This window comes from Scyliorhinus canicula, chromosome 2 (assembly GCF_902713615.1).
Source record: "Scyliorhinus canicula chromosome 2, sScyCan1.1, whole genome shotgun sequence".
NCBI lineage: Eukaryota > Metazoa > Chordata > Chondrichthyes > Carcharhiniformes > Scyliorhinidae > Scyliorhinus > Scyliorhinus canicula.
Genome location: NC_052147.1, coordinates 35,927,365 through 36,059,237, shown reverse-complemented (window position 1 = coordinate 36,059,237; position 131,873 = coordinate 35,927,365). Strand labels below are relative to the sequence as shown.

Below are 131,873 nucleotides of genomic sequence, written 5' to 3'. Positions count from 1 at the left end.
ATGTTTCAGATGAGGCATTAAACTGAGGCTCCATCTGCCTGTTCGGGTAAATGTAAAAGAAGGCACTATTTTGAAGGAGAGCAATGGAGTTATCTCCTTTGTCCTACCCAATATTTATTGCTCAATCAACATCATAAAAGAGAGACTATGTGGCCATCAACACATTGCTGTTTGTGGGAGTTTGCTGGACACAAATTGGTTGTTTTGTATTCTGCGTTAAATCAACGACGACACAAACTGCTTCATTGGCTGTAAAGCATTTCAGACACCACTGGTCATAAAAAGCCACAAGAATTTCATTCTTTCTAATTATGACGAAGGGAGAGCAGCAATGGAGGATTTAAGAAGGATACAGAGAATATGTATGGAATATAAAGTCAGCACAATCCCACGCAGCACTACTCATCACACCTGCTTTAGTTGGGATTGGAGGCCTCCAATGGATGTCCATAGAGCTGATGCAAATAGCTCCTAAATACTTCTCCAGAGGGGAACAGGGAATAAAGGGAACAAATCTTTATCGACTGGTGTGAAAATGATGCACCTCACTACATGGATATTCACCCCATCCATCTCAACAGTCACTTGAGCTAAAAATGAATTCTGGTTGAGAAATCATTTACTTCTCGTCGCAGTATGCAGGCTTGCCTCAATTCACCAGGGCAGGCTGCATGGGCCACATGGGTAGTGGTTCATGAGCCTGCCTGATCCCAGGGAATTGACACAAGTTCCAATAAATGTCACCTTCTCTATGCTCTAAAACACACCTGTATAAAAGCATTTCCTCATTATCAACTTGCCAACAAGAAAAAACAATCTTTTATTCTAGAATGGTTGCAGCACAGAAGGAGACCATTTGCCTTGTCATGTCCGGTTCACGCTCTCTGCAAGAACGACCGACCTAGACCCATTTCTCCACCTTTTCCCTGTAACCCAATAAATGTTATTGCTTCTGGTGATTATTTAATTCTCTTTTAAAGATTTTAATACCCCGGCAGTGCACTCCATTTGCTGTGTAAAAAATAAAATCTCATTTTGCTGTTGCTTCTTTTGCCAAACACCTGAAATTGAGGTCCTCTGATTCTTGATCCTTCCACCAATAACCTTAAATTAGGGCCCTATGGTTCTTGATATTTTTACCAATGGAAAAGTTTTTCCCTGTCTACTCTATCCAGACTCCTCATGACTTTGAATACCTCTACCAAATTTCCTCTTCTTCAAGGAAAACTGTCCCACTTTCTCCAATCTATCCATGTATTCTGGAGTTCTTGATGTCTGAAGCCATTCTTGTGAATCTTTTCTGCACCCTCTCTAAGGTCTTCACATCCTTCTTAATGTGTGGTGTCCAGAAGTGGACACAATGACCCAGTTGAGGCTGTACCAATGTTTTATACAGGCAGATTTTCTCAGAAATGTGTTGGCAGCCATCCTGGATCTGGACTCACACCAGTTGATCCCGAGGGGAGATTTCAATTACGTATTGGACCCGAGGATGGACAGGTCAAGTTCCAGGTTTCTGATGATTTCTGGGATGGCGAGGGAATTGGCTGTGTTCATGGAACAGATCGGGGCCGGGGGGGAGGGGGGGGGGGCAGATCTGTGAAGGTTTATTCAATCAAAGGAGAGGGAATTTTCCTTCTCTCATGTGCACCAGGTCTACCCCTGAATAGACTTCTTTGTAGTGAGGAAAGCGTTACTCCCACGAGTGGTGGGGGCTGGTACTCGGCAATTGTAATATTGAACCACGCTCCACATTATGTGGATGTGCGATTGGAGATTGGTTGAGCCTGGCGCCCCCCATGGAGGTTAGACACGGCACTCCTGGCAGATAAGGGGTTTAGAGAGAGGGTGGCTTTGGCCATAGGGAACTACGTAGCTTTCAAGCAGAATGGGGTGGTCTCGCCCTCCACTCTGGGAAGCATTGAAAGCGGAGTTCAGAGAGGAGTTAATCTCATACAAGGCCCACAAGGATCAGGTTGGCAGATGGAGAGGCAGAGGTTGTTGGACTCAATCTTGCAGGTGGATTGGCAGCATTTCACAGCCCCTATGGCAGAATTGTTGGCAGTGAGAAAGAGACTACAAATTATGTTTGAGCTTGAACCAAGAGGAGGCGATGAGCCAGCTACGCCGTTCGTGAGGGGTCTTTTATGAGCATGGGGATAAAGCCAGTCGTTTATTAGTTCATCAACTGAGACGGCAGGCGGCCACACGGGAGATAGCCAATGTGAAAGACGAGGGGGAAGGGTTAGTTACTGCTCCGGTCAAGATTAATGGAGCTTTTGAGGCGTTTTATCAGTGTCTGTACAAGTCTGAACTGCCGGAGGATCGGCTCAGAGATGGAACAATCTTTGGACGGATTAGACTTCCCAGTGGTAGAGAGGGTGAAGAAGCAAGGGTTGGAGGCACTGCTGGAGTTGGAAGGAGTTATGGATTATATCGGTTCCATGCAATCAGGGAAAGTACCGGGGCCGGAAGGTTTTCCAGGGTAATTTTACAAACAGTTTGCGGCCTTCTTGGCGCCGCATTTACTGGGGATGTTCAATGACTCTGTCAAGGGATTCTGTCAGCCACGTTGGGCAAAGGCATCACTCCCTCTGATCCCAAAAAGCGACAAAGATTCCCTGGAGTGTGTGTCTTATAGACCTACTTCACTGTTAAATACTGATGTGAAAATATTAGCTAAGGTTCTGGCGAAGCGTCTGGAGGGGTTCTTGCCAGAGGTGATCTCTGAGGACCAGACAGGGTTTGTCAGGGGCCAACAGTTGTCAGCCAACATCAGGAGGCTTTTGAATGTGGTCATGTTGCCCTCGATTGAGCAGCTGCTGGAGGTAATCATCTCCATGGATGTGGAGAAGTCTTTTGATTGGGTGGAGTGGAGGTACATCTTCGAGGTCTTGGGACGATTTGGGTTTGGTACAACATTTATCTGCTGAGTGAGACTGCTGAATAGTGCCCCATGCCTAGTTTTCCAACCAATGCGGTGAACTCAGGATATTTCCGGTTATACAGGGATGCGCTTTCACACTGAACATTAATTCCTTGGCTGTGATGGCTTGAGGGTGTTTAATGCAGTGTAGTGTTTGTATTCCCTGCTGTTAGCTTTACAGGGAATTTACAGCACAGAAACAGGTCATTTGACCCACCTTATCTATGTTGGTGTTCAGGTACCACACAAGCCACCTCCCATCCTTCTTAGTATCATAGAATTTACAGTGCAGAAGGAGGCCATTCGGCCCATCGAGTCTGCACCAGCCCTTGGAAAGAGCACCCAACTAAGCCCACACCTCCACTCTAACCCCAAGAGGGTGAACATTTCCAGGGGGTGTGTGGTTGTGGTTCAGCATTACTGGGAAAGGGGTGCACATTGCCGAGTGAGGGAGTGAATATTGTCGGGGGAGGGGACTGAACGCTGTTGGCGGTCCACGCCTCCACTCTATCCCCGTAACCCAACCTAACCTTTTTAGACAATAAGAGGCAATTTAGCATGGCCAATCCACCTAACTTGCACATCTTTGGACTGTGGGAGGAAACTGGAGCACCCGGAGGAAACCCATGCAGAGACAGGGAGAAAGTGCAAAATCCACACAGACAGTCACCCGAGGCTGGAATTGAACCCATGTCCCTGGCACTGTAAGGCAGCAGTGCTAACCACTGTGCCACCGTGCCCTGATCACTTTATCAGGGCAACCTTCAGCTTCTTTCTTCCTCATGTGTTTATCAAGTTCCTTGAATGCATCTATACTAGAATGGTTACAGCACAGAAGAACATTCAGCACAGTCTCTGTATCAGTTCTCTGCAGCATCAACTCAGCAAGTCTCACTACTTCACCGTTTCCCTGTAGCCCTGTAAAATCTTTTCTCTTCAGATAATTATCTAGTTCCTCTTCGAAAACTGCAATTGAATCTGTCTCCACCACGTACTCAGGCAGTGCCCTCCAGACCCTAATCACTTGTTGCAGGAAGAAGCTTTCCTCATGTTGCCTCTGGTTCTTCTGTTAATCACCTTAGGGTTCTCAATCTTCTGTCGTTGGGAACAGTCTCTCCCCATTCATTCTATATAGACCCCTCAAGACTTAGAATAGGTCTAACAAATCTCCTCTCAACATTCTCTTCTCAAAGGAGTACAGCCTCAATTTTGCCAATCAATCCACATAACTCTCAGCTTCGGAACCATTCTTGAAATCTTTTCTGCACCCTTTCTAAAACCTTTACATTCTTCCCGTTGAGGCTGAATCAATGCTCTATTAAAGTTCAGGCTTTCGTACTTTGTCCTCCTATTTAGAAATCTCAAGATTCAGTGTCATTTATGAACTGCTTTCTCAACCTGCCCTGCCACCTTCAATGATTAATGCACATATACACCCAGGTTCCTCTGCTCCTGCATTACCTTTAGAATTGTACACTTTATTTAACATCACCTCTCCTCATTCTTCTGACCAAAATGTATCTATCATTCACATTTCTCTAGATTAAATGTCATTCCTCGAGCCTATATCCTCTTGAAGTCTCTCACTATCCTCTTCACAGTACGCAATACTCCCAAGTGTTGCATCTTCTTCAGGTTTTGAAATAGAATCACAGGATCCCTACAGTGCAGAAGGAGAGCATTTGGCCCATCGAGTCTCCACCAACCTTGGAAAGAGTACCCTACCCAGGCCCATGCCCCGACCCTATCTGCGTAACCCATTAACCCCACCTAGCCTTTTGGATACCAAGGGGCAATTTTGCATGACCAATCCACCTAACATGCACATCTTTTGGACTGTGGGAGGAAACCGCAGCACCTGGAGAAAACCCACGCAGGCCTAGGGAAAAAGTTCAAATTCCATACAGGCAGTCACCCGAGGCCGGAATTGAACCTGGGTCCCTGATGCTGTGAGACAGCAGTGCTAACCACTGTGCCACCATGCAGCCCTCTACACCAAGGGCTATGTTATTTATATAAATCAAGAAAATCAGTTGCATCACTATATACCATCCCCTAGTCACAATAAGTAACGTTTTCTGCAATTCATGTTTTCAATGAGCTTGAATTAAGTATTTAAACTATTGCGCAATAAAATCCCAGCCATACTAAATGCGAATGATTCAAAATACCACATAGTTCACAATAAATACTTTTCACTTAAAAAGCATTATTTTACTGACATTTGGGGACTCAATTGATTAATACATAGAAAAACTTTGTCACAGTAGATTTAGAAATGATATGACTAACACATTTTCTTAGAGCTCAAGCATCTCAAAATTTGGCACTACACCTCTGCGGCTCAGAGAAGGTTTATTGAGTTAGTTCCTGAGATAAACCGGTTGTTTTATGAGGAAAAGGATAACAGGTTGGGCCTTTACTCATTGAAGTTTAGAAGAATGAGAGGCGATCATATTGAAGAATAAGATTCTACAGGGGCTTGACAGCATAGACCTGAGAGCATTTTCCCCTTGTGGGATAAATCTAGAATTTAGGGGGCACCATTTAAAAATAAGGGGACTCCCATTTAAGATGGAAATATTTCTTCTCTCAGAGCGTTGTTAATCTTTGGAATTCTGTACCCCAGAGAGAAGTGGAGACTGGGTCACTGAATATATTCAAGGCTAAGTTAGACAGATTTTGGATCTACAAGGGAATCGAGAGTTGTGGGGAAGCGGGCAGGAAAGAGAAGTTAAGGCTACAATCAGATCTGCCATTATCTTAATGAATGACGGAGCAGGTGCGATGGGCCAAATGGCCTACTCCTGCTCACATTTATTTCCTGTGGTCTTATAAAGTTCCTGGTTGCCGCATGACTCTTACCGTAGATGCACTGTTCGTGTGTGGTCAGGTATTAGAGAGAAGACATGAAACATGTGTACAGATAGTATCCCTGGCCATCTCTGGATCTTCATGTTGTGCCAAAGATGACAGGTAGGGTTAACAGCCACAGGATTAATGCATTGTCGATGTTGCAAAGAATACAGACACTCCTGGAGTATCTGCTGAGCATGATTGTATAACAGCTGCACATTGATAACCCTATTGAGAGCCCTCCTCCTCCTTCTGCACACTCCCTCTCTCTGCTGCCTGTATTCTATTTCTAAGTACCGAGGTACAGCAGCTCCATCTAGTATGGCTCTTATTACTGAGTAGTCTTTCTCCTGAAAGAGCACCCAAATCCTTTGATCTTATTGTTAAGATACAGCACTACTCCCTTGTAATTCCAAAACTTCTCTAGTAACCCTAAACACAGTACTTCCCACTTACTCTGCACCAGTAAATGAAAGTCAAAAGCGTGTCATCTGAAAGCTGGGTGGTTAGCCCTTTAAATAATTGTACTGGGGTGTCTCTTATGCAAACAAATGCATGTGATTATAATGATTAACAGAAGGCTATAACTGGGACCTGTGTAGTTGGAAATGGTAGACCATACACCAAATCAGGGATAGAGCCCATTTGATGTCAGAAATCGCCCACTCTGCATGCTTCCAGTGCACACACAGGTTAGTGCACTGGCAGTCAGGGAATGTTGCATAGGTTGTGCAGGCATCTATGAAGGAGGTTAAAGGTAGCATTAGATTAAAAGAAGCTTAGACGTAAGTGAAAAATAGTAGCATGTCTGAGGATTGGGAGTGTTTTAGAAACTGGTAAAGGACCACCAAAAATTTGATAACAAGGGAAAATATAGATTATGAGTATACACCTCCCAGAAATATAAAAATAGATTTGTTAAAAAGGAAGAGAGTAGCTAAAGTATACATTTTTCCCTTAGAAACAGAGACAGGAGAAATTATCATGGGAATGAGGAAATGGCAGAGGCATTGAACAAACATTTTGTATCTGTCTTCACAGTAGAACACACAAGTTGCAACCAGTAGAAGGTAACCTCGGGACTAATGGGGAAATTAAGGGAATTAACTTCAACAGAGAAAAGTACTGGAGAAACTCATGGGACAAAAAATGATAAATACCCAGGACCTGATGGCCTACATTCTAGAGTTCTCAAAGAGATTGCTGCAACAATAGTGGATATGCTGGCTATGATTTTCCAAAATGACCCATATTCTAGAATGGTCCCTGTAGATTGTAATTGAACAAATATTAAAGGAGGAAGAGGGAAAACAAGGAACTGCAGGCCAGCTAGCCTTACATCAGTCATCGGTAAAGTGTTGGAATCTATTTTTAAGGCAGTCTTAACAATGCACTTAGGCAAACATAGTATGATTAGAACAAGTCATCGGGGTTCTATGAAAAGGAAATCCTGTCTGACAAAGTGTTTTGAGAATGTAAGTAATACAGTAGATATAGATAAGGGCCCATGGAGATAGGTGTGACATATTAGCATGGATAGAGGATAGGTTAACTGACAGGGAGAAGAGTGTAAGGATAAATAGCAATTTTCAAGTGTGTGCGCAACAAGATGGCAGATGGAGTATGATGTGGAGAAGTGTGAGGTTACTCACTTTGGTCATAACAATGCAAAAGCAGAGTATTTTCCCAAAGGTGCAAAACTTCTAAATGTTGATGTTTGGAAAAACTTGGTTATACTTGTACAAGAAACTCAGAAAGTTTGCACACAGGTACAAGCAATTAGTAAAACAAATGGCATGTTGGCTTTATTGGGCAGCACAGTAGAACAGTGGTTAGCACTTTTGCTTCTCAGCTCCAGGGTCCCATGTTGAACTCTCGGCTTGGGTCACCGTCTGTGTGGAGTCTGCACGTTCTCCCCGTGTCTGCGTGGGTTTTCTCTGGGTGCTCCGGTTTCCTCCCACAAGTCCCGAAAGACGTGCTGTCAGTTAATTTGGACATTCTGAATTCTCCCTCTGTGTACCCGAACTGGCGCCGGAATGTGGCGACTAGGGGCTTTTCACAGTAACTTCATCGCAGTGTTATTGTAAGCCTACTTGTGACAATAAAGGTTATTATTATATTGCGAAAGGAGTTGAATACAAGAATAAAGAAATCTTGCTACAATTGTATTGGGCTCGTGTCGAGTTTGTACGTTCTCCCCGTGTCTGCGTGGGTCTCAACTTCACAACCCAAATGGATTGGCCACGCTACATTGTGCCTTATTTTGGAAAAAAAATGAACTGGGTACTTTAAATTTAAAAAAAATAAACAATTGTATGGGGCTTTAATGAGATCACATCTGGAATACTATGTGCAATTTTCATCTCCATATTAAAGGAAGGATATTCTTGCATTGGAGGCAGTATGGATAAGGGGCTGGATTCACCGAGCCTCCGCGCCAAAATCGTGTTCAGCGTGGGGGTGGAGAATGGCCATTTACCCGGAAATTGGGACTGGTGCCACCGAAGCTATTCACCTGCTGGAGGCCGCCACTGTGCACATGCGCGGACTCCCGACCGGAAGTGCGAGGCCCCATATCAGCAGCCAGAGCTGCGAAAAGCACTCCGGGGCCCTGCTCGCCCCCTGCAGGTGGGAGAATCGCTCAGGACTTTCTTAAGGAAAGTCCAGAGTGAAAGTGGGGACATAGCCCCATTTTTGGAAAATCCAGCCCAAGATGCGTGAGATTGGTCCTTGGGATGAGAGTAAACTGGGTCCACATTCTCTGGCATTTAATAGAATGAGGTGATCTCACTGAAACACACAGGACTATGAAGGAGCTCACTAGGGTCGATACTGAGAGGTTATTTCCCCTGGCTGACAAAGATGCACAGTTTCATGATAAAGGACTATTTAGGACTGAAATGAGGAAAAACTTCTTCACTCGAAGGATTGTGAATCTTTAGAATTCTCTACCCCAGAGCGCTCCATTGTTGAATAAATTTAAGGCTGAGATAGACAGATAGGCTGCATCATCACTTGGTATGGCAACTGCTCAGCCCAAGATCGCAAGAAATTGCAGTGTGGTGAACTCAGCCCAACGCATCACACAAGCTTGCCATCCTCCCATTGATTCTGTCTACACCTCCCGCTGCCTCAGGAAGGCAGACAGCATTATCAGAGACCCCTCCCACCCAGGCATTGTCTTCTTCCAGGCCCCTCCATCAGGCAGAAGATACAGAAGTCTGAAGACCCGCACCCCCAGACATAGGAACAGCTTCTTCCCCACAGCTACTAGACTCCTCAGCGACTCCCCCTCGGACTGATCTGTTCCCTGTAAGAACACTATTCATGACACCCTATGCTGCTCTTGCTCATATATTTGCCTTGTTTGGCCCCTTGTTCTGCCCTGCAACCAATCACTGTTTGTCGATATACCATTTGTCAATGTACTCTGTCGATTATTCTTTTTTTGTTTACTATGTACGTACTGTGTACGTTCCCGTGGCTGCAGATAAATACTTTTCACTGTACTTCGGTACATGTGATAATAGATCAAATCAAATCAAAATCAAATCAAAATTCTTGGTCCCTCAGGGAATCAAGGGACATGAAGAATATGTCGGAAAGTGAGGTTGAAGCTAAACACCAGCCCTGATCACATTGGAAATGGCAGAGAAGAGTCAAGGGCTGTATGTTCCTTTCCTGTTCCTATTTCTGGTTTAGCTCAGTGGGCTAGACAGCTGGTTGTGATGCAGAACAAGGCCAGTAACGCGGGTTTAATTCCCGCACCAGCTTACCCGAACAGGTGTGGCAACTAGGAGCTTTTCACAGTAACTTCATACTTGTGAAAAATAAAAGGTTATTATTATTTTCTTATGAAATATCACAGTTGACAGTTTTGCAGTTTTCGGCTTCTGCAGTAGCACTACGGAGTCCAGTTTCTACCCCTCAGAGCACAAGTACTAAATGTAGCTGTTGAGCAAAGCAATAAACTATCTTTATTTATTTTTTAAAATTTAATGTACCAAATGATTTCTTTTTTCAATTAAGGGGCAATTTAAACGTGGCCAATCCACCTACCCTGCTCATCTTATGGGTTGTGGGGGTGAGACCCATGGGGACACGGGGAGAATGGGCAAACTCCACATGGACAGTGACCCAGTGCCGGGATCGAATCTGGGTCCTCGGTGCCATGAGACAGCAGCGCTAACCACTGTGCAACTGTGCCGCCCATAAACTACCTTTATTGGAAGTCCTTGATGTTGGTTATTTAAGGATTCCACAAAATTCTACATGACGTCAGGAGTTGGCAGTATGGAACAAGGACTTCGCTGCATTGACCCACTCATCAGATGAAAATATTGCAGATAGTTTTGAAGATTTCAAAGATGTGGAGGTTAGCTGGATTGGCCATGCTAAATTGCCCTTGAGTGTGCAACGGTTACATGGGTCTAGATAGGGTGCTCTTTCAGATGGTCAGTGCAGACTCGATGGGCCGAATGGCCTCCCTTTGCAATGTATGGTTTCCATGGAGTTCCAGAAGGAGTGGTGTATTTTCAGTGGTGCTGCACTTTCTGACAAGTCAAATAAATTATAGGCATTTACCCTATTAAACCTCGCGGGCCTGGAGGCCATGAAAATTTTGAGTTGTTTATTTTCCAGACAAAGGAGGAAAAAGAAGATTCCGAGATAATTCGGAAACAATTCGAGAATATTTGTTTCCCAGTGAAAAACCTAATCCTTAATAGATATGGGCTCAATTTCATAAACCAGAAAGCAGATGAGTCACTACAATTCGACCCAACCACCCTAAAAATATTGGAAAAGAAATATGGGTTCGGGCCTCTCATTGAAGATCTAATCAGGGATCGAGTAGTTTGTGGAATCTATAGCAATTTAGTCTCACGCAGTTTAACTGAATTTTCCTGAGCCAGTCATGCCCTAGTACAGTGTTTATCAAACTCCTTTGCCCGGGACCACTTTTGCCAACCACCGACTTTCGAGACCCACACCAGCCAACCTTTGCGACCCACGTTGGCTGACCTACACGACCAACGCCAGCCAACTTGGATGACTGACATATGCCACTTTCACTTACCTTTATTGCAAAAGGGGAGCCTGCTTGGTCCTCACTCCATTAATTACACAGGAGGAGAGGGAAATGCACATACCTGGTGCAGATTTCAGGCTGTTCCTTTGTGCCGTCTTTATCTTTGTGCGAATGAAAATCCAAACTCGCACATGAAGGTCATCGTCAAGGGCAATAGCAACAAAATGCTTGTTTTACTCAGGACTGGATACTCCTGGGAGATTCTACTCCAGATTTATGACAGCCTCATGGGCTTTTGGCGTGTTTTTAATGTACTATCACAGGTCATGAACAGCAGCATAGTCTTCTCATTTGGAGTCAGCTGTAAGTTAATAACTGACTCTGGAGTCTCACCTCAAATGGAATTATGGCCAGATTACTGCACACAGCCTAATTTCCTTCTTATTTAAAAGGTGACAGTGTCCACCATTCTCAATATAATTATCAGTAGTAGCTATTGGGCGCTTCTCCCTGATTAGGTCTTCAATGAGAGGTCTGAACCCATATTTCTTTTCCAATATTTCCAAGACCATTGCAGGAATGGCACGACCGGTCACGACTCACACATTGAAAAACCTGCACTAGTAGACTAGGCCCATGTCCTTTTGCTACCAGGAGTCCTGCTCTTGCTTCTTGGGTGTTATATGGAATGTCTATGTCTACCTTTAATGCTTCAAGCAATGGTATAGTCTCGGTGATGTACATCCGAAGGCTGATTCTTGCCTGAGTAAGGGTTAGTGCTTGCTTAGAGCCCAAAATTTTCCTGAAGGTCTCCTCACTGATTACTGGTGCAGAGGCTCCTGTGTCCACCTCCATCTTGATATTGTAATAGTACTCCTCTGCCTGGTCTGAGCTTTCCAAGCAATGTGCCACCAACTGAGGCTTCCTTGCATTTGAAGTTTCCTGCTCAACCTTCAACTTTCTCTTAGCGCCCCGGCACTTCTTCGTTAAATACCCCTTCTTGTTGCACTGGTGATAACAGCATCCATAAACTTACGATGATTCACATAGTATGACTGTCCATACCCAAAACACTTCACTGTCTACCTTTTTACTTGCAGCTTATTTTTCTACTTGATGCAATGCCTCTGTCTGCATGCCCCATTAGCCTTCCGAATATTCTTTGTATTATTGGCAGCCAATTCCGTGCCCTGAGAAATTTCTAGAGCCTTCTTAAAAGTGTGGCTTCTCCCAGCAAACACTGCTGTATGCTGTCCTCGTTAATGCCACAAACTAGTCTGTCCCAAAGCATGTCTTCCAAAACTGCCCTAAATTTGCAACGTGCAGAAAGCTGGCAAATTCAGCAGAAAGTTAACTACAGACTGTCCCGTCTTTCCAAAAATGACTATGGAATTTGAAACATTGTACAATTTCTGAGGACTTAGGATTGTGGTGATTCTGAATGAGTTTAACTAAATGCACACATGAAATGTGCCCTGGTTTCTGTCATTGTCACTAGATTTCTCAGTAGCTTTTAAGTCTTCGACACACACATACTCAGGAGAATTGAGCACTTTCCAGCATCATCTGTGATCCCATTTGCAAAGAAAAAGTGTTCCATAAGATCATAAGATATAGGAGCAGAATCAGGCCATTTGGCCCATCGAGTCTGCTCCGCCATTCAATCATGGCTGATATATTTCTCATCTCCATTCTCCTGAATTCCAACCTTTCCACATATTCAGTCTACTTCTCGTTCTCTTCCACAAACTCACTGAGAGACCCAAACACAGCCATGGCGTTGATAACTTGTCTTCCATCAGTAAGCTTCGCAAAGCTTTGTGCTGAACATGTTGAAACTTGATTTTTTTTAAAAATTCTTGTTACTAAAAAGATGTGGTAACTTGACCACAAAAAGGTAGTTGAAACACATTGCCAATAAAGTTAATAAAGTTAGTCTTCCAAAGACCCAACGGAATGTGGGTCATACAGACCCATATCTCTGAGAAACGCAGACGCCAAAATACTGGCCAAAATCCTAGCCAAAAGGCTAGAAGACTGTGTACCTGAGGTGGTCACAGAGGACCAGACGGGCTTCGTCAAAGGTAGACAGCTCACCTTGAACATCAGGCGCCTGCTGAACGTGATAAGGACCCCCTCCGGGGAGAGAACACAAGAGGTGATCGTCTCCCTGGACGCAGAAAAGGCCTTCGACTGAGTCGAATGGAAATACCTCATAGAGGTACTGGAGTGGTTCGGGCTTGGAACAGGGTTCACCGCTTGGGTAACGCTCCTATACAACGCCCCCATGGCGAGTGTACGGACCAACAATACCAACTCCCAATACTTCCAGCTGCACAGGGGCACCAGACAAGGATGCCCACTGTCCCCGCTGCTGTTCGCACTAGCAATGGAACCGCTAGCAATCGCGCTCAGGGCAGCAAAAAATTGGAGGGGGATCCGAAGGGGAGGCAGAGAGCACAGAGTCTCACTCTATGCAGATGATCTGCTCCTCTACATCTCGGACCCACAAAGCAGCATGAACGGAATCATCGCGCTCCTGAAAGAGTTTGGAGCCTTCTCGGGCTACAAACTCAACATGAGCAAAAGCGAGATCTTCCCAGTACACCAGCAAGGGGGGGGGGGGCAGCACTAAAGGGGCTGCCATTCAAACAAGCCCGACATATATTCCGCTACCTGGGGATCCAAATAACCCATGACTGGAAAGGGATCCACAAATGGAACCTCACCAGCCTGGCGGAGGAAGTAAAAAAGGACCTGCAAAGATGGAACACACTCCCACTCTCCCTTGCGGGGAGAGTCCAGACGATCAAAATGAACGTATTGCCCAAGTTCCTCTTCCTGTTTAGATCCATTCCGATCTACATCCCCAAGGCCTTCTTCAAAGCGCTGGACAAACTTATCATGGCGTTCGTATGGGGGAGTAAAAATTCTAGGATCCCAAAGAAGGTCCTACAAAAAACAAAATCCAGGGGGGGGCTAGCCCTCCCGAATCTACAATTCTACCACTGGGCGGCAACAGCCGAGCGAGTTAGGGGATGGATCCAGGAGCCAGAAGCCGAGTGGGTGCGTGCGGAGGAGGCCTCCTGCATGGGGACCTCCCTCCGGGCCCTCGCCACGGCAGCACTCCCATCCCCACCCAAAAAACACTCCAGCAGCCCAGTGGTGACAGCCACCCTCCAATCCTGGAACCAACTGCGGCAGCAATTTGGCCTGAACAAAATGTCGGACAAGGCTCCCATCTGCAACAACCATAGGTTCAAACCAGCACTGACTGACGCCATCTTCAAAAGGTGGAGGCAGGACGGGGGGACACTGACAGTCAGGGACCTATACACGGACGACAGGATCGCAACACTGGACGAACTGACAGAGAAATTTCGGCTAGCTGGGGAGAACGAGCTACGGTACCTGTAGCTCAAAAACTTCCTACGAAAGGAGACAAGGACGTACCCACAACCGCCACGACAGACACTACTGGAAGACCTACTGGACGCAAGTATCCTAGAGAAAGGGAACTGTAGCGACATGTATGACCGACTGGTAGAAAGGGACGACACCGTACTGGACGCAACAAGAAGGAAATGGGAGGACGACCTGGGGATGGAGATAGGGTGGGGACTCTGGAGCGAAGCACTGCATAGGGTCAACTCCACCTCCACGTGCGCAAGGCTCAGCCTGACACAACTAAAAGTGGTACATAGAGCCCACTTAACGAGAAACCGTATGAGTAGGTTCTTCCCGGAGGTGGAGGACAGATGTGAACGGTGCCAAAGAGGCCCGGCCAACCACGCCCACATGTTCTGGTCTTGCCCCAGACTTGTGGAGTACTGGACAGCCTTCTTCGAGGCTATGTCCAAAGTGGTGGGGGTGAGGGTGGAGCCATGCCCGATAGTGGCGGTCTTCGGGGTTTCAGACCAGCCAGATCTATTCCTGGGAAGGAGGGCGGACGCCCTTGCCTTTGCCTCCCTGATTGCCCGCCGTAGAATCCTGTTTGGCTGGCGGTCAGCAGCACCGCCCAGAGCTGCAGACTGGCTGTCCGACCTCTCGGAATCTCTCCAAATGGAGAAAATCAAATTCGCCATCCGAGGGTCAGACGACGGCTTCCACAGAACGTGGGAGCCATTCATGCAACTGTTCCAGGACCTGTTTGTGGCCAACGAACAAGACGAAGAATAGTCGGGTGGCCAAGAATCAGGCGAAAATGGACGGGAATCAGGGGAAGGTAGCCGGGGGGGGGGGGGAGGGCTACGGGTTCGTTACGGGGGTTTGATGGCTAGCTAAGGCCCAAAACCAAACTAAATAAATGCCAATAAACATGTGCCTCGGCCATATTGGGGAATGTAAAATATGTATGCCGGCTAAAGGGGGGAGGCCACAGTTATTATTACGAAGATGCTTGCCTGTAAATATATATGTTAATTTTTGCGTGTTCTTTTTTTTTTCTCTCTCTCTAACAATTTGTAATTTGTTCAATATAAAACATGAAAACTGATTAAAAAACATTTATAAAAAAAATAAAGTTAGTCTTATTTCATATATAAAAATAACAACATTTAAAATACAGTACGGACTTAAAAATTGGAGCAACGAACTAAACATTGAAATAACAGTAACAGAATTAAAATGAGAACAAACGGCAGTTAAATACAAATATACACAGTGCGGTGAATGTACTTCATGTAATTCACACTGTATAGCATTGTGTCCTTGTGGGCTCGGTCTGTGAGCCGTTGCGCGGCTCTGCCCACAGGGGGAGATGAGGAGCTTGTACAGGGCTCCACCCTCGGCTCTGCCCATGGCCCCTCCCACTACCGGAAGTATAAAGTGCTGCAACCTTGTGAACCTGCCCTCAGTTCTTCTGGTCGCAGGGAGGCTCAGTTGTAAGTCTATTAAAATCACAGTTTACTTCCAATCGTGTCTGGAGTGAATTGATGGTCACATCAATTTAATAGACTTAAGAAAACTACTATGGAATCAGCCCTCAAACCTGATCGACTAGAACTCAACCCGCAGGCTGCAGAGGTGAAGGAAATCTTCCTGCACTGGCTTCGGTGTTTCAAGGCCTACCTGGCTGCATCGACCACCTCCGAGACTACATAGGAGCAGAAACTCAGCCTACTGCACGCACGGGTGAGCCATCGCATCTCTACGCAACTCAACTGTACCGACTCGTATACCGAGGCCCTCGCTATGCTCGACTGATTATATGTGCGGCCGGTAAACGAGGTCTACGCGCGGCACATTTTCGCTACCCGCCGCCAGCGTCCCGCAGAGTCGCTAGAGGACCTCCTGCGCGACTTAAAAGCCCTTGCTCGGGACTGCAACTTTCAGGCTGTAACTGCCTCCCAGCATATGGGACTCACTGTACGTGATGTATACGTTGCAGGGCTGAGGTCTAACTATGTGCGCCAGCGACTACTCGAAAAAGGGGCCCAGAACTTGCAGGACACGGTAGCGTTAGCAACCACTATGGAGGTCGCGTTTCAAAGTCTCAACTCATTCCCCGCATACCAAGCGACCCCATTGTGGATCCCCGACCAGCGACTGCTCCAGGCCTGCGCCGCGCGGCCACCCACCCACTATGAAGCGCCAGTGTGCCATTTTTGTGGCCAGCCCCAACACCCACGGCAGCACTGCCCGGCCCGCAAGGCGACTTGCAGCAGCTGCGGTCGAAAAGGACATTATGCTAAAGTATGCCTGGCAAAATCAAAACCCTCTAACTCCCCCGCAGTCCAGAGCAATCGCTCCCCCAACTCGCAGGCCGGCAGACACCGCAACGTTGCAGCGTGTCTGCCAACTTCGCCTCTGCCCGACATGTGCGACTCATGGGGGCCGCCAGCTTGGCAATCCTCGACATCTTGGCAATCACCCGATGTTCACCTGGACGACTACGACCTCCGCGGACAATCATCACGGGGCCACTCCAGCACTGCTGATCGAGCCACCGACTACCCGCAACTCAACGCAGTCACGTTGGATCAGTCGCGTCCAACGCGCCTCAGGAGCTCAATGATGTCCGTTCAAATCAACGGATACAAGACATCGTGCCTCTTCAACTCCGGGAGCACCGACAGCTTCGTACATCCTGACCTGGTAAGACACTGTTCGCTCCCTATCTTCCCTGCACGGCAAACTATCTCCCTCGCCTTGGGCTCGCACTCGGTCCAAATACAAGGGCGCACCGTTGCGACATTAACAATACAGGGCGCCAGCTACTCTAATTTCCAGCTGTACGTACTCCCCGACCTCTGCTCCCCACTCTTACTCGGGCTCGACTTTCAATGCAACCTCAAGAGCCTCACACTCAGCATCGGCGGACCCCTACCTCCTCTCACTATATGCAGCTTAGCGACTCTAAAAATCGACCCCCCTCCACTCTTCGCTAACCTAACGGCCAACTGTAAACCAGTAACCACCCGCAGCAGGCGGTACAGCCTGCAGGGCAGTGTATTCATCGGAGCCGAAGACCAGCGGCTCCTACGTCAGGGAGTCATAGAGGCCAGTAACAGCCCCTGGAGAGCTCAGGTGGTGGTCGTCAAGACCGGGGAAAAGTTCTGGATTGTGGTTGATTACAGCTAAACCATTAACCGGTTCACGCACCTCGATGCGTACACCCTCCCCAGAATTGCAGACATGGTCAACCAGATCGCCCAGTACCGCATATTCTCGACGGTGGATCTGAAGTCTGCTTACCACCAGCTCCCAATCCGCCCGGAGGACCGTCACTACACAACATTCGAGGCATTTCTTCCATTTCCTCCGGGTCCCCTTTGGCTTCACGAATGGGGTCTCGGTGTTCCAACGAGCAATAGACCGAATGGTGGACCAGTACGGGCTGCGGGCCACGTTTCCGTACTTGCACAATGTCACCATCTGCGGCCATGACCGGCAGGACCATGACGCCAACCTCCACCGATTTCTCCAAACCGTCCAGAAACTCAATCTCACCTACAATAGGGAGAAACGCGTTTTCCGCACTACCAGACTAGCCATCCTCGGCTATGTCGTAGAAGACGGAGTCCTGGGCCCCGACCTGGACCGTATGCGCCCCCTCTTAAAACTCCCTCTCCCTCATTGTCTCAGGGCCCTCAAGAGGTGCCTGGGATTCTTCTCTTATTACGCCCAGTGGGTCCCCCAGTATGCGGACAAAGCCCGCCCACTATTTAAGACCACACTCTTCCCACTGTCAGCAGAGGCCCGCCAGGCCTTCAACTGCATCAAGGAGGACATCGCCAAAGCCGCCATGTGGGCGGTGGATGAATCCGTCCCCTTTCAAGTGGAAAGCGACGCCTCAGAAGTTGCTCTCGCCGCCACTCTGAATCAGGCAGGGAGACCAGTCGCCTTCTTCTCCCGAACCCTCTCCGCTTCGGAATTCCGACACTCCTCAGTCGAAAAAGAAGCTCAAGCCATTGTGGAAGCCATACGGCACTGGAGGCACTACCTCACAGGTAGGAGGTTTACCCTCATCACCGACCAAAGATCGGTTGCCTTCATGTTCGACAACTCGCAAAGGGGCAAAATAAAAAACGATAAAACCTTGCGGTGGAGGATCGAACACTCCACCTATAATTATGACATCATATATCGGCCAGGGAAGCTCAACGAGCCCCCAGATGCCCTGTCCCGCGGCACATGCGCCAGTGCGCAAGATGACCGCCTAAAGACTATCCACAACGACCTCTGCCACCCGGGGGGTCACCCGGCTCGCCCACTACGTCAAAGGCCGAAATCTGCCTTTCTCCACCGAGGAAGTAAAAGCCATCACCAGGGATTGCCCGATCTGCGCGGAGTGCAAACTGCACTTCTATAGACCAGACAAGGCCCACCTGGTAAAGGCATCCCGGCCCTTTGAACGCCTGAGCATCAATTTCAAAGGGCCCCTCCCCTTGACCAATCGAAATGTGTACTTCCTCAACATCATAGATGAATTCTCCCGCTTCCACTTTGCCATCCCGTGCCCCGATATGACCTCCCATACAGTTATCAGAGCCCTGCACAGTGTCTTCACTCTGTTCGGCTTCCCCAGCTACGTACACAGCGACAGGGGTTCGTCCTTCATGAGCGACGAGCTGCGTCAGTACCTGCTCAACAAGGGCATCGCCTCGAGCAGGACTACCAGCTATATCCCCAGGGGGAACGAGCAGGTGGAGAGGGAAAACGCGACGGTCTGGAAGACCATCATACTGACCCTACGGTCCAGGAATCTCCCGACCTCCCACTGGCAGGAGGTCCTCCTCGACGCACTCCATGCAATTAGGTCCCTCCTGTGCACTGCCACTAACCAGACCCCTCATGAGCAATTATTTGTTTTCCCTAGGGGCACTAACACGGGGGCTTCGCTCCCATCTTAGTTGAGGACACCGGGCCTGGTTCTCCTCCGGAAGCACGTCCGGGCACACAAAATGGACCCACTAGTAGAGAGGGTACTACTGCTACACTCGAACCCACACTACGCCTTTATTGAATACCCCGACGGCCGTCAGGACACCGTTTCCCTCCGGGACCTGGCGACACCACCACCACCACCACCGCCGAGGTACCCCTCACACTACACCCACACTACACGTCCTGCGCCCCCCTTCGCCCGTCGCACCGGTCAGGAATGAAGCTCTGAACGAACCACCCCCGGAGTCCACCCTCAGATCCACACCGCCCGTCACCACCCAGCCACCCGAAGAGGCTGCAACGCTGGTGCTCCGCCGATCCCAAAGGACGACTCGGCCACCAGACCGGCTCAACCTGTAGACCCGTCACCCCCGCCGGACTTGATTTTTTTTACAGGGGGTGAATGCGGTGAATGTACTTCATGTAATTCACACTGTATAGTATTGTGTCCTTGTGGGCTCTGTCTGTGAGCCATTGCGCGGCTCTGCCCACAGGGGGAGATGAGGAGCTTGTACAGGGCTCCACCCTCGGCTCCGCCCATGGCTCCGCCCATGACCCTCCCACTACTGGAAGTATAAAGTGCTGCGGTCTTGTGAGCCTGCCCTCAGTTCTTCTGGTCGCAGGCAGGCTCAGTTGTAAGTCTATTAAAAGCACAGTTTACTTCCAATCATGTCTCCAGTGAATTGATGGTCACATCACACAGGTAACAACAACTAGTGACATCACAGCACTTACTGATGACATTAGCAATGGATTTAAATAAAGAAGACGCATAATCCTAACACTCTATAACAAGTCAAATAGTTTGGAGGAATGGGAGGTTCGCCAGCCAAGCATCTTTTTGAGAAATGTGCAATGGAACACTTGCATGTTACAAACACACAGATTAAATGTCCCTTGTTGTTACCAGTGAGGACACGGTGAAGAAATACAGCACCACCACCAACCAGTGTAATCAGACACTCAGGGTGCCTGAGTGGGCCAAACACAAGATTCCAGGACTTTATTACCATTTAGCTCAGGACTGACTTTTGAAGCTCAGCTTTCTTAGTTTTATTCTCAACAAAGCATGGGGCGAGGAGGAGGAGACTTGATGGACCAGGCACCAGTTGCTACAGTCTACTCCGTGCCTCGATACATGTAAATAGTTATGTATTGTCAGTTTGTGTAATTACATGCCACACAAAAGTCTGTTACATCTCATGTCACCGGATGTCCCAACTAAAGGTGGACGATGTAGACCGAGTGGTCAGATGAGAACATGGCGAGGCGGTTGCACGGGAGTTATTACCGGGATTTCAGGCAGACCAAAAGTACTGTACATGGCACAAACACAGCTCACCTTCCTTCGTCCAAGTCACTAAGATGTACAGATCCCTGCCGAACATCATGGGGCTGATGTTTGGGACGCGACCCCTGATGTGTGCATGGATGTGCTGGTGGCCATTTAAGAAGATGCTTTCAGGAGCACCAGGCAACGAATAATAATAATAATCTTTATTAGTGTCGCAAGTGGACTTACATTACCACTGCATTGAGGTTACAGGATGGCACAAGGTGGAGGTGCCATTCTGCTGATGGGACCTGTATCCAAATCCTCACTCCCAGCACTATCTGCTGGATCCCTCTGCAGGTGACAACCAAACACTTTGCCTGCGGTTGTCCTGAGTTTTGCCAACATTGTCCTATAAATTGCATATGAATCTCCTGGTGCCCCGACCTCCTACTGTCTCCCCTCCTGGGGGCCGAAGAGCTGCAGACACAGCGAGGGTGCCATGTGCGGTGGAAATATCCCACCGCCTTCCAAAACGACCCGCTACTTGTCTCCGGAACTGACTTCTTGTCCACTGTTGGACCGGTTGTATCATCACTGTGAAGCTGCCTTTGGTAAAAATGCGGGAAGGTGGCAACACATCGCTTTGTTGGGGGTTGATCCGACGATTTATTTAGGCACTCTGTATGACTACTGACTCTCCATTGGTCCTCATTGCTATTCCTAAATAACTTTTGACAACGGTACAAAACGTGCCTCTCTGTTTTGTTTGCACAGGATTTTACAAATAGGTGATGAGGTCTGGATGTCAATACCCTATTTACAACTAGCGAGTGCTCCCCAACATCTTGGTGTGACATGTTGACAATAATATGGTGCCACTTTATGTAATGTCACAGGGCCCTCTAAAGGAAAAATTATGAATCCACCCTTGGGCAAAACAATTAAAAAGGAAATGAAATAAATGAACACATGAAAAATGTTTAAATGGGGAATACATTCATAAAAAAATAATATCTGTATCCCTCTTCCTAATCTCGCTCCTGATTATAAGCCTCTTTCTCCCTCTCTCCCACTTCCTTTCCCATATCCGTCAATCCCCCACTCCCCTATTTCTGTCACTAAACTCTGCCCCACCCACTTCCCCTTCTCCCACCTTCCGCCACCCTTTCTATTCTTTTCTCTTTTCCTTTCATCTCCCTGCTCCCAAACTTTCTCCCCACTTCTTTCTCCCCCCACCCCGCCATTCCCCCTCCCATCCTGTCAACCCACCTCCTTTCTCTCTTTTCCTCTCTTTCTCCCCTTTTTATTCCCTCCCTTTCACGACCTCCTCCTTATCCTCTTTTTTGTCCTCTCACTTTCTCTTCCTTTTCTGCCTTTCTCCCCATCCCGCTCGATACTCTCCTTCGCTCCAGCGCTTCCTCCTCTTCTCCCCTACCTATGTCTGCCCCACACTTCTCCATTCTAACACCTCTCCCTGCTCACAATCCCTCCCCCCTCCCTTTTCACACAACCTCCCTCACCCCGCATCCCCTCCCCTCACACACCCGTCCCCTCCCACAACCCCGACAACACCCCTCACCCCTTCCCTCTCACACCCCCTCCCCTCACATCCCTCACCTCCCTTCTCACATCCCCACACTCCCTCTACTCTCACCCCTTCCCCTCTCACCCGCCCATCTCTACACTACTCTGGGGCTGGTTTAGCACAGTGGGCTAAACAGCTGGTTTGTAATGCAGAACAAGGCCAGCAGCACAGGTTCAATTCCCGTACCGGCCTCCCCGAACAGGTGCCGGAATGTGGCGACTAGGGGCTTTTCACAGTAAGTTCATTGAAGCCTACTTGTGACATTAAGCGATTATTACTTTCACACCCCACCATCCTCCCCTCACACATCCATGCCCTTCCATACACTCTCCCCTCTCACAACCCCTCCCCTTCCCCCGCACCACCTTCCCCCACACCCCACTCCCGTCCTCCCCGCACCCCTTCATATTCCTGCCCTCCCTCACACCCCCTCCTCACTTACCCCTCCCCTTCACATCCCTACCCTCACACCCCTCCCCTCTCATAACCCTTCCCCTCCCCACACTCCTACCCCACAACATCCTCCCCAACCCCCTCATATCCCTGCCCTCTCATACCCTCGCTCACACCCCCTCTTCTCTCACACTCCTCCCCCTCCCATCTCACATCCCTCCCCTCCACCCCTTCCCTCACAACCCCTCCCGTCCCCACCCTCCCACACCCGACTCCATTCTCCCCAACCCACTCATATCCCTGCCCTCTCATACCCACCCCCACAGCCCTCCTCTCCCACCACGCAGCCCCTCCCACCACACCCTCCCCTCCCCTCTCACACACACTCCCCTCCCCTCTCACACCACCTCCACTTTCCTCACACCCCTTCCCCTCCTACACCCCTGCTCTCCTCACACTCCCTCCTCTCACAATCCCTCCACCCCTTTCTCACTCCCCCTCCCCTCTCAACCCCTCTCCCCTCTCCCTCCCCTCCCCTCCCCCACCGCTCTCACTCCCCCCCCCCTCACTCCTCTCCCCTCCCCCCCTTCCCGTCCCACTCCCCCTCCCCCACCTCTCCCCTCCCTCCCCTCTCCCTCCCCTCCCCTCTCACCCCCCTCCCCCCACTCCCCCTGTCCTGCCCGTCCCCTCTCACTCCCCTCCCTCTCACCCCCTCCCCTCCCCTCTCACTCCCCCTCCACTCACCCTCCCTCTCACTCCCCCTCCCCTCCCTCATTCCCCCTCCTCTCTCACTCCCCTCCCCTCCCCACCCCCTCCCCTCCCCCTCCCCTCTCAGCCCCTCCCTCTCCTCTCATTTCCTCTCCCCTCACTCCCCCTCCCCTCCCTCACTCCCCTCCCCTCCCTCACTCCCCCTCCCCTCCCACTCCCCCTCCACTCTCACTCTCCCTCCCCTCCCCTCTCACTCCCCCTCCACTCTCACTCCCCCCTCCCCCTCCCCTCTCCTCTCACTCCCCCTCACTCCCCTCCCCCTCCCCTCTCACTCCCCCTCCCCTCCCACTCCCCCTCCCCTCACTCCCCCTCCCCTCCTCTCTCTCCCCCTCCTCCCCTCTCACTCCCCCTCCCCTCCCCTCTCACTCCCCCTCCACTCTCACTCCCCCTCCCCTCCCCCTCCCCCTCTCACTCCCCCTCACTCCCCCTCCCCCTCCCCTCTCACTCCCTCTCACCTCCCCCTCACCCCCTCCCTCACTCCCCATTCCAACTCACTCCCCTCCCCTCCCCTCACTCCCCCTCCCCTCTCTCCCCCTCCCCTCTCTCCCCCTCCCCTCCCCTCTCACTCCCCCTCTGCTCCCCTCTCACTCCTCCTCCCTCACTCCCCATTCCAACTCACTCCCTCCCCTCCCTCCCCTCACTCTCCCCCTCCCCTCTCTCCCACTCCCTCTCCCCTCTCTCTCCCTCCTCTCTCACTACCCCTCCCCTCTCACTCCCCCTCCCCTCCTCTCTCTCCCCGTCCTCTCCCCTCTCACCCCCTCCCCTCCCCTCACTCCCCCTCCACTCTCACTCCCCCTCCACTCTCACTCCCCCTCCCCTCCCCCTCCCTTACCATCCCCCTCACTCCCCTCACCTCCCCCTCACTCCCCCTCCCCTCCCTCACTCCCCATTCCAACTCACTCCCCTCCCCATGCCCTCACTCCCCATCCCCTCTCACTCCCTCTCCCCTCTAACCCCCTCCCCTCTCTCCCCCTCCCCTCCCCTCTCACTCCACCACTCCACCCATCTCACTCCCTCTTACTCTCCCTCCCCTCCCATCTCAGTCCCCCTCCCCTCCCCTCCCACTCCCCCTCCCCTCTCACCCCCTCCCCGCCCCTCCCCTCTCACCCCCTCCCCTCTCACTCCTCCTCCCCTACCCTCCCGTCTCACTCCCCCTCCACTCTCACTCCCCCTCCCTCACCTCTCACTCCCCTCCCCTTCCCTCTCACTCCCCCACCCGTCCCCTCTAACTCCCCCTACCCTCGCACTCCCCCTCCCCTCCCCTCTCACTCCCCCTCCCCTCCCCACCCACTCCCCCTCCCCTTCCACTCCCCCTCTGTGGTGGCTCCAGAGGCTCCTACGTGAGGGGATCATAGAGGCCAGTAACAGCCCCTGGAGAGCTCAGGTGGTGGTCGTCAAGACCGGGGTAAAATTCCGCATGGTCGTGGACTATAGTCAGACCATTAATCGGTTTACGCTCCTCGATGCGTACCCCCTCCCCAGGATTGCAGACATGGTGAATCAGATCGCCCAGTATCGTATTTTCTCCACGGTGGATCTGAAGTCTGCATACCACCAGCTCCCAATCCGCCCGGAGGACCGCCACTACACGGTGTTCGAGGCCGATGGCCGCCTCTTCCATTTCCTCCGGGTTCCCTTTGGCGTCACGAACGGGGTCTTGGTGTTCCAACGAGCAATAGACCGAATGGTGGACCAGTACGGGCTGCAGGCCACGTTTCCGTACTTGGATAACGTCACCATCTGCGGCTATGACCGGCAGGACCACGACGCCAACCTCCACCGATTTCTCCAGATGGCCCAGAAACTCAATCTCACCTACAACATGGAGAAATGCGTTTTCCGCATGACCAGGCTAGTCATCCTCGGCTATGTCGTGGAAAACGGAGTCCTGGGCCCCGACCCGGACCGTATGCTCCCCCTCTTAGAACTCCCTCTCCCTCATTGTCCCAGGGCCCTCAAACGGTGCCTGGGATTCGTTTCATACTATGCCCAGTGGGTCCCTCAATATGCAGACAAAGCCCGCCCACTATTTAAGGCCACACTTTTCCCCCTGTTGGCTGAGGCTCGCCAGGCCTTCAACTGCATCAAGGAGGACATCGCCAAAGCGGCCATGCGGGCGGTGGATGAATCCATCCCTTTTCAGGTTGAGAGCGATGCTTCAGAGGTAGCTCTAGCAGCCACACTGAATCAGGCAGGGAGACCAGTCGCATTTTTCTCCCGAACCATCTCCGCTTCAGAACTTCGACACTGCTTGGTCGAAAAGGAAGCACAAACCATTGTGGAGGCTGTACATCACTGGAGGCACTACCTCGCAGGTAGAAGTTTCACCCTCATCACCGACCAAAGATCGGTTGCCTTCATGTTTGACAACTCGCAAAGGGGCAAAATTAAAAATGATAAAATCCTGAGGTGGAGGATTAAACTTTCCACCGACAAATACGATATCATGTATCGACCGGGGAAGCTCAACGAGCCCCCAGATGCCCTGTACCGCGGCATGTGCGCCAGCATGCAGAGCGACCGCCTGAAAGCCATCCACAATGACCTCTGCCACCCGGGGGTCACCCGGCTCACCCACTACGTCACAGCCCGAAATCTACCTTTCTCCACAGAGGAGGTAAAAGCCATCACCAGGGACTGCCCGATCTGTGCGGAGTGCAAACCGCACTTCTATAGATCAGACAGGGCCCACCTGGTCAAGGCTCCTCGGCCCTTTGAACGCCTTGCCATCGATTTCAAAGGGCCACTTCCCTCGAATAATCGGAATGTGTACTTCCTGAATGTCATCGACGAGTTCTCCCGCTTCCCTTTTGCCATTCCGTGCCCCGATATGACCTCCCACACAGTCATTAGGGCCCTGCATAGTATCTTCACCCTGTTTGGTTTCCCCAGCTACGTACACAGCGACCAGGGTTCGTCCTTCATGAGCGACGAGATGCGTCAGTACCTGCTCGACAAGGGCATCGCAGATCGACAAGAGCAGGACTACCAGCTATAACCCCAGGGGGAACGGGCAGGTGGAGAGGGAGAATGCGACGGTCTGGAAGACCGTCCTACTGACCCTCCGGTCCAGGAATCTCCCGGTTTCCCATTGGCAGGACGTCCTCCCCGACGTGCTCCACACTATTAGGTCCCTCCTATGTACCGCCACCAACAAGACCCCTCACGAGCGTCTCTTTGTTTTCTCCAGGGGCACTACCACGGGGGCTTCGCTCCCAGCATGGTTGAAGACACCGGGCCCGGTACTCCTCCGGAAGCACGTCAGGGCACACAAAACTGACCCACTCGTAGAAAGAGTGCTCCTACTCCACTCAAACTCCCAATACGCCTTCATAGAGTACCCTGACGCCCGTCAGGACACTGTATCCCTCCGGGACCTAGCGCCGGCAGGATTGAATCCCACCTCTACCACCGCCGAGGTACCCCTCACACTACACCCCACCCAAATTGTCTCGCCCCACGCCCCTACCGGGTCGCTACACATGTTCCGCGCACCCGCACCCACAAGCTTCCAGCGTCCCCAGTCGAACCAGACGGGTACGAAGCTCGGACAGAATCACCCCCGGAGTCCACCATCGTACCCCAACCAACCGTGATCGTCCAGCCACCAGAAGAGGCTGCAACCCCGGTGCTCCGCCAATCACATCGGACAACTCGACCACCGGACAGACTCAATTTGTAAGCCATCACCCCCGCCGGATTTGATATTTTCAGAGGGGGTGAATGTGGTGAATTATAAACACTAATAATCCACACTGTATTGTACAACATGTGTTGAGCCTGTACCTTGTACTAGATCATGTGTAGTTGCGCGGCTCTACCCATAGGGGGTGATGAGGAGCTTGTACTGGGCTCCACCCTTGGCTCCACCCATGGCTCCGCCCATGGCTCCTCCCCCTAACCGGAAGTATAAAGGTTGCTGTTGTGAGCTTGCCTGCCAGTTCACCTAGAGTTCATCTCGTCACAGGCAGGCTCTGTTGTAAGACGATTAAAAACACTGTTCGCTTCTAACCACGTGTCGCGTGAATTGATGGTCTCATCACCCTCCTCTCTCACATCCCTCCCCTCTCACCCCCCTTCCCTCTCACCTCCTCCCCTTCCACTCCCCCTCTCTCCCCTCCCCTCTCACTCCCCCTCTCCTCTCCTCTTACCCCCTCCCTTCTCACTCCTGCTCCCCTCCCCTCACTCCCCCTCCCCTCACTCCCCTCCCCTCTCACTCCCCCTCCCCTCCCACTCCCCCTCCCCTCCCACTCCCCCTCCCCTCTCACTCCCCCTCCACTCTCACTCCCCCTCCCCTCCCCCTCCCCTCCCCTCTCACTCCCCCTCACTCCCCCTCCCCTCCCCTCCCACTCCCCCTCCCCTTTCACTCCCCCCTCCTCTCTCTCCCCTCCTCCCCCTCTCACTCCCCCTCCCCTCTCACTCCCCCTCCACTCTCACCCCCCCCCACTCTCACCCCCTCCCCTCCCCCCCCCTCCCGTCTCACTCCCCCTCCCCTCTCACTCCCTCTCACCTCCCCCTCACTCCCCCTCCTCTCCCTCACTCCCCATTCCAACTCACTCCCCTCCCCTCACTCCCCCTCCCCTCACACTCCCCCTCCCCTCTATCCCCTTCCCCTCTCTCCCCCTCCCCTCTCACTCCCCCTCTGCTCCCCTCTCACTCCTCCTCCCCTCCACTCCCCCTCTCACTCCCACTCCCCTCTCTCTCCCTCCTCTCTCACTACCCCTCCCCTCTCACTCCCCCTCCCCTCCTCTCTCTCCCCGTCCTCTCCCCTCTCACTCCCCCTCCCCTCCCCCTCCATTCTCACTCCCCCTCCACTCTCACTCCCCCTCCCCTTCCCCTCCCCTCTCACCCCCTCACCTCCCCCTCACTCCCCCTCCCCTCCCTCACTCCCCATTCCAACTCACTCCCCTCCAGATCCCCTCACTCCCTCTCCCCTCTCTCCCCCCTCCCCTCCCCTCTCACTCCCCCTCTGCTCCCCTCTCACTCCTCCTCCCCTCCCCTCCCCTCCCCCTCTCACTCCCACTCCCTCTCCCCTTCCTCTCTCACTCCCCCCCTCTCACTCCCCCTCACCTCCCCCTCACTCCCCCTCCACTCTCACTCCCCCTCCCCTTCCCCCTCCCTTCCCCTCCCCTCTCACCCCCTCACCTCCCCTCACACTCCCCCTCCCCTCTCTCCCCCTCCTCTCCCCTCTGCTCCCTCTCACTCCTCCTCCCCTCCACTCCCCCTCTCACTCCCACTCCCTCTCCCCTCTCTCTCCCTCCTCCCTCACTACCCCTCCCCTCTCACTCCCCTCCCCTCCTCTCTCTCCCCGTCCTCTCCCCTCTCACTCCCCCTCCCCTCCACTCTCACTCCCCCTCCACTCTCACTCCCCCTCCCCTCTCACTCCCCCTCATTCCCCCTCCCCTCCCTCACTCCCCATTCCAACTCACTCCCCCTCCCCTCTCACTCCCCCTCCCCTCTATCCCCCTCCCCTCTCTCCCCCTCCCCCCTCTCACTCCCCCTCTGCTCCCCTCTCACTCCTCCTCCCCCCTCCCCCTCTCACTCCCCTCTCTCCCCCTCCTCTCTCACTCCCCCTCCCCTCTCACTCCCCCTCCCCTCCCACTCCCCTCCCCTGCTCCCCTGCCCTCTCACTCACCCTCCCCTCCCCTCTCACTCCCCCTCCCCTCCCCTCTCACTCCCCCTGCCCTCCCCTCTCACTCCCCTTGCCCTCCCCTGTCACTCCTCCTGCCTTCCCCTCTCACTCCCCCTCCCTTCTCTAACCCCAACTCCTCTCACTCCCCTTCCCCTCCCCTCTCACTCCCCCTCCCCTCCCCCCTCTCGTCCCCCTCCCCTCCCCCTCAGTTCCCCCCCCTCCCCTCCATCTCCCCTCCCCTCCCCTCCCCCCAGTGGCAGACCTACATTTTTGGGACCCTGAAGCTTGAACTGTTATGGGGGGCCCTTCGCAACCAGCAACAAGGTCTGGGTAACCACTGTTATCTTCTTCAATGGGGTTGTTCCACGACAGATCACCATAAATTTTTAACCATTACATCTTAGATTTTGATTAAAATTGCTGCACTGGATTATCTCACATGTCAAAGTCACTGGTGTGAATAAAATTTTCCTAAGCCTTATAGTTTTTGAGTTATGGGGGGATGAAAATTAGGGAAATGTTATGTACATGCATGATGCATCATAGAATGATGAAATAAAACATAGAAAAGACCACAGTCAATATAATCTTTTATTTTAGACACCTATGAGAATACATACGACATGAAGCCCATTTTACAAACTCTTTTTTCTGTTTTTTCTAGCAACATATTCATGTACAGTTTTGTCGTATGAGAGCTTCCTTGCAATATAATTTTCTAGAGACAATATACATAAAGAATTGAAGCGCTCTTTAGTCATAGTAAACTGAAATTTGTTCTTTATAAAGGATAGCTTTGAAAAATTCCTTTCTGCTTCACAGCTCGTGATAGGCATTGTCAAGTACAGCTTAAGTGCAGTAGTAATATTGGGGAACACTTCAATTAGGTGTTGCTCACAAATAAGCTGAAGAACTTCTGCGCATTGCATTTTAGATGGCGTGTTTTCTTCTGTGTTCTGGGATTTCCTAAGGTGCAAATATTCTTTGAACTGATAACACTCGTTTACTAATTTGTGGTCAGTATCATCTTTGTAATACAATATTATAAGATTAATACTGTCCTCATCAATTTCAGAATTGTTCACCAATTCTGAGAGGAACTTGAACCTTTTTGCAACCTGCTCATATGGGTCAATTCTATTGCGTAACTGGATTATCAAGCAGCCAGAGAGCTGATATCGAACTTCTATCCTAAATTTGTCAGCTCCTCTCAAAGAAGCAATACCACTTGTTCCATCTGAAAATTTCCTTGTGACAATGCGTTTGGAAGCATCAGAATAACTTGAGGTGATATCTTCACACAAACCTTTTGCTTCTGATTCATAGTGTGCAATCCTATCGGCTGAATTTTCTCTGAGTTCTTTAACAAACGAAAGTAAAGATGATAGCAGAAGATAACCTTCAAATACCTTTAAAAATACCTTCTCAGAAAGTAAAGCGCCATTTTTAAAGATTTGTAATAAATAAGCTAAATAGGCTAAACTAGGCTATGTTCAAGCTAGCCTACGCTAGGCGAGACTATGTTCGGCAAGACTAGACCACCAAAACTCATAGGCTATTTGAACACTTTTCATAATAAACACCTGGGCCGGGATTCTCCCCTACCCGGCGGGACGGGGGGTCCCGGCGTGATGGAGTGGCGTGAATCACTGCGGTGTTGGGCCGCCCCAAAGGTGCGGAAGTCTCCGCACCTTTAGGGGCCAAGCCCTCACATTGAGGGGCTAGGCCCACGCCAGAGTGGTTCCCACTCCGCCGGCTGGCGTGAACGCCCTTTAGCGCCATGCCAGCCGGGGCCGAAAGGACTTCGCCGGCCGGCGAAAGTCCGCGCATGCGCCGGAGCGTCAGCTGACGTCGTACGGCGTATGCACAGGGGAGGGGGGTCTCTTCTGCCTCCTCCATGGTGAAGACCATGGTGAAGGTGGAAGTAATAGAGTGCCCCCACGGCACAGGCCCGCCCGCCGATCAGTGGACCCTGATCACGGGCCAGGCCACCGTGGGGGCACCCCCCGGGGTCAGATCGCCCCGCCCCTGAGGAAGGAGCTGTGCTCCGAAAGCTCGTGTTTGAAACAAACCTGTTGGACTTTAACCTGGTGTTTTAAGACTTCTTACTGTGCTCACCCCAGTCCAATGCCGGCATCTCCAAATCATAATCTAACACTGTTTCACCTTTATTACTTACCGTACTTTTCTCAATATAACATTTATTTTTGAGTTGGGGTAATTAAAATATTGTATCCTTATGAACACTTTATTGAAAAAAATTCTTGTCTAGATCGCTATCACGGGTGATATCACGTTGAAAATTCACGTTGGCATTGTGATTGCCTTTTCAACGGCTCCCCTTTTTTGTTGCAACACGTCATCTACTGTTTGTGTTTCTGTCATAAATGTTAATAGTGTTTTAAATTATTTCTAATTATTTTATATTAAATATATTTAGAATGAAACATCCTTAATTTGAACATTTTTTCGTTTACGGCTAGCCTACATGATACTTTAATAACCTTTTAATTTTAATTTTAACTATAATTTTGTATTGAATTGCACTATATTATTAATATTATTATTATTTTTAAAAACCTTCTCATACAGTAGACCCAAAATTTTTACGCAATGTGGACTAAAGTCGCTTCTGGGGCCCTGAAGCTTACGATTCATAAGTTTCATAGTAGATCCTCTCCTTCTCCCCCCCCCCCCCCCCCCCCCCCCTCTCGCCCACAAGAGGCTCTATCACCAAGGTAACGATGACGCCCAGAGACGCGGCGCTTCTGCTCGCCCATTGGTCAGTGCTGCCGGCTCCACTCAGCGGCAATGGCGGCTGGAGGAGACGCTGGGCCCTGGTAATAGCGGCAATCGCACCCAACTGAAGGCAGAGGACCCCCCCGACTGACAACCTGGGGAGAGAGAGCATGGGAAAGATCAGCACCAACATGGCTGACAAGAAAGGTAGGTGCTGGCGGCCGAGCTGAGTGAGCGCTGCCGAGTCAGGGATTAAACCTGATTAGAGCCACAGCACCGTCTGCATTTCACTGCATCATTGCAAATCAGCAAGAGCAGAGCCATCTCCTCCCATCGCAGCATTCAAATATAGAGCCCCTTACAGCAGACCTAAGTTGCCTTTTATCGGTTAATGAGTTCCCTCTTTGTGCTAATATTTAATGCTGCTTCTGATTTGGGCTTTTTATGTGTCCCTGGTCTGTTGTCATGTGATTCACCGTTCCTTGCAGGCTGCTTTTGTCATTGGCTTGCTCCCTCTCACAATCCGCAGTGTCTGGTAAATTTAACCATTTTACATTAGACGTTTAAAGCCGAGTGGTTGATGTAATTTAGAGGGGGTGAAGGATGGTTCCAACTCCTGGGGACAATCCCATACTTTTGTAAGCTGTTTTGATATTTGCCTCCCTTCTAAATGAACATACTTTTGAAAGCTATTTTGATATCTGCCTCACTCCTAAATGAACAAAGCACCATATATATAGTATATAATAATATAATAATGTTCCACGCGTTTATTAAATGTCACAAAATAAACCTCCAGAAATTAAGCATTCTCTTTGGATTTATACCACTGAAGTGTTTTTCATGTTGAGGGTAGCACAGTGGTGCAGTGGTTAGAACTGCTGTCTCACGGTGCCAGGGACCCGGATTTAATTCCAACCTTGGGTGTTTCATGGGTTTCGTCCGGGTGCTCCAATTTCCTCCCACTGTCTGAAGATGTGAGGATTGGTGGTTTGGCCATGTTAACTTGCCCTTGAGTGTCAAGGGATGTGAGGGTTAAGTGGGGTTACGGGGTTGTAGAGAGGGCGGGAGCCAATTTAGGGTGCACTTTCTAAGGCCTGGTGCAGACTCGATGGGTCAAATTACCTTTTTCTGCACTAGGAATTCTATGATTCTTGGTGCTGTCGTATCATGAGAAATGTGTGATGATGTCACAATGCATGTATAAATTATAGTTAATTTTGTCAGTAATGAAAAGCCTTTCCGACATTATCACCAAAGAGGAAGGCGAATTGTATAAGATTTATCTTGGTGACACAGTGGCACGGTGGTTAGCACTGCTGCCTACGGTGCGAAGACCCCGGTTCGATCCCAGCCCTGGGTTACTGTCCATGTGGAGTTTGCACATTCTCCCCGTGTCTGCACAACCCAAAGATGTGCGGATTAGATGGATTGACCATGCTAAATTGCCCCTTAATTGGAACAAAATTATTGGGTACTTTAAATTTATTTTTAAAAAGATTTCTTTTTGGAGTTGCAATTTATTTGCCTTGTTTGCAAAGTTTTGAAAGTTCCAAAAGACTTGACTGTGCACGTTTGAACCCGGATGGCAGAAGACTTCACTAATTTGCTGTCTGAAATCTGTAGTCGAGTGTTAAACAAACCAACTCCTGGGAGTTTCACTCCTCCTGCAGCCCTAGTGAGACCCACCCTTGAGATTGCTGGTCGCAGTCTCGGTTTATACATGGACTTCAATGTTGTAGTGGAGTGGAATTCTTAAGAGAAGCGGGGGGGGGGGGGGGGGGGGGGGGGGGGGGCATCAAAATTAATATGGAGTAAGATTTTTGTGGGTACTTACCTCAGTGTGATAGCATTCATTTATTATACGTAAAATATACCTGATGAAGGAGCTGCGCTCCGGAAGCTAGTGATTTGAAACAAACCTGTTGGACTTTAACCTGGTGTTGTAAGACATCAGCTAGAGCTGTTGGGGAGGGTTTAAACTAATGTGGCAGGGGGATGGGAACCGATTCAGGAAGTTGGAAGGTAGTAAAACAGGGACAGAAGCAAAAGGAAGTAAGGGGAAAAGTGCAAGGCAGAGAAGACATAGTCAAAAATCAAAAAGGGCGACAGTACAAGGTACAGTGACTGAGGGGAGCTCAGTGAATAGGCCCAGTAATACTAAAAGGAATAAAACTGGAGATGTTTAGATTCAAAACAGAGGTAAAAAAAAAACCCAACATAAGTGTACTTTACCTGAATGCTCGTAGTATTCGGAATAAAGTAAATGAGTTGATGGCACAAATCAGCGTGAATGACTTGATTTAGTGGCCATTACTGAAACATGGTTAAAGGATGGTCATGACTGGGAGTTAAATATCCGAGGGTATCAAACTATTCGGAAGGACAGAGTGGATGGTAAGGGAGGTGGTGTTGTTCTGTTATTTAAGGATGACATCTGGGCAATAGTAAGGGATGACATCGGTGCTATGGAGGATAAGGTTGAATCCATTTGGGTGGAAATCAGGAATAGTAAGGCGAAAGAGTCACTGATAGGAGTAGTCTATCGGCCACCAAATAGTAACGTTATGGTGGGGCAGGCAATAAACAAAGAAATAACTGATGCATGTAGAAATGGTACAGCAGTTATCATGGGGGATTTTAATCTACATGTCGATTTGTTTAACCAGGTCGGTCAAGGCAACCTTGAGGAGGAGTTTATAGAATGTATCCGCGATAGTTTCCTAGAACAGTATGTAATGGAACCTACGAGGAACAAGCGGTCCTAGATCTTGTCCTGTGTAATGAGACAGGATTGATTCATGATGTCATAGTTAGGGATCCTCTCGGAAGGAGTGATCACAATATGGTGGAATTTAAAATACAGATGGAGGGTGAGAAAGTAAAATCAAATAGTAGCGTTTTGTGTTTAAACAAAGGAGATTACAATGGGATGAGAGAAGAACTAGCTAAGGTAGACTGGGAGCAAAGACTTTATGGTGGAACAGTTGAGGAACAGTGGAGAACCTTCCAAGCGATTTTTCACAGTGCTCAGCAAAGGTTTATACCAACAAAAAGGAAGGACGGTAGAAAGAGGGAAAATCGACCGTGGATATCTAAGGAAATAAGGGAGAGTATCAAATTGAAGGAAAAAGCATATAAAGTGGCAAAGATTGGTGGGAGACTAGAGGACTGGGAAATCTTTAGGGGCAACAGAAAGCTACTAAAAAAGCTATAAAAAAGAGAAAGATAGAGTATGAGAGTAAACTTGCTCAGAATATAAAAACAGACAGTAAAAGTTTTTACAAATATATAAAACAAAAAAGAGTAGCTAAGGTAAATATTGGTCCTTTAGAGGATGAGAAGGGAGTTTTAATAATGGGCGATGAGGAAATGGCTGAGGAACTGAACAGGTTTTTTGGGTCGGTCTTCACAGTGGAAGACACAAATAACATGCCAGCGACTGATAGAAATGAGGCTATGACAGGTGAGGACCTTGAGAGGATTGTTATCACTAAGGAGGTAGTGATGGGCAAGCTAATGGGGCTAAAGGTAGACAAGTCTCCTGGCCCTGATGGAATGCATCCCAGAGTGCTAAAAGAGATGGCTAGGGAAATTGCAGATGCACTAATGATGATTTACCAAAATTCACTAGACTCTGGGGTGGTCCCGGTGGATTGGAAATGAGCAAACGTGACACCACTGTTTAAAAAAGGAGGTAGGCAGAGAGCAGGAAATTATATGCCAGTGAGCTTAACTTCGGTAGTAGGGAAGATGCTGGAATCTATCATCAAGGAAGAAATAGCGAGGCATCTAGATAGAAATTGTCCCATTGGAAAGATGCAGCATGGGTTCATAAAGGACAGGTCGTGCCTAACTAATTTAGTGGAATTTTTTGAGGACATTACCAGTTCAGTAGATAACGGGGAGCCAATGGATGTGGTATATCTGGATTTCCAGAAATCCTTTGACAAGGTGCCACACAAAAGGTTGCTGCATAAGATAAAGATGCATGGCATTAAGGGTAAAGTAGTAGCATGGATAGAGGATTGGTTAATTAATAGAAAGCAAAAAGTGAGGATTAATGGGTGTTTCTCTGGTTGGCAATCAGTAGCTAGTGGTGTCCCTCAGGGATCCGTGTTGGGCCCACAATTGTTCAAATTTACATAGATGATTTGGAGTTGGGGACCAAGGGCAATGTGTCCAAGTTTGCAGATGACACTAAGATAAGTGGTAAAGCGAAAAGTACAGAGGATACTGGAAGTCTGCAGAGGGATTTGGATAGGTTAAGTGAATGGGCTAGAGTCTGGCAGATGGAATACAATGTTGACAAATGTGAGGTTATCCATTTTGGTAGGAATAACAGCAAACGGGATTATTATTTAAACGATAAAATATTAAAGCATGCCGCTGTGATTAAGAAGGCAAATTGAATTTTGTCCTTCATTGCTAGAGGGATGGAGTTTAAGACTAGGGAGATTATGTTGCAATTGTATAAGATGTTAGTGAGGCCATACCTGGAGTATAGTGTTCAGTTTTGGTCTCCTTACTTGAGAAAGGACATACTGGCACTGGAGGGTGTGCAGAGGAGATTCATTAGGTTAATCCCAGATCTGAAGGGGTTGGATTATGAGGAGAGGTTGAGTAGACTGGGACTGTACTCATTGGAATTTAGAAGGATGAGGGGGGATCTTATAGAAATATTTAAAATTATGAAGGGAATAGATAGGATAGATGCGGGCAGGTTGTTTCCACTGGCGGGTGAAAGCAGAACTAGGGGACATAGCCTCAAAATAAGGGGAAGTAGATTTAGGACTGAGTTTAGGAGGAACTTCTTCATCCAAAGGGTTGTGAATCTATGGAATTCCTTGCCCAGTGAAGCAGTTGAGGCTCCTTCATTAAATGTTTTTAAGGTAAAGATAGAGAGTTTTTTGAAGAATAAAGGGATTAAGGGTTATGGTGTTCGGGCCGGAAAGTGGAGCTGAGTTCACAAAAGATCAGCCATGATCTCATTGAATGGCGGAGCAGGCTCGAGGGGCCAGATAGCCTACTCCTGCTCCTAGTTCTTATGTTCTATTATGTATCATACTGTGCCCACCCCAGTCCAACGTGGGCATCTCCACATCATGGCAAAATATACCAACATTGGTTGCATAAATGGAAGATAGAATGGTGGTCGCACATTTAAATAGCAATTTAAACAAAATGTACACAGAAACCTATCACCAGGTTTACTGAAAAATTCATATGTGGAATTTTGGTTCATCTAAAGAAAATTGCACATTGAACTTAGCCCCAGAAAATGTAGGTTGACAAAGACCAGGGCTTAACTGCCCCCATGATATATGAAGGGAGTTAATCAGCTAAAGCTGCACAGAGCATTGGTAAACCATGTCAACAAAAGCAGGACGGAGGCTGGGTAATTTGTCACAGGAGAGACAGCTCGTGACCCTTTAAAACCTCTACAAAGCTCAAGTCAGGAGTGTGATGGAATATTCAACTCTTGCCTGGATGGGTGCAGCCACGAAAACACTAAAGAAGCAAGAGCAAAACAGTCCACTTGATTTCCACCTCTGTTACGAACTTGATATCCTTCCTTTCCAATGGCGCATTGTGCAAATTCCAACCATATTTTTCAAGATGTGCTTCGGCATGTCACCAAGCTTACTTTACCCAGGGTCCCAGGTTCGATTCCTGTTTGAGTCAATGTCTGTGTGGAGTCTGCACGTTCTCCCCGTGTCTGCGAGGGTTTCCTCCGGGTGCTCCAGTTTCCTCCCACAAGTCCCGAAAGACGTGCTTGTTAGGTGAATTGGACATTCTGAATTCTCCCTCAGTGTACCCAAATAGGCGCCGGAGTGTGGCGACTATGATATTTTCACAGTGACACTATTAAAGATTGCTATCATATTATCAAGATAATTGAAACATTACCAATTACAAATTCCTTTCCAAGTCACACACTAGCGTGGAAGGGAGGGGAGGGAGGAGGACCTCCTCGTGGGTATGCTCCTGTAACACAGTGATAGGAGCATCACCATTACGGCATTGCTTCAAGGAAAAGACCCACTTTCTCTCAAGGTAACTAAAAATTGTCAATGAATGTGTTCTCTCCAACATCCCTAGATCAAATTTATGAAGAAAAGACAAACTGATTTCACACCTGAGTCAACTGAATTGTTTGTGCCGATTTACAAAAAAACTTACTTTCCCAAAGACTGGCCTGATGAAACTATGGGCAGTATTCATGTTGTGTATCTCATCTTCACTTTCAATATTAGCATGTTAAACTTTTCTTCAGAGAGGTTCCTTGGCAGGACCAGATATTTTTGTTCTGAGGGAAGATCATCAACCTGAAACATTCACTCTGATTCTCTCTCCACAGATGCAAACATACCCGCTGACTTTTTCCAGCATTTTCTGTCTTTATTACCTTGGTTCTGGAAATACATGCCCACAATCCTAGCAATTCTGCCAAGATTTACAAGTTCTGATCGATAGACCCGGCATCGGGAAATGAGGGGTAGTCAGGGGGGAATGCTGTAGCCTTCCCCATGCCATTTATTCTGACCCAGCTGCCAGCCGGTGCCACATTTTCTGATCCAGCTCCCTCACCTCACCAGTGTCCCACTCCCGAAGAAGCCCATCCTACTATCTATTTGTCTTTCTCCAAGGTTTTCACAATGAACCCTGATGGAGGCCCGAGTGTATTAACAGCCGATGCCACCTATCCTGGTAACATTGCTCCTATCCTGGTAACATTCCTGGTAATTGAGAGTTGTGATGCCTCTCTGATTTGCCAGCCGCTCTCAGGGGCGGGGTTCCCATTGACAATTCGGAACTACTAAAACTCAGGGGCTCCTGAAAATCAGGGATCCTCCCCGCCATCCTCATTAATTTCTGTCTATAGTGTAAACAGCACAGAAACAGGCAAATTTACCTAAACGGTCTATACCGGTCTTTATTCTCCACATGAGCTTCGTCCTCCCATTCTTCTTCTAACTCCATCAATATATCTTTCTATCTCTTTTTCTCTCTTGTTTATCTAGTTTTCTCTAGATTGGTAGAAATTGGCAAGGGCACAATTGTATTTGGGTCATATTCTGGTAGATTCCACTGTTCTCTGTATCGTTACAGTAAGGAATTCTGCAGAAACTCCCGTGAAATTCTGGCAATTCTGGCCCCCACTCCCCAGTACGCTGGCTTACAGTATCATTGTGGCATTCACTTTGAGCATGGTGATTAAAATAAGAGGAACTGTGATTAAATGTTCTTATTAGAATCAGGCTGAAAATTACTATGTGAAAACTAAATTCAGCATGTTGGTAAGATGTTCAGAAGGATCATAAGAAACATCACTTTGATTTAGCAAAGCGTGTTGCAATTAATTTTAGACAAAGTCATTTAGAATTGCAGTCTCTCGAATTATTTCATTTAATGGTGATGGATTTAAATTACATTGACATTCCCAAGAGTAATAATTTGCAAGAAATTAATTTTGTACTGACAGTCATCACTGTTTGAATACAGCAGCTGCTGTTTTATCTAGGCAATGTTCCTTCTGCAATTTAACTAGTCAATCATAGAAGTATCTCTAGTCCAAAATAAAGAAAAGCCTTGTTGATTTAAACACCTGATGGCCACGTCCCTTCTAATAGTAGTTTAGAAAAATATACTGGTCCTGAATTTTGCAATCAGTGATGAAATAACATCACTTACTGCTGACCTCAAAGGAAACTGCTGTCAAAGATTTTGAAATTTTTATTGCGTGAATTTCACCTTTTCTAAAGTTAATTTGAATGTGGTGCCAAGTCAGAGAAGCTGGTGGCATAGTGGTAATATCATTGGGCTAGTAATCCAGTGGCCTAGGCTAACGCTCTGGGGACATGGGTGGAATTATAATTCAGTTAATAAATCTGGAATTAAAATCACGAACCAAAAAATACATCTGGTTCACTAATGTCCTTTAGAGAAGGAAATATTCCATCTGGTTTACACATGACTCCAGACCCGCACTCTTAAATGCCCTCTGAATGGTCTAGCATGCCATTCAGTTGTATCAAATTACTCCAACGTCTAAAAACAATGAAATTGGATGGACCTAGGCAGCAGAAACACTGGTGGCAAATCCAGCCTTGTCAACTCTGCAAAGTCCTCCTTACTAACACTGAGAGGCTTGTGCCAAAATTGGGAAAGCTGTCCCACGGACTAGTCAAGCAACAGTCTGTAGTCATACAGAATCATACCCTACCATGTCCTAGACACTATCATCACCATCCCTGACCCAATGCAGTTGAGAAGGAGTTGCCCTGGGAGTACTCAACACTCACTCTGGACCCCATGAAGTAACATAGGTATGGAAGTGACCTGCTGGTTACCACGTACAGTCGTCCCTCAGCTGATTAATCAGTACTCCTCTATGTTGAACACCACTTGAGATGGCAAGGGTTCAGAATGAACCCTGGGTTGGGGTTTTGAAAGTCCATCACCAAGAGTGGCTTGATGGTGCTACTGCTGACTGAGCTGGCTGAATCCCGAAAAACATAGCTGCTAGACTGGGTCTGAAGCAGGTGTCAGGGAACTAACCAGAGGGAATAACATACGGCCCTTGTTCTCACCAATCTAGCTGTTGCAGGTGCTTCCGTCCATAACAGTTTCGGTAGGAATGACCATCGTACGTTCGCTGTGGAGACAAAGTCTACCATGTTGTGCAGCACTATCACTATGTCAAATGGGATAGATTTGGAACAGATCTAGCAACTCAAGACTGGGCAACCATGGGGTGTTGTGGGCCATCAGCAGCAGCAGAATTGTACTCAGCACGACTTCATGACCTGGCATTTCCCCCATTCTATCATTACTATTGAGCCAGAGGATCAACTCTGGTTCAATGAGAAGGGCATGCCAGGAGCAACACCAGGCATGCCTAAAAGCAGGGTGTCAACCTGGTGAAACTACAGCACAGGACTACTTGCATGTCAAACAGAGAAGCATACAACATATGGAGCTAAGTGATCTCACAACTAATCGATCAGTCCTGCCACATCCAGTTGTGAATGATGGAGGACAATTAAACAACTAATTGGAGGAGGAGCCTCCATAAATATCCCCATCCTCAATGTTGGGGATGCCCAGGTCGTCAAAGCAAAGGAGAAGCCTTAAGCATTTGCAGCCATCTTCAGCCAGAAGTGCCGGGTGAATGATCCATTGCAGCCTCCTCCTGAGGTCACCGGCATCACAGATGTCAGTCTTCAGCCAATTTGATTCACTGCACATGATATCAAGAAACCTACTGCAAAAACTATGGGCTCTGAAACATTCCGGCAAAAGTACTGAAAATTGTGCTCCAGACTGGCCATGTCCCTAGCCAAGCTGTTACAGCTACAATACTGGCATTTACCTGGCAGTGTGGAAAATTCCCCAGGTATGTCCTGTCGACACAAAACAGGACAAATTCAACTTGGCTGTTACTGCCTCCTCGGTCTACTCACTATTATCGGCAACGTGATGAGAAGTGCCATCAAGTGGCACCTACTCAGCAATAACCTGCTCACTGATGCTCAGTTCAGGTTCCGCCAAGTCAGTTCAGCTCCTGGCCTCATTACAGCCTTGGTCCAACATGGACAGAAGAGCTAAATTCCAGAGGTGAAGTGAGAGTTACTGCCTTTGACATCAAGGCTGCATTTGACTGTGTGGCATCAAGGAGCCCTATCAAAACTAGAATTAGGGGAAAACTTTCCACTGGTTAGAGTTATACCTAGTGCAAAACAAGATGGTTGTGATTGTTGGAGATCAATTATCTCCGTCCTGGGACATCACTGTAGCAATTCCTCAGGTTGTATCCTAGGCCCAACCATCTGTTTCATTAATTACATTCCACCATCATCAGGTCAGAAGTGGGAGTATTTGCTGATGATTGCAATGTTCAGCACCATTCGCAACCTCGGATACTGAAGCAGTCCATGTCCATTTGCATCAAGACCTCAATAATATTCCTGCTTGGGCTGAGTAGAAAGCAACATTCATACTAAAGTGCCAGGCATTGACCATCTCCAATAAGAGAGAATCTAACCATTCCACATGACATTCAATAGCATTACCAAAGCTGAATCCTTCACTATCAACAACTCTGGATTACCATTTACCAGAAACTGAACTGGACAAACAATGTAAATATTGTGGCTACAAGTGCAAGTCAGAGGCTGGGAATTTTGCAGAGAATAACTCGCCTCCTGACACCTCAAAGCCTGACCAACACCTACAAGGAACAAGTCAAGGGTGTGATGGAATACACTCCACTTGCCTAACTAATGACCATGATGTTTCCATATCTTATCCCATTACAACTGCCAAATACAGAATATGCCAAACTTTTCATTAGTACAGACAGCAAAATATTCAGCATTTGCTGTCATTACAACTGGGACTAACAGCAACAACATTCAAGAAACGTGACACCATCCAGGAAAAAGAGCTACATTCAATCCCTCCAGCACCAGTGCACAGTAGCCCCTGTGTGTGCCATCTCCAAGATACACTGCGGCAATTCACTGGAGGCTCCTTCGACAGTACCTTCCAAACCCGCTAGCTTTAACACCTAGGACAAGAGCAGCAGATCATAGATCATAGAATCCCTACAGTGCAGAAGGAGGCTATTTGGCTCATCGAGTCTGCATTGATCTTTGTCCACTCCCCCCTATCCCCGTAACCCCATAACCTAATCTGCACATTCCTAGACACTAAGAGGCAATTTAGCATGGCCAATCCACCTAACCTGCATCTCTTTGGACTGTGGGAGGAAACCGGAGCACCCTGAGGAAACCCACATTGATACGGGGAGAAAGTAGATAGCGTTGAGGGCTGTTGCAGGTTACAACAGGACATTGACAGGATGCAGAGCTGGGCAGAGAAGTGACAGATGGAGTTCAACCTAAATAAATGTGAAGTGATTCATTCTGGAAGGTTGAATATGAATGCGGAATACCGGGTTAAAGGCAGGATTCTTGGAAGTGTGGAGGAACAGAGGGTTCTTGGGGTCCACATACATAGATCCCTCAAAGTTGCCACCCAAATTGATAGGGTTATTAAGAAGGCGTGTGGTGTGTTGGCTTTCATTAACAGGGGGGTTGGGTTGAAGAACCACGAGGTTTTGCTGCAGCTTTATAAACCCTGGTTAGACCACGCACTTGGAATATTGTGTCCAGTTCTAGTCGCCTCATTATAGGAAGGATGAGGATGCTTTGGAGAGGGTGCAGACGAGATTTACCAGGATGCTGCCTGGACTGGAGGGCATGTCTTATGAAGAAAGGTTGAGGGAGATAGGGTTTTTTAATAGGAGCGAAGAAGGAAGAGAGGTGACTTGATAGAGGTGTACAAGGTGATGAGAGGCATAGATAGAGTGGATAACCAGAGACTTTTCCCCAGGGCGGAAATGGGTGTCATGAGGGGACATAATTTTAAGGTGATTGGAGGGCGGTATAGGGGAGCTGTCAGAGGTAGGTTCTTTACACAGAGAGTGGTGGGTGTGTGGAATGCACTGCCAGCAGAGGTGGTGGAGTCAGAGTCATTAGATTCTTGGACAGGCACATGGACAACAGTAAATTGAAGGGGTGTAGATTAGGTAATTGATCTACACCCTGGGGGCATGACCCATGGGTGGGTTGTGGGCATGTGTCGGGAGGGTCGCAGAGCTGTTCGTCGCGGCGCTCCCGATTGCACAAATTGCGCGCAACAACTGCAGCAGACGGCTTTTAACTATGCCGGCTGCGAGCAGCCCTTTTACCATATAAAAAAAAATGTGGCCGCATTGCGCGCGCGTAACCGTTCATCGGGGCGCATGCCCAGAGTTTTGCGCATGCGCACCGAAGAGCGGGCAAGCATGCGCAGTGCAGCCACATTTTTTTTAATATGGTAAAAAGGCCGCTTGCAGCCGGCGTAATTAAAAGCCAGCTGCTACTCACTCTGCCCAGTCGGAAGTGCTCAGTTCTTCTGAACGAAGCTAAGGCCGATTCCCCCCCCCCCCCCCCCCCCCCGGCGACGAGCACCATCGGACCCACCTGCAGAGATCCATGGCCTCCACCTCGGAACTCGCTTGTATCTACAGCTCGCTTATCCTGCACCCCAGTGCATCTCCACATCCTGATTAAAACAGCTTGTGTGACCATTGAGCCTTTCTGGCCTAGTCTGTTTGCCAAGGCATTGGCTAATATTGACGTCAATAGTCTGATTTGCAACGTTGGTGCTGGTAGCAGTGCCCTAGCTGCTGCAGCAGTTGTTTCCACCACTGCCCCTCTTGCTGCTGAAGAGAAAAAGGAAGAGATGAAACGGGAAGAATCTGAAGAGTCTGACAATGACATGGCTTTGTTCTCTTTGATTAAACGTGTCGTGCAACAACATTGTTACAATTTGCAAAGGAATAAATAAAAATTGAATATAAAAGCCGGGTGCTGCGGCTGAAGACCGCAAGTTTTCGCAATTGGAGACGCGGAAGATTTTTTTTAAAATTCTATGTAATCTTCCTGCCTGAGGGAGGCAGAGAGCAGGTCAAGGCCCCCGCGTGTCGCTATCACGTGCTTTGGGCGCGATTGCTATTCCTCCATTTTGTCAGCAGCAAAAAAAGGTAAGAGCAAATGGTGGATCGCGAAGGTCGGCCTGTGTGGGTCCTGAAGGTCGGCCGGCGTGGGTCGTGAAGGTCGGCCTGTGTGGGTCCCGAAGGTCGGCCGGTGTGGGTCACGAAGGTTGGCCAGTTGGCAAAAATGGGTCCCTGGAAAAAAGTTTGAAAAACACTGCGTTAAGTTGATCTTAGATTAGGATAAATGGTCAGCACAACATCGTGGGCCGAAGGGCCTGTACTGTGCTGTATTGTTCTATGTTCTAAAGTGAAAACTCCACACAGTCACCCAAGGCCGGAATTGAACCAGGTTCCTGGAGCTGTGAGGCAGCAATGCTAACCACTGTGCCACCGTGCCACCCAGATGTATAGGAACACCACCACTTGCAAGTTCCCCACCAAGTCACGCACTGACTATATTACTTTTTTGTCACTCTTGCTGGGTCAAACAATTGGTGGAAGTCTCTTCCTAACAGCATTGTGAATTTCCCTACAACACATGGGCTGCAGCAGTTCAAGAAGGTAGCACACCACACCTTCTCCAGGGCAATTAGAGATGAGCAATAAATGCTGTCTGAATCAGCATCGCCCACATCCCATGAACAAATAAAAGAGTCAAGGGACCTCCAGGCATCCAGAAACAATGGTGTCATCAGGCAGGGTAATCAGCAAATCACAAAGAAGAATTTTCACAGACCTCAAACCAGGGAGTACAGTGCACTGATTATCTTCCACGTTTGTTATAAATGTTACAAAGAGCAAAAATGGGGACTTCAACAGCTCAATATGTGTAGAAGCAGAAACTCATTGACAACGTTTGGATTTCCATGTTTAATTGTTGCTGTTAGCTTCGCAGCTGTAATGACAGCAAATGCTGATTATTTTGCTGTCTGTACTAATGAAAATTTTGGGCTATTCTATATTTGTCTAATGTAATGAGAATATATATCTGAAACATCATGGTGATTAGTTAAGATCAAAAATAGAGTTGGAGATGTTGCAATGAGGCACTATTGTTGTAACTGAATATAGGATACGGATCATGGTAACATCCAGAAAACCTGTGCTCAGAACTAGCGGGACCACTAGCCAAACTGTTCCAGTTCAGCTAAAACACTATCAGTCATAGTGAAACATTATCCAGCTCTGTCTCTGGCAGAAGAAAATGAAATCTATTCAGCTGTTTTAGAATACGGAGCCTTAGCGACCTCCCTTAGGCAGCACTGAACAGCAAACTGGAAGATGTTGCAAATATCACCTGCTCCGACCTGAGTGAGCTATGGTCATAGTCACAGGAATCACACAGCCCCGAGTAATGCTGTTCTTATCCTGCTTTCTGGCTGAAGCAGGTGGTACATTTCAGTAAAAATGTCTTCAGTCTGGCACAATGCCCTCAGTGAGATTCAGGTAGGAAAATTGCTGCTTGGACACCCTGGGTGGATATGACCTCCTGCTGAAAGTCCTGCTCCTCCTCCACCTCTACCTCCAGCAGCTTGTCCTACCCATTCTCCCTATCGTGCTGTATTCCAAGGGGAGTACTTACCATCACACCCATGTCTGGAAGCAAGTAGTTTGTATAGAATCTGTGAAGTCAGGATAACGTCCTTTAGCACACACCTCACTGTTCCTCCCTATGGGCGGCACGATAGCACAGTGGTTAGCAATATTGCTTCACAGCGCCAGGGTCCCAGGTTCGATTCCTGGCTAGGGTCACTGTCTGTGCGGAATCTTCACGTTCTCCCCGTTTCTGCTTGGGTTTCCTCCAGGTGCTCCGGTTTCCTCCCACAAGTCCCGAAAGATGTGCTGTTAGGTGAATTGGACATTCTGAATTCTCCTTCCTTGTACCCAAATAGGCGCCAGAATATGCCAACTAAGGGCTTTTCGCAGTAACTTCATTGCAGTGTTAATGTAAGCCTACTTGTGACAATAAAGATTATTATATTATTATAGATGTTTTACCAGAAATGAACGCAGCGTCCCTCCAAGAACTCTGCTGCAGCACTGTAGAGTCAATAGAAGATAGGACAGCCCCTTTTTACGGCACTAGCTGCTGCATGGTAAGCTTAAATGTCCAGTGTTAATGTTATTGAATGGGTGAGTGGATGAATGAGTGAATAGGTAGGGTGGCATTGGACATGACGAGTGAGGTGAAGGTGGTTGAATTGATATGTGGGTAAGGTGGTACAAGGGCATGTGGTACAAGGGCAGGTAGTATGTGGGTAGGAGGATGAGAGATGGTAGATGCGTCAGGAGTCATTCTGGTCAGGTTGGAAGGGTAGTCAGGTTGTGGGCTATAGGTCAGGTTTGGGGTGTGGTTTGGTGGTGTGGATAGTCAGGTCTGGAAAGGGAGGAGTTGTCTATTGGCCCTGGGGGATTTGAGCGGTTGGGAGGGATAACTGGGTTGAGCTGGGGATGGAGTTAGGAGGATAATCGGTGGTCAAGGAGAGTAGTAGGGTTGGTCAGGTCATGGGCTAGTTACAGGATAATCGGGTGGTTGGGAGCGTACTCGATTGGGGATAGTCTAGGGGTCAGGGGGTAGTTGGGGAGTTGGGGTGCTTATCAAGGGGCCAAAGAGGGAGTGGGGTGAGAGCATCAGTGTGGGTGATTTGGTTTGGGGGGAGGTGTCAGTGATGTAGCGATCCAGAAGTTAGACTAAGTTTTTGATTCTCTCTAGCATATCCTGGGTAACTGTAGAGATCTACCTTGCAGTTCAAGTGCAGTCTCGCATACACTTTAAAACGCGGTAGAAATTTGAGTTACACTTCTCGGATGCGAAGTAAGAATCTTTTATTGCCTCTACTGATTACAATTGAGAGAAACTTAAACCTATTCTCAATAAAGCCTTGCCAGCAAAATACTTAAAGAGAAGTAATTTAGAAAACAATTTTAACTTTCAAAAATAATGCAGAAATGGTTTCTTACTTAAGGCAAAGACTGCTTGCACAGATTCAAGAGGTTTAGAAGGGAAAATATGAAAATAAGGATAGCGAATAGTCAAGTAAAAGTATAGATTGATCCGGATAGAAAATGGCTTTCTGAACCCTCATGTTTAAGGAAAATGCTATCAGTCTCTGGCAATCTGTCCCTACCTCTATGCCATCCTGATTGGTTTGGGTGAGTTTTAAATACATTTGATAGGATGATTAATTGTCAATCCTCAATGAGCAACGTAAGTCTTAAATATTTCATGTTTGAATTTTTGTATGTGCTTTGGAATGCGATTTATGCTGTAATCGAGTCTTGTTCTTACTGGTTTTCTGCTGACTTTTATTTTATCCATATTCTGAACAATGGCAAATTCATTTTGCTATGGTGCTCATTTCGACCTTGATCTGATTATTGGTACAGCTTATTTCTTTAAATGAAACTAATTTTGAATTCTGTTCATCAGAACAATAGTCAGTTTGTAATGTCAGTAAAGATGTTGCATTTATCTCCAGCTAGTTTGTGGATGTGTCAAGTTCTGTACCTCTGTTCAAGTTATGTGTTTTGGCATGACCTAAGGTTATGAATACTGAAATCCTTATTTTAAAATGGATTTTAAAGACTTGGTTTTAATATTTACATTAAAATGGCCTTTTACCTATCAGAAATAGCTGATTTCCTTCAGTAACTATGCAGGTAAGTACATCACATCTGTCCCAAGTCTCCTACTCTAGCTTAGAGTTTGGACTTTTGCAGAGTCCCGGGAGCAGGGGAATTATTATCAGAGGTTTAAACTTACCAGGCAATTCCCACAGAGACTAACACATCAGTACTTCCACAGGATCCAAACACCCATCTTGGGTCATACATCCAGTCTCCAACAACCCTGAGACGATAAGATTTGGGCCACATGTGAGCCATTTGGCGATATCTGGATGGACAATAAAGCATTATTGAATTCTGCTCTTTAGCGGCACGGTAGCAAAGTGGCTAGCATTATTGCTTCACAGGGCATGAAAACAAGACAACGTGCTGTTCGATAGCAGGGTTACTCCTGGCGTTACAAGTGCCAGGAACCGGGGCTTCCGGTTGCGGCTATGACTAGCTAAGTCGCACGTTTGGCGGCTCCTGCTACAAAGGTGTTTTCGGGCCGACTGGAGGGCCCCAACGGCGCTGGAAGGACAAATCCCGGTGGGGGAAGGCTCCCTGAGGAGAACCGGACCAACTTTATGGTCGGTACCCGGAGTGGGGTGGCAAAGAAAGCAACAGCAGCTCCCCAAAAAAAGCGGGGGAAGAAGACCAAAATGGCGGCCGGTGGCGCACCCGAGGAATGGAGGAAATGGGCGGAGGAGCAGCAGGCCGCTCTCCTGCGCTTCTTTACGGAGCTGAAAGTGGAGCTCCTGGAGTCAATGAATGCGACGACCACCAGGCTGATGGGAGCCCAGGCGACCCAAGAGGCGTCGATTCGGGAGCTGCAGCAGGAGATGACTGCGAGGGAGGAGGAGGCCACGGTCCTCGTGGGAAAGGTAGAGGTGCACGAGGCACTCCACCTGAAATGGCAGAGCCGTTTTGAGGAGCTGGATACCCGAATGAGGCGGAAGAACCTGAGGATCTTGGGCCTGGCAGAAGGCCTGGAGGGGTCAGACCTCCCGGGATACGTAGCAGAAATGCTGAGCTCCTTGATGGGGGCAGGGGCCGCCCCTTCGCCCCTGGAGCTGGAAGAGGCCTACAGGGTCATGGCTAGGAAGCCAAGAGCAAATGAGCCCCCGAGGGCGGTGCTGGTGCGGTTCCAGCGACTCGGCGATCGTGAGAGAGTGCTGGAGTGGGCCAAGAGGGCAAGGAGCAGCAAGTGGGAGAACTCGACGGTGAGGGTGTACCAGGACTGGAGTGCGGAGGTGGCAAAGCGGCGGGCCCGGTACAACCGGACGAAGGCGGTGCTACATGCAAAACGGATCAGGTTCGGAATGCTGCAGCCAGCGCGCTTGTGGGTCACCTACAAGAACCAACACCACTATTTTGAGTCCCCAGAGGAGGCGTGGGCCTTTGTACAGGAAGAGAAACTGGACTCGAATTAGACCCAGGGGATACTTGGCGGCCGTAGCCGCTCGGGTACTTTCAGCTGAACAAGCGGTTCTTTTTCGGCTGGGTCGGAACTGGGCAACCCTTATTGGAACGGTTTCCCTTTTTTTTTTCCTTTCTTTGTTTGGATCTTGAACTCTTGCTTTGGTTTTTCTTCTGATGTTTTTCCCCCCTTTGCCAACTTCCCTTAGTTATTGTTATTGGGGTTATTCATGGTTATTTATGGTTATTTATATTGTTTGGTAGAGGGCGACTGTTAAGTACATTGTTATTTGTTATCTATCTGTTATTCATAATGTTAAGTTGGGGAGGCGGGACGGGGGGGGGAGAGCAGATCGGGGATATGGGCTCCTAGGGGGGGTTTTTTACAGGCATGGATGGGGACGGGGGTGGAACTGAAGATGGCGGGGTGGGGTGTGGCAGGGCGAAAGCGTGGGCTTTCCTCTGTTTTCCCGCGCGCGGGGCAGAGGAGGGGGGAGGGGAGGAGCGCGGGGCGTGGCTAGCAATGGCGACCTTTCCCGCGTTGGAGCGGGGCCAGGGAGGAGTGGCAAGGGGGGGGAGGCCCCCCCCCCAAGCCGGGAGGAGTCGGAGTGTGGCAGGAGCAGCCGGGTCAGCGTACACCAGCTGACTTACGGGAGTACGATGGAGGGTACATCGCGGCTAGGAGGGGTCCTAGCCTGGGGGGGGGGGGGGGGGGGGGGGGGGGGGGGTTAGGGAGGGCCACCGGGTTGCTGCTGGAAATACCAGGAACGGGAAGTGGAGGACTGGAGGGGTGGGGGGAGGGGGCCATCGTCATGGGGAGCGGGTCAGAAGGGGAGGGTCGACCCGGGGCGAGCAGGGAACAGGACATGGCTAATCGGCAGGGGAAGGGGGCGGGTCGTCCCGCGACCCGGCTGATCACTTGGAACGTGAGGGGGCTGAATGGGCCGGTCAAGAGATCAAGGGTATTCTCACACCTGAAGGGACTGAAGGCTGATGTAGCAATGTTACAGGAGATCCATTTGAAGGTAGCGGACCAGGTTCGCCTGAGAAGGGGGTGGGTGGGACAGGTGTTCCACTCTGGATTGGACGCAAAGAACCGGGGGGTGGCGATTCTGGTGGGAAAGAGGGTGTCGTTCGTGGCGGAGGAGGTGGTGGCGGATAAGGAGGGTAGGTATGTGATGGTGAAGGGTAAGCTGCAGGGGGAGAAAGTGGTGTTGGTCAACGTATATGCCCCGAACTGGGATGACGCGGGTTTTATGAGGCGCCTATTGGGCCTCATTCCGGGACTGGAGGCAGGGGGCTTGATCATGGGGGGGGACTTTAACACAGTGCTGGACCCCGGGCTAGACAGATCGAGCTCAAGGACCAATAGGAGGCCGGCAGCGGCAGAAGTGCTGAGGGGGTACATGGAGCAGATGGGAGGAGTAGACCCATGGAGGTTTGGTAGGCCGAGGGCGAGGGAGTATTCCTTTTTCTCCCACGTCCATAGAGTGTACTCCAGAATCGATTTCTTCGTGTTGAGCAGGGGGCTGATCCCGAGGGTACGGGAAGCTGAGTACTCGGCCATTGCGATCTCTGATCATGCACCACATTGGGTGGATGTGGAAATGGGGGAGGCGCGGGACCAGCGCCCGCTGTGGCGGCTGGATGTGGGGCTGTTAGCGGACGACGAGGTGTGTAAAAGGGTCCGGAAGAGCATTGAGAGCTACCTGGACTTGAATGACACGGGTGAGGTGCAGGTGGGGATGGTCTGGGAGGCCCTGAAGGCAGTGATCAGGGGAGAGCTGATCTCCATAAGGGCACACAGAGAAAGAAAGGAGAGGCAGGAGAGGGAGAGGCTGGTGGGGGAGCTATTGGAAGTGGATAGGAGATATGCAGAGGCACCAGAGGAGGGGCTGCTGGGAGAACGGCGCAGCCTGCAGGCCAAGTTCGACCTGCTGACCACCAGGAAGGCAGAGACGCAGTGGAGAAGGGCGCAGGGCGCGGTCTATGAGTATGGGGAAAAGGCGAGCAGGATGCTGGCACACCAGCTTCGCAAATGAGATGCGGCTAGGGAGATTGGGGGAGTGAAGGAGAGGGGCGGGAAGGTAGTGCAGAAGGGGCAAGAAGTGAACGGGGTCTTCAGGGATTTTTACAAGGAGTTGTATCGGTCTGAGCCGCCGACGAGGAGAGGGGGAATGGAGGACTTCCTAAACAAATTGAGGTTCCCAAGGGTCCAGGAGGGGCTGGTAGAAGGGCTGGGGGCGCTAATAGGGCTAGAGGAGCTAGTCAAGGGAATAGGTCAGATGCAGGCGGGGAAGGCGCCGGGGCCAGATGGGTTCCCGGTGGAATTCTATAAGAAAAATGTGGACTTGGTGGGACCGGTACTGGTCCGAGCCTTTAATGAGGCGCGAGAGGGGGGGGTTCTGCCCCCGACAATGTCGCAGGCTCTGATCTCCCTGATATTGAAGCGGGATAAAGACCCCGTGCAGTGCGGGTCCTACAGGCCTATCTCGCTTCTGAACGTGGATGCCAAGTTGCTGGCAAAGATCCTGGCAGCTAGAATAGAGGATTGTGTGCCAGGGGTAATCCATGAGGACCAGACGGGGTTCGTGAAGGGGCGGCAGCTCAACACGAACGTGCGGAGATTGCTGAATGTAATTATGATGCCGGCAGTGGAGGGGGAGGCTGAGATAGTGGTAGCGCTGGACGCGGAGAAGGCATTCGATAGGGTGGAGTGGGAGTACCTGTGGGAGACGTTGGAACGGTTTGGGTTTGGGGAAGGGTTTATTAAGTGGGTGAAGTTGCTCTACTCGGCCCCGACGGCGAGTGTAGTGACAAACGGGAGGAGGTCGGAGTATTTCGGGCTCCACCGAGGGACCAGGCAGGGATGTCCCCTATCCCCCTTACTTTTCGCACTGGCGATTGAACCGTTGGCGATGGCACTGAGGGGTTCAGGGGGGTGGAGAGGACTGACTAGGGGAGGGGAGGAACATCGGGTATCGCTGTATGCGGATGATCTACTGCTGTACGTGGCAGACCCAGAAGGGGGAATGCCGGAGATAATGGAACTATTAGCAGAGTTTGGGGACTTTTCGGGGTACAAACTAAATTTGGGCAAAAGCGAGGTTTTTGTGATACACCCGGGGGACCAGGGAGAGGGTATTGGGAGACTCCCCTTCAAGCGAGCAGGAAAGAGCTTTAGGTACTTAGGGGTGCAGGTGGCAAGGAACTGGGGGACCCACCACTAGTTGAACTTTTCCAGGCTGGTGGAACAGATGGAGGAGGAATTTAAGAGGTGGGACATGGTACCGCTGTCGCTGGCGGGGAGGGTGCAGTCAATCAAAATGACGGTCCTCCCAAGGTTCTTGTTTTTATTTCAGTGCTTGCCCATCTTCCTCCCTAGGGCCTTCTTCAAAAAGGTGACGAGTAGCATCATGAGCTACGTGTGGGCGCACGGCACCCCAAGGGTGAGGAGGGTCTTTTTGGAGCGGAGTAGGGACAGTGGAGGGCTGGCACTACCCAATCTCTCGGGGTATTACTGGGCGGCAAATGTGTCAATGGTGCGCAAGTGGATGATGGAAGGGGAGGGGGCAGCTTGGAAACGAATGGAGAGGGCGTCCTGTGGCAACACAAGCCTGAGGGCCCTAGTAACGGCACCATGGCCGCTCCCCCCCACGAGGCACACCACGAGCCCGGTGGTGGCGGCCACCCTCAAGATATGGGGGGCAGTGGAGGCGACACGGGGGAAATGGGAGGTCTGTTGGCGGCGCCAATAAGAGGGAACCATAGATTCATCCCGGGGAACATCGACGGGGGATTTCAGAGCTGGTACAGGGTGGGCATACGGCAGCTGAAGGACCTGTTTATAGAGGGGAGGTTTGCGAGCCTGGGAGGGCTGGAGGAGAAGTTTGAGCTCCCCCCGGGAAACATGTTCAGATATTTACAAGTGAAGGCATTTGCTAGGCGGCAGGTGGAGGGGTTCCCCCTGCTCCCCAGTAGGGGGGCGAGTGATAGGGTGCTCTCGGGGGTCTGGGTCGGAGGGGGGAAGATATCAGACATCTACAAGATAATGCAGGAGGCGGAAGAAGCATCAGGGGAGGAGCTGAAAGCCAAGTGGGAAGGGGAGCTGGGAGAGCAGATAGAAGACGGGACGTGGGCGGATGCACTGGAGAAAGTCAACTCTTCCTCCTCATGTGCGAGGCTGAGCCTCATTCAATTTAAGGTGCTGCATAGAGCTCACATGACGGGGACAAGGATGAGCCGGGGGGGGGGGTGGGGAGGGAGGGGGGGGGGGGAGAGGGGAGGGGGGAGGGGGGGAGGGGAGGGGGGGGGAGGGGGGGGAGGGGAGGGGGGGGAGGGGGGGAGGGGAGGGGGGGGAGGGGAGGGGGGGAGGGGAGGGGGGGGAGGGGAGGGGGGGAGGGGAGGGGGGGGAGGGGGGGAGGGGAGGGGGGGGAGGGGGGGGGGAGGGGGGGGAGGGGAGGGGGGAGGGGGGGGGAGGGGAGGGGGGGGGGGAGGGGAGGGGAGGGGGGGGGGGGAGGGGAGGGGGGAGGGGGGAGGGGGGGAGGGGGGGGGAGGGGGGGGGAGGGGGGGGGAGGGGGGGGGAGGGGGGGGAGGGGAGGGGGGGGGAGGAGGGGGGGGGGAGGGGGGGGGGGAGGGGGGGGGGAGGGGGGGGGGAGGGGGGGGGGAGGGGGGGGAGGGGAGGGGAGGGGAGGGGGGGGGGGGGAGGGGAGGGGGAGGGGGGAGGGGGGGGGGAGGGGGGGGGAGGGGAGGGGGGGGGAGGAGGGGGGGGGAGGGGGGGGGGGGGGAGGGGGGGGGAGGGGAGGGGAGGGGGGGGGGGGAGGGGGGGGGGAGGGGAGGGGGGGGAGGGGAGGGGGGAGGGGGGAGGGAGGGGAGGGGGGAGGGGAGGGGGGAGGGGAGGGGGGAGGGGAGGGGGGGAGGGAGGGGAGGGGGGAGGGGAGGGGGGAGGGGAGGGGGGAGGGGAGGGGGGGGGAGGGGGAGGGAGGGGAGGGGGGGGGGTGGGGAGGGAGGGGAGGGGGGGAGGGGAGGGGGGGGGTGGGGAGGGAGGGGGGAGGGGAGGGGGGGGAGGGGAGGGGAGGGGGGGAGGGGGGGAGGGGGGGGTGGGGAGGGGAGGGGAGGGGGGGAGGGGAAGGGGGAAGGGGGGAGGGGGGGAGGGGGGGGAGGGGAGGGAGGGGGGGAGGGAGGGAGGGGGGAGGGAGGGGGGGGAAGGGGGGGAGGGAGGGGGGGGAAGGAAGGGGGAGGAAGGGGGGGGAGGAAGGGGGGGGGAAGGGGGGAAGGGGGGGGGGAGGGGGAGGAAGGGGGGGGAGGGGGGGAAGGGGGGGGGGAGGGAGGGGGGGAGGGGGGGGAAGGGAGGGGGGGGAAGGGGGGGGGGAGGGGGGGGAAGGGAGGGGGGGGAAGGGGGGGAGGGAGGGGGGGGGAAGGGAGGGGGGGGAAGGGGGGGGGGAGGGGGGGGAAGGGAGGGGGGGGAAGGGGGGGAGGGGAGGGGGGGGGGAAGGGAGGGAGGGGGGAGGGGAGGGGGGGGAGGGGAAGGGGGGAGGGGAGGGGAGGGGGGGAGGGGAGGGGGGGAGGGGGGGGGTGGGGAGGGGAGGGGAGGGGGGGGAGGGGAAGGGGGGAGGGGGGGAGGGGAGGGAGGGGGGGAGGGAGGGGGGGGAAGGGGGGGAGGGAGGGGGGGGAAGGAAGGGGAGGAAGGGGGGGGGAAGGGGGGAAGGGGGGGGAGGGGGAGGAAGGGGGAGGGAGGGGGGGAGGGGGGGGAAGGGAGGGGGGGGGAAGGGGGGGGGAGGGAGGGGGGGAGGGGGGGGAAGGGAGGGGGGGGGAAGGGGGGAGGGAGGGGGGGGGAAGGGAGGGAGGGGGGAAGGGAGGGGGGGAGGGGGGGGAAGGGAGGGGAGGGGGAGGGGGGAGAGGGAGGGGGGGGAAGGGGGGAGGGGGGGAGGGGGAGAGGGAGGGGGGGGAAGGGGGGAGGGGGGAGGGGGGAGGGGGGGGAGGGGGGGGAGGGAGGGAGGAGGGGGGGAGGGGGAGGAGGGGAGGGAGGGGGGAGGGGAGGGGGGGAGGGGGAGGAGGGGAGGGAGGGGAGGGGGGAGGAGGGGAGGGGGGAGGGGAGGGGGGAGGAGGGGAGGGGGGAGGGGGGGAGGGGAGGGGGGAGGGGGGGAGGGGAGGGGGGAGGGGGGAGGGGAGGGGGGAGGGGGAGGGGGGAGGGGAGGGGGAGGGGGGGAGGGGAGGGGGAGGGGAGGGGGAGGGGGGAGGGGAGGGAGGGAGGGGGGGGGAGGGGGAGGGGAGGAGGGGGGAGGGGGAGGGGAGGAGGGGGGAGGGGGGAGGGGAGGGGGGGAGAGGGGGGGAGGGGGAGGGGGAGGGGAGGGGGGGAGAGGGGGGGAGGGAGAGGGGGGGAGGGGGAGGGGGGAGGGGAGGGGGCGGGGGGGGCGGGGAGGGGGGGGCAGCAATGGTTGTGGGGGGACATGCACGACTGTAACGCGGGCAAGTCTGCTCGCTGCTCATGTCTGAAACTGTAGGCTGCCTTGTTTGTTAAGTTGTTGCTTGGGGGGGGGTGGGGGGGAGGAATGGTGCGCGCGAGAGGGCGGGCGAGGGAGGGATATTTGCCTCGAGGGATTGTGTTGTAAATAATTTAAAAATTAGTAGGGGTAAATGTCTGTATGGAAAAAACTCACCGTGTTTGGCTCATTGTCAAAGGTTTGACATCGCTCTTGTAAAGTGCCATGTGACATTCTATTACATTGAAAGTGCAGTATAAATGTATATTTTATTATTCAGATAGCTTGTGACCTTATTAAATGGTGGAGCACGCTCAAGGGGCTGAATAGCCTATTACTGCTCCTAAAACCTATGTTCGGAAAGTAATTATGATGGAAAACAAGCTGAAGTCTTAGCCTTGAACCTTAAGAATAAATTAATGTTTAGGTACATGTTGATGGCCAATCCCTCAAACTTACTTGCATTCATTATTCCTGGTTTTAAAAGCATTTTCAGCTTGTTTTAGTATGTAATGCACTCATTCTTTGTCCTTATAGCTTACAGTGCAGGACCTTCCAGGAATTTGATGGACCCATATCTAACCCAGACCCATATGGCATCCCACTACAATAAAATTCTCTCTGCCAAAGGTAATGGTCTCATAAGATTGTTATAGAAAAGCAAGTCAGCATGGTATGCTTCACTGTATAATATTGTGTAGTTTATACTTTTTTATATACCCATTATAATTTCAAGCCCTCAGAATGACTTAAGTATAATCCTACCTTAAGCCAAATTTGCTGACATTTAGCTATAGATCGGTAATTTAGGTCAATTTGAGGTATAACATTTGATCACGAGATAGATCCATTGCAAGTCCTGTTGTGTAGTTAAGTACACTAGTGAATATCGTCTGAGCAAAATGAACTGGATGACTATATAGATCAAATAAATATTATAGATTAAATAAGGATGGCTTTCGGTGATGTCATGTGAAAATAAGGTGGATGAAAGGTGGCTCCCTACAGGGTCTTTGTTTTTGATTCCTTTTATCCATTTTTTCGGGGAGATCTAGGAATGGTTGCCATCTCCTGAAAAACCCCTGCACTGACCCACTTAGGGCAAATTTCACCCTCTCCAATTTAATAAACCCCGCCATATCGTTCACCCAGGCCTCCACGCTTGGGGGCCTCGCATCCTTCCACTGAAGAAGAATCCTCCGCTGGGCTACTAGGGACGCAAAGGCCAGAACACCGGCCTCTTTCGCCTCCTGCACTCCCGGCTCCACTGCAACCCCAAATATTGCGAGTCCCCAGCCTGGATTGACCCTGGATCCTACCACCCTCGATACCGTCCTTGCTACACCCTTCCAAAATTCCCCCAGCGCTGGGCATGCCCAGAACATGTGGACGTGATTTGCTGGGCTCCCTGAGCACCTAATACACCTGTCCTCGGTCCCAAAAAACCGGCTCATCCTTGTCCCGGTCATATGAGCCCTATGTAGTACCTTAAACTGTATGAGGTTAAGCCTCGCACACGAAGAGGAGGAGTTCACCCTTTCTAGGGCATCCGCCCACGTCCCCTCCTCAATCTCCTCACCCAGCTCCTCCTCCCATTTATCTTCCAGCTCCTCCACCGAGGCCTCGACTACCTCCTGCATCACCTGGTACACTTCCGAGATCCTCCCCTCTCCAACCCATACCCCCGAGAGCACCCAGTCCTGGACCCCACGCGGCAGCAGCAGGGGGAACCCCGCCACCTGCCGCCTGACAAACGCCCTTACTTGCATGTACCTAAAGGTGTTCCCCGGGGGGAGCCTGAACTTCCCTTCCAGCTCACCCAGGCTCGCAAACTTCCCGTCTATGAACAGGTCCCCCAGCCCCCGACACCTGCCCTGTGCCAACTCAGGAACCCGCCATCAATTCTCCCCGGAACAAACCGGTGGTTCCCCCGTATCGGGGACCCCATCGAGGTCCCCACCTCCCCCCTGTGCCGCCTCCATTGCCCCCAAATTTTGAGGGTAGCTGCTACCACCGGGCTTGTGGTATAACTCGTCGGAGGGAGCGGCAGCGGCGCCGTTGCAAGCGCTTCCAGGCTCGTACCCACACAGGATGCCATCTCCAGCCTCTTCCATGCTGCCCCCTCCCCGTCCATTACCCACTTACGCACCATCGCTGTGTTGGCAGCCCAATAATACCCACAGAGGTTGGGCAACACCAGCCCCTCCCATCCCTGCCCCGCTCCAAGAACACCCGTCACACCCTTGGAGTCCCGTGTGCCCACACAAACCCTGTAATGCTCCTGTTAACCCGCCTGAAAAAGGCCTTCGGGATAAGGTTGGAGAGGCACTGGAACAGGAACAGAAACCTCGGGAGCACCGTCATCTTGACTGACTGCACCCTACCCGCCAAAGGCAGCGGCAGCATGTCCCACCTCTTAAACTCCTCCTCCATTTGCTCCACCAGCCTTGTGAGGTTTAGCTTATGCAAGGCCCCCCAGCTCCTGGCCACCTGAACCCCCAAGTACCTGAAGCTCCTCTCCGCCCTTTTCAGTGGGAACCTCCCAATCCTGGTCCCCTGGGTGTACCACAAACAGCTCGCTTTTCCCAAAGTTAAGCTTATACCCTGAGAAATCCCCAAATTCCCAGAGAATCCCCATCACCACCGGCATTCCCCCCACCGGGTCCGCCACATACAACAATAGGTCATCCACATAGAGCGACATTCGGTGCTCCTCCCCACCCCAGACCAGCCCCCTCCAATCCCCCGATTCCCTCAGTGCCATAGCCAGAGGTTCAATTGCCAGCGCAAAAAGTAGGGGGGACAGGGGACACCAATGCCTCGTCCCTCGGTATAGTCGAAAATACTCCGACCTCTTCTTATTCATGGCCACACTCGCCATCTGACAAACCCCTCCCCAAACCCGAATCTTTCCAGCACCTCCCACAAGTACCCCCACTTGACCCTATCAAAGGCCTTCTCCGCATCTAGCGCCACCACTATCTCCGCCTCCCCTTCCACCGCCGGCATCATAATAACGTTCAAGAGCCTCCGTATATTAGTGTTCAGCTGCCTCCCCTTCACAAACCCCGTTTGATCCTCGTGGATAATCTGCGGCACACAATCTTCTATCCTCGTGGCTAAGATCTTTGCCAACAACTTGGCATCCACATTCAGGAGTGAGATCGGCCTGTATGACCCACACTGCAGGGGATCCTTGTCTCGCTTAAGGATCAAGGAGATCAGCGCCCGAGACATCGTCAGGGGCAAAGCCCCCCCCCCCCCCCCCCCCCCCCCCCCCCCCCCCCCCCCCCCCCCGCCTCGTTGAAGGTCCCAACCAACAGGGGGCCCAGCAGGTCTGCATGCGCCTTGTAAAATTCAACTGGGAACCCATCCGGCCCCCGGCGCCTTCCCCGACTGCATGTTCCCTATCCCTTTAACCAGCTCAACCGGCGCCCCCAGACCCTCCACCCGTCCCTCCTCCACCCTCGGGAATCTCAGCTGGTCCAAAAAGCGCCCCATCCCCCCCTTCTCCGCCGGAGCTTCGGACCGATATAGTCTCTCATAAAAGTCCCTGAAGACCCCATTAATGTCTACCTCCCTCCGCACCACATTTCCTCCCCGGTCCTTAACTCCACCAATCTCCCTAGCCGCATCCCATTTACGGAGCTGGTGTGCCAGCATCCTACTCGCCTTCTCCCCATACTCGTACACCGCACCCTGAGCCTTTCTCCATTGAGCCTCCGTCTTTCTGGTGGTCAACAAGTCGAACTCAGCACGAAGGCTGCGCCGCTCCCTCAGCAATCCCTCCTCCGGGGCCTCCGGGTACCTCCTGTGCACCTTCACCATCTCCCCCACCAATCTCTCCCTTTCTCTCTGCTCCCCTCTCTCCCTGTGGGCCCGAATGGAGATGAACTCCCCCCGAACCACCGCCTTCAGTGCCTCCCAGACCATCCTCACTCAGACCTCCCCATTATCGTTGGCCTCCAGATACCTCTCGATGCATCCTCGAACCCGCCCCCTCACATCCTCGTCCGCCAGCAGCCCCACCTCCAAGCGCCACAACGGGCGCTGGTCCCTCTCCTCCCCCAGCTCGAGGTCCACCCAATGCGGGGCATGGTCAGAAATGGCTATCGCCGAGTACTCAGCGTCTACTACCCCCGCAGCATGGTCAGAAATGGCTATCGCCGAGTACTCAGCGTCTACTACCCCTGCAATCAGTGCCCTACTCAAAACAAAGAAGTCGATCCGGGAGTAGGCCTTATGCACATGGGAGAAGTATGAAAATTCCCTGGCCCTCGGCCTCGCGACCCTCCAAGGATCCACCCCTCCCATCTGGTCCATAAACCCCCTCAGCACCTTAGCCGTCGCAGGCCTCCGACCCGTCCTGGAACTGGATCGATCCAGTGGCGGATCCAGCACCGTGTTGAAATCCCCCCCCCCCCCATTATCAGGCCCCCCACCTCCAAATCTGGAATCCGGCCCAACATGCGCCGCATGAAACCCGCATTCTCCCAATTTGGGGCATATACATTGACCAGCACCACCTGCTCCCCTTGCAGCTTACCACTCACCATCACGTACCTCCCGCCGCTGTCTGCCACCACACTCGACGCCTCAAACGACACCCTCTTCCCCACCAGGATTTCCACCCCCCCCCCCGGTTTTTTGCATCCAGCCCCGAATGAAACACTTGGCCCACCCACCCCTTCCTCAACCTGACCTGATCCGCCACCTTCAGGTGCGTCTCCTGAAGCATAGCCACGTCTGCCTTTAGCCCCCTCAGGTGCGCGAACACGCGGGACCGTTTGACCAGCCCATTCAGTCCCCTCACATTCCAGGTGATCAGCCGGATCGGAGGGCCACCTGCCCCCCTCCCCCGTCGACTAGCCATCACCCTTCCGTAGTCCGCCACGTGCCCGTGACCCCCCGCTCATCCTGTTCCCCACAGCGACAGACCGCCATCCTGATCCCCTCTGCACGCTCCAGCACCTTCTTTGCCATTCCAGCAACAACCCGGTATCCCCCCCCCCCCCCCCCCCCCAACCCCCCCACCCGCCCCAACCCTTCCCATCCCCCCCCCCCAAGCTAGGGCCCCCCCTAGCTGCGTAACTCTGGTCATTGTACTTCCGTAAGTCAGCCGACTCCTGCTGACCCCGGCTGCTCCCGCCACCCCAATTACCCTCCCCAGTGTCCCCCAACCATTCCCCCAATGCCGTCCCCGCCCCCTGCTTCTCCAGCGCGGGAGAGAGGCCCGCGCCCCCCATCCCAAGCCCCGCCCCCCGACCCAAAACGCGGGAAGACAGGCACATGACCCAACAGGGCCGCGAACCCCACCCAAACCCGTAACCAGTGAAATAATAAAAATCCCAACATGATGCGATAAACAGATAACAGTCCCGAAAAGCATAAAAGAAAAGGCAAGACAGCAAAAAAAAAACATTGTCCAATAGAACCAAAAAGAGCGAAAGGATATCAAGGAGGACAAAGCCTCCGGGCTGCGTACAACGTTCCCCAGCCCCCAGTCCTCAGTTCAAGTCCAGCTTCTCTGCCTGGACAAAAGTCCAGGCCTCCTCCGGGGAGTCAAAATAAAGTTGGCGGTCTTTATAAGTGACCCACAGGCGTGCCGGCTGTAACAGGCCAAACTTGACCCCCTTCTTGTGGAGCACTGCCTTCGCCCGGTTAAACCCAGCCCTTCTCTTCGCCACCTCCGCACTCCAGTCCTGGTAAATCCTGATCTCCGTATTCTCCCACTCACTACTCCTCTCCCTCTTCGCCCAACGAAGCACACGCTCACGGTCGACCAAGCGTTGAAATCGGACTAGCTCCGCCCTGGGTGGCTCGTTCGGCCTGGGCTTCCGCAGCCGCACCCGATGGGCACTCTCCAGCTCCAGGGGTCCCCAGAACGACCCCGCGCCCATCAGCGAGTTCAGCATCAGGACCACGTAGGCCCCCAAATCCGAACCGTCCAGCCCCTCCGGGAGGCCCAAAATCCGCAGATTCCTCCGGCGGGAGCGGTTCTCCATCTCCTCCATTTCTTGTGAAGCGCCTCGTGCGACTCCACCTTCACCGCCAGGCCGAGGAGTTCCTCCTCGTTCTCCAAAGCCTTTTGCTGCAGCTCCCGAATCTCCGCCGCCTGAGCCGTCTGAGTCACCTCGAGCCTGTCCAGCGATGCCCTCAACGGCTCCAGGATCTCAGCTTTTAGTTCCTGGAAGGAGCGCAGCAGCAGCTCCTGCTGCTCCCTCGCCCACTGCTGCCACGCTGCCGGTTCCCTGCCCGCCGCCATCTTGTCCTTTTTGCCTTGCACCTTCTTCTGCTGCAAAGTTGATTTTCTGGTCGCTCCACTTCTAGTCCAGCTCATCCACCGGCCGCCAAGCGCCGAGGCTGCGTTCCCACCTGGGGAAAAATCAAATCAGCGCCGTTGCGGGCCCTTAAAAGAGCCCTTGGTGAGATATTTTCCAGTTGTTCCCTTTGCTGCTAGATTCCAGCTTTCACAAGGGCCCTCAGGTCAGCTTGAGGCCTCTAACACAGCCCTTCCCCCGCCTGCATGCTGAATAGGCTTTTGTCTCTCTGCTGCAGCCCCAGCCAAATCCTACACTGTTTCTGCGGGACTGGAAACCAAGAAACATATAATTCCTAGGTGAAAAAACTCCTCCTACATTGACCTATACTTTTTCATAAAAATTCCACTCCATATTGCTTAAAAAAGAGCTCTTTTCTGTGATCTTAGCAGGAGCTGCCGTGTGTGTGACCACTCACTCCATGGTGCACACCGGAGATCCACTTTTTTTTTCGGGGGTTTTTGTTGTCCAAATTCATTTAGTGGAGTTAGTGAACTGTTTCCAATGGAGACGTGTCAAAAGAGTCGACAAAGAGGTCCACTGTAAAGAAAGCACAGGAAGGTAGCCCGTCGAAAGAGCTTGAAGGAGGGAAGATGGCTGCCGAGGCCATTACATGAGACTTGCTGGCTGTAGTTGTGGCGCAGGAGCTGGATAAATTTGACAAGTTGATGACAGGCAGTTTGAGCAGCAGGGCAAGGAAATAAAGGAGTCACTGTCGAGGAGGCGCTGGGCCCGATTGGTAACCAGCTAGAAAAGACCTTGAATGCAATGAATGCACAAGATGAGACACTGAAGGGTGTGGAGGAGGCCATGTCACAGCATTAGGGGTGTTTCGCTTTGTTGGACGCGGTGTTGCTCTCGTGGTGGCCATGAAAAAAAAGTCTGAGGCTGAAGGTGGAGGATTTTGAAAACAGATCGAGGCAGTTGAGCCTCCGGGTGGTGGGGCTGCGGAGGGAGCGGAGGGCTCAAAGCCGACCGAGTACTTCTCTGAGATGTTTTCTCGGCTAGTGAGAGGGGGGATAAAGTGTTTGCCCCTCTGGAGTTGGATAGAACTCATCGGGAGCTCCGGCAGATTACATGGCTGAACAAGCCAATGTTTCACAATTATCAGAGGAGGGAGAGGGTCTTGGAGTGGGCGAAAAGGAGCTGCAACATTGACTGGGATGGGCATACAGTTCGAATATACCAGGATATTGGAACTGAGCTGGCAAAGAGGTCTTCAACAAGGTGAAGGTGTTTTGTAGTAAAGTCGTCCATTACGGAATGATGTACCCAGCTTGTCTGCGGGTCACAATGGATTCAACACCGGAGCTGGCGGTGGTCTTCATCAGGGAGAAGAAGCTAGGACCGGTCTGAGGAGGACTGTTAGGGACTATATGAGGTGTTTGTAGAATGTAGTTGTGCCTCTCTTTGTTATGTTCTTGTGCTTTTGAAGGTTAGGGTTGTTGGAAGGAGGGACTGACATGTTTTTTGGAGGGGAGCAAAGCTTGTGAGTGGCGTTCGGCGTTGGACATTTTAGGGGGGAGTGGGTAGGAAGGATTAGGTCAGGGGTGGGCAAACTTTTCCGTGCAAGGGCCACATTCAGAAATTCACAATTTTAAAGGGCCGCATAGTATATTAAGTAAAATAATTAATATTTAAAATAGCCAAAATAAAAGGTTTTAAAGAAAAAAATGCAATTAATTTTTATTAATTAATATTTTAAAGTAGAAACTTCACATGAAACACATGTTGTGCCGAGCAATGATCACCCTACTCAAGTCAACGTATCCACCCTATACCAGTAACCCAACAGCCCCCCCATTAACCTTAAAATTAAAAAAAAAAACTATTTTTTGGTGGGCCGCATAAAGATCTTTGGCGGGCCGTAGTTTGCCCACCCCTGGATTAGGTGGTTGTTTTTCTCTTTAGGGGAGAATTGGAGTGGGATCCTGGTGGGGGCACCTCACTAACGGGAAGGGGAAGCGATAGCTAGTGAGTGGGAATGGAGTGGGGGGAGAAGCTGCGACCCATTGGGCCATGTTGGGTGGGCAACAATGGGTCTAGTAGTTTGTTTGGTTAGTGAGGAGGTGGAGTTGAGTGAGGTCTGCAAGCTTAGGGGTGGGCGGAATGTTCTAGTTGATCAGGGGGGTATGTACATGATGGCTATGGATACACTGGAGGGGAAAGCCGTGATGTTAGTGAATGTGTATGTCCCGAATTGGGACAATGTCAAGTTTATGGGATGGTTACTGGCTGCAATACTGGAGTTAGACACGCACCAATTGACTTTAGGGGGGATTTTAACTATATGTTATGTTCGAAGCTGGATTGCTTCAGGCTGATGTCGCTAACTCCTTCACATTCATGGAGGTGCCGAGCCGTGGGGCTTTACACACCCGGGGTGGGGTAAGGAGTTTTCATTGTTTTCCCTGCATACAAGGTGTACTCGAGGATCAACTTTATTGTTATGGAGTACTCGGTGGTGGTTATTTCTGACTACGCACTGCATTTGGTGGACTTGGTGTTGGAGGCAGGTCGGGCGCAGGTCAGGTTGGAGGCTCGAAGTAGGACTATTAGCTGATATTGAGTGAATTTGTGTGAAGATCTCTATGTGGAATTGAATGAGAATGGGATGGTCTCGCCCTCCACCTTGGGAGGCATTAAAGGCCATGATTAGGGAGGAGATCATCTTGTATAAAGCACATTTGGATAGTGAGATGATGAAGAAGAGTCAGGAGCTGGTAGGTGAGATTCTGGGAGTGGACCGAGAATATGTGAGTGACCCGACGCCAGGGGGTACACAGGAAGAAGCTGCAAATCCAATTTGACCTGGTGTCCACAGGCTGGGCGATGTGCCAGCTGAGGCGCTTAAAGGGGATGGTGTATGAATATGAGGAGAAGGCTAGTCGCCTTCTGGCTCACCAGTTAGGGTGACAGGGAGCGACTAAGGAGATTGTGCAGGTAAGGGAGCTGGGGGGGGGGGGGGGGTTGGTTTTCTGCCCAGAAAAGGTGAATAGAGTGTTTCAAACCTTCTATGAGGGTCTGTACAGGCCAGAGCCACCAGAGGAGAGGTGGGAGACGATAGAGTTTCTGGAGGGTTTGGAGTTCCCACAGGTGGGTGAGGATTTGCGGGAGGAGTTGGTAGCGCCATTGGGGCTAGAGGAAGTTTGAATCGCTTTAGGGCAGATGCAGTCGGGGAAGGTGCCGTGGATGGATGGGTTCTCGGTAGAATTCTACAAAACGTTCACGGATCAGTTGGCCCCATTGGTGTTAGGGATGTTCAATGATTCACTGGCATGCTGAGTTCTCTCCTGGAGACACTGAGGCAGGCGTCTATCACCCTCCTCCTGAAGAAGGATAAGGACCCCATGGAGTTTGGTCATACCGTCCCATTTTGTTGTTCAGCTTAGATGCAAATATTTTGGCTAAGGTCTTAGCATCGAGGTTGGAGCCCCGTCTCCCAGAGGTAGCGTCGAGGTTGGAGCCCCGTCTCCTGGAGGTAGTGAAGGAGGATTAAACGGATTTTATGAAGGACAGAAAATTGTCATTCAATGTGAGGTGACTACTTAATGTAGTTCTCACCCCAGCGGTGGGACCAGAACCGAAGATAATAGTCTCACTAGACACAGAAAAAGCGTTTGAAACAGATCAGTGGAGCTATCATTTTGCAGTTGTCGTTGTTGAGCCGTGTTCAATCCAATGAGATGAACATCTTGCCGCAATTTAATTCTTGTTTTTATTTCAATGCCTCCCAATCTTTCAGCCGAACTGTTTTCTTTCAGGAGTTGGAGCAGCTTGTAGAGGGCTTTATAAGGGCGGGAAGGACTCCTTGAATTTGGAGGGGGTTCTGAGAATGGGAAAGGCAGGCGGGGGAGGTGGGGTGTTGGTTGTTGGGCGGCCAATTCAGAGAGGGTGTTGCGGTGGTGTGGCAAACAGGAGGCTACCTGAATGCAGATGGAGTCGGGGTCATGCAGAGGGTCCAGTTTGGAGGCACTGGCGATGGCGTGTCTGCTGTTCGTGCCGGTGGAATATACTTCAAACCCGGTCGTTGTCTCCACTTTGAAGTTACGGAGGCAAATCTGTCAGCATTTGAAGCCAAGGACAGTGTCAAGATGGGCCCCTATCTACAGGAATCATTTGTTTGACCTGCCGAGATTAAATGCCACATTTGGGGGGTGGAAAGGGAAGGCCCCGCCTTCTCAACCTTGCCTGAGGTGTGGTGATCTTCGGGTTTACTTTTTACTTTACGTACGCAATTAAACATAATTAACATGCAATTAACAAATGGTTCAAATCAATAACTTTTCTACAGACTGGTAAAGCTTAAGACTGCATATTCTGACATTGCTGAATTCAGTGTTGAGGTTGTAAAGTATCTAATCAAAAAATTAAGTGTTGTTCCTTGAGCTTCTGTTGAGTTTTATTGAAACTGTGTATAAGAAGAGCACAATGCCCACAAAAGTGTCAGCAAACTAAACACTAATATAAAAGTAAAATACAAAGAATGTTGGAAATGCTCAGCAGATCAGGCATCTGTAGGAGGGAAATGTATTTTAGTCATCTTTGTTGTATGAAAGGGCAGCACGGTGGCCTAGTGGTTAGCACAACCGGCTCATGGCGCTGAGGTCCCAGGTTCGATCCCGGCTCTGGGTCACTGTCCGTATGGAGTTTGCACATTATCCCCGTGTCTGCGTGGGTTTCGCCCCCACAACCCAAAAATGTGCAGAGTAGGTGGATTGGCCACGCTAAATTGCCCCTTAATTGGAAAAAATAATTGGGTAATCTAAAATAAAAATAAAAAATCTTTGCTGTATGAAATGAAATCTAGATGCAAACTTGTGGGATAGAAGAATAGACATATATTCCAATAGGGTCAAATGAGGAAGGGTGGAAGGTAGCTTGTGTTGATGGAGGGTAGATGGTGGTATCGAACAGTTGAGGTGAATGGCCTGCTTCTTGGTGTAGACACTATGTAATTTGAAGATTTTGCTACTGAAAACTTATCTCTCTTTTGAAAATTAATTACATTTTTTATTCTTTCAGCTTCAGTGGATTGTTCTGTTCCAAAAAGCATGCAGTTAAGTGTAAAATGTAAGTAATTCATTTATTATAAGTGAAATCATTGAAAAATATGACATAGAATAAACCCACAAATATTCCCACTGAAAATTGTAGCATTGCAGAGGGCAACCATTTGGTGCATCATGCCTGTGCCAACACTATGAAAGAGCAGTACACTTGGTCCTAATTTTCCCATAACATTTAAAAATTTTCATTTTAAAATATCTATCCATTTCCACTTTGAAAGTTTTATGGATCTATTTTCATCATTATTTCTGTTCGGGCACTCTATGTACTAATGGTTGCATTAAAAAAGAAATGTTCTCCTAACTTCTTTGTTTGCACCTTTGGTGAATTTCTGCACTACCAACCAGTGTAAATTGTTTTTCTTGATTTATCTCACCAAAATTTCTTATAATTCCAAACATGCCTATCAATTACAGGCGGCACGGTAGCACAATGGACAGCACTGTTGCTTCACAGCGCCAGGGTCGCAGGTTCGATTCCTGGCTTGGTTCACTGTCTGTGCAGAGTCTGCACGTTCTCCCTGTGTCTGCAAGGGGTTCCTCCGGGTGCTCCGGTTTCCTCCCACAAATTCCGAAAGACGTGCTGTTAGGTCATTTGAATGTTCTGTAATTCTCCCTCTGTGTACCCGAATAGGCGCTGGAATGTGGTGACTAGGGGCTTTTCGCAGTAACTTCATTGCAGTGTTAAATTAATGTAAGCCTACTGGTAATGTTATGATCTCAGCTGATGTTAATAGTGACCTTTAATTGTCACAAGTATAAAGTTACTGTGAAAAGCCCCTAGTCGCCACATTCTGGGGTAAGCTGGTACGGGAATTGAACCTGCGCTGCTGGCCTTGTTCTGCATTACAAACCAGCTGTCTAGCCCACTGAGCTAAACCAGCCCTTCCTACTGGACAATCCGATCCCAGGACGGAACCCGGCTTGATAGATCTTAACTTTTATTTTTTCGTTTTGAGATGTGGATGAACAGAGCCATAAGACTGTCGATAAACTTTTAACAAAAGAATAAAATATTTATTAAAAAGGAATGATTAATGATATGCTATTCCTTTATCCGGTTATACCTTTACAGATATGCGCAGATTTAAATGGATAACACGTTATAACATTTTTCTTATTCTTTATTCATTTATGGGATGAGGGCATCACTAGCAAGGCTTGATTATTAGCCCCAGGGTTAATTCTATATCTTTTTCAGGTGGTGGGCATTTAACTGGGTATTCACTTGTGCTCATATATATTTAAAATTCCAGCCCGCTCGACTTGTCACATCCCCCCGGCCCCATATTCGTCCAGCTTTCATAGGCTGAAGCTAGTTAATGTTTCAACACTTTCCGCCGTGTTTGTGAACACTTACCAGAATATGGTAGCTAATGCTGAAAAAGGGGGGCAGTGCTCATCTTCTTCCCCCAGCCCTAACAATCTAGCACTACGAGGAAGCAGTTTAGTGCTGACAATGTTAAACATTTGCCCCTCTGCCCATTCCATCATCCAGTGCCTCAACAATCTCGTAAGAATAATTAATAGCCTTAAACATTAGAAATGTATATTTTTTAAACTTAGATTGGACACTTGTTGATTTTCTATGAATAACAATGGTGAGATTCCCCTTATAATGATTTTGTATTTACCAATGTTTGAGATAAAAATGCCAAAAATATACTTTGACTGCTGATCTTTGCCCTAAATCTGAGGGTCTTTCGATTACATACAACAGTAAATACCCTCTTCCAGTGTGGTCCTGTGTTGGGTAAAACGTATCTACTCCATGAATTGCTGAGGTCAATCAGCCCCTGCTACTCTTGGCTAGGAAAGAAAAAACAAACCAGCGTTAATATTTCTGGTAATCATTGAGGATTTCTGCTGAAAAGTGCACACGTACATCAAGTGGAGATTGAATTGGGGTGACTTCCTGCCACTGTGATCATAGAGTTGATTACATTCCTAGTAAAGGCTGACCCATTAGGAATGGACTTTTGAATGCTGTTCCAAGGGGCAGCACAAGCGTGTGGAACCATACCTCAACAAGAGGCGGCACATTGGTTAGCACTGCTGCCTCACAGTTCCAGGGTATCAGGTTCAATTCCAGCCTCGGGTGACTGTCTGTGTGGAGTTTGCACTTTCTCTCCGTGTCTGCGTGGGTTTCCTCCGGGTGCTCCGGTTTTCTCCCACAGTCCAAAGATGTGCAGGTTAGGTGGCTTGGCCACGCTAAATTTTCTCTTGGGTTTAGGTGGGGTTACTGGGTTACGGGGATAGAGTGGAGGTGTGGGCTTAAGTAGGGTGCTCTTTCCAAAGGTCGGTGCAGACTCGATGGACCAAATAGCCGCCTTCTGTACTGTAAGGATTCTAAGTTAGTATCTTCTGAAGAAGAGAGGTGCAATTTGGAGAGATGCAAACAATTCATTTTAAAAATGTGTCTATAGTTATGCATGCTTTTAAAATATTTTTAATTTGTGTTTGCTTCATTTGGTTGTGAAACCAAATCTAACTTGAATCACTTGGGGAAAATAATATTTCAATGGCTCGTTGCAGCTATTATGTTTCAAAACAAAAGTTAAGTAAGTGTATTGAAGATATTAACATATTGTGGTTTTCATTTTATAATCTATCCTGTTTTCCCCATCATCTGTATCAGTTACTTGCCTTCACTGTTACTTCAGATAAGTGAAGTGCAAACTAACCTACTATTTTCCAATATGGTTGCTTATTTCTGCAGCTACGTCAGTGAATCTTCTAAAGTTGCTCACAGTTGAGCTGAGATAATTTGTGAAAAACCTTGCATCGGCCTGCACTAGCACGGCAGCGCGGTTTTGTGAAGAGGAGGTCGTGTCTCACTAACTTGATAGAGTTTTTTGAGGAGGTCACAAAAATGATTGATGCAGGTAGGGCAGTGGATGTTGTCTATATAGACTTCAGTAAGGCCTTTGACAAGGTCCCTCATGGCAGACTGGTACAAAAGGTGAAGTCACACGGGATCAGGGGTTAGCTAGCAAGATGGATTCAGAACTGGCTAGGTCATAGAAAGCAGAGTGTAGCAATGGAAGGGTGCTTTTCTGATTGGAGGGCTATGACTAGTGGTGTTCCGCAGGGATCAGTGCTGGGACCTTTGCTGTTCATAGTATATATAAATAGAACATAGAACAGTACAGCACAGAACAGGCCCTTCGGCCCTCAATGTTGTGCCGAGCCATGATCACCCCACTCAAACCCACGCATCCACCCCATACCCGTAACCCAACAACCCCCCCCTTAACCTTACTTTTATTAGGACACTACGGGCAATTTTTAGCATGGCCAATCCACCTAACCCGCACATCTTTGGACTGTGGGAGGAAACCGGAGCACCCGGAGGAAACCCACGCACACAGGGGGAGGACGTGCAGACTCCACACAGACAGTGACCCAGCCGGTAATCGAACCTGGGACCCTGGAGCTGTGAAGCATTTATGCTAACCACCATGCTACCCTGCTGCCCCCATGCTACCCTGCTGCCCAAAATGATTTGGAGGAAAATGTAACTGGTCTGATTAGTGAGTTTGCGGAAGACACAAAGGTTGGTGTATTGTGGATAGCGATGACGACTGTCAGAGGATACAGCAGGATTTAGATCTTCAATAGATTTGGGCGGAGAGATGGCAGATGGAGTTTAATCCGGACAAATGTGAGGTAATGTAGTTTGGAAGGTCTAATACAGGTAGGGAATAGACAGTGAATGGTAGAACTCTCAAGAGTATTTGACAGTCAGGCAGATCTAGGTGTACAGGTCCACAGGTCACTGAAAGGGGCAACACGGGTGGAGAAGGTAGTCAAGAAGGCATTTGGCATGCTTGCCTTCATTGGCCGGGGTACTGAGTATAAAATTGGCAAGTCATGTTGCAGCTGTATAGAACCTTAGTTAGGTCACACTTGGAGTATGGTGTTCAATTCTGGTCGCCACAATACCAGAAGGATGTGGAGGCTTTAGAGAGGGTGCAGAAGAGATTTACCAGGATGTTGCCTGGTATGGAGGGCATTAGCTATGAGGAGAGGTTGAATAAACTCGATTTCTTCTCACTGGAACGATGGAGGTTGAGGGGCGATCTGATAGAGGTCTACAAAATTATGAAGAGCATAGACAGGGTGGATAGTCAGAGACTTTTTCCCAGGATGGAGGGGTCAATTACTAAGGGGCATAGGTTTAAGGTGCGAGGGGCAAGGTTTAGAGGAGATGTACGAGGCAAGTTTTTTACACAGATGATAGTGGGTGCCTGGAACCCGCTGCCGGAAGAGGTGGGGGAAGCAGGGATGATAGTGACGTTTAAGGAGCATCTTGACAAATACATCAATAGGATGGGAATAGAAGGATACGGACCCCCGGAAGTGTAGAAGATTTTAGTTTACACGGGCAGCATGGTCGACGCAGGCTTGGAGGGCCGAATGGCCTGTTCCTGTGCTGTACTTTTCTTTGTTCTTTGTTCTAGTACACAAATGTCCAGTGTAAAACTTTCAACTCCTGTCCTTATTGAAGTGAAGTTTAACAGTAAATTTCAATGCTTCAGGACAGCAGTTGAGATTTTTAAATATTTGTAACCACTTCACACCAAAGATTTGTACAGTTGCATTTTAGTGAGGCAGATTCTGCTTTGTGTTTATGTTAAACATGTTTTCAAACCCAGAAAACCGAAATATTAAAAAAAAACATATGTTATTCTATCACCAAAAATCTGACAATACGGATGTTCAATAAAAAATAGAAGCAGATTAACTTTCTTGTAAACACAATAGGGCCAATATTTTACTGTTAGTTATGTTAAATAAACAATGTGTCCCTATCTTGAATCGGTTCCCGCAGAAGAATGGTCCAGTGTTAGCAAATCTAAAAGTTTTAAGAGTCATTCAGAGAAGTAACATGACACTGCAGAGAAGCATTTTCATTCATCAGAAATGTATCATGTTTACAATTAAGGCATGAACTTTACCCGTTCAAGACGGTAGCTCATCACCATCTTCTCAAGGGCAATTAGGGATGGGCAATTGGGCAACTGGCTTTACCAGTAACGCCACTATTTACCAGTTTACTCTCCTCTTGATGACTAAAAATTCAGAAACCACGTGGGATTGCACAAAACATTAGTTGTTATGGGACACATTAAATAAATCAGACTTGACATGCGATAATTAATATTAGATATGAACCATTATGCTGTTATATTCTGTTTGCAACAAGGACATATCTGTTGTACCTATGTAACCTGAATTTCCTCCGTGTCTAATTGTACGTGAATTTTGGCCAGTTTAGACTTGAGCCTATTACTTACTTCTCCCTTTTATTCTGTCCTCTTTACCCTTCTTGGACCATTCTTCTTGTCTCCTCCCTTTCCTGACAACTCGTCATTCCACCTTTCATTCCTCTCCAGAAATCCCGAACACTGCTGATCGTTATTTGTCTACTTACTCTTCGGCTAGTGTCCCAAGCGTGAATCCCTCTTGGTTAAGCCCACAAGTCATCTCGCACCTCTAATTTCACAGCCTTCATATTTATCCTGTTCATCACCAACCTGTCAACTTTGCCTTCTCACTTGGCCCCTGTATTTTCATTATCTCAACCATTTTTTTTGTTTCACTCACCATCATCCTCTTTCCCTTTCCAATATCACTTTCTTCTGTGTCCATTCCGAGTAAGAATTCTCCCCCAAGTTACTTACAACTCCATTTTCAAACTCCCTATTAGCTTGTATTTATCTCTCTATTTGCCGCGGTAGCATAGTGGTTACTTCATAGCTCCAGGGTCCCAGGTTTGATTCCCGGCTGGGACACTGTCTGTGCAGAGTTTGCACTTCCTCCCCGTGTCTGCGTGGGTTTCCTCCGGGTGCTCGGTTTCCTCCCACAGTCGAAAGACGTGCAGGTTAGGTGGATTGGCCATGCTAAATTGCCCTTAGTGGCCAAAAAATGTTAAGTGGGGGTTACTGGGTTACGGGAATAGGGTAGATATGTGGGCTTGAATAGGGTGCTCTTTGTAAGGGCCGGTGCAGACTCGGGCTGAATAGCCTCCTTCTGCACTGTAAATTCTATTATTCTATTTGCCTCATTACTTATGCAACTGTTGATCTGCTGAAATGCTCCCTCACCCCTCATGTCAATGCTGTTACTCCCAGCAAAACACTTATTCCTTCCCTCCTTGGTGATTCATTGATAAAATCCCCATATTTTCTTCATTAAACGCAAGGAGCTTGGACTTGAGAGCATCTGTAAACAGCTAATATAGTTATTCATCACCAGATCTAGCTGGACTGTATAAAACAGCACCAGGCCCTGCGCCTTTGCTGTCTTCCCCTCCGCTGCCCCGCAAGACATGGCGGCTTGATCTTGCGGGGCGGTGGAGGGAAAAGAGTGCGTCTCTTAGAGACGCCGGCCCGACGATCGGTAGGCACCGATCGCGGGCCAGACATCTGATGAGCACGCCCGTGGTGCTCGATCCTCTCTCCGTCCCCCACAGGCCCCACACTTGCCTGTCGCGCGATGTTCACGCCGGCAGCAACCAGGTTTTGGTCATCTGCCAAAACTCCTCATTATTTGAAGACCACCCTGGAATCTAAATATAACCTCCAGCTTCTTGCCTCCACTTCCTTTAGTCCATTCCCCCTGCATCTTCCATCCTAACCTTTAACAAGAAGGAATCTCATGGACTTCTTTGCCACTGACATTGACACTACTGTCAGCTGTCTTTGCCAGATCCCTCCTTTACCCTTTCCCCACCTCAAACCTGAACCCACTTCTTTCTCATTGGCGCGATTCTCCGGAAAAAAATTCTAAGTGTGGTAGTGAGTGGGAATTGCCGCAAGCTTCCCGGCACTCGGCCCAGCGAAATTGGCAACGCAATTCAATGTTAATTAGTCCACTTAAGGAAGCCTCATGGGCTTCTCGCCAGAAATAACACCTTGCCAGCTGATTCGCCGGGACCGCGATCACCAGTCCCCCAAATATCAAGATCGAGCAGCATTTAAAGTGCACTTGCTCAACCAAACCCAGACCAGCCCAAAGATTCAGGGATGCTGACCTGGGGAGACCCGTGGACATGGTGGACACCAAGAGGGATGTTCACCCCGTGGGTCACGGAGGGTGAGCCACAAGGCAGCCAGTGCTGCCTGGGATGAAGTGGCGGCAGCCTTTAGTTCGAACAGTATGACCAAGAGGACTGGCCAGCAGTGCAGGGAGGTCAACGATCTACACTGTGCAGCATGAGTGATTAGACACCAATGCCCCCACCCCCCCGCCTCCAGGGAGCATCCTCCCCCCCACCTTCACACACCCTCTCCCACAACTGAACCACACGTGTGGATAACGATGCCCCTTCTGTGTCTCCACAGGAAAACCTCACACACAATCAGCTGGAGAGATCCCAGATCGGCAGAGGGGTACCAGACATAAGAATCCCCACCTCCTTCGAGGGCTGGGCTCTTGAGGTGACTGACTGAGGACAGATTGGTCACCCACGCAGAGGCTGGCGGACGCCACAGAGGTGAGGAACCACCAGGCTGTCAAACATGAGTTGAGATGCCTTACAGACTGACCCATCCCTCCCACTGACCACATGTCCATTCTCCTGCAGGTCCTCCAGCCGATGGCACCAGCCCATCTCGGGTGGCCCCCACTCCTAACTCTGAGGAGAACACCTTAAGAGGAGAGCTCCGTAAATGCCGCTGTGGTCGCGGCAAAGCTGTCATCCCCACCTTCCACCAGCGCAGATACACAAACATTGGTGGGAAATATTAGTGGTCAGGCTTCTCGGGCACAATCTGGTGAGCACCACACTGCTGCTGATGTACATCAGGTAGAGGCAGGAACCCCCAGGGAAGACAGCAGGCTGAGGTCTGCTGGATCCCAGGACCCAGGTGAGTCTCAGCCTGATACTGAGCCTGTGGAAGAGGTCATCTTGGAGCCGATGGAGACGATGGAGAGAGCGGGCAGGCCATTCAGAGGGAGATGTCAGCATCACTCCAGCAGATCCATAGCTGCTTGGATGAGTCCCAGAGACTACGAGTGCAGGAGATGGCGCCAGCAATGAGTGGCACCAAGGCCAACACTGCTATGGTGGCGACCCCAGTGGAAAGCCTGGTGCACAACGCGGCACCATGAGTGAAGATGTCCAAGGCGTCACGCAGTCGGTGACAGCCATGGCTGAGAGTCTTGGTAGAATGCCTGACTCGCTGGGGGATATCACCCAGCACCAGGCTGACCTTTATCAGGTTCTGTTGGACATGTCGTGCTCTCAGATGGGCATGGCTGAGGCTCTGCGGAGCTCCCCGAGATGAAGGTGGGCACGGCTGAGGCACTGCAGAGCATGCCCCAGTCACTGAGAAGCATTGCTTTCGGATCTGTCAACACCTCAAGTTTAAAATTCTCAAACATGTGTTCGGAGCCCATTGTGTTGTCACCTATCCCTGCCTCTACAACGGTCTGCAATCCTACTTCCCTCTGAGAACTAAGCTTTCCTTCAACACTGATGTCACCCTCTCCCACCTCATTTCTCCTTCTATAAGATTATTTTAAAAACCTACCTCTTTGATCAAGCTTTTAGTCAGGCCTCCCAATATTTCTTTCTGTGGCTCAGTTTCAATCCTTGTCTAATTACACTTCTGTGAAGTGTCCCGAGGTGTTTTCCTGTGTTGACAAATGCAAGTTGTTAATGTTTAAAATTGATGCCACAATTTTCAGGTTCCACTCAAGCATTTAGTCTTCCATAGACTGCATAAAAAATAATCAGAGATTTCGCTTTTAAAAAAAAAAGTGCAGCATAAATATGAATTAACACAGTATATATATTTCAAATTGCACCAGAAACTCGTATGTAGTTATTGGCAGATACCTATTTTGCTGCTAAAACTGTTTGCTGAAATATAGTTTTAAAAAAATTAATAAATGTCAGATCCATTTGCTATTTTGAAGATGATAAAGGAAATTATGGTAGCAGAATTTCTTCAGCTGAAGCACATCAATAGTCATTGAGGTGTCTCAGTTTTTTGCTTCCAAGACTTTGGTTTAGCTTGGTAATTGATTTATAAATTTGTTGCAATCATTGCCAAACTCCAGTCAATGGGCATTCAATTCAAATGCAATTACTGTTTGTAGTTGTATGTTTTATTCTTAATGAAATGGTGTATAGCTTTGAAATGAAACAATAGATTGAATTTTCTTCAAATCCATGTTCAATGAAGAATTGGAGGATACAACTATTAGGAAAGACTGACCAGACTAGGGCTTTACTCTCTTGAAAAGAAAGAGAGACCTAAGTTAAATATCTCCCTTCATGTCCCAATCCACTTAATAGCCAATAAAATACTTTTTGAGGTGGTATTGTTGGAAATGTGGCAGCAATTTGCTTAATTGCAGGCTCCCACAAGCAACCGTGAGTCAATGACCAGATAATCTGTTTCAGTGATGCAGATTGAGGGATATGTATTAGCCAGGACACTCTGGATAACTCTCCTGCTCTTCTTTGAAAAAGTCTCATGGGACCTTTTGCATCTAAATGAGTGCGCTGGTAAGGCCTCAGTTTAAAGTCTCATCTGAAAGACCTGAAGAGAACACTTCAAAGATTCCTGATGGGATCTTTAGAACTTTGAAGGGGGTTTGAAATGAAATGAAAATCGCTTATTGTCACGAGTAGGCTTCAGTGAAGTTACTGTGAAAAGCCCCTAGTCGCCACATTCCTGTTCGGGGAATGTTACGGGAATCGAACCGTGCTGCTGGCCTACCTTGGTCTGCTTTCAAAGCCAGTGATTTAGCCCAGTGTGCTAAACAGCCCCATATGGGGTGCACATGGAAAATTTGTATCCACTTGTAGGTGTGTCAAGAAAAAAAGAGACATAAATATAATAAAGAACAATATAATTATTATTTATTCACTCAGAGTAGTGACAATCCTCTGTCATTTGAAGCAGACAGTATTGACACATTTCAGGGGAAATTTGATGCATACACAAGTGAGAAGGAAATCGAGGATGTGTAGGTAATGTGGGAAGAGGCTATTAGAGTGGGAGGAGACTTACGTGAAACATTAACATCAAAACAGACCAGTGGGACAGAATGGCTTGATTTTGTGCTGTCAAGTCTATGTGTGGTATGGCAGTATAGTGGTTATGTTACTATTTTAGTAATCCATAAGTCTGAACCAATAATCAAAGAATGGGAGTTCAAATCCCACCATAGCAGTTGAGAAATTTAAATTTAGACTTGAAGGCACAATTTTGAAGTTTGAAAATCTAAAAATTGAGAATAATAGTACGATACTATTGGCGAAAGCAGATGGAACAGATTTGTTTTTTCATTTATTGGAAGTGGGTGTCACTGGCTGTGTCAGCATTTATTGCCCACCCCTAATTGCCCTCGAGGGTGGGTTAAGAGTCAACCACATTGCTGTGGGTCGGGAGTCACATGTAGGCCAGACCTGGTAAGGATTGCAGATTTCTTTCTCTAATGGGCATTACTGAACCAGATGGCTTTTTATGACAATCGACAATGGTTTCATGGTCGTCATTAGACCTTGATTTTGAATTTCACCACCTGCAGTGGCGGGATTCGAACCCGGATCCCCAGAGCATTACCATGGGTCTCTGGATTACTGGTCAAGTGACAATACCACTATGCCACCACTTCCCCCAATAACTACAAAGCTCACCATCGTGGAATTGAACCCCAGTCTCTCGTGTGACAGGCAGGGATACTAACCACTATGCTAACAAGGAACTCTGATGTAAGTGATTCATTTTAGTTGAAATAATGAAGAGACACAATGCACTATAAATGGTGATTTATAAAGAGAATGCAAGAAGAAAGAGACCTGGGGATGGTTTGTGCACAGGTGTTTGAAGATGGCAAGGTAGATGAACAAAGAAGTTAATAAAGCATATGGGATCCTAGGTTTTATAAACAGAGGCATATAATATAAAAACTAGGAAGTTATGCTAAATGTATATTAAAAAACTAGATCAGCCCCAGATGGATTACTGTATCCAATTCTGGGCGTTGCACTTTAGAACGAACGTGAAGGCTTTGGAGAGGATGCAGGAAAAATATGCAAGAATGATTCCAGGCTTGGTGGATGTTATGGTTACAAGGATAGACTGGAGAAAATGAGTTGTTTTATTTCATGCAGAGAAGGGAAAGATTTGATAGAGGTGCTTAAATAATTAAGATAAATTGTTTCCAGTGGCTGAAGCGTCTTATCAGGAGGCCACAGATTTAAGGGGATTGATTTTTTAAAAATCTAGGAGCAACATGAGGAAAATATGTATACACTGGAATACGCTGCTTTTGGGCAGCATAGTTGTGCAGTAGTTAGCACTGCTGCTTCACAGCACTGAGGTCCCAGGTTCCATTCTGACTCTGGGTCACTTGCCGTGTGGAGTTTGCACATTCTCCCCATGTTTCCCACAACCCATAGATGTGCAGTCGAGGTGGATTGGCCACGCTAAATTGCCCCTTAATTGGAAAAAATGAATTGGGTACTCTAAATTTATTTTTAAAAAATTGAACACACTGCTTTCTAGAATGGCAGATGTCGATTCAATGGTCGCCTTCAAAACTGAATAAATATTTGAAGGAGAAAAAATGCAGGGATATGGGAAAGATCAGGTCAATAGGACTAACCGATTGATCTTCAAAATAGTTGGCACATAATGATGGGCTGAATGATGTATTTTGGTGCTGTACAGTTCTATCATTCTAATTCTATGGTGAAATATTGCTATTTACCTCCAGAACCTATACACTATCCTGTCACCTCTAAAATCAAAGTTTGAATTAATCCCAAACTGGTATAATCTGCTGGCTAAAATGGTTGTGCCCGAAATGACTTTGGGATCATTGCAGCCCAATTCCACTTTGGCATGTGACTCTAATTTGTCAAACTAATTTATAATTTCACTCCAACTTTTTTTTATCTTAGTTGAATCTTGATATAATCAATCCCACCTGCAAATACTTTGGAGTAGTACCTTGAAGTTATATTACTCTTACAACTGTAATTTTACCTTGATGGTGACGGATTTTTCTGCATCTCCAGGTATGCCGCCTGTTATCAGAGGCACTAGCTTTTAGCATAGCAATTTGTTATCTGATGACATTAAAGCTAGACCATCTCACCAATCAGATGGAGATTCAGTTTCCCTATTGTCTATTCTCTTTTGTCTGCAAGCTTGATAAGTCACTCGAGTAGTTTGATTGCTTCAAACAGAGCTGAATATACTTCACCAAATGTCTTTGCTTCAGTTTGTTTCGACTGCTGCAACCCAACTGTGCACCAAAATCTTTTGGAGAAGCTATTGAGCCAGTGGGGAACCTTTGTGTCATCTAATCCTAGGTCTGTGGGAGACTGACACCATTTTATGAGACAAAGCAATAGGAAAAATTTACACTGAGTAACCTAGACGACAGTGACTATGTGTTAGAAGTTGTCTTTGCAGTTTCCCTGTACATAATGCATTTGAAAATTTATTGATCTTGTGTACTTCCGAGCCCTAGAATATGTATTCGGCTTTCTGGAAATAGGGGGTGTGATTCTCTGAGCCCTGTGCCGGGCTGGAGAATCGCCGCAACCACAGCGCCCCGACGCGGCGTGCGATTCTCTGAGGTGTGGAGAATTGACGGCATTTGCGCCAGCGTGTTTGGCGTGGCCAGGCCGCCGATTCTCCGGTCCGGATGGGCCGAGCAGCCGCATGGAAAAAGCAGAGTCCCGCCGGCGCTGTTCACCCCTGGCGGCCTGTGGGGAGGAGGGGAGGGGGGGGGGTCTGGCGCGCAATCGGGGCCCACCGATCGGTGGGCTGGCCTCTTTCTCTTCCCCCCCCCGGGGCCTACTTTGTTGCGCGGCTGGCCCCTGAACCCCCACACCATGTTGCGTTGGGGCCGGCGCTGAAGAAGTCCCCCGCGCATGTGCTGGTTGGCGCGGCCCAACTGCGCATGCGCGGGTTGGCGCGGCATCCATTTGGCGTCGGGAAGGGAAGCTGAAGCGGCTGATTTTAGAGGTGTTTGCATACTGTGCATTCAGATCTAATCCTTTGTTCAACCTAGGAGCATGATGTAACATTATTGTGATACAGTTACCCCAATGGTAAAGTCTCATTTGGAACATTAATCACAGTTTTGGGCATTGTACCTTCGAAAGGACATTGATGCACAGTTTATAGTGAATATGAGAAATGTTTAAATATTTTGAGGAAAATGGGGATGTTGGCCTTTTTTTCTGGGGAAGCATTATGCCATTGTAGTTTATAACAACACATTAAACACTGTTGGATAAAAAAATTGACTTTAAGACATAAAATGAGTGGTATCTGAGCAGCTTCCCATTATATGTAGCACTGGATATTCAGTTCTACTGTATTAAGTGGAATTAAATATCGGTTAACATATTATGGGTAGTGATATTATTATGATGGGGAGATATTATTATTTGGGTCTAGAAATAAGGTCCAAAAATGAAGCAGACAATTTAAAGGTTTAAACAGAATGAAGGAAAAATCAATGAATAAGACTGCTAGCAGTAGAGTCAAAGGGATATGCCCATACCTGGCTGAGTCACATGCTCCCATTCAAACTTAAAAGCTAATTAGGGAATGAATAATGTGATTCATCAGAGACCCACTGTCCTTCGGGACATTCCTGCATAACCAGACATTAATAGAGTCTGAGGACCTAATGGTCTATTAATGGAAATCTAGTTGCATATGGTTGGACTAGCTCCGGCCTTTTGTGTAGATGGGATTTGGCTATCAGCCAAATAATGAGAATAAATTCAGGTTTGACCACCTCAGGGAAGAATATTTGTTTGAAGGGATGGGAGGAGCTTAGAGAGAGAGAGAAATCCTTTTGGGAACAAAGGCAAGAGAGAAGCATGGAGGCAACCAACGAAGAGGTCATGAAAAAGCCACAGAGGGAAGTCGGGGAAAAGGCTGTTTTGAGGAGTGAAAGGCGGAGTTGAACAGCCAGCAAGATGGTCAGGAAACCTGGAAGCATGAGGCTGTGGAGAGCAGCCAGTCAGGTGATGAAGCCTGCTGCTAAAAGATGTAAGCAGTTACAGAACATGTCATGACAAACTGCCACAGAGAGAGCACGCTTTGAAAAGGGATTCTGAAAGAGATGTCCCGAACAGAAGAAAGATTGCTTCCCAAATCAAAGTGCTGCCTTTGCCTGGATGTATAGGCGGAACAAGAGCTGGGCTTTAATGCCAAGTGTTGTTTAATGGGACTTTGTCTGTTAAAGTTAAGAAAGTACATATAATCTGTTAGTGTTAGAACTGTGAAGTTTTAAAGTTTAAATATTGTTTTCTTTTCTCTGCATAAAGTTTTGTTTACAAGATAACAAAGCCCAATTTATTTTCTGCACAGTCTTAATTCAGTATCTTAACCTTTGTTGAAGTCTGACAAGGCGTCCATAACAATATGATAATGCTCATTTTGCATCTCTGCCCAAGATCAATTTCTACTCCTGCGTCGATTGCTTCGACAAAATATTGTTTCACCTGGTCAGCAATGCAAAACTTTGTGCTCCAGTGGCGCAATCGGTTAGCGCGCGGTACTTATACAGAATGCTTAAATTTCTTCAGAATTTGTTCAGAAAATACTTGTGCAGGAATCTCAATCTGTGTGTGCTTTCACACACTTCATATATTGCGGTGCCCTTGAGTTTTGAAGGAATGATGGCGGTACCTTGTACAAGTGGTTTATTTGTCTTGGCTGCACATATTAAGTTTGTTTATTGGTGCAAATATGACGTCATACCATTCTTTGCTACTGTCATTGTGACAGCTACAGCCAACAAGGCTGTAGGAAGTGAGCCAAGTAATTTGACTGGCACAGTACATCAAATTTTATTCCAAATTCACATCTTTATGAGGTGTTTTTGAAGTGAACATGTAAACATAACAAACGATCAATTTTACCTTAAATTGCTTCTTTTCTCAAGACAAAGACCAACTGAAGAAGAAAAATTCACAAACCAAGTACCAAAGGGGATTAATCTCAGCCAGATCGGAATCTTGGTCTAGCTCTGGTAGCAGTGGGAGATTAACTGTAACAGAATCTGTCCAGGTATGTTCACTGATGACGAATGTTAATTGATCCTTCAGAGTTATTTTGTTTTACTGCTCAATAGATAGCCATATTAAATTATGTTTAAAAAAAATACTAACCCTTATTGAGTTTACCAAAATAATTCAGTACAGGTAGTCCCTCAGACCTATGACAAGATAAGTCAAAATGTCGTAAGTCGGAACCAATTTTCCCAGAAGAGCAATGTTATAAATTGAGGATTGGTTCCTGAACAAAGGTTGATTACCATTTTGTCACCAAAATAAACCAGAATTTTATATTCCCATCAATTATAAAAAAATAGGGCAGCACGGTGGCCTAGTGGTTAGCACAACCGCCTCACAGCGCTGAGGTCCCAGGTTCGATCCCGACTCTGGGTCACTGTCCGTGTGGAGTTTGCACATTCTCCCCGTGTCTGCGTGGGTTTCGCCCCCACAACCCAAAAATGTGCAGAGTAGGTGGATTGGCCACGCTAAATTGCCCCTTAATTGGAAAAAATAATTGGGTAATCTAAATTTAAAAAAAAAAAATTATAAAAAAATAATATTATGAAATATAAATTTTAAGAAAAAGTTTAGAAAGGCAAAGGGTCCAATTTCCCCAAATTTGCAGTGTTGGATCGGGATCTCACAGTCGGCTGGAGGGGTAGACCCATACATGTTGGCAAAGCCGAGATTCTGAGATTGGGGCGGCCAGAAACTCAGTTAAATTTAAGCCCCCCCCCTCCCCCTCCGAAGCATCAGGGCACCCCCCCACCACAACACCAAAACTGGGACACTCTCACCCCCACCTTGCAGGCATCTGGGCTCTTCCCTCTTTCCTCCCCCCACCACACATAAAGGAAACGCCCATCTCCAAAGGAGGAAGATAAACCCCCTCCCCCACCTCACCTGAGCCCCCTTGGCACTGCCCTTAACACGCTCACCTCAATAATTCCTTCCCTCGTCATGCCAGGATGAATCTTTCAGAGTTCTTAAATTCCTGCCGGTTCCCCCTCTTTGACTGGTACATGCATTTCATTAGCACATGGGCCTGGCCCCCAACCTCCATCGTAACAAAGTCACACAGGTTTATTGTAGAGCAAAATTCATACTGGACCACTTGAATCTCTTTGTTGCACCACTTTATCTTGGATGTTAAAAGATAACCAGCTTATAAAATCTCACATTTGCAAAACCCGCCCCATAAAACAGAAGTATTACATTTTCTACAAAATCAAAATATAACATTTTAAACCCCTTAACAGCTATCTTGCTACATACAGTACAACTAATATTCTCCCTTGTCACATCTTGTCATGAATGGGGATGTACAATTAAACAATGGGAGGAAGAGACTGAATAAACATCTCCATGCACCATGATGCCAAAGTCCAGAATGTGAGAGCAAAAGAGAAGGCTGAAACATTTGCAATCCTCTTCAGCCAGAAGTGCTGTGTGGATAGTGCATCTCCACTTCCTTCTGACGTTCCCACACTAACAGAAGACTGTCTTCAGCCAACTCCATTTATTCCACATGATATCAAAAAATAGTTGAGTGCGCTGGATACTGCAAAGGCAATGGATCCTGAAATCATCAACATTAGTACCACATACATCTCTGGTAAGAACTATCTCCAACAGTTAGTCTAACCACAACTCATGACATTCAACGGCATTATCATTGCTGAATCCCCCACCATCATAAATCTGTGGGGAGAGAATAGGTGATCAGCACTGACCAGGAACTTAATTAGACCAGCCACATAAATATTGTGGCTAGATTAGGTCAGAGTCTAAGTATTCTGTGGCAAGTGATTTACCTCCTGACTCCCAAAGCTTTTTCACCATCTATAAGGCACAGGTCAGGAGTGTGATGGAAAGCCTGATTGAGTGCAGGCCCAACAACACTAACTAAACTCAGAACCATCCAGGACAAAGCTGACTAGTCACCTTGAAAATTCCCTCCCTCCAGCAGTAGCATATCGTAGCTGCGGTGTTGCTGTCTACAAGATGCAGACTAATACAGATGCAGGGGTGGCACATTAGCACAGTGGTTAGCACTGTTTCTTCACAGCTCCAGGATCCCAGGTTCGATTCCCAACTTGAGTCATTGTCTGTCTGGAGTTTGCACGTTCTCCCCATGCCTGTGTGGGTTTCGTCCGGGCACTTTGGTTTCCTCCCACAACACAGTTATGTGCGGGTTGGGTGGATTGGCCATGCTAAATTGCCCTTAAGTGTCCAAAAAGGTTAGGTGGGGTTGCGGTGATAGGGTGGAGGTGTGGGCTTAAGTAGGGTGCGCTTTACAAGGGCCGGTGCTGACTCGATGGGCCGAAGGCTTCCTGTACTGTGAATTCTATGATAATACATCTCATGACTCCTGAACTCTACTGCCTTGACAAACAAGGATAGCAAGTTAATATAAACACCATCACCTGCCAGTCATTTTAAGTCACATACCACCCTGATTTAGAAATATTTCCTTTGCTCAGTCAATATCCTGGAACTCCCTCTTTAAGAGCATGTGGGTGTACCTACAAAACAGGCATTGCAGCAGTTGAAGAAAGAACCACACCTACACCTCGTGGGTAATTAGGAATGGACAATGAATGCTGGCCTTGCTGGTTATGCCCACATCCATTGAATGAATTTTTAAAAATAGTCCTGCATAAATTTCCTCCGTTTTTATTTTTTTAATAAACATTTTATTGAGGTATTTATGATTTTATAACAATAACAGAAGAAACAATGTACATGCAAATATATACATAATGCAAAAGCCGTCTTCCTCCCTCACAGGTCCCACCTTTTCTAATATCCTACTCTAAACTAAACTACCCCCCCCCCCCCCGCCCCCCTTCGGCTGACCGTTAATTTTCCCCAAAGAAGTCGACGAACGGCTGCCACCTCCGGATGAACCCTTACAGCGACCCTCTCAGGGCGAACGTGATTTTCTCCAGACAGAGAAAGCTAGCCATGTCAGTTAGCCAGGTCTCCGACTTCGGGGGCTTTGAGTCCCTCCAAGCTAATAGTATCCGTCTCCGGGCTACCAGAGAGGCAAAGGCCAGAACGTCTGCCTCTTTCTCCTCCTGGATTCCAGGGTCTTCCGACACTCCGAAAATCGGCGCCACCCTTGTTTTCAACACCTTGGACATGACACCCGCAAACCCCTGCCAGAATCCCCTAAGCTTCGGACATGCCCAGAACATATGGACATGGTTCGCTGGTACTCCCGCACACCTTGCGCACCTGAGTTCTACCCCAAAGAACCCGCTCATCTGGGTCACTGTCATGTGTGCCCGGTGAACGACCTTGAACTGTATCAGGCTGAGCCTGGCACATGACCTGGATGCTTTGATTCTGCTCAACGTGTCCACCCAGAGACCGTCCTCAATCTCTCCTCCTAACTCCTCTTCCCATTTGTGTTTCAGCTCCTCGGTCTGCGTTTCCTCTGACCCCATGAGTTCCTTATAAATGTTTGACACCCTCCCTTCTCCCATCCACATTCTGGAACCTACCCTATCCTGTATCCCCCTTGGTGGTAGGAGTGGGAAGGTTGAGACCTGCCTGTGTAGGAAGTCCCGCGCCTGCAGGTACCTAAACTCGTTCCCTCCCGTCAATTCAAATTTCTCCTCCAACTGCCTCAAGCTGGGAAAGCTCCCGTCTATAAACATATCTCCCATCCTCTCGATCCCCGCTCTCTGCCATCTCCGGAACCCTCCATCTAGCCTCCCCGGGGCAAACCTGTGATTATTGCAGATTGGAGAACAGGCCGATGCTCCCTCCTGTCCCACATGTCTCCTCCATTGTCCCCAGACTCTCAGGGCCGCAACCACCACGGGGCTGGTGGAGTATTGTGCCGGCAGGAATGGCAGGGGCGCCATTACCAATGCCCCCAAACTAGTGCCCTTACATGATGCTACCTCTACTCGCTCCCACATTGACCCCCCCACACACACACACACACACACACACACACACACACAAACACACTTCCTAATCATGGCTATATTCGCCGCCCAGTAGTAGTGACTAAAGTTTGGCAGCTCCAGCCCGCCCTTCCCCCGGCTGCGCTCCAGCATCCCCTTTTTAACTCGCGGGGTCTTACCCGCCCATACAAAGCCAGAGATCACCTTGTTGACCTGTTTAAAAAAGGACCGTGGAATAAAGATGGGGAGACACTGAAACACAAACAGGAATTTCGGGAGAACCGCCATTTTCACTGTCTGTACCCTCCCAGCCAATGACAGCGGGAGAACGTCCCACCTCCGAAAATCCTTCATTTGGTCTGCTAGTTGGGCCAGATTTAGCTTGTGCAGCCGTTCCTATTCCCGCGTCACCTGGATGCCTAGGTACCTGAAGCTTCGCCCCACCACTCTAAATGGCAGCTTCCCCAATCGCCTCTCCTGCCCCCTTGCCTGGATCGCAAACATCTCGCTTTTCCAATGTTTAATTTGTAACCCGAAAACCGGCCAAAATCCCCCAGAATCCTCATAATTTCTTGCAGGACCAGCCCCTTGAGGCTCTCAACACAATTGTGCAAACAAGGGCAGCACGGTGGCCTAGTGGTTAGCACAACCGCCTCACGGCGCTGAGGTCCCAGGTTCGATCCCGGCTCTGGGTCACTGTCCGTGTGGAGTTTGCACATTCTCCCCGTGTCTGCATGGGTTTCGCCCCCACAACCCAAAGATGTGCAGAGTAGGTGGATTGGCCATGCTAAATTGCCCCTTAATTGGAAAAAATTAATCTAAATTTTTTTTTTTTAAAACAATTGTGCAAACAACAGCGGGGAGAGGAGGCATCCCTGCCTCGTCCCCCGGTGCAGCCTAAAAATAGCCCGATGTCAACCTATTCATCCGAACACTCGCCACGGGCGCCTGAGACAGCAGCCTGACCCAGTCAGTGAAGCCCCGTCCAAATCCAAACTGCCCCAGTATCTCCCACAGATAATCCCATTCCACCCGATCTAATGCCTTCTCTGCGCCCATTACAACCACTACCTCTATGTCCTACCCTCTGGGGGCATCATAATTACATTCAGCTGACTTCTGGCGTTGGCCGCCAACTGCCTCCCCTTAACAAATCCCGTCTGGTCCTCCCCAATCACATCCGGAACGCAGTCTTCAATCCGTGAGGACAAGATCTTAGCCAACAGTTTGGCGTCTACATTTAGTAGGGAGATCGGTCTGTAGGACCCACATAGCTCCTGGTCTTTGTTTTTTTTTTGTTCAACGCATTTTATTCAAACTTGTATCAAAATAGCTTACATCAACTAAACACCCCGGGAAACATTCTTCCCAACAATCAACTATACAGTTTTTACAGATTTTTCTCCTTTTTCTCACCCCCCGCCTGCCCCCCTGTGACGAACAGTTCCTCAAATACAGTACACAAACATCCCCCACCTTTTCTCAAACTCCCCTGCTGAGCCCCTTACCTCATACTTTATCTTCTCTATAGTTCCTGGTCTTTATCCTGCTTCAGGATCAATGAGATAGTGGCCTGTGACATCGTCGGGGAAGCCCCCCTCTATCCCTTGCCTCATTAAATGTCCTCATCAGCAGTGACCCCAGTATCCCAGAGAACTTTTTGTAACTTTTTTGTACTTACTTGCAGCTGGAGCTTGTTAATTAGCTAATTGGATTAGGCCAGTTTTCAGAGGCTAGAGTCACAGTATAAATCTGAGCTAATTATAGTGCAGACTTAGTTTGCACTGGAGTGCTGAGCTTGTTGCATTTGAGTGCTACAGTGAGAGTTTGGTGACTGAGGGAGTGCTGAGCTTGTGGCATTTGAGTGCTACAGTGAGAGTTTGGTGACTGAGGGAGTAAGGTGCTCCTTACATTTCATTTCCTATATTTATCAAAGAGCGTGAAGGGAGCCAGGAGTTTTGAGTACAGCTGACTGGAAGCAGAGTCGGAGGGCGGAGGTCCAGTTGGTCTACGGGGCAGCGAATTCTGTAAAGTAAGAGGGGATGGAGGCTAGGGCAGTTGCATGCTCCTCCTGTAGGATGTGGGTGGTGAGGGATACCACTGGTGTCCCCGCTGACTATACCTGCGGGAAGTGCACCCAACTCCAGCTCCTCAGAGACTGTGTTAAGGAACTGGAGCTGGATGAACTTCGGATTATCCGGGAGGCAGAGGGGGTTATCGAGAAGAGTTACAGGGAGGTTGCCACACCCAAGGTACTGGACAAGAGTAGCTGGGTTACAGTCAGGGGAAAGAAAACTAACAGGCAGACAGTGCAGGGATCCCTCGTGGCCGTTCCCCTTCAAAACAAGTATACCGTTTTGGATGCTGTTGGGGGGGATGACCTACTGGGGGAAGGCCCCATCGGCCAGGTCTCTGGCACTGAGTCTGGCTCTGGGGCTCAGGAGGGAAGGGGAGAGCATAGAAAAGCAATAGTAATAGGAGATTCAATGGTTAGGGGAATAGATAGGAGATTCTGTGGTCGCGAGCGAGACTCCCGAAAGGTATGTTGCCTCCCGGGTGCCAGGGCCAGGGATGTCTCGGATCGTGTCTTCAGGATCCTGAAGGGGGAGGGTGAGCAGCCAGAAGTCGTGGTGCACATTGGTACCAGCGACGTAGGTAGGAAAAAGGGTGTGGAGGTAAGAAACAAGTTTAGGGAATTAGGCTGGAAGTTAAAGGTCAGGACAGACAGAGTTGTCATCTCTGGTTTGTTGCCGGTGCCACGTGATAGCGAGGCTAAGAATAGGGAGAGAGTGCAGTTGAACACGTGGCTGCAGGAATGGTGTAGGAGGGAGGGCTTCAGGTATTTGGATAATTGAAGCGCATTCTGGGGAAGGTGGGACCTGTACAACGGGTTGCATCTGAACCAGAGGGGCACCAATATCCTGGTGGGGAGGTTTTCTAGTACTCTTCGGGAGGGTTTAAACTAATTTGGCAGGGGAATGGGAACCGGATTTGTAGTCCAGCAACTAAGGAAGCCGATATTCAGGACGCCAAAGCACGTAGTGATGCAGTGGGGAAGGTAACACTGACAAAGGAGAGTACATGCAGGCAAGGAGATGGGTTGAAGTGTGTATACTTTAATGCAAGAAACATCAGGAATAAGGTGGGTGAACTTAAGGCATGGATTGGTACTTGGGACTACGATGTGGTGGCCATCACGGAAACTTGGATAGAAGAGGGGCAGAAATGGTTGTTGGAGGTCCCTGGTTATAGATGTTTCAACAAGATTAGGGAGGATGGTAAAAGAGGTGGGGGGGTGGCATTGTTAATTAGAGATAGTATAACAGCTGCAGAAAGGCAGTTCGAGGAGGATCTGCCTACTGAGGTAATATGGGTTGAAGTCAGAAATAGGAAAGGAGCAGTCACCTTATTGGGAGTTTTCTATAGGCCCCCCAATAGCAGCAGAGATGTGGAGGAAGAGATTGGGAAACAGATTTTGGAAAGGTGCAGAAGTCACAGGGTAGTAGTCATGGGTGACTTCAACTTCCCAAACATTGAGTGGAAACTCTTTAGATCAAATAGTTTGGATGGGGTAGTGTTTGTGCAGTGTGTCCAGGAAGCTTTTCTAACACAGTATATAGATTGTCCGACCAGAGGGGAGGCCATATTGGATTTGGTACTTGGTAATGAACCAGGGCAGGTGATAGATTTGTTAGTGGGGGAGCATTTTGGAGGTAGTGACCACAATTCTGTGACTTTCACTTTAGTAATGGAGAGGGATAGGTGTGTGCAACAGGGCAAGGTTTACAATTGGGGGAAGGGTAAATACAATGCTGTCAGACAAGAATTGAAGTGCAGAAGTTGGGAACATACGCTGTCAGGGAAGGACACAAGTGAAATGTGGAACTTGTTCAAGGAACAGGTACGGCATGTTTTTGATATGTATGTCCCTGTCAGGCAGGGAAGAGATGGTCGAGTGAGGGAACCATGGTTGACAAGAGAGGTTGAATGTCTTGTTAAGAGGAAGAAGGAGACTTATATAAGGCTGAAGAAACAAGGTTCAGACAGGGCGCTGGAGGGATACAAGATAGCCAGGAGGGAACTGAAGAAAGGGATTAGGAGAGCTAAGAGAGGGCATGAAAAATCTTTGGCGGGTAGGATCAAGGAAAACCCCAAGGCCTTTTACACATATGTGAGAAATATGAGAATGACTAGAGCGAGGGTAGGTCCGATCAAGGACAGTAGCGGGACATTGTGTATTGAGTCTGAAGAGATAGGAGAGGTCTTGAACAAGTATTTTTCTTCGATATTTACAAACGAGAGGGGCCATATTGTTGGAGAGGACAGTGTGAAACAGACTGATAAGCTCGATGAGATACTTGTCAGGAAGGAAGATGTATTGGGCGTTTTGAAAAACTTGAGGATAGACAAGTCCCCCGGGCCTGACGGGATATATCCAAGGATTCTATGGGAAGCAAGAAATGAAATTGCAGAGCCGTTGGCAATGATCTTTTCGTCCTCGCTGTCAACAGGGGTGGTACCAGAGGATTGGAGAGTGGCGAATGTCGTGCCCCTGTTCAAAAAGGGGACTAGGGATAACCCTGGGAATTACAGGCCAGTTAGTCTTACTTCGGTGGTAGGCAAAGTAATGGAAAGGGTACTGAGGGATAGGATTTCTGAGCATCTGGAAAGACACTGCTTGATTAGGGATAGTCAGCACGGATTTGTGAGGGGTAGGTCTTGCCTTACAAGTCTTATTGACTTCTTTGAGGAGGTGACCAAGCATGTGGATGAAGGTAAAGCAGTGGATGTAGTGTACATGGATTTTAGTATGGCATTTGATAAGGTTCCCCATTGTAGGCTTGTGCAGAAAGTAAGGAGGCATGGGATAGTGGGACATTTGGCCAGTTGGATAACAAACTGGCTAACCGATAGAAGACAGAGAGTGGTGGTGGATGGCAAATATTCAGCCTGGAGCCCAGTTACCAGTGGCGTACCGTAGGGATCAGTTCTGGGTCCTCTGCTATTTGTGATTTTCATTAACGACTTGGATGAGGGAGTTGAAGGGTGGGTCAGTAAATTTGCAGATGATACGAAGATTGGTGGAGTTGTGGATAGTGAGGAGGGCTGTTGTCGGCTTCAAAGAGACATAGATAGGATGCAGAGCTGGGCTGAGAAGTGGCAGATGGAGTTTAACCCTGACAAGTGTGAGGTTGTCCATTTTGGATGGACAAATATGAATGCGGAATACAGGGTTAACGGTAGGGTTCTTGGCAATGTGGAGGAGCAGAGAGATCTTGGGGTCTATGTTCATAGATCTCTGAAAGTTGCCACTCAGGTGGATAGAGCTGTGAAGAAGGCCTATGGTGTGCTAGCGTTCATTAGCAGAGGGATTGAATTTAAGAGCCGTGAGGTGATGACGCAGCTGTACAAAACCTTGGTCAGGCCACATTTGGAGTACTGTGTGCAGTTCTGGTCGCATTTTAGGAAGGATGTGGAAGCTTTGGAAAAGTTGCAAAGGAGATTTACCAGGATGTTGCATGGAATGGAGAGTAGGTCTTACGAGGAAAGGTTGAGGGTACTAGGCCTTTTCTCATTAGAACGGAGAAGGATGAGGGGCGACTTGATATAGGTTTATAAGATGATCAGGGGAATAGATAGAGTAGACAGTCAGAGACTTTTTCCCCGGTTGGAACAAACCATTACAAGGGGACATAAATTTAAGGTAAATGGTGGAAGATATAGAGGGGACGTCAGAGGTAGGTTCTTTACCCAGAGAGTAGTGGGGGCATGGAATGCGCTGCCTGTGGTAGTAGTTGAGTCGGAAACGTTAGGGACCTTCAAGCGGCTATTGGATAGGTACATGGATTAGGGTAGAATAATGGAGTGTAGATTAATTTCTTCTTAAGGGCAGCACGGTAGCATTGTGGATAGCACAATTGCTTCACAGCTCCAGGGTCCCAGGTTCGATTTCGACATGGGTCACTGTCTGTGTGGAGCCTGCACATCATCCCCGTGTGTGCATGAGTTTCCTCCGGGTACTCCGGTTTCCTCCCACAGTCCAAAGATGTGCAGGTTGGGTGGATTGGCCATGATAAATTGCCCTTAGTGTCCAAAATTCTATGATTAACCTAGGACAAAAGTTCGGCACAACATCATGGGCCGAAGGGTCTGTTCTGTGCTGTATTTCTCTATTCTATTCTCTAAAACTCCACTGGGTACCCGTCCGATCCTGGGGCTTTACCCGACTGCATGGTCTTCAGCCCTTCTGCTATCTCTTCCAACCCGATCGGGGCCCCCAGCCCTTCTACCGACTCTTTGTCAACCTTCGGGAACCTCAGCCTCCCTAAGAATTGCCTCATCACCTCCGGCCCGTCTGGGGGTTCTGACTCATACAGCCTGCTGTAGAATTCCTTAAATGCCTTATTGACCCCAGCTGAATCTCCGACCAGGTTCCCATCCCTGTCCCTTACTTTCCTAATCTCCCTGGCTGCCTCCCATTTTCTAAGCTACTGCGCAAGCATTCTGCTGGCCTTCTCCCTCTGCTGGCCTTCTCCCCATATTCAGCTGAGAAAATGTTACCTTTTTTCATGACTCCAGTGTTCCTCATACTCAGAGTGGCAGAACGATTTGGGTGTTTGAATGTTCCCTCTGAGGTAGCTGTTTTTCATTCATTGCTAGGATATGGTCATATTTATTGCCCATTCCTAATTCCCTTGAGTGAGTTACTCGGCCATTTCAGGGGGCAATTAAAAGTCAACCATGTTTCTGTGGATCTCGAGTCATGTGTGGCCAGACCAGGTAAGGATGGCAGATTCCTTCCCTAAAGGATGTTACTGAACCAAATGGGCTTTTATGACGATTGACAATGATCTTGTGGACATCATAGAACCATAGAACCCCTACAGTGCAGGAGGAGACCAATTTGGCCCTTCGAGTATGCACCAACCCTTCAAATGAGCACTTTAGGATTTTTTTAAATTCCAGATTTTTAATAAATTCAGTTTTCGCTATCTGCCATAATGGAATTCGTACTCTGGTCCCCAGAACATTATCCTGCTTCTCTGGATTACTAGTCCGGTTTATAAACTGGTTATAATTGGCAGTATGTATAATGTCATCCAGCAGCGCTTGAAATTCCATTTAAAATTTAGATCCACTCTTGTCCCCAATGCATTCTGTGCATACACGCTGACAGAATTCAGATTTACTGCTCCACCATTTAACTTGGTCCTCTTTTATTGCCAGAAAGCTTGTACAACAGCAGTCTTGGATGAACTCCAATTTCCTCCCAATTTAATTCTGGGAAAACCAAAGCACTGGCCTTTAGACCCTGATGCAAAACCTGTAACCTTGTGACTAATTCCTTCCCTCTTGCTGGCCACTATCTCAATCTGAAAGACTTTGAAATCTCATTGGCCTGAATTTTCAGAATGGTGTGCATTTGTGTCCATCATCCTGAAGTCGGCAGGGCACACATCCCCGCTGACTCAGACAGGCCCACTGCCATTTTAGACTCATTGAGTGTTGATTGGAAGGAGGTGGAACTTCTGTCGACCCTTGGACTAGTCCCAGATTGGCCGACAGCTCTCTAACCCCTCCAGGCAGGGCGCTGAAGTGACCGGAAGAGGTACTGCAACGCCGTGTCTGAGCCTTAGTCCCGGGACCGCACATCAAGTAAGTACAGAGTCCCAGTGAGGGGAGGGTAGCATCCAGATGAGGGGTGAGGTAGAGCTCTCCGGTCCCTGAGACAAGGGCGCATCCAGTCTGAAAGAGCCTTCCGATTGAAGAATCTCACTTTTCCGCCTGTGATGAAGGATGGAAACATTTTCAGTTTCCCACCTTCAGTCATCAGGCACCTGCGAGACTAGAATTTGAGGGTGGGCAGGTAAAGGCCCTCAAGTGGGCATTAAGTGGCCACTCAAAGGGCCTTAATAGGAGCATTGGACGGCTTCCTGTCCAAGGTCCTGCCCGGACCACCATAAAATTGCATTTGGGTCAAGGTGTCAAAATCCCAGAGGGAATACCATCCATGCAATTTTGTGCCCCCGCCCTGCCTCAGAACCTGCCAGAGGGGGACTATATTCTGGTCCTTGTCTTTTTCAACCCCAATCTGAGCTTTTACTCTAAAATCCTTGGCATCACAAAGACATCACCTGCATTTGCCGCTATCTCAGCTCATGTCCTGCTGAAATCCCCATTATTCTCTCTATAACTCAAACTACAACTATGCCAATGCAATCCTGGCTGGCCTCCTGTCTTCCACCTTCTGTAAACGGTAGCACTATTGCTTCACAGCGCCAGAGTCCCAGGTTCAATTCCCGGCTTGGGTCACTGTCTGTGCGGAATCTGCACTTTCTCCTCGTGTCTGCGTGGATTTCCTCCGGGTGCTCCGGTTTCCTCCCACAAGTCCCGAAAGACGTGCTTGTTAGGTGAAATGGATATTCTGAATTCTCCCTCATTGTACCCGAACAGGCGCCAAAGTGTGGCGACTAGGGGCTATTCGCAGTGTTGATGTAAGCCTACTTGTGACATTAATAAAGATTTTAAAAAAAACTTCAGGTCATTCAAAATTCTACTCTCATATCCATTGACTCCAAATGCATTGACTCCTGCTAACATGCATTGATTCCAAATCCCCAAATGTCTTCAATTTTAATCTTTCATCATTCATTTGCAGTTCAAGTTCGCAATTGTTTTCAATGGCTAGGTTTCTTGTCCAGTAGATGTGAGGATTACCATGATTTCAATGAAATGACTGCTAAGAATATTGAGATGCCCAGACCTGTCCGTGCTTTCCATCTTTGAAAAATATTCAAAGTGAACTAATAGCCATTTTGAATGCTTTAAAAGTGTTTTACTCATTAGTTGGACTATAGTTTATTTTCCTGAATGAGAATTCTTTGATTGCCCGTGCATCGGTCAATACCTTTAACTGTATGGAGCAGTGTCTCTGTTGTCTTAGAACTTGATTTGGTAGCAGATTAAAATTTGTAAATGTTGGGCATTTCCAGTAACATATAACTTTTACCGCTGGATAGGCCAGCATCTTGCCCATCCCCAATTGTCCTTGAGAAGGTCGTAGTGAGCTGCTTTTTTAAACCACTGCAGTCCATGGGGTCTGTACATCCACAGTGCTGTTAGGGAGGGAATTCCAGGATTTTGTCTTGGTGACAGTGAAGGAACGGTGATATATTTCAAAGTCAGGATGGTGAGAGCTTGAAGGAGAACATCCAGGTGTTCCCATGAGTCTGCTGTCCTTGTCTTTCTAGATGGTAGCAGTGCATCGAGCCGCAGTAAAATGCTACGTTGCAGATTAATTAAGCAGCAGCAAAACTGATTTTGTTCTACTCTGGCCGCCGTGGCTGCTACTGCTCTTAAGCAACTTGGCATACCCTTTGCCACAGCACATAGGGTCACCGAATAATAGGCAAGCGGGTCTTTTCCCTCCTCCATGCTCTTGCACCAGGACACCATCTCAGATTAAAGGGACAATCCTTTAAAACAGAGATGAGAAGGATTTTTAAAAATCGACCCCTGTTTCAAATCCCCCTGCTTCATTCACATAAAGAGTAAAGGGCTTGCTGAAATTAGGAAGTCCCAAGGCAGGGGTGTTAATCATGACTTGTTTCAAGTTACAAAATGCTTGCTCCCTGTCTGGGATCCAGGTAACAAATGAAGGGGCATCATGTAGAGTAGCCTTGCGCAGTACTGCATCCATCCCTCTATAGTCCGGTATCCACTGCCTGCAATAGCCCACCATTCCGAGGAAGGTAAAGGTTTCCTTTTTCGTGCACAGAGTTGGAACCCTTGCTACAGCCTGTATTCTTTCAGACCCAAGCCTCCGCTGTCCTTGCTGCAGCTGAAATCCCAAATACTGAACTGTTTCCTGACAGAATTGCAGTTTGTCCATTGAGACCCTATGCCCTCTTTCTGCCAGATGTGATAATAATAAAAGGGTATTCTGTTGACAAACTAGCCCTACCTCTGTGGCTATCAATAAATCGTCATCATATTGAGGGTATGTTGGGCACCCAAGTTTCTTTTAATACTGTTGATTTCGATATGTAAAGCAAATAGATATTGACTTTCCAGGTGCAATGGTGTGGAAAAAAAGGCTGAGCATAAATCTGTGACAGAGAAGGTATCTGCTGTTGGTGGTATAGAAGACAAAATGACATTTGTGTCTGGCACTAATGGAGCAATAGTGATAACAATTTTATTGATGGCTCTAAGATCTTGTCCAAACCACCACTTGTTGGGTCTTCCTACCTTTGGAATTGGGAGTATAGGGGTGTTACAGGGGCTTTTGTGTTCTCTTTAGCACCCCTTGCTGTAATAGTGCATTGATCATTCCCTCTATCCCTTTTTCTGCTCCCGGTGCCAATCAGTATAGTTTTAAGCAGGGCAGGGCAATGTTCTTCTGTAACTGCACCCTATGCGCTGGGGTAGAACGTACTTTTCCAACATGATTTTTATGTTGGGCCCATAGATGTGCTAGTACTTGGGCCAGGATTGAAGGGAGTAAATGATGGCTCCCCCGGGGAGGTTGTTGTCTTTCAGATGTAGCAGGCCATTGCTCCACTTTCCAGGTCAATTTGCCATAAAATTCTATCAGGCAATGTTGTCCATCCATTTCAATATAAATCCCATGTATTACTTTTTTCCTTTGGCCTCTGATCACTTCTCCTATTTGCTTTGCCTTAGCGGGATGCCATACGGCCAATGTTAAATGGGGTTCTGAAGTTATACCCATCCTAAAAAGGTTCCTCTGACTATGGATCAACTGTACTAACATTCCAAATCCCACAACACCGAAAAATAAAAAGGAGTGATATGCAATGAGGTCTGCTTTCCTAAGTGACATTGCGCTTGTAAATTGTATGCGTGCTCATCCTCACGAGCATACCAAACCATGCAATGGGTAATTATATTCTCTCGTCTGGACTCTATCAGGTGTTTTAATAGCTGGCCCAAGGGTCATTAACCTTTTGTAAGACTTCCTGCAGTTTTTAAAAAAAAAAATTTTAACAGTAGGGGTTAACATTCAGCTGCCAGCATACAACACAGCCACTGGGCGATCGGGCGCAGGCTCAGAAGTTATTAAATTTTGCAGCTGGTGAGCTCGTATTTGAGACAGTTCTATAAACATTCCATTATCAATGCAATGTATTACTGCTCCTAATTTGCAGAGCGTCTGCCTGCCTAATAGGGTCAGGTGTCGCTAGGTGCGGTACATCTTCCTGGGGGTTAAATGCTTCTTGGCCCCTTGCATGATAGCCTCTATCCCTCTAGTTGCTAACCAGTGTTCGAGGGACTCATTTCCTTCATTCAAATGATTATCATTTGTGGGAACCCAGCCCCCATTTATGCCAGGTGGGACTGCAATCCCATCCTTCAAAGCTGGCCAAGATGCACCATAAGAGTATTTTAGAAGCAGCAAAACATTCCCTGGGAGGGGGCTATAAATACCACACATTTAAGTCAATTTCCAATGATTTTTTTTTATAGGCATTAGCTATTCTTAGAGATGCATATTTTTCTTTGTCAATTCAGAAAAGGTCAACTGTCTGCTGAAATGGTTAATGTTTCCTGCAGAACCTAAGGGGGCGGAGAACTTGGAATGATGCCATTTACTTCTTTTCACGTAATCTAAAAACGTATTCATATTCAATTACTTTTTTCGTAAAGGCACTTTCTTTCTTTTGAACTGATTTTAATTTCCAATGTTTCAGTTCATTAGAGAAATCTCAACACAAATCACTTAAGTTATAACCTCGGACTCACAATGACAGATGATAAAAAATACAACCCACTTAGCACTTCATGCTTTGACTAAAATTATTTGGTTAAGCAAAACACAGATTCTCACAGCTCACAAATATCACAGTTAACCGTTAGCCTTATCTCGGCTACAGAAAATCTGAATTCCCTTTTCGACTGGAACCCATCTGTTAAGCTTTTACCTTAATCTTCTATTTACTTTTACTCCCCTGTTTTTTGTTTTGAGAGGGGATCAGCTTAATTAGATCCTATGCGGGACATATAGGTTTTTCTACCTCATTCCATTGCTTTACAATTGTTTTTTCATTTTCTTACTCATTTTGCCTCCCTTATCTGTCTTCTTTAAGGAATTCACCTTCGTTATCGCTCCGGATGTCTTTACCGAGGCTTCGGGATGACCTGTGAGGGGGCGTCAAGTTTATTGCTCATCGTTCCTTCCGCAAAATACTTTAGAACATATATATAACAATAACAATGACCGTGGAAATCATTTACAAATACTACAAGGAGTGAACCTTTCACGAACCTCAAAGTCTTTTTATTTTATTTTAGCCTCTAAGGCACCTTTTTTCTTCCCATCAAGCTATCATTAATTTATTAATTAAGATAACTCATCCTAGCATGAGTCACCAGCCAGTAATTAAGGCTGCTGAGCGTCCCCCCCCCCCTTTCAGCGGGGGTCGTGCTATGGCTCTCTCCCTTTCAGCTGAGAGAGTCCTATTTATAGAGTCCTTTCGGGGTTTTACGTCCCGTTAAATTAGGGAAACTGCAACGACTACACCACTTTAAAAAAAAATTTAGAGTATCCAGTTAATTTTTTACAATTAAGGGGCAATTTAGTGTGGCCAATCCACCTACCCTGCACATCTTTGGGTTGTGGGGGTGAAACCCACGCAAACACGGGGAGAATGTGCAAACTCCACACGGACAGTGACCCAGAGCCGGGATCGAACCTGGGACCTCGGCGCCGTGAGGCAACAGGGCTAACCCACTGCGGCACAGTGCTGCCCGACTACGCCAATTTGTTGTGGAAATTATAATAAAGACAAATTCCTCAAAGTTTGATTTAAGGAAATGTATTTACACAAATATATTTGCGGAGAGTGAGTGTTCTGGCTGTAAAGCCAGGGCACCGCACTCTTGAGATTCAATTGAAGAAAGCATATTTTTATAGTCTGAAATAACAGCTTTAAGTAAACAGCCATGTTTATATTAAATAAACCTTGGAAAGTACATAAGACGAAATACATAGTACGTATGTTCTTGCCCTTGGCTAAAAACAACTCGAGTACACATTTTGTTATCTTTCGGAGGACAATGTGTTTCCATAATAAGGCCGAGACCAAAATATTTAGCAGTATTTCGTTTGTTACTTGATCGACTCATTTTCGTTCAAAAGCAGTGTTGAACTATAGTCAAGCATTTCCCAGCATGCTTCTAAGTTGGCAACTCATTAATTTCCCTTCCACAAGCAGTTGTGTGTTTGGAAGGTGCTGCCAAAGGAAACATGGTGAGTTCCTGCAGTGCATCTTGTGGATGGTACACACTGCTACCACTGTTTGTCAGTGGTGGAGGAACTGAATATTTGTGGATGCGGTGCCAGTCGAGCAGGCTGCTTTGTCCTGGATGGTGTCAAGCTTCTTGAGTGTTTTTGGAGCTGCACCTACACAGGCAAGTAGAGACTATTCCATCACACTCCTGACTTGAGCCTTGGAGATGGTGGACAGTCTTTGGAGAGTCAGATGGTGAGTTTCTCGCTGCAGGATTCCTAGCCTTTGACCTGCTCTTGTAGCCATAGTATCTATATGGCCAGTCCAGTTAGTTTCCTGTCAATGATAACCCCCAAGATGTTGATAGTAGGGATTCAGCAATGGTAATGCCCTTGAATGTCATGGGGTGATAGTCATTGCACAATTGTTACTTTCTACTTGTCAGCCCAAGCTTGGATAATGTCCAAGTTTTGTTGCATTTGAACATGGATTGCTTCACTATCTGATGAGTCGTGAATGGTGTTGAACATGATGCAATCATCAGCGATCATTCAAAGAATCTAATTCTTCCTTTCCCACAACTTCAGTGAACAACCTGATTATAAGTGTTGAAAAGCTTACAATAAACACCACAAATACTGGACGGTGAATCCTCCTATTTTGCTTGAGATTGCATTTTGGCCTGAGCACTTTTGACTGGATATCAGGTAACTAGTTAATATCATGGTCTTTCGATATTGGCTCTTGCCCAAATGTGTACATCTTCGAAAGTCCTTGCGGGTATAAGTGTTGGCACTAGCTTCATTTTCATATAAAGGAATGTTGACCATTACCACTGCCAGAATATTGTGTGTCGCAATGCTTTCTGTCCCAGAGTTATCTGTGTGCCTGATTCATGTTTCTAACAACAGCAACAAAATATTGGACACCTTAGCACAGACTGAAATGTTCCTGGATACTTAGGATGACAGTATTGTCTCTTCTTCACATCACCATATAGTTAAATTTGCCCATCTTCGTTAATTTCAAAGCGTTGCGCTAGCACAATATTTAAATCATCTAGCTTCAGCTGATGATTCCTTTCAAATTAAAGCTTTTCTTTGCTGAGGTTCAGTGTCAAAGTTAGTGGATCTGAAGGTTCGTACATCTAGGTGCTCTCCTGGTTGAATCTGCTGAGGGTCTCTTGTAAGCATCAGTACCTAATGAACCAGCAGCATAAGTGATTACTGCCCAAGTATAGCTGCTTAGTTGACATCCATCGTCACTGTTGGAACCCTTAATTTGCAATTCAGGCTGAGGTCAGTACCCTCAAACATGATCCTTTAATCTTTCCCCTTCAATATACTCAAATTTGTGTGTTGCCATTTTGGATATATGACTTTCAGATGCTCTCTTGTAAATAATCTTTATTAGTGTCACAAGTAGGCTTATATTAACACATTAGCAATTAAGCTACTGTGAATAGCCCCTAGTCGCCGCACCTAGGGGACTGTGGCGCCTGTTCGGGTACACTGAGGTAGAATTCAGAATGTCCAAATCACTTAACAGCACGTCTTTCGGGATTTGTGGGAGGAAACCCACGCAGACACGTGAGAATGTGCAGACTCTGCACAGACCAGTGACCAAAGCTGAATCGAACCCGGGTCCCTGATGTTGTGAAGCAACAGTGCTAACCACTGTGATACTGTGGTGCCCATGAGAGATCTGCTGCATATTGATGCCTGTGGCTGCTATACATAAAGCATTGTCTAAAGGAAAACTATATCAAGATTTTATTGACTAATACCTATACATAATGAATTTGTAATTAGCTTTGTGTATGATAACTTGTTCCAATTGGGAGCTGTACATAACATTTTCACATGCTCATTACATTATCATTTTTGGTTGACAGAATCCGTCCATACTCGAACACAACAAAGATGATTCCATGACTCCTGAACGAACTTTTATCACTTCCAAAGAGAATTTTTCAATGTTGCCTTCCACTGCCAACATTAGTAAGGAAACTACTCCGAAAACATTCAGTAGGTGCTACTCAGACCTGAGCTCCAGAATATCTGCATCCCCCAGACAACGTTCTAGAACTTTCTACAGTTCAACAACCAGCCTGGCAAATAGCCAGCGTTGTTATAATTCATTTCAGGATGTACGCCAAAAAACATATAGCGGTGATATTTTGGATAAACATGCACACCATTTTACAAATGGTCAACAATTCACTCCACGCATTCTCAAGAAAGAAGCACAATCTTCCTTGGCCCATTTTAGGTATTATACTCCTGTAAAGAAGAAAAAACTTTCAAAAAAGAAACTAGTGACACAAGAAACGCAGACTGAATTCACCAGGTACTGTGAATTGCGAGAATATATTTTTGCCTTCTGTTTCCATAATTATTGCTACATAGAATATCAATGAATTTAACTGAAAATATATATGTGACATTTATAACGTTACAACCCTAGTTGACATGATATAACTGGACAGGAAGACCCCAGAATGGAACCCTGGCTCAAAAGACCGTAACTTTTATTTTTTTAATAAAATGTGGAATAACCAATAATTAGTTTACCAACAGGAAAAAATATTTATTAAACAAGAAAAGTTGGATTATTATACAATACTGCTTTAATCCCCCCCCCCCCCCCCCCACTTAACTTAACAGATACACACATATTTAAAGATTAACAGAGATTATGAAGTACATCTTAAACTACAATGGTCTCAAATAACACAAAAAGTACCTTTTAAGCACACAAGATGACTATGGTTAAATACACTACTCTGAACCCAAGTTCGTGTCTGTGGTTTTCTCTTCCGAATCCCCCCAGATGATTGTCACATGAGAGTTTCCAAACTCCACTCCCAAAAGCCCGCTTTAAAATCTTTTCTCATGATACTGCTTTCCCTTGACAGTTTGCATTCTGAAATCCAGTCCAGATTTAAAAAAAGACACTTTCAAACAAAGCTTCCACTCTGCTTTTAACAGTGAATCCAGTGCACACCAACCGCTTTAGGATTTCTTTGTCTTGACTGCTTTGCAAACTTCTCTCAGTTGCTTTAACTATTGAATTCCAGACAATATTAAAATTACATCAAATGTTTCATCTACCTCTGAAGTCTGCTGTCCCACTTAGTTACTGCAATTGTCTCTAACTCGGAACACTTTCTTTATTCTTCCTTGAATTCTTCTGAATGATACCTTGGTCTCTATTCACTTAACTCCAGACGCCTTAGACACTCGTTCTGTCCCAATTCCCTGGTTATCTGGCCTGTAATTAGCACTTTGGGAACCTCTTTGCAGATCCCATCCTGTACAGTCTTCTGGCAGAGTTAATCCACACGTTTGTGTGGACCAGTACTAAATGGTGCCTTGGCAAGGATTCCTAGGCGTTGCCGTTGAGTCCTGGGCATCGGGTATTTAAATGAGCCTAATGGGTCCACATGGATCCCGGGCATGGTGCTCCGGGCAACTGGTCTGGTTTCCTATTTGGTCCGGGCACAGGGTCATGAAGCCAGTCGCCACCTGGACCACATCCGCCGCCGTACACACAAACCTCCGGAGCAGGCTCAGGATGTGCCAGTCCGGGTCTGCCTGTAGTCTACGTCACTGCCTAGGCCGCCCCCTAGAGCACTGCCCAGAGCACTGTCACCTCCACCCTCTGAGGCCCAGAAGGTTGAGATGCCCGACACCTCTTCGGGAAACACGGACACCGATTCCGACATGGACACTGGTCCGCACGATGTAGTCATCCAGCTGCCTTCAACGCCGGTGCCCTTACCAGCTACACCACTCCCACATCAATGCTGCGCTCAAAAACAGCGGTCACCAGTGTGTTACACACCTCCTGGGCCTGCCGCATCAATGCTGGTCCTTTGTTTGCTCCCCAAGTGAACAAGAGGATCTCTGCCTCGGCCAGTGGACATGGACGTTTCTCCGGACCTTTTTGGGGGGGGGGGGGGGGGGGGCGGAGAGTGGAAGAGATGCCCGGGGGGGGGGGGGCAAGCACTATACTCTATACAATTCCCCCCTTTCGCCTCAGTGTGTGAGCTCCCCCGGTAATTGGGGGTGGGGTTTCAGCTTAACAAGGGGGAAACCTCTCTGTATATAAGCCCCAACTTGTGTGCAGGCCAGGGAGGGTGGCCCTTCGGGGAGAGGAATTGTAGCTTGTGTAATTATTACACATACCGTAATAAACCTTTGTTCATTCCTATCCTACCTTGTGTTCCTGTGTCTCTTCTGTTGGATTCTACAGAAACTCTGCTGGTTAATAAGAACTTTTAAAACTGCCTCTGAGGGCCGCGTGGAAGAGCTTTGCGGGCCACACCCAGCGTGCGGGATGTACCTTTAACAAGCCTACTGTAATCCATACTCCACATGTGGTCTTAACAAAGCTCTGTATAACTGAAGCATAACCGCTACTTTATTCAATTCCCCTTGTAATGAACAATAACATTTCATGAGCTTTCCTAATTACCTGCATACTAACCTTTTGTGGTTCATGCACTAGGACACCCTCTGCTTCACAAGAGTTCTCTGTTCCTAAAAAAATCACCAATTCCCAAATTACCAAATGACAACAACTTACCATATTCCATTTTTAAAAATATAAATTTAGACTACCCAATTATTTTATTTTTCCAATTAAGGGACAATTTAACGTGGCCAATCCACCTAGCCTGCACATCTTTGGGTTGTGGGGGTGAAACGCACGCAGACACTGGGAGAATGTGCAAACTCCACACAGACAGTGACCCAGGGCCGGGTTTCAAACCCAGGTCCTCAGCGCTGTAGTCCCAATGCTAACCACTGCACCTCGTACCACCCTTTCCATATTCAATTTAAACTTGGAGGAAAACATTCTATTCCTCAGGTGCACCGATAGCGGTTCCCCTTGTTCTACATGAGGACTTGGAGGAGAAGATGAGACAAGGCAAAGTATCACCAGCTGATGCAAGAGGGAGGGAGAACTCTTAGCAGGTGACCCTTTGCACCTCTGGTCTGCCTTCATTTACATGACCCAAGGTGACCACTTTACCAAGCAGATCCTCACAGGGATCTGTGGCCTTGTGGTTTAAAGACAGGGTAGCAACACAGCTAGGACTGCATTGCCTGCAGCAATCAAGATCACTGTCACACCTAATTTTTATGCTGGTGTAACCTTCCACAGGTGATGTAAGTGACATATTGCAACCCTCTGTGTGCATGTGCGTCTATACCCACAGAGGAATCCCATCTCTATGTTGCCAAGAGAAAACCCGTGGCATGGAATTCCAGGATATATCAGAATTTTGGGAAATGGTTCAGGGAGCCTTTGGCTGTGTTCCTATGTTCCAAAAAAAATCACCAATTCCACAATCACAGGCGGTACGATGGCGCAGTGGCTAGCACTGCTGCCTCACGGCACCGAGGCCCCAGGTTCGATCCCGGCTCTGGGTCACTGTCCGTGTGGAGTTTGTACATTCTCCCCATGTTTGCGTGGATTCCGCCCCCACAACCCAAAGATGTGCAGGGTAGGTGAATTGGCTGTGTTAAATTTCCCCTTAATTGGAAAAAATGAATTGGGTACTCTAAATTTTTTTTTTTTAAATAAATATTTCTGAGATGACACATTCAAAATGCCTGTTTTGAAACAATAACTGCAGCAGACATGAACTAATCAAGCCTCCCTAGAATATACAACCACAAGGTATTTCAAGGGAACCCCTGTCAAGCAGTAAGAAGTCTGACAACACCAGGTTAAAGATCAACAGGTTTGTTTCAAATCACTAGCTTTCAGAGCACTGCTCCTTCCTCAAGTGAATGAAGAGGTAGGTTCCAGAAACACATGAATAGACAAAGTCAAAGATGCAAGACAATACTTTGAATGCGAGCATTTGCAGGTAATTAAGTCTTTACAGATCCAGAGAGAAGGGTGATCCCAGGTTAAAGAGGTGTGAATTGTCTCAAGCCAGGACAGTTGGTAAGGATTTTGCAAGCCCAGGCCAGGCGACATGAATCCAAGGTCCCGGTTGAGGCCGTACTCATGTGTGCGGAACTTGGCTTTCGGTTTCTGCTCGGCGATTCTGCGTTATCGCACGTCCTGAAGACCGCCTTGGAGAATGTTTACCCGAAGATCAGAGGCTGAATGCCCTTGACTGCTGAAGTGTTCACCGACTGGAAGGGAACATTCCTGCCTGGCGATTGTCGCACGATATCCGTTCATCCGTTGTCGCAGCATCTGCATGGTCTTGCCAATGTACAGTACCATGCTTCGGCACATCCTTTCTTGCAGTGTATGAGGTAGACAACGTTGGCTGAGTCACACGAGTATGTACCGCATACCTGGTGGGTGGTGTTCTCACATTTAATGGTGGTACCAATGTCGATGATCTGGCACATCTTGCAGAGATTGCCTTGGCAGGGTTGTGTGGTGTCGTGGTCGCTGTTCTGAAGGTTGGGTAGTTTGCTGCAAACAATGGTTTGTTTGAGGTTGCGCAGTTGTTTAAAGGCAGGTAGAGGGGATGACCGTGGCAAGAGCTTCACATTCAAAGTATCATCTTGCATCTTTGACTTTGTCTGTATATATGTTTCTGGAATCTACCTCTTCATTCACCTGAGGAAGGAACAGTGCTCCGACAGCTAGTGATTTGAAACAGACCAGTTGGACTTTAACCTGGTGTTGTAAGACTTCTTACTGTGCTCACCCCAGTCCAACGCCGGCATCTCCATATCAAAGCAGGAGATAAGAAGTGAAAAGGGCAGTGGTGAACTGAAATGGGCTGTTGGAGCCATGTGTCTAGTTCATTCTTTTGCTCTTCCTCTTTACATCTCGCTCTGTCTCTCTCTATATCGGGAAGGATTGCACCCAGTTTGTAAAGTGAGCTACCTGAGAGGGAAGCAACTCCTTTATAATATAATCTTTTTATTGTCACAAGTAGGCTTACATTAAAGGGAAAACATGCATCCCCCAAGTCAGGAATCGAACCCGAGACCCTGGCGCTGTGAAACAACAGTGCTAACTGATGAGCTACCGTGCCGCCCAAGGTAGGGCAACTTGACAGATAGTGAGGATAGCCAGCACTCGGCCTGATGCTGAAACCCGGGATTGAACCAGGGACCTTTAGATCTTCAGTCTAATGCTCTCCTAACCAATCTATTTCAGCTTTAAAATATGGAATCTGTTTTGTACAACTTCATCCAGGACTTCAGCTAAGGTTAACCGCCCCAAATTTGAATCACCACATAGAGAGCAGCAATCAAAGAATAGCTAACCGTATTGTTCTTTCATAGACTGTAAAATCCTTATAAGCCTATCCTCTTACTCTGCCATCTGTTCTTGTGTGAGTATTGGCCCAGACAAATAAATGTGATCGTATGGATCATGTCGCATTTTCTTTTTTTTTTAGCTCCGGAGTAGTTCCATTTTTTTTTAAAATTTAGAATACCCAATTATTTTTTTCTATTTAAGGGCCAATTTAGCATGGCCAATCCACCTAGCCTGAATGTTTTTGGGTTGTGGGGGCAAAACCCACACAAACATGGGGAGAATGCTCAGGAGTAGTTTCAGTAAACATACCTTGTTCTTTGTTTAAACTAAGAAAACCTGTTTCAGTAATTCTCTACAACCTTGACATGTAAATAGTGACACTTATAGAATTGGCAAAGCATATTCTCCCTAATTTATTTAAAATCCCTGTTTTGGTTAAATGAGTGGGAAAAATGAGGAGTCATTTCACCCCTCCTTGCCATGTCATAACAACTCTATGTGCAGCTTTTGTGCTATGTCGTAAGTCTGAGGACTGCCTGTACATGTTTAACTCCAAGAAAATGTTATCTAGCTGCCTCTTAGAATCATAGAATCCCTACTATGCAAAAGGAGGCCATTCAACTCATCGAATCTGCACCGATCCTCTGAAAGAGCACCCTACCTAGGCCCACTCCCCTGCCCTATCTCCATAACCACACCTAACCTGCACATCCATGGACACGAAGGGGCAATTTTATCATAGCCAATCCACCTAACCTGCACATCTTTGGACTGTGGGAGGAAACCAGGGCACCTGGAGGAAACCCGTGCAGACACGGGGAGAAAGTCACCCGGGTCATCAGAACCCGGGTTCCTGGCACTGTGAGGTAGCAGTGTTAACCACTGAGCCACCATGCCACCCTTCTATGTTAAATGTGGAAATGCCCATTTCAGTGTCTTCAGGCAGGTTTAAATTATGATGATCAATAATTAGTTAAGTTCCTACTTTCAAACAGGTGCTTTTCTTAGCACAGCACCTATTTCCTACCTGTTTTCACCATTTCAACAAAATAATCCTCTTTGACTTCTTGTGTAAATGTTGTAGTTACCCTTCAGTGAAATTGCCAAATTTCTGACAATCTTGGATTATTTCCAGGTTTAGACTGTATATTTATGCCCACAATCATCTCGATCAAATCTATTAAACATAACTTCATTTTGAAACATGATAGTATCACGGCCATGTTTTCTTAAAGTGGTCCGTGAACTAAGAATTTGTGTGTGTGTATACATCCCCTTTTTAATTAGTGAGTGGTTCAACTTAAAAATAACCCAGCAGACAATCTTTAGTCTTAAACAAGATAAAGGTTAAATTTATCATAAAACCGCAGCTGAAAGTTGTTTAAGTAAAAGTAAGAAAGTTAACTAAAATCCAGTTATAAAGATTAAACTTCAGCTAGAGGAATAAGATAATCAAAGATGAGATATTATTACGAGCCCATTGCATGAATTCTTTCTTTCTGAAGTGAGGCTGTGGAGATGCCGGCATTGGACTGGGGTGTGCACAGTAAGAAGTCTTACAACACCAGGTTAAAGTCCAACAGGTTTGTTTAGAATCACTAGCTTTCAGAGTACAGCTCCTTCATCAGGCGCTCGAAAGCTAGTGATTCGAAAGAAACCTGTGGGACTTTAACCTGGTGTTGTAAGACTTCTTGCTGTTCTGAAGTGAAGAGGTTGGAACTTGAGGTTTGGTTCAGCAGCTATATTGGCTGCTGCAGTTGACTATTCAGAGGTTTGCCTTTTCAGGTGGACCGATAAGGTCAGCAGATTTTTGGATGATGAGCAGGATTCCTATTCTTCATAACTCCAACAGTTATGGCACTTGCAGCCTCTTGGACTGAACAACAGTTGATTTCTTAATACCTTCTTCCATGTCTCTATTGGCCAAGAATCCTTTCTGCTGATGTTTCTCAGTTCTTCCTGGGGTTATGCACTCTACCTCACAAGATGGCTTCTCACAAACACCCTTATACAGGTCAAAAACAGAAATGGCTGATGTTAATTTCTAAGGAGATATTGTTTTCACCAGGCAAATAAGTTAATTAAGTTGTGACCCTCTAAATTCCTTTCCCATCTCCTGTTCTCTCTGAAGCTAAGGGGTTTTCACATCTATTTTAGAGGAAACAATGGACATTTCTGGAGGACTCTTTTTGCATTTCAATTTTGCATTTGCTCGAGCCAACTTTAAAGATGAATCTGAAAGTTTGAACAAACACAGAAAAGTGCTCTGTTATCTGTCCATTCCTCAATTTTGAAAAATATTTTAAAAACTCAACGTAAAGGTTTAAAAACAGGAACCTACCTGCCTTTAAACAAATATCCTGAAAACCTGTAATATCATAATTACACATTTGTGACGGTAATTAGCAGAAAGTGATTTGGAAACCCAAATTTCAGAGATCGACAGAATACTTTTAATCCATTCTGCCAAGCTTTTATGTAATATTTTATGTCATATCTTAAAATTGTCTAGAAATGAATACTTTAAAGTAGAACTAAGAATTAAGAAACATTTTGTACCTATTGTATACAGAAATACTAATGCAGTCTTCAGTTACATTGAAACTGTAGTTCATAAAGGTATGTTCATGATTGTAGTTCTCAGGATGCATCTTCACTGAAGAACAAGAAGGATCGTTCACACTTGGCTTCATTGCAGGTTAGATGATGAAACAGTGCACTTCTTCAGTCTTAAATGATGTGCTAAATAATTAATCTTCACATTACTCAAGAGAAATATGGTAAGATTGAATATTTCATATACAGAATAGCATTCTTTTAAAGTCTGATAAAATTCCTATTCTTTGTATAATATACTTTTGACAATTGAAGCTTTAAAACTTATAACATAAATTAGTGCATATAAATTATTTTTAAAATAAATTTAGAGTGCCCAATTATTTTTTTCCAATTAAGGGGCAAGTTTTAGTGTGGCCAATCCACCTATCCTGCATATGTTTGCGTTCTGGGGCTGAAACCCACGCAGACATGGGGAGAATGTGCAAACTCCACACAGCCTATGACCCAGGGCTAGGATTGAACCCAGGTCCTCAGTGCCATAAGCAGCAGTGCTAACCACTGCACCACCGTGCCACCCAGTGCACATGAATTATATTAACTTCCATAAATATCCCCTGATTGCAGAATCCAGCATGTGTTTGCAAAAGCCAAAGCTCATCTCCACATTCAGCCAGAAGTACCGTGGATAATCCTTATTGGCCTCCTCTCGAGCTTCCTCCATCACCACAGAAGGGGGGTGGTTTAGCTCACTCGGCTAAATCGCTGGCTTTTAAAGCAGGCCAGCAGCACGGTTCGATTCCCGTACCAGCCTCCCCGGACAGGCGCCGGAATGTGGCGACTAGGGGCTTTTCACAGTAACTTCATTGAAGCCTACTCGTGACAATAAGCGATTTTCATTTCATTTCATTTCAATTTTCAGCTAATTTAATTAACCTCATGTGATACTAAGACACAGCTGAATGCACTGGTCACAGCAAAGGCTCTGGGTTCCAGTGACATCCTAGTCATGGTGCTGAAGCCATGTGATCCAGAACTAGCCATGTTGTTAGCCAAGTTTTTTCATAAGAGCTACAACATTGGCATTTACCCAACAAAGTAGAAAACTGCCCTGGTATTGGCCTGTCTGCAAAAAGCAGATAAAATGCAACACAGCCAGTTAAGGTCTTATCAACCAACTCTCACTCATGAAGTGATGGAAGGAGTTGTCAATAGTGCAGTCAAATGGCACTTGCTCACCATTAAGCTACTTATTGCTGTTCTGTTTTCATTCTGCCAGGACTACTCAAAGTCCATCTCATTTTCAACCTTGGTCCAAACATGGATAAATATTGAATTCCAGAGGTGAAGTATGAGTAACTGCACTTGACATCGAGGCAGCTTGCAGCTATGAGATACCAATGCGCACAAGTAAAATTGAACTCAGTGGGGATCAGAGAGAAACCTTTTCATTTTCTGAAGTCACACCTTTGTTTAAAAAAAAATTAGTGTACCCAGTTTTTTTTTCCAATTGAGGGGCATTTTAGCGTGGCCAAATCACCTAACCTGCACATCTTTGGGTTGTGGGAATGAAACCCATGCAGACCTGGGGAGAATGTGCAAACTCCACACAGACCATGACCCGAGGCTGGGATCGAACCCGGGACCTCAGTGCCGTAGGCAGCAGTGCTAACTGTGCTACCGTGCCACCCTGAAGTCACACCTTGCACAAAAGAGAGGATTGTGGTTGTTGGAGACCAATTTTATCAGCACCAGGATAGTAGGCCCTCAGAATGACATATTAAGTGAGTTACCATCAGTTGTTTCAACAATAACCTTGACTCCATCGTAACGCCAGAAGCAGGGCTGTTCGCTGATGACTGCACAGACATTTGCAGCTCCTCAAATAATAAAGCAGTCAATGCCCACAAATAGCAAGATTTGGGGAACATTCAGGCTTAGGCTAATGTGGCAAGTAATATTTACATTACACAAATTACCATTACCAAAAGAGAGAGTAGTGACATACAATGGTATTAACATTGCTGACTCAGGGCAGCATGGTGGCGCAGTGGGTTAGCCCTGTTGCCTCACGGCACCGAGGTCCCAGGTTCGATCCCGGTTCTGGGTCACTGACCATGTGGAGTTTGCACATTTTCCCTGTGTTTGCGTGGGTTGTGCCCCCACAACCCAAAGATGTGCAGGTTAAGTGGTTTGGCCACGCTAAATTGCCCCTTAATTGGAAAAAATGAATTGGGTACTCCAAATTTTAAAAACAAACATTGCTGACTCCTCCACCAGACCTTGCAGCTGCTAGAGCATGTCAGAGGCTGAGTATTCTGCAGCAAGTTGCTCACCCCCTGACTCTGCATGTAGGTAACCACCCCATCCACAAGAGAGATGAAATGCTGTCCGATTGCTTGGATGGGTGCAACTGCAACAACATTCAAGAAGCTGGACATTATCCAGGACAAAGTAATTCCATTGATCGACAGCTAATCCATCAGTTTAGCCATTGACTTCTACCAGCTGACTGCGGCTATAGTTTATATTATCTCCAAAATGCACAACAGCAACTCGCTAAGGCTTTTTCAACAGCACCTTCCAAACCTGCAACCTCCACAACCTAAAAGGACAAAGCAGCAGGCGCATTGAAGTACTTTCAGCTCCATGTTCCCTTCAAGTCAAACACCATCTTGACTTGGAAATATATTGTCATTCCTTTGTTTTCACTGCGTCAGAATTCTGGGACTCATTATCCTTAGCAGCAGTGTAGAATTACCTTCGCTACATGGGCTGTGTTGTTTGAGGAAAAAGGGCATTACCATCTTTCCAAGGATAACTAGGGATGGATAAAAAATGTTGGTTGTGCCAGTGGCACCCAAATCTGAAGAATTAAATTTTTAAAATATTTTTATTATAATTATTACAGACGTAGTGGCTATATTATTAATATTTTAAAACCTGAGTACTGACCGATGGAACAATATGGTGATGTTAAAAATACCATGTTGTATTCAGTAGGACTGTAAGATGTATCACTCTGTTCTGATAGGCTGTTTATAACAATCAGGTATGCTCTGATGATGAACGAGAGGAGAGGGTTGTTTTATCTCCGAATTCCCAATGCGAAGAGCTACAAGAATGTTTTCAATGCACTTACGATTACTCTGTACAAAGGTATGTACACAAATAAAAATCTAAATGTCTATAAAACATATTAAAGCCTTGGGTATATCATGTACTTCTCTGAAACTTTTCTATTTTGTTATCGCTCGGCTGTCATATTTGACATCTTTGTTCATTCTCTTTCTCTTCATTTCTCTTTAAATTATCTCTGACTTCCTAGCTCCACCCCCAAGACAGGTGTCATGCGAATTTTGTGCTGTCTGCTAATTTAAATGACAGTGGCATGCAGCCCAGCACCAAGTACACTCCTGAGTAGCTATACAATTCAGACAAAAGACCTAAGTTTCTATAAAGTTAGGACCAGTTAGAGTTGGCTACCCTACATAAAGCTGCACCTCGCAAGGTGAACTTTCGTTGGAGTAGTTGCTGGAACTGATTCAAGAAGCGCCTTTCGACAAAAAGAGGAGTGCAAATGGCACAGGAGAGCAACTTCCTCAGTTCTCCAGTGCTCCCTGGAGGCCTTGGCACAGTGTATGGACAAAGGGAGAGAGGTCCTCTTCCCTCAGGGAGCCTGGAGGCCCACCAGACTGCTTCTGAGCATGCTGAGATATTCCAAAGTAAAGTCCTCCAGATCCAGAGCTCCTCAAAGGCATCCTACAAGGTCATCTGCAGTCTTCCTATACTGAAAACCAGCAGTTTTTTCCACTAGTCATTGCTACAGCCACTGGGATAACATGTGTATAGGAGCACTCGGCCAGGCAAAGGTTCCAACAATACAGGATGGCAATAAGGGAATGTATAAGGGTGATTCATTTTTGTATGGAATATTGCAAGGTGATTTGGATAAATTTGGTACAGAGTGATTATTTTGTGGTGATGTTTATTTCAGCATTGTGTCAAGAGGGCTGTGTGATTGTCTGTAACATGGGGATGTTGAGGTGTGGGAATGCTGTAAAATGGGGAATTTGGAATTGTGTTCACGGTACCTGAATTGAATGAGGACAGCCAGGCTGGGGCAGGATACGTCCTCCCTTTCTCCCATTCTTTTACTCCTCTTATTCCAGCTCTTCCTGAGCTTCCTGCCATATCTTTGGAGGCAAGGGATGTTTCCTCATGATGGCCAGATCATGGAGGTTACAGCAGACCACCAAGAACTGGGAAATTCTCTCCAGTGAATACCAAACTGGTCCAGGCAGCAGATATTGTTTCAGCACCCCAGTGGTTTGTTCTTTGATATTTCATGTGGCAGCACGTCTCATTACACACATGTTGACCATGTGTGGTTGGGTTACCGGGCAGAATTTTGAGTGAAGTGTAACCCAGACAGCCTCGACCAGTAGCCTGAAAGACCACAGGAACAACGGACTAGCGCAAAACAAATAATCTGCTGTGACAGGTGGCTTTCAACAGCATAATGCGCAGAGTACAGTCACTAATTTCACGTCCAGGGAATGGTAATCTTTCCGATTGTGATACATCTCAGCATTGAAATGGGGTTCCCGCAAAGCCATGAGTGTGTAGGCGTTCTGCTTGTGCAACACCACTCCTCTTGACTACAACTTTAACTGACTCTTCAAATCGCCGAGTTTCCTCGAACTCAAACAGATCTAGTAGAAATTAATCAGAAGTCACCAGCAAATAGATGATGATCCCTTTAAATATAATTTTTGCAGGAGTCCTTCCTGTTGCTGAATGCATGTTCAGCTCTGCATGTTTAAGCTGGAGTGGTGAGGTTGAAAATGGCAATGATGACAGCATAACACACAAACTCATGTCACTATCTGCATACTTATGATGCGCAATCCTAATGCATGCTAACACCCTCACCAAAGATAGCGGTTGGCATGGACTGCGCCGGAACTGTGAATACACAACACAGACACTATTTAGCACCAAAATGGCAAAGGTAGTGCTGAAACTATAGAGCACTATTTTGCAGCTACTATTATAAAGAATCAGACCAGCCAATCTTAACCATTCAATCTTAACTGGGTAATTCAAATTTAAAATTTTCCAACAATCTTCAAATATAAGACAAAATATCAAAACACAATACACCCACATAGGTAGAAACAGAAAGATATGCAACCATGACACAATCATAGATGGATATCCACAATAGCATAAATGCACATAACTGTATCAGAACAAGAAAACGCGCAACTACGACTGATTAAAGTTATGTACAAAACTAGAAATTGTGAAGCTTTTGTTTATTTTCTTATAAATATATTTTCTTATAAACTCTAGTTAGATATCACTGATGATTTAAAAAATCCAAGCTAACACTGGGGCATCCCATAGACCACCTGGTCAGTATACATAGAGGAGGATTTGCTCGATGAAGGAATAAGAAGGCTGTGTGAATAAAATTATTTTAATGGAATATTTCAATCAACCTAATGTAAATTAGGAAAATACAAGTCATTCAGCGTCAGTTTCTCAATCTAATTAAGGACTATTTGTTGATGCAGTGCATTAAAGAAGCCACAAGAGGCAATGCTCATATTTCTTAACAACCCAGAAAACAGACAGGTTGTGGAAATCATAGCAGCCCCTTGTGGGCGATGAGAAGAAAATATTAAAGTTATAAAATCAATTGGGAATCAAGAACATCTGAAACCAAGACCCACTTGCTAGGTGAATTGGACATTATGAATTCTCCCTCAGTGTACCCGAACAGGTGCTGGAGTGTGGCGACTAGGGGATTTTCACAGTAACTTCATTGCAGTGTTAATGTAAGCCTACTTGTGACACTGATTGACACTGATAAATATTATTATTAGATTACATATCTTAAAGGATTAAATGTAATGAAATGGGGCAACCAAAGGCAGCACAGTGGTACAGTGGTTAGCACTGCTACCTCATGACGCCGAGGACCCGGGTTAGATCCCAGCCACTGGTCTTTGTCTGTATGGAGTTTGCACATTCACCCCGTGTCTACGTGGGTCTCTTTTTAAGACCGGCGTTTTCACAATAACCATGAGTTAAATCAGAACTGAAAGTGATGGAATAAAGACATGTCACAAGTGGCTACGACTCGCAACATCTCAAGAGAGGAATCATCTAGTTTTTCTGGTTACTTGGTTTATTTTGACAACTGACTTTAAAGGGTAAAGGGTAACTGCTATCATCTTCTATTCAAACCAACTGTTTTTAGGTTATCTTCATCAAATAGAATCAAGTCACCAATTATGAGAAGAGTTAAGGCTGAGTAAGTATTATGTTTGATTTCATCATGGCTGTTGTTAATGGCAAAGTTTTTCAAACTGGAAATCCCATGAGGCCATCTAATCCTTTGTCTATTTGCCAGGGACCAGGGTTCGATTCAGACTTTGAGTGATTGTGTGGAGTTTCTACGTTCTCCCCATGCCTGCCTGGGTTTCTACCACTGTGATTTCCTCCCAAAGTCCAAAGATGTGTAGGTTAGATGGATTGGCCTAGGTAGTGGCCCTCTTTCGGAAGGTTGGTGCAGACTCGATGAGCTGAATGGTCTCCTTCTGCACTTCAGGGATTCTATGGATTATTGCGTATCCTGCAATAGTTAGTGTTTTCCTTTGGGTACTCAACACTACCTTTTGAAAATATAAAGCTGTGCTAGTGTTGTACAAAACTAACATTTTCTAGGTGATATTAATGGGAAATATCAAAAATAACATATCCTGGTCTCAGTATCAAACCCCTTAACCTAAGGCTGCTCAAAATTTGTAGGCTGGGTTGTTAAGCTATAGCTTGGTTTCTATTTTCTTCCAAGCCTCAATCACTAGAGCAGATTGTTCTTGCAGATTATTGATTGCCAAATGTATTTCTCTACAGAGAAGAGGAATTGAAGTATCTTGAGTTCATCTCTGATATTACCAGTGAAATTTTGACTCGAGGATTATTTTCAAACAGGTATCAAATTACTTTCTACAACCCATCATTTGACTAGCTTGTAAATTCACTCTTTACCAAAACTATAGGTTCAAGTAATTTTAAATGTTGTAAGAGTCCTTTCTGTTTATTTGCTGTTTTCCCATTTTCTTTTCTTACCTTTGGTCCACGCAATGTGCCTTTAAACAGAGCACCCACGCTGAAGTAGCCTGCTTGTCAGGACATTGTGTTTCCTAGCTTTCGTATTTTGGATAGGAGAAACAGCCTCGTCGGAACTGAGTGAATCGTAGGAAGAGGTTATGGAGAAAGTAAGAGAATCAGGGGGAAAACTCTCCGCTGATTTGAGTCAAAGGAAGATGTTTCTGGTGGTTGGAGGTCAATCATCTCAGTTCCAGGACATCTCTGCAGGAGTTTCTCAGGGTGGTGTCCTAGGCCCAACCATCTTCAGCTGCTTCACCAACGACCTCCCTTCCATCATAAGCTCAGAAGTGGGAATGCTTATGGATGACTGCACAATGTTCAGCAACATTCACGACTCAGCAGATAATGAAGCAATTCATATCCAAATACAGCAAGATGTGGACAATATCCAGGCATGGGCTGATAAGGGGCAAGTAACATTCGTGCCACAAAAGTGCCAGGCAATTACCATCTCCAACAAGGGAGGATCTAACCACCATCCTTTGACATTCAATGGCATTACCATTGCTGCATCCCCCACAATCAACATCCCGGGGGTTATCATTGATCAGAACTGAACTGGGCTAGCCATATTAATACTGTGGCTACCGGCTTCCGGTTGCGGCTATGACCAGCTAAGTCGCACATTTGGCAGCTCCTGCGACAAAGGTGTTTAAGGGCCGATTGGAGGGCCCCGACGGTACTGTAAAGACGAATCCCGGTGGGGGAAGGCTCCCTGAGGAGAGTGAGACCAACTTTATGGTCGGTACTCGGAGTGGGGCGACAAAAAAAGCGGCAGCAGCTCCCCGAAAAAAGCGGGGGAAGAGGACCAAAATGGCGGCCGGTGGCGCACTAGAAGATTGGAGAAAATGGGCAGAGGAGCAGCAGGCCGCTCTCCTCCGGTGTTTTACGGAGCTGAAAGTGGAACTCTTAGAGTCTATGAACGCGACGACCACAAGGCTGATGGGGGCCCAGGCGACCCAAGAGGCGTCGATAAGAGAGCTGCAGCAGGAGATGACTGCAAGGGAGGAGGAGGCCACGGTCCTCGTGGGAAAGGTGGAGGTGCACGAGGCACTCCACCTGAAATGGCAGAGCCGCTTTGAGGAGCTGGACACTCGAATGAGGCGGAAGAACTTGAGGATCCTGGGCCTAGCAGAAGGCCTGGAGGGGCCTGATCTCCCGAAATATGTAGCGGAGATGCTGAGCTCCCTGATGGGAGAGGGGGCCGGTCCATCGCCCCTGGAGCTGGAAGAAGCATATCGGGTCATGGCTAGGCGGCCTAGGGCGAACGAGCCCCCGAGGGCGGTGCTGGTGCGATTCCAGCGTTTCTGTGATCGGGAGAAAGTGCTGAGGTGGGCCAAGAGGGAGAAAAGCAGCAAATGGGAGAATTCGACGGTGCGGATATATCAGGACTGGAGTGCGGAGGTGGCAAAGCGGCGGGCCCGGTTTAACCGGACGAAGGCGGTGCTGCACGCAAAGAGGATCAAGTTCGGAATGCTGCAGCCAGCGCGTTTGTGGGTCACCTACAAGGACCAGCACCATTACTTTGAGACCCCAGAGGAGGCATGGACTTTTGTTCGGGAGGAAAAGCTGGACCTGAACTAGAACTTGGGAACGCCGGCGGTCGAGGCCGCCCGAGTACCCTTGACTGATCAAGTGGCCCATGTCTTTCTTAGGCCAGGTCGGAACTTGGTTAAAGTTGATGGATCGTTTGGTTTCTTTGAAACTTGTGTTATGGGGGGTTTCTTTGTTCCTTTTTGTGTGTCTCTTCCCGTTGCCAACTTCCCTTAATTATTGTTGTTGTAGGGGGGGCTTTTTTACTGTTTTTTGATCTGTTCTTTAAGGGTTATGGTTACTGTTCTGTTCGATGGAGGGTGATGGTTAAATACGTTATTATTGGGTAGTTATTTAGTTATGCAGGCATAGTTATGTATTTATGTATTTATTTGAGATTTGTTATTTATATTGTTATATTGTTAAGTTGGGGAGGCGGGACGGGGGGGGTGCAAGTTGGTTATGCGTGTTTTCTTTTTCTCTTTTTCTTCCTCTCGTTTTAAGGGGGCTTTTTTATGGGCTTGGATGGGGACGGGGGTGGAATTGAAGATGGCGGGGTAGGGTGTGGCCGGGCGAAAGCGCGGGCTTTCCCCTGTTTCCCGCGCGCGGGACGGAGGAAGGGGGAGGAGAGAAGAGTGGGGTGTGGCCAGCAATGGCGGCTTTTCCCGCGCTGAAGCGGGGTCAGAGAGGGATGGCAAGGGGGGGGGGGGGGCCCCTCCCCCCCCACATCGGGAGGAGTCGGAGTGTGGCAGGGGCAGCCGGGTCAGCGAAAACCAGCTGACTCTCGGGAGTACGATGGTGGATACACCGCGGCTAGGAGGGGTCCTAGCCGGGGGGGGGGGGGGGGGGGGGGGGGGGGGGGGGGGGGGGGAAGGGGGGTTAGGGGGGGATACCGGGTTGCTGCTGGAAAGGCCGAGGACGGGAAGGGAAGAACGGGAGGAGAGAGGAGGAGGGGCCATCGCCATGGGGAACGGGTCAGAAGGGGAGGGTCGACCCGGGGCGAACAGGGGACAGGACATGGCTAATAGACAGGGGAAAGGGACGGGTCGCTCCGCGACCCGGTTGATTACTTGGAACGTGAGGGGGCTGAATGGGCCGGTCAAGAGATCAAGGGTTTTTTCACACCTAAAGGGACTGCAGGCGGATGTGGCAATGTTGCAGGAGACTCACTTGAGAGTGGTAGACCAGGTACGCCTGAGAAGGGGGTGGGTGGGACAGGTGTTCCACTCAGGCTTGGACGCAAAGAACCGGGGGGGTGGCGATTTTGGTGGGAAAGAGGGTGTCGTTCGTGGCGGCGCAGGTGGTAGCAGATAAGGAGGGTAGGTACGTGATGGTGAAGGGTAGGCTGCAGGGAGAGAATGTGGTGCTGGTGAATGTGTATGCCCCGAATTGGGATGACGCGGGTTTTATGAGGCGCCTGTTGGGCCTCATTCCGGGTCTGGAGGCAGGGGGCCTGATCATGGGGGGGGACTTCAATACAGTGCTCAACCCTGGGCTGGACAGATCGAGTTCCAGGACGAATAGGAGGCCGGCAGCGGCAGAGGTGCTAAGGGGGTTCATGGAGCAGATGGGGGGGGGTAGACCCTTGGAGATTTGGCAGGCCAAGGGCGAGGGAGTATTCTTTTTCTCCCACGTCCACAGGGTGTACTCCAGAATAGACTTTTTTGTACTGAGCAGGGGGCTGATTTCGAGAGTGCAGGACACGGAGTACTCGGCCATTGCGATTTCGGACCATGCACCACACTGGGTAGAGGTAGAACTGGGGGAAGCACGGGACCAGCGCCCGTTGTGGCGCCTGGATGTGGGGCTGCTGGCGGACGATGAGGTGTGCGGAAGGGTCCGGAAGGGCATTGAGAGATATCTGGGCACGAACGACACGGGCGAGGTGAAGGTGGGGATAGTCTGGGAGGCCCTGAAAGCAGTGATCAGAGGAGAGCTGATCTCCATAAGGGCACACAGAGAAAGGAAGGAGAGGCAGGAGAGGGAGAGACTGGTGGGGGAACTTATAGAAGTGGACAGGAGATATGCGGAGACACCAGAGGAGGGGCTGTTGAGGGAGCGGCGCAGTTTACAGGCCCAGTTTGACCTACTGACCACTAGGAAGGCGGAGACGCAATGGAGAAGGGCACAGGGCGCGGTCTATGAGTACGGGGAAAAGGCGAGCAGGATGCTGGCACACCAGCTGCGCAAGCGAGATGCAGCCAGAGAGATTGGGGGAGTGAGAGAGAAGGGAGGGAACGTAGTGCAGAAGGGGCAAGAGGTGAACGGGGTCTTCAGGGATTTCTACAGGGAATTGTACCGGTCTGAGCCGCCCAGGAGGAGGGGGGGAATGGAGAACTTCCTCGATAGATTGAGGTTCCCAAAGGTCCAGGAGGAACGGGTGGAGGGGCTGGGGGCGCCGATAGAGCTGCAGGAGCTAGTTAAAGGGATAGGCCAGATGCAGGCGGGGAAGGCGCCGGGGCCGGATGGGTTCCCGGTGGAATTTTATAAGAAGTATGTGGACTTGGTGGGTCCAGTGCTGGTGCGAGCCTTCAATGAGGCGCGAGAGGGGGGGGTTCTGCCCCCGACAATGTCACAGGCCCTGATCTCCTTGATCCTGAAGCGGGACAAAGACCCTGTACAGTGCGGGTCCTACAGGCCTATCTCTCTCTTGAATGTAAATGCCAAACTGTTGGCAAAGGTCCTGGCAACCAGAATAGAGGATTGTGTGCCAGGGGTAATCCATGAGGACCAGACGGGGTTCGTAAAGGGACGACAACTTAACACAAATGTCCGGAGACTGTTGAATGTGATTATGATGCCAGCAGTGGAGGGGGAGGCTGAGATAGTGGTAGCACTGGATGCGGAGAAGGCATTCGATAGGGTGGAGTGGGAATACCTGTGGGAGACGCTGGAACGGTTTGGGTTTGGGGAGGGATTTATCAAGTGGGTGAAGCTGCTGTATTCGGCCCCGATGGCGAGTGTGGTTACAAACGGGAGGAGGTCAGAGTATTTTGGGCTCCCATCGAGGTACCAGGCAGGGATGCCCCCTATCCCCCTTACTATTTGCATTAGCGATCGAACCGTTGGCGATGGCACTGAGGGGTTCAGGGGGGTGGAGAGGACTGACAAGGGGAGGGGAGGAACATCGGGTATCACTCTATGCGGATGATTTGTAGTTGTATGTGGCAGACCCGGAAGGGGGAATGCCGGAGGTAATGGAAATACTAGCGGAGTTTGGGGACTTTTCGGGATATAAATTAAATGTGGGTAAAAGTGAGGTCTTTGTGATACACCCGGGAGATCAGGGGGAGGGAATTGGGCGGCTCCCCTTTAAGAGAGCAGTAAAGAGCTTCAGGTACTTAGGGGTGCAGGTGGCAAGGAACTGGGGGACCCTCCACAAGCTGAACTTTTCAAGGCTGGTGGAGCAGATGGAGGAGGAGTTCAAGAGGTGGGACATGGTACCGCTGTCGCTAGCAGGGAGGGTGCAGTCAGTCAAAATGACGGTCCTCCCGAGGTTCTTGTTTCTGTTCCAGTGCTTGCCCATCTTTCTCCCCAGGGCCTTCTTCAAGAAGGTAACTAGCAGCATTATGGGCTATGTGTGGGCACATGGCACCCCTAGAGTGAGAAGGATTTTCTTGGAACGGAGTAGGGACAGTGGAGGATTAGCGCTACCCAATCTTTCCGGATACTACTGGGCGGCGAACGCATCGATGGTGCGCAAGTGGGTGATGGAGGGGGAGGGGGCAGCTTGGAAACGTATGGAGAGGGCGTCCTGCGGCAATACAAGCCTGGGGGCGCTAGTAACGGCACCATGGCCGCTCCCCCCCACAAGGTATACCACGAGTCCGGTAGTGGCGGCCACCCTTAAAATCTGGGGGCAGTGGAGGCGACACAGGGGGGAAGTGGGGGGTCTGATGGCGGCGCCACTGAGAGGGAACCACAGATTTGTCCCGGGGAACACTGGCGGGGGATTCCAGAGCTGGCACAGGGCGGGCATCAGGCAACTGAGGGACATGTTCATAGAGGGGAGGTTTGCGAGCCTGGGAGAGCTGGAGGAGAAATTTGAGCTCCCCCCGGGGAACACGTTTAGATACCTGCAGGTGAAGGCATTTGCCAGACGACAGGTGGAAGGATTTCCCTTGCTTCCCGATAGAGGGGTGAGTGATAGGGTGCTGTCAGGGGTCTGGGTCGGAGAAGGGAAGGTCTCGGACATCTACAAAATAATGCAGGAGGTGGAGGAGGTATCGATAGAGGAGCTGAAAGACAAGTGGGAAGCGGAGCTGGGAGAGCAGATAGAAGATGGGACATGGGCGGATGCCTTAGAGAGGGTCAATTCGTCGTCGTCGTGCGCAAGGTTGGGCCTCATCCAATTTAAGGTGCTGCACAGAGGCCATATGACGGGGACTAGGATGAGTCGGTTCTTCGGGGGTGAGGACAGGTGTGTTAGGTGTTCGGGAAGCCCTGCGAACCATGTACATATGTTCTGGATGTGCCCGGCACTGGAAGAGTTCTGGGAGGGGGTGGCGGGGACGGTATCGAGAGTGGTGGGAACCAGGGTCAAACCAGGGTGGGGGCTAGCGATTTTTGGGGTTGGGGTGGAGCCAGGAGTACAGGAGGCAGGGGAGGCCGGAATATTGGCCTTTGCGTCCTTGGTAGCTCGGAGAAGGATCTTGATTCAGTGGATGGACACAAGGCCACCAAGTGTTAACACCTGGTTAAACGACATGGCAAGCTTCATCCAATTGGAAAGAATCAAATTCGCCCTGAGAGGGTCGGTACAGGGGTTCTTCCGGCGGTGGCAGCCCTTCCTTGACTTTCTGGATCAGAGATAGGAACTGGAGGCCGAAACAGCAGCAACCCGGGGAGAAAGGGGGGGGGGGGGGGTGAAGGGAGGGGGGGGGGGATAGCAACGAAGGGAGCACGTCAGCGGGGGGTCGCGGGCAATGACTGCCCGAGGCCATCGGCAGAAAGGGAAAAAACGGTTTGGTTGCTAGACTGGTAGCGCGGGGGGGGGGGGGGGGGGGGGGGGGGGTGCGCGCGGGGGAGGGCGTGGGGAGGATATTCCAGGGGGGATTTGTTGTGTTATAATTTAAAATGTAGTAGGGGTAAATGTTTGTATCGAAAAATTTCAATAAAAATTATTTAAAAAAAAAAAAAAAAAATACTGTGGCTACCTGGGCAGGTCAAAGGCTAGGAATCCTACAGCGAGTAACTCACCTGTCTCCCCAAAGCCTGTCCACCATCTAAAAGGTACAAGTCAGGAGTGTAATTAAAAACGCTCCACTTGCCTGGATGAATACAGCTCCAACAGCACTCAAGAAGCTCAACACCATCCAGGACAAAGCAGCACGCTTGATTGCTCCCCCTTCCACAATCATTCAAACCCTCCACCACCGACGAACAGTGGCAGCTGTGTGTACCATCATTGACGAGATGCACATGTAACTCACAAACCTTCCAAACCCACGACCACTACCATCTAGAAGGACAAGAGCAGCAGATACCTGGGACCCCCATCACCTGGAAATTCCCCTCCAAGTCACTCACTACCCTGACTTGGAAATATATTGTTGTTCCTTCACTGTCAATGGGGAAACATCCAGGAATGCCCTCCCTAACAGCACAGTGGGTGTACCTACCCTCCAAAGAGTGCAGCGGTTCAAGAAGGCAACTCACCACCAACTAGGGATGGGCAAAAATGCTGACCTAACCAGCAACGCCCACATCCCGTAAATTAATAAAACATAAAGTTGGTTCGATTGGCCGGGTGGCAAACTGTGGGTTGGCTAGGGACAGTGTTCTGCCTGACAACAGTCAGTGGTTTGTTCCTGTGGGATGCTTCTGGGAGAGCTTGGCAAAAGTGAGTGCCTGGCACGTCTTTATGATAAACTTGAAATGATCTCAAATCTACAGAGAAAGTAGACAACCTTGCCAAGCCTAGAAAGAAGAAGTACCAAAACAAAAGCTTGAACTCCAGAAAGACATTAACTGGAAGCCATTCTAGTGCACAGATTCTTTATTTATATTTATATTTTATTTACCTCTCATCCATCCTATTCCCTCTGTGTTTGTCTGTAGAGAGTGGTGGGTAGTTAGAAAGTGGGGCATTGGGAAAAGGGTATTAAATAGTTACATTTTTCTCAGTTTAATTTTAATATTGTACATAATAAAAGGTAGCTTGTGTTAAAGTTACAAACCTGGTGATTGCAGTTTACTGGGCTCAGCCAAAGTCCTCAGGTATTTTAAAATAACATCGAATTTCACTTGTGTTGCGACTCCGGGTCAGGTGGGGCAGGAATTGGCTGCGCACTAGCCCAGGGGCTTGTGACAATGTAAGCATGAGTAGTTTCAAATTGATAGTGTAACTAGGTTAAAAGTTGTTTTTAAGAGACTTTATAGACACTGAATTTCATCCCTCAAAAATGTAACATGGCACACCATATGTAATCAATTACTTTAAAGTGTCTGTTCTTGTCTAGGTAAGCACTGCATTCTGCAGATAGCAATATACCCCAAATTGGAATGGGATGAATCACCATTTATTTGCTGGGACAAAACAGTGCAATGGAATTAACATCCAGTGGAACAGCATTATTGAAAAACACACCAATTATGCAGCACTCCCTCAGTATAGATTGAACTGTCAGTGTAGATTGTATAATTTACAGTTTTAGGCACTGTATTACAGAAGACATGGAGACCTCTGAGGGAGTACTAAGGACAATTAAGTTGATAAATAGGATTTTCACTTCTGCCACAAGGAAACATCAGTTTTCAAAATTGCCATATTGGATAAAAGGCAGCTGAGAGATCATCTGACTGAAGAATTGAAGATCTTCAACGAAATTGATAAATTAAATGGTGTACAATGTTAATACAAAATCCAGGACGTGAGTAAAGTTGAGTAGGCAATTAAGGTGGTAAGCATGTGAAATAGCCCATACAGGAAATTAGTGGAAGGAGCAAATATTATAAATTTATACTTTGTGTTGTCAGAAGGCTATCTGTAAGAAATCTGTGACTTTTAGGAGGTGAACAGTGGATAGCGTTGATAATTTCTGTGTAGTTCAAGATACTAAGTATCGGCACGGTAGCACAGTTGGTATCACTGTTGCTTCACAGCTCCAGGGTCCCATGTTCGATTCCTGGCTTGGGTCACTGTCTGTGCGGAGTCTGTAAGTTCTCCCCGTGTCTGCGTGGGTTTCCTCCGGGTGCTCTGGTTTCCTCCAACAGACCAAAGATTTGCACGTGAGGTGGATTTGCCGTGCTAAATTGCCCTTGGTATCCAAAAAGGTTAGGTGGGGTTGCTGGGATGCGGGATTAGGGTGGAGTCATGGCCTTAAGTAGGGTGCTCTTTCCAAGGGCCGGTGCAGACTCGATGGGCCAAATAGCCTCCTTCTGCACTGTAAATTCTATGTCTATGTTTACTGGAAGATATATGGACATGGCCAGTTCATTTACTTTGTTTAGTGACATTTCATGAATAGAAAGGCAAGTTAGGATGGTGAGAAGTGGGTGGGAATGTTGCAATGATGGAGGGTCATGGAGTGACAGTAGTCCAGATTATTTTTGTAGGCTCTGGTGGAACAAGGCCCACAACAATAATTAAATACTTAGGTTTTGAGGGCTTCTTCTCTTCCATTGCTTATGGAACTGATTGGAGCCTAAAATAGCATCATAAGCAACATGTAGCTAAGCAATGCATGTGCACAGCTGGTGCAGCAATCCAGCATACTTATCCAAGGCTTCCTTCATGTTAAATACTGGGCACGTGCTGCTGCACAAAAAATATGAAAGATACTGCGCATTATAAAAACTGGTTGTGCACAAGAACAAAGGTTTGTAGGGAACATTAGTCAGAAGGCCAAAATTTCCATATCTAAAGGGACCTATAGCCTGAATAAGATCAATGCTTTGGACATCTAGCGGTTAGACCCCTTTTAAAATGGAGCCAACTGCACAACCTTACTGACCCTTTAACATTGGCAATCAGTGTTAATTGTCATGAATTTAGCGTTTCTGACACCAATCCAAGAGGAAGCTACCAAGTACTGCATTCTTGCGAAATGAATAATAAGACAAATGATTGTGGATAGCACAATCGCTTCACAGCTCCAGGGTCCCAGGTTCGATTCCGCCTTGGGTCACTGTCTGTGCGGAGTCTGCACATCCTCCCCGTGTATGCGTGGGTTTCCTCCGGGTGCTCCGGTTTCCTCCCACAGTCCAAAAAGATGTGCAGGTTAGGTGGATTGGCCATAATAAATTGCCCTTAGTGTCCAAAATTGCCCTTAGTGTTGGGTGGGGTTACTGGGTTATGGGGATAGGGTGGAGGTGTTAACCTTGGGTAGGGTGCTCTTTCCACGAGCCGGTGCAGACTCGATGGGCCGAATGGCCTCCTTCTGCACTGTAAATTCTATGTAACATAGCTTTGTTTCAATTAAGGCTTTCCTGGTAAAAATTCTAAATATGCTTCTATTCACTGATATTAAAATAATCAGGAAGCTTAGCAGTGTTTATGACTGAAATAACTCATTCTCATTTTTTAATCTAAAATCGTGCACATAAAGTTCAAACTGATTTTAAAAAGCACAGAAATGAATTAATAAAAGCTATTTTAATCATTTATCCAGGGTTTTAGAAAGAATATTTGAGCGTCGCATAGAAGAAAATAGGCATCGACTAGATGAAGTGAGTACACATCTCAGGTCTCAGTATTTTTTAAATATGCATCTATGTTTTATCAAATGGGAATAATATGTAGGGCGCGATTCTCCCAAAAGGGAGCAAAGTCACTAAGAGAGCGCATTTAGCCACAGCACAGAGAAACACATGGCTATTCAATGTGACTTGCATGATACAAGAGGCCTGAACAGGTAACGAGCGGCTGCGGCCACACATGGCCTCATTTTGTACAGTGGAGAGCTCCGCTGGCCGGAGCTCCCCAGTGTAGCGAGAGATCAGGACATCATTTTTAAATGGTGCCCCGATCTCAGAGGCCCCAAAACGATCCCCAACCTCCTTTCCCCATCCCCCTCACAAGTCCGAACGCACTATTTGCTTTTAAGTTTTTAAGAGGTTTCCATGATTGAATTTTCTTAAAGACACGCCTTAAATATTTGTTTGCAGCATTTTTAATGCCACCTAGTGGTTATCCTGAAGGCATGCAAACAAATTGAAAAATTAAATTACAATGTTATACTATAGAGGTGAAAATATTCACACGAAGGCCTGAGTACAAGTAAAAAAAGCAGTTTATTATGTCAGACTTCTGGGAGAGAAGGCATGAGACTCCGCAGCCTATTGACAGCACCTTTTCTCACTTGAGCTAAGGCTCACACTGGTTAATATACAGATTCAAGGGGCAGATTCTTATTTACATACAATCAATCAACTATATTCGCGTCACACTTTATTACATGCAGTCAATCTATTTTCTTAGCATCCCAGTTATCACATACATGGTTAAAGTGGGTGTTGTCTTACCCGCCCCTAACTTCATACAGAAGTCATTCAAAACTAACGCAAGGATATGTCCTATCTACAGCTGTTAACCTTGAGCTTTATCAAGGATACATTCATTGCATGTCTTGTTCTGTGAAGCTGTTATGAGCGGCTGTTGGGATATTCCCTATACATACCCACGATTGGTTCTCATGAGACAGTTTACAGGGAATTTGGCTTGTTCAGCCATTTTGTGGTCTATAATATCACAAAATATCTAACAGCCATTTTGTGTCTTTTCTGATATTAACAGCATTGTGTATACACTATCTATTTCTACAAATTGCCTCTTCTCAACAGGCATCTAAGCCAATGAGTACCTTTTGTCTCATCAGAACTATTCAAAAGTAATATAGGATCGCAAATGTAGTCACAGGGCACCTCTAATTTATATCATAGTCCAGTATCAGAAAATGCCCTCCAACAATATCTTACCATCTAATTTGTTGCAATAATCTAGAAATTATAATTGCTGCTATTAGTCCAAGGAACACTTATTTCATTTATATTCCTTTATCTGTTGATTCCATGGGTTGAATGTTATGGGGCCTGCAGACATGAATAAGTGGGTGGGGGAAAGGCTGAAAAATCAGGAGGGTGGTCAGGACTGGAGTTCCTCATGCCTTCCTGCCACCATGGCATTCTGCCAGCAGTAGGGAACATGGAGAATGATTCTCGTCCCCAGAGACCAAATATGTTGGTGGCTAATTAAGGGCCTGGTCTCGCCACTGCTGCCATTTTATCAGCGGCGAGTAGGCCATGTTCTGCATGAGGAAACTGACTAGTAAACCCTGGGGTGCTCCTTGTAGCCTCTTCATTTGGCTGGGGTGTTGCCTCCTAATCTATGGTCCACAGAGGGGTCCCCGGTGACAATGGCTGCCTCCACCAACCACCACCCACCCATCTCTTGCTGGGACCTCCCTAACAGACAATGGCAACCCCGACTCCAGTGACACTGCTGGGACTGAAGAGCTGCCAGCTCTCCGAATGACAAGCAACTCTTGGAGCAGGGCTCTCATCCTTTTAAAGAGGTGAGACCTTGACAGCAGCTCATTAGCTGCAGGATGGGCATTAAATCCAACTGAGGCTCCCCAAAAAGCTGATGGGGTTGGCTCCAGCTTGGCAGCTCATCATCAGAACTAGTGCCATCCTGACAAAATACAGCCCAAATAGAGACATTAACTTGTTTATTTTGCTGGAGTAATGGACAAAGAATGGCATGTATCATAAAGTTTCTCATCAACCTTTCCTTTAATATACTAAAAGTGACAATTGACTTCTTTCTTAATTTTCCAGCAGAAGTTACGTCATTTGCTGGAAGAGTTAAAAGAAGATTTGGGCTGTAAACCAGAAAAAGACTGGAGGACCAATGCTTGTGAAACTGTATTGACAAAAACTAAAATGATAGAATTAAATAATTGTGGTTCTTTGGAAAATCCTAGGTTTTTACACAATTGGAGGGAAGAAGCTGATAGAACTGAGAACTTTTCAATTAACAATGAAAATGATAAATTGTGGGATCATAGATTGCAAGAAAATTTTAGTGAAGGTAATGATAGCGACCTTAATCTTACGAGAAATACAAGTCCTCATGATAGTTGTGGAGAACAAATCCAGGAGGTCCAGGACTTGGAGCAAAACCAGCGTCCAGCTGCAAATAGTGAGGAAAACCATGATGATTTACAGTCTGCGGACCATTCGGACTATTCCACAGATTATAGCACTTTCTTTGATGGAGCAGCAGAACTGACAGAGATTGATGATCTTGCAGTGTCTCTTCATACCGTTGATGTTAAGGAAAATTGTGAAGCTGAAGATGTTCAGAGTGGATCTGCATTAAGCAAAACGTCAGAACAGGCTTTTGATGATGGCATTGATTTATAGTGCTTGCAGTTACGCTACTAACAAACATGGATCATCAGAGGATTTTACATATTTGTGATGTAAGCCTGTACTTGTTACTGAGTCGGTTATTGACTATAACAAAGTTTGCATCAGAAATGTTTTGGAGTATTTTTCCTGAAAAATCTATGCTTCCCTACACTGCATATTCTGTGCTACATTTTTGAGATCTATATTTTACTACTTTCTACAGCAGTATACATTATTTTATCCTTGTGTAAATGACTTGATAATCCAGGTTTGTTTTGCTTTAGGTATTATAGGCAACTGCTGCATAACAAAAGCTACCTCTCAAATATTCCTAAATCATTCACGGATCTCTTTTATTTTTATTAGAACTTTACCAGGACAGTTTCTCTATAATCAGCGACCTTTTTTTAATATAAAGTCGCCATAGTCCCAGCATAGGCTGCTTTTCCTTTTGAAGGGGGAGGGGGGGGGGGGGGGGGGGGGGGGGGGGGGGGGCTGACAGATGGTGATTTAACCTGAGGATTGCCACATCTCAGGTGGGGAGAGGGGCAAGATTGAGATTCAATATTTTATAATAAGGCAAGTCAAACAACTATTTAACTGTAGTCATAATTCCAAAAAAAGTTAACTAACAAAAATAATTTTCTGTACAATCGACCCAGTTATTGTATTCTTGTTATTTTAAAAGGGAACAGATTTGACTGAAATATCCCATAATCCTAAATCAATGAAGGGAGATATTCATACCAATAATTAGCATCCATTAGTAATTTTCTAGCCTTTTTCTTTTCAGATTGAAGGCAGTTTAGGAATAAAAGCCATCCAGGAGTCCTTCTACGACAACTTCAACACTAGTTTGATCCCCAGCTGGAGTAACGTGCCCAATTCTGGACATCACAATTTAGGAAGGAGGCTAAAGCTTTGAAGAGAGCACAGACGAGATTGACTAGCATGGTTCCAGGGATGATAAAGTACAATTATGTGGACAGACCACAGTGTTGTTCCCTTTAAAGCAACAAAGGCCAAAAATCAATTGGATGGAAGTGGTTAAAATCTTGTAAGATTGTAAAAGAGTAAATAAAGAGAAACTGTTTCCAATGGATGCAGGGTTGATTATGAGAGGTAATTAGCAAAAGAACCAGAGGCAACAATTTACGCAATAAATAGTTCGGATTTAAGATGCACTGACTGATAGGGTAGTGAATACTTATTCAGTTGTAGCCTTCAAAAGAGATTAGGATTAATACGTGAAGCAGAAAACACCTCCAATATATGGGGCATGAGTGTGGGTGTGGGTGTGGGAGTAACCGGAATGATCTTTGAAGGAGTTAGCAAAGATATGTTTCTGCATTGTATTATTTGATAATTCTATAAGAGACAGTGGAGTATGATTTTCCCCACTGATGATATCGGATGATATAACCTCATGATGTCACAGAAGGGGATGTTCTGCAGAAATCATTTATTTCAGGTCGTCTCAAAACCGCATTTGTGATTCAAAGTAGGAGCAAAAAGAGGTGGCTAATAAATGTTAATATGTATACAGGCATTTCATGTTGTTTGGAGTTATGCAGCAATTCAGTAGAATGTAGTTCTCTGTTCATGCAGTCATTTTACAGGTTACTCCAAATTATGTACATTGTACGAGAGAACATCATCTAATTTTAGTACCAGTATGCATATTTTATAGTTGTCTCGTGTTATTTGTTATTGACAAAGGTTGCCTGCTGTAACTTGAGCATACCAATGAGGTCTCGTAAAATGAAAAATATCATGTTATAAAAATACTAAAAGAGTGTTATTTTGTAATGCTGAATGGGACATTTGCAGACCCTAACATAAAAATAAAATGACGTTGATGGACATGATTTCACATTTCACCGGTTTGTAAAAATTCTTTGGTGTTCTCACTCTAATGTGAATGGGCACCATTCAAAACAGAGCTCTTCATCCGACAAACAATTGAAATTGGCACGCAGGAGAGACTGATGTTGAAAACGGAACATTGCTACACTGTTGCTTTAGATATGCTTTTCTGATGTTGAAATAGAACAGATTGTTTACTCTGCTTCTCACTCTTCTAAACCTAACCTGATCTTGTTTGATGGGTGACAGTAAGGGACAGTTTTATTCTTCTTGTAACGTTTTTCAGTATGTTGAGGCAGTATGTGGCACAGTGGTTAACACTGGGACTACGGCGCTGAGGACCCGGGTTCGAATCCCGGTCCTGGGTCACTGTCCGTGTGGAGTTTGCACATTCTCCCCGTGTCTGTGTGGGTTAGGTGGATTGACCACGCTAAATTGCCCCTTAATTGAAAAAATAATAATTGGGTACTCTAAATTTATTTTTAAAAACATTCTTCACGTTGATAAATACATAGAAGGACAAGATGACTGTATTTCATTGAATATAATGATAATTATGACAATAATAATCTTGTTTCTAGCTCTTTGGAGCATAGGTGGGAGAGAGCTGAATTATTTTCATTATTTCTCTCTTCACAGTTAAGATCTTTAAAAAAAATGAAAATAGGCATTCTTCTCTTTCAAGTATTTCATTACTATGAACAGTTCCAGTACACATTTACCACCAAAATAATCTAGTGCAAATAAAAACTAGCATGGTAAATATGCATTTAAATTAAAATAACTTGATCACCTGTGCTCAAGTTCTATGTATTAACTTATTGCAATTTTATATTAATGTTTAAAACTATTTGAACATGAAAA

General features: G+C 48.0%; 1 protein-coding gene and 1 non-coding gene across 11 annotated transcripts; one reads left to right on the top strand and one right to left on the bottom strand.

Annotated features, from left to right (window-relative positions):
- Nucleotides 1-31,622: 31,622 nt before the first annotated feature.
- On the top strand, nt 31,623-129,598 carry LOC119952383 (spermatogenesis-associated protein 7-like). Of its 10 annotated transcripts, XM_038776143.1 has the most exons (14): nt 31,623-31,799; nt 46,129-46,235; nt 56,184-56,276; nt 66,992-67,039; nt 74,385-74,536; nt 81,979-82,103; nt 99,851-99,970; nt 101,158-101,612; nt 109,152-109,212; nt 112,123-112,229; nt 115,342-115,395; nt 115,998-116,075; nt 126,401-126,458; nt 128,568-129,598. In XM_038776143.1, the coding sequence occupies exons 8-14, from the start codon at nt 101,194-101,196 to the stop codon at nt 129,153-129,155; spliced, it is 1,365 nt and encodes a 454-aa protein (XP_038632071.1). In that variant the 5' UTR covers nt 31,623-31,799; nt 46,129-46,235; nt 56,184-56,276; nt 66,992-67,039; nt 74,385-74,536; nt 81,979-82,103; nt 99,851-99,970; nt 101,158-101,193; the 3' UTR covers nt 129,156-129,598. The 10 variants fall into 10 exon arrangements, with proteins under 10 accessions (XP_038632071.1, XP_038632030.1, XP_038632079.1 ...); XM_038776134.1 differs by lacking the exon at nt 99,851-99,970 and having other exon boundaries at nt 31,624-31,799; XM_038776113.1 differs by lacking the exons at nt 74,385-74,536; nt 99,851-99,970 and having other exon boundaries at nt 31,624-31,799; nt 46,141-46,235.
- trnaf-gaa lies at nt 106,338-106,410 on the bottom strand. Its single transcript has one exon. It is a non-coding gene; the product is annotated as a tRNA-Phe (tRNA).
- Nucleotides 129,599-131,873: the final 2,275 nt, after the last annotated feature.

Excerpts from the sequence above, each read along its gene's own strand:
- LOC119952383 (XM_038776094.1), top strand. The coding sequence starts at position 31,763 with ATGGGAAAGATCAGCACCAACATGGCTGACAAGAAAG. Across the intron at positions 31,800-56,183 it reads CAACATGGCTGACAAGAAAG|CTTACAGTGCAGGACCTTCC; the intron begins GTAGGTGCTGGC and ends TTGTCCTTATAG. Across the intron at positions 126,459-128,567 it reads ATAGGCATCGACTAGATGAA|CAGAAGTTACGTCATTTGCT; the intron begins GTGAGTACACAT and ends TTAATTTTCCAG.